The sequence below is a fragment of the Rhopalosiphum maidis genome, chromosome 2 (genome assembly GCF_003676215.2).
Source record: "Rhopalosiphum maidis isolate BTI-1 chromosome 2, ASM367621v3, whole genome shotgun sequence".
Taxonomy (NCBI): Eukaryota; Metazoa; Arthropoda; class Insecta; order Hemiptera; family Aphididae; genus Rhopalosiphum; species Rhopalosiphum maidis.
The window spans coordinates 31,852,483-31,996,661 of NC_040878.1; the positions used below are offsets into that span (position 1 = coordinate 31,852,483).

Consider the following 144,179-nt stretch of genomic DNA (forward strand, 5'->3'; position numbering starts at 1 on the left):
TGAATGATACAAATAGTTCTTCAACTTAAAATGTTGCACATGCCCAATAAAACCATTCAAATAAAATAAGTCTGTTATAAGCCAAATATTATTAAACATTTTGAATACATTTATTTGATATATTTATAACTATTGCTAAAAATGGTATTATTATTTTTAATAATATGAACCACGGGAGAAAATATAGGGTATCCACCTTATTGTTATAGCAACAAGGATATAATTATGACGGATTATGAACTTTTATGGTATAATAAGATTATTATTTACAATAGAAAATATATTATTTTATTTGATGATTGATACATAGTTTATAAAAATTAATGTATAATTATTTTTAATTGTTTTACAATATCATACTCATTGCATAACAACGATAATTATACTAATGATATTTAGGCACGAATTGACGATACATTGGCGGAATTTTGAATTAAATCAGTATGAACATTTATTTTACAATAATAATACAACATACAAATAATATTTAAAAACATATTTTATAAAACTATACTGACCATTTAATAGTGTTCTTTGGATAACATTTAAATATTTTATATTTATTTTAATGTTATGATAATAAAATAAAACAATTATGTAACTTTGATTAGTTTCAATTTCATTAATACCATAAATTAGTATGTCAGAATTTGTACACTATTTTGAAACTTTATCAAGGGTAGGTATTTAACTAAATATTTTCATATCCCACGTAACGTTCAGATTTTAGAATTCTTTTTGAAAAGTTATTATAATTAAACATCGATGGTTTTTCAAAAGCGTACACGGGTTTAGGATTAGGCTCGAGTAATGCGTCCAATATTGTGTGTATAGCATACTCAGGTAAAGTCGTTTTCATAAACATTTCATTGAGCGTTTGTTCATTAGCTTTGCCAGAAGATCGCACCGGTTCGAACATGTGTTCCGGCTGAATGTGATTTGTGTTTATAACGATTATATGTACACCCAAATCCTTCAGATCTTCCCTTAGCGAGGAACTAGCACCAACCACGGCATGGCGCGCTGAGTCAAACGCAGTCATCCCTTGTCGGCGAGGATGTCCGTTGGATGTACCAAAGTTAATAAAACGACCTGAAAATACATAACAATTTTTAAAAAAAATTCAATATTATAGGCATTTATAGTGATTTCATTGTATTAATTAAACTATTCTACACTTGAGTGTGAACAGTAAGTAATAACCATCATTTACAACTAAATAATCTAATTAAAAATACGTCAGATGTGCTCAAAATTAAAAACGAATAGTTAAGTAGCCCAGGAGCTACATGTTCTAAAAACGAAGGTATTAATAGGAAATGTATTTGGATTTATTTATATGACGGAAATAGAGAATAATATAACAATTGAACTCACAAAATATGTATAATATTTATGAATAACTAAAAATATCCTCTTATTTGTACAGAATTGAATAGTGGAATTTGGTTATGTATGGAAAGCCAATAGACAAATAATTTAACAAGTGGCAGTATGAGAAATTTACAAGAAGCCTCTTAAGAATGTAATACAAATGTATTTAATTTATAATTAATTACAATGTGTTTGAACATATTTATTCAATTGTTAACCAATTAACATTAATCAGATAATTGTTTTTGTGGTTATTAATGTTTTATCGCACAAATTAGGAGCTTATAAATGTCACTTTTTTTTTAGACTATATTATCATTGTTCAGTATATTAGTAATACGCTAATGCTTATTGTTAGTTTTAATATATTAGATGAAATTATCATTTAAGAAAATTGCAATAAATTATTGAAATATTACGCAAATAAATATTAAAATATGCCATATTCATATTAGTTATAAAATAATTTTTGTTTAAATTATATTTGTTTACCTTTTTGGCTCACTAGTAGAGGATAAAATGTTCTGGCGGCCTTGAGTGTTCCAAAAACATTAGTCTTAAATAACGTCTCCCATTGGATGCTCTCCTGCATTTCGATTCTTCCCTTCAGACATACGTCTGCAGTATTTATGACAGCCCATAAACCTAAAAACAAAATAATTAACTGTAAGAAAATAATAATATTATTGTTAAAATACATTAATTATAGAAATTATTTTTTAGTAACTTCTTTGAATTCCTCGATGGGTTGTAGTTTAATAGTGATGATAGTTTTTCAACTAAAAATACAGTATTTATGGTAGTGGAATATCATAACTTCTCCATAAAATATAATAAACATTTGTAAATCAATATCTGTTTTTACAGTTACAGTAATTTAAAATTTTATAAATATTTAAGTAAATAGTGTATAATGTATACATTGTATATTAATCTTGGGAAATATTGGCTAATATATTATTAGTATAATTATAAACTTCGATTATAAATGTATAACTAATATTTAAAATTAAGTAAACATCTCAGTAGCGTAATGATTAGCCCCCCTTTCAAAGTAAAATCCTGGTTACACCACTGAAACATCTAAGTTATGATAATATAAGCAAAATATTATATAATTTTGTTAGAAATCATTATTTTTAGTGCGCATTTTTTTCACGTCTTTTTTATATTACAAATAATTGTCATTAAATTTAAAGTTATATGTACCAATTATATAGGTATTAAAGGTTTTTAAATTGAAATACCTCATATATGTTGATATTTATTCATTTATTTATTATACTTGCTATTAAAATACTTTCTGAATAAAAAAAACTTGTAATACATATAAAATAACTTGAAATTGATAAAAAAAACCTATTTATATGATAAATAAATTTAAAATGACCATCAAAAAGTATCAATCATAAAAACCATTAGTTGAGATTAGTAAAAGTAAAGACTTAAGAATTCAAGGATACGTGCAACTTAATTTAGTCTTATAATACATTTGATTATTAATTTAACATTAATATTTTAAATAACTGCAGTTGTTTATCTGAACTTGAATTAGTTTTATAAACGCTATGTACGATAATATACATGCCATACTATAATATGTAAATAATAAATATGTGTACATTTAAAAGTAATAACGGCTAAATATTGACAATGAGTTGGTAGATAGGTTATTATTATTGTTTCAATATGCATATTTACAACTTATAGGTAATTTATAAGTAATTACTAGTATTTACTAGTGAATGAATCAATTTTATAACATTTATAGTTAATGCCATGTTTAAAGTTACCAACAAATTATTGAAACCGTATACCTAATACAATTTATTATTAATCTTTTTTGTAAATCCGTAAAAAAAAAATCAATTAACGTGTTACATATTTTAATAACACGATAGATATCATCTGCATTTAATTTTAGTTTATAAAATTGCAAATAAATACTGCATACACTGCAACTGTTACTAATTCACACGTATATTAATGTATCATAAATCATAATATTATTGTACGTTGGGTACGTATTTATGTAACGAGTTTATCTCATATGACTTTACTATCGCCCTGATGAATGTATACTGTATATATTATATAGAATTGTTATCCTTGTATAGTTGTTGTTTAATATTATTTGTACCTAAGGGTCGAGCAGAATGTTAATAGCTGTCACAATCTCGTACGAGCAATTGGGCGATAGTCACCGTTAAGAAAATAATATAGCCAACAAGGTTGCCGCTTAGAATGATAATAATTATTAATGTATAACTTGTTCACAAGGACTGTAGCGAGGTACGCCCGTTTGCTTAAATCTATCTCGGGTATACACATTCCTCCGCGTGACTGACATTATATACACTGCTTATAAGTAGTATTATACTGCAGGATTATATACATACTATATACTCGTATATATAATATATTATGTACTATTATATTATAGGCATTGCCAAAGAGTAGGGTATGGCATCATTATACTAATGCATATAGATATAGGCTGAACAGGCATCTGGCCAACAGAAAATAATAATGTGTGTACTGTGTGTGTGTGTGTGTGTGTTAGGGAGAAAAAGTGATTTTTCAACGTATTTACATAGGAAATTATACTATAAGACCTATACCAGCTGTCTTAAATTATTCAACTCTTACGATGGCTTCATAAATCGTGTACTTTGTACATATGATATACATAATATACTTTATAACTTATGAGGTATATGCAACACGCACAATGTACTTCACACATATTATATTGCGTAATAATATATAAAGATTTGTTTGTAGGACTATAGTATACTTATCGTCATGACGATGCTTTACAATGACTTGTCATGATAAAGGTTTAGAATTAAGTTAACTTCCTGTGTAAGGTTCGTTCAATGGTAGCAGTGTGGCACGAATCACGCGGTCGCCGGTCAGTACCTACCTAGTCGTTTTTCTCTATCATCTCCAACCAATTATGGTTTGACCGTAAAATTGTAAAAACCACTGTTGTAGTACTTATTATCTATAGAACGTTTGACAACAAACAATAATTACTTCTCATTCAGACATTGTCAGGATGTGAAAACCTGAAATATTCGCGAAAAGACGTATACCTACCATTCAATATTGTCGTTCTACAAAAATAATATGTATATATATATAGGTATAAACTATAAAGTATACGAAATAATACAATGTAGATGAAAAAAATTACTCTAGGCTATCATTGTTCAAAATCCTATTTTCATTTCTTATATTATATATTATACACACGTATAATGTAGTACATATATAACCAATAGCCATAAGAATATTTTGATAGTCATCAGACTAGTGTATAATATCGCTGCAGATGTATATAATGTTCGTTATACGATCCGATATTAAAATTATTATCACACAATAACCAATTGAACATTGAAGTTTCATCAATAGGTATATTACCTAGGTACCTATCCATATATATATTATCCTATCCGGCTATCCATTGACGTAGTATTTCGCAATATACATAAATGTATATATCATATTATAGTGTAAATAAGTGTGCATGTGTGCGTGTGTGTACTAACCTTCTAGTTATTAGTTAATACCTATATAGTATATTATATTAATTTTAAGTAGTTACCCTACGAAAATTAAATAATTTTAAAATATATAAAATTCTTGTTTTATGAACTGCTTGTAATTTAATAGAATCAAGGTAAACTTTGTGTCAGTAACGTAAGAATTTTTTTATTCTATATAGTATATAGGCGTAGTTTATATCATATTATATGCGATCGCCAATTAGTAAAGTTTTGTTGTCATGAAAAAACTGTTTTGAAAGATGTTATAAGAATTTAGAATCACGTTGTCCAATAATCAATATATTATATTATATTACATTATTGATGAACATTAACTGGTGTAAGTTGATAACTGATAGGTCTCAGTCTTTTACAATGTCGTAAACAAGTTTATTGTAAGTAAGTGTTTGTATTTCCAAGGTATAGATTGTTCGGTCCAATGCTGTTAAATTTTTCACGGTGACATTAAATTACTACATTTTAAAAGAATACTGTTAAAAATATATAATTATATGGTTGGTAAACCTTTTTCGATTTTAAAAATATATCTTATTAGTTTTGAATATTTACCATTATATATTTGTGTGTATTTTAAAGTAGGTGCATTTTCTCAGTCTAAAAGTTATTACCTATCTCATATCTAACATGACTTTTTTTTAAGGAGTGTCGAAGACGCATTATATCATAACGCGGGCGTGTCTTATCCTGTAGTATATGAGTATAGTATTGTTATTGTTTTTTTAATCTTATATGTACGTTAAAAGATCGCCAATTCTCGAAAGAAAAAAAATGGTTGTGTAAAGTGTGTAATAAGTATATTGGTACTAATCCATTATAGGTACACGAGATTTTTAAAATATAACGGGTAGTTAAATATGTGGTTAACGGCAAATAATCAGATTTAAAAATATTTTATGTATCTAGTCAATGCTCTCTTAGTCTTTCTCTCTATATATCATATATTATAATGTTTATTTTTTCCAATTCATACACGTTAAAATATGTACCGTATTTCAAATAATACAAATAGCTATAAGTTTATCCAAATAAATTTAAATATCGCATAGAAACGCATTCATATTATGTTTTATATAGAAATAGATGAGTAAACATTTATAATATTATTATATTAAACGAATAGAAATAGATAGAAATAAGATTATTGTTTTGTGAAAAACTAATCGATTTTTGGATTAAAAAAAAAATAATGGTTACGATAAATTACAAAGACCCGCTATAAACACTATAAACAGTGCGGTATTATTATATTAACACAGCTAGGGAATATTAGGAAGTAATCGTAAAAGTCCAGATGATTATTATATGTACCTATATATGTATACCTATATGTACCTATACCGATTGATTTGATACACTTTGCTTGGCCAGTCAACCGAATTCGATTAATCAGCCGATGCCTATAATATTCATTACTTATTAGTACCCAAACTACCGCGACAACGTATACATTTAATGACCATAGACAAACAGAATGTTTATGCACAAGATTCGGAATTGTGATCAAGAAAAAAATAAACGTTAACTACACCGTATTATTTCGTCTATTGTTGTATAATTGTTAAATTCATCGGCCGTAAACAATTTATTGTATTTTTTTAGGATAGCATAATATAATTACCACATGGTAGTCTGGTGTACGCTTATATCATTGTTATATATATCTACTGATTAGGCTTATAATTGATATATAGGTACGCGTACTGGTGTGCATACTGTATTCATAACAATCATCTCCTAGGTAATCACACGACCGATCTTTCGGAACACAAACACATAATCATTAATCTTATGTGATAATAAATATAAGCGTACTGTGTGCAGGCTCGATCAAAACGCAATACACACAACAAAAGTTGTTGTATTACCTTCCAAAGAGAATGCACAAGGAATATAAACACTAATTAGTAATTATCGTAACAAATAGAGCACAGTATAACATTTTTTTTTTCCATTCTATTCTGTAATTATAATTTCAATAATATACGGTCGTGGACGTATCAGATATTAATATTTTATTGTATTCATAGTATATACAGATATATGATACATAATATGTATACCTACGATCATTGTATTACTTCTTCTAACAGGGCCGGTCACCGATGTGAATGACCGAGTAGCCTAACAGTACACAACATACCAGCACATGGTGCGGCGGTTGTCAAAGAGAAAGTATATATAGCGTTTCGATCGTGTAATTTTTTTTTCCTTGTCACTTTACTATTTAGATATTTTCTGTCATAATCTACGCGTGCGATATATGTTTATTATATATATTATATGTGTGTGTACTGTATACACACATATATAATAATATATCCTATTATTTAGAAAAAAAATTTAGAAGTTAATGTGTCAAACTGTGACAAATGACATCATCTGTTAAAAGTATAATAATATAATACCCATAATACTGCACAAAATAACCAAACGAATAATATGCGAGACGAAAAAGATGATAAATAAAAACACGAACATTTTAGCGTTTGTTGCAATATTTTTAAGAAGGTATCTTTTTTATTATTTTGTTTTTCCATATTTACAGAAACTCACATAGATCTAAATATTAAAATTTTATTATGATTGATTGTTTATCGATAGAAAAACATTATTTTCCAATAATTTTCTATGTTAACCCTAGGGTACGGTATGCCCTATATAAACATAACGCATATTTGCTCGTTAGCCAAACGCACTAGATCCCTAGTTATATAAACCAGTTGCTTCTGCTAAGAGCAAAACAAACTCGTTTTATAGTTACAAACGTTTACTCAATAGTGTAATTAAATTTTAATACTCAAGAACGACAATATAGGTTAATACACGCAGATGTCGTAGTTAAAGATTCCCATCTGAATAAAAATACTTCCTTTAGATGATTATAGTTACCTATGGAATATATACAATAATAAATAGTAAATACTAGTACACAATTAATATGTATAAATTACATAATATAATAACATGCAAATAGTATTAAATAAAACAAGAAATAAGTAAATTTTGTATTAATTTGATATTTTTGAAAAGTTATTTGAAAAAAATCGAATTTACATCTATTGTATGAGATATAGTGAATACTAAATATTAGTAGTTATATAGATATGTGTATACAAGACCAACCAAACCTAACCTCTTTATTATATTATATTGAATATTTATGTTTTTAGTATAATTACATAGCAATAGTCACTGGTCGATATTAAATAATATTTTTCATTTTGAAATATTTAAATAAAAATGTTATACAAAATCGTTTTTTATACCTTATACCGAATCATTTTCAGTATTTTATACTCGTACATAATAATGTTCACACATTAAGCTTAAAATTTGTTAACACTGCTGATTTCGAATAATCAGAACGAATCGTGTATCATATTATAGTATTTTCCTTTTGTGTACGCGCATCAAAACAATAATTCATTGCATAATACTCGTTTTGAATCATTTATGCCTTATGGATAAGACTAACATTTTACTGTAGTAGAATGGTATTCAATGGCGATTTGCCAATAATTATAGTTTAATTTGTAGTCTATTTTATTCCATCACCATATGTCCATATCCATCATGTGCAGTAGAGTTTGACTTGTAACACCATCTATATTTAAATACGCTGTACACGAAACACGAATAGAACTACAAATTATTAGTGTGTGAAATTGTAAAATTTAATTTACTAATTTATAGTATATGTATTGTACTACTGTACGCATAACAATAAAATAATGAGATGGGTAATGTCGCTCTGTGGACAGACTAATTATGAATCTACTTAATTTAATTATAATATTTTATTTATCTGTGACACGTTTGTTTTTACCGTACAAAAAATGTAAGCTAAAGTAAAATTGTAAAAGTAAATTTTATAGTTTACAATTATAATACATGGTTTTTAAAAACAATTATAGAACGAAAATTATATTCAATCCTTGGGATAATTTTCATCTTGTAAATGATTTTTATCCTTCGTAAATCAGTATAAGCAAATATACCAATGACATCAGTACTTTAACAGTTGAACACTAGAGATTTTAGATCTATGGTACTTAACATAACATTTAATATCAACAATTAATATATTACATCAAATTTAATAATAACATTGTGTTTGATATATTATAATATGGAACTTGAATCTTGATAATATAAAATAAAGACTATATTGTATACCCACTTAACTTTTTCACATGTCATAATATTTAAAATTTAATTAGTGATGAATTCCTGAAGTAATTCATATAACAAGCAGATTATATTATTTGTATTTTTAAAAATATAAACTATATATGTACGTAGTTGTAAATTTATATATTTTTATTTGTCATAATATAATGTTATCTAACCGATGTGTCCGGTGGTCAATAAGTATATATCTTCATCAATGCGACATCACATAAGACGTACCTATCGTTTGTGATAAATAATTTACAAGCATTTAATATAGTAAATGAATACAGTATCTCTGTTACTACTATTTCAATTTATCAATATTGAAACCAATTTATTCGAAGTTTTTTTTTATAGCATACATCGTGTTATCATAGTACGAGCATATTAAATATACAATATTGGTAAATTAAAAAAATTACTGTGCAGACTTGGCAATATAAAGGATAAATTTAAATTTGGTTATATAATACATAATGTATTGTAAATGTAATTAATAAATCACATTTATAATAAAATTTTATTTGCAACACAATGTATGTTACTGTGTTAGTGTGTTACTATTTCCATGAATATATAGTTAAAAAAGTAACTCTATTTTGAAATTAAAGAAATTTTATTTTACACCTACTTGTACATTAATGCTAACAAATAATAATTATAATATAAATGTGAACATTATAGCAAAATTGTTTTTAGATATTTATTTCATTATTTTATTGCAAAAATAAGCAATTTAAATTTATAACCGATGATTTTTTTTGAAAACTTGTATAGTTATTATTATTTCTAATACTTCTTAAAAACCGTACGTCTCACAATCGATTACGCTGCTTACATAGAGAATGTGCGCATAAATATAATTTTCACCTCCATAATATTAAAATCGAGAAAGTCTCGGTTTATTCTTAAAGCAAAATTATTTTAACTGTCGTTGATCTCCATAAAAGATTACATTTTATTAATAAAGTGCTAAAATTTTTCTCGTTCTTCGACTTTCGTTGCAAATATTTATATCGATTTTTATATTATCACGTTTTACCGTGACATTATTGTTTTCAATAAATATTTATTCAAAGAAAAATTAAAACAATGACATTCAAATATTTATGGTTGTTATTAATAGCTACTGAATTTGTATTATTTTACACTTTTACTCGTGACAAATCATTCAAAGTACCTATAAGGTGTATGTGAAAATATGCTCTCCAATTTATATCTAATTATAATATACGATGTATTTAATATGTACAAAAAACTACGATTTCAATACAAAAATATCTCTTTCAAAACGATTGTTCCCATATAATAGTTTAAAATATACAATATTGTTATAATGGTAGATAGTTTTCCGTAAGTATGATTAAATGTTTACTATTTTTATAGAATATGTAAATATTACGGTCAATTATAATTGTAATTTATTTAAGTACGTATTTTGTGTGATATAGTGACTGTAGTATATGACGTATAGATGTGAACTGTTTCGTGAATTATTGCAACTAAATTAAAGCTTAAATAGTGTTTAAAACCAGATTACATTTATATTCAATGTGTTTCTTTTCATCAATAAAAAATAAAAACAATCACCTATTTACAAGGACAAGGCGTGTCAGAAAAGGCGAGAACGTCGTGTTTAAAATTTAAGATGCGTTCGGAATTATTTCTATCAACGACAAAAATTATTAAGATATTTTCTACTCTCACTTTACGGATACGATTAATATGGGTAGTTTGGTTTGTTTTAGCGAATGTAGGTTATGGTTGGTATAGTTATCATAATCTTTAGCCACGGACTTAACCATCCAGGAAATCTGTGATTTTGCTTGTATTTTTTTTTTATCAAATTATTAATTTTGTATAGTTGACAGTTAGAACATCATTTAATTATGATTCTTGAAATTTTAAATACGTAAAAAATTAAATTATATGCATATACGAGTATTATTTAAAATATGTTTTTTTCTACAAAATTATGAGTTCAATACGTATAATGTATTGTTATAAGTTATAACATTGATTATAACTTAACTTAAAATACTAACAAAAACGTAAAAAATTAAAAACTTAAATACTAAAACAAAATTAATCTACGAAATATTTAAATATAAATTAAAATTTACTGTACTTTATATTATTATGAAATCAATTAAGATGTACTATTATTTAATATAATGTTGTTAATGAAAAATTCAGTAGATTCCTCAAATATAGGCACTTAAAACAACTTTTACTTTAATTGTAATTAGAATGATTCAAATATTAATATTTAAATAACAAGTTAACATTTAGTAATTACAGAATATAAGACACCAAAACTTTATAAATTAAAAATATAGTTAAGTTATTAATTGGTAATTGGTAGTTTAGTAGGTAAATATACTGTTATAAAAATCAGAATTATAATGATTATAAAAAACTACTTAAACTATTTATATAATTTAATAACTGTTTTGAAAGATATAATTAAAATATATGTAATATACATTTAACCAATTAAATATTTTTTTGTGAACATCTTCAGATCTAAATGAGTTAATAATAATTTATCATTTAAATCTAAGCAGTCTATAGTAGTAAAAATACTTTCTTTTCCTTTTTATTCCTATTATTAAATATAGTATTATCAGCATTTAACAAGATCAATATCTTTGAATTTTAAATCATATATTTAAGTATAACATGAATAATAAAATTACAAGAGACAGGATGTTGATGTTCTATGCATATTTTCCTCAATAGCTGAATTCTTGTTTCGTACCTCCCCGATTTAAAATAATAAATTTAACTTTGCATTTTTAGTTATAAATATATTTTATTTTTTAACGTTATTTTTTTATGTATTTTACTCCATTTTTCTTGTTATGTGTAATTTTAGATTCTGAGTGGAGCTATAAATGTATTAATTTTACAATGATGTGTTTTTTTTTTTTTGTCACTGATGTGTACACAATAGATACTCGATGAAATGGTTTAATTTTCACTTTGATGATGGTTTTGGATAGAAAATTGAATTTCTAATTTGTACTTTAGTCAAAATTATAAATTCCCAAACTTTTTTTCATGGTTGAGAAAAACAAACAAAAAAATTAAGGAAATCAGGATATTTTACGCTAATTCAATAATAGTATTATTGAAATAGTTGTTTTGGAATCATGATTACCAACATTTAGACAGTCTTCGCTCAGCATCAATTTTCTAATTATAGAATGGATTATTATTGAATTCGAATTTAACAAAATCCGTTATAGTAATTTACTCAAAAACGAGTTCTATTCAGTACTCGATACCTAATAAACAGCAAAGTGGTACCCACTTGCTTACCTTTTTATAATAAATTATAGGTCAGTTTTTTAAATTTTAAATTTAAAAATAAATTCTTATATTTTGATTAGAGAGTTTTTTATCATTAGATCAACTGCATTAAGATCTAAAAAAAATATATCAAGGTTAATAAATTTTCTATGTAGGATACTAATTAGGAAAATTGTTAATTATAGGTTAATGTAATTATTTATATAACACTTATTTAACAAAAATCTTAATAATATTGTATGCATTTGTTATCATTATCACTTTTATATTATAATATTTTGTCGGCTTATTGTTTGTTTAAATAGGCATGCTATAAAATGTCATGACTGTGATTTTGATTTTGAATAACATTCTTTCCAGACGAATTCAATAGGTTTAATATTTTACAGTATATTTATCTTATATGATGCAATAATTATAAACGTAAAACTTTACGTTTGATAAAGAAACAAATTAACAAATTATATACAGATCATATGTGGGTTGTTAAGTGTATAAATGAAGGCTATATTGTTATATTATTATAGGCTTTTAAAATACGATACTGTGCCAATGTTCTTACACAAGACCTTGAACTGAGTAAAATAATTATCTACTTATTATAACTTTAATACACAACAGTATCACTTTAAATTTTAATACGTTACTGTGGGAAGGTGTCATATTAAAAACTAAAAATCAGTTCATCTAAACATTGAGTTGTCATATGTTTAGACATATAGTTTGCTAGGCATTTTTGTTTCATGGCCGTTTATGAATTATTATTCAAAATCTAAGTGAATACCAAACACGAAAATCTCAACAAATTCAACAAATTATTTCAGCGAAACGCTTTTATTAGTATAATATTATATACCTACATCAAGTCATGTCAGGTTATACACCTTACTATGTGCACTTACATATTCATAAAAATCATATTATTACCATAATTTCGTAAATACAATATTTTCTGAAAGGGTGGTACGTAACGTTTTTATGATTCGTAGAAATATCCAATTACATACTTAACAAAATAAATAATAACCATAGATTTACTCTATGAGTTTTTCAAATAATATAATAGGTACTTAAATTTTAGTTATCGTTAAACTAAAACTCAATTTAATTTTATTATTTTTTCTTTGGAACAAAAACTACCTATTCATAAATTAATAACAATTTAGAATTTTGTTGTGAGAATCAACTTATGCGCATTTACAAAATTACGGAATATGAAAAGTGGATAAAATTTACAAGTGTGTAAGAGTACTCAATACTAAAATATGTGGAAGTGCAACATGTACATATAGCAACCTATATAATTTTATACACAATTTGTTCGCTGTAGTATACCTGTGTATATATATATATTATATTCAAGTGGCACAACAAATATATAACATTCCTATTACATTTCTAGATAAATATCTGTTTTAAACAAAATGTATAACGTTCAGCCAGTCCATATTTTTCCAGAATTACGTCAATTCTACGTACATATAATTAGTTACTTTTATTATATAAAATATTAATGATATACCTACTGAGCGTTATTATGAGTAAACGTAATGTAGTGATAAATGTAGTGCAGGCATGTATAGTGATGGTCACTGACCCATCCTATAGCCAGTGATTAATTACTAATTTCTTGTCAAAATAATAATATGTTTATTTCGTAACACTATTAACTTCTACTATCATTTTTTAACCACATTAATCATTAATAATATTATTACGTTGAATACATTTATACATAAACAACAATAATAAAATCAATTATTGTGTATTCGAATTTAAAAAATGTAGTATTTAATTAGAAAAATAGTCAATGCAGAAAACTTTTTTATTATAAAACCATTTTATATTATCTATTAACATAAAAATTACAAAACTACGAATCATTGATCACATAAAATACCATTGATATAATAACATTCTAAACACCACAAAATAATAGTTGTACAATAATGTCACATATAACTTATAATCTTATAACATATTAAATACTAATGTTAGTTAAAATTGTATTTTGACTATTTTAATATGTTGCATGGAATGTTGTGATTTAAATTTAATGGACATACTTAGATTCGTAATTTTATTAATGTTAATTTAATTGCTTTTTTTCAGACTAATGACTTATGAGTTATGATGTTATAAGTATTATATAGCTTCTAATCTATATTACTTTTTAAAAGTAACTTACCCGAATACCCGATATATTTCACATAAATGTAGATTTTACACTATGTAATTTATAGTATTTTATATTCGTGGGTACATCAAGTTTTATTGTACCTATATAAATACGTAAGTGTACTAACAAGTTAATTATGTAGTATTACCAGTAGAGACAATAATCTACTCACACAAGTATACACAACCACCAGTCTTCCTTAACTATTAAGTAGGTCATCTATCATACTCCCGGAGTTTCTGATCTCAATATTTTTACCATTCGTTATCGTTCAAAGTTAAAAGTTTAAATCCATGAACATACAAAACATATAGAGATGGTTTACTAACCGTCTTCCCCGGCGGGCAAATGCCTTTTGACGGTAACTACGGCCTCGTGCAACGAATCCTCGCGGGTCACGTCCAACGGCACGAACACGATCCCTCCTGGTGCCCGTTCCACGTCCGTGGTGGCAGATTCACGCTGCTTGACGCGCGAACGGAGCAAGGCGCAGGCTCCGGATGATGGGCCCGATGGCAGCACCCGGTCAGATGACTCGGCTGAGTCCGGCCGGACGTCCGGCTTATGGCCGGCAAACACTCGAAAACCAGCGGCCGCCAACCGGTCGCAAAGCTGCAGTCCGGCAGATGTCTCACACGACGTAACTAGCACTGAACGAAGCGCCGGAACTGCGTCCACGGTTTTCCTGCTCATTTTCCGCAACAAGTATAGCACCTACGACAACGACAAAGTCATTAAATAATATTCATATATTTATATAAATTACATAATACGTTATGAGGATACTGGTTTGAAAACTGATGGAGCACGCTCTTGGTAGAGACCCCAACACAGTTCCAATTATTAAAATATTACAATATAATCTTAAATTGGTAGTTTTCTAAAATATTGCTATGAATTCTTTAATATTTAAGTATGAATAAATAATAATGAAATATCGGTAATTCGGTAAACATACTATTCACATATCATTATTAATAAGAATTAATCTTCACTATAACATATAGTCATACCATAGCCCATAAGTCACAACATCTATACATTCTACTCTAATCCCAATGTACATTATATTACTTTTATAGTCCACTTATTTTTTTAAACTTTTTGTTGAATTAACTGGGTTATAATTGGTAGACTGCATATCACCTTCAGGTATATAAAATGTTTGTTAGATTGAATAAAAATATTAGTAAAAAAATACAAATAAATAAATTTAGTAACCGATAATGTAGCTAATTTCCAATATCATTTCAATAGAAAAAAAGTTAAAACAGAATTGATTATTATGTATGTTATATATCAAACAATAATCATCCCATTCAATTAATATATATGTATTTATAATTAAGTATGACGATATAATAACGTGTATGACGAGAAACGGAAAACTTCTTCCGCTATACATTTCGTGATATAATTATATAGAACTCACACAAACACATGTGGATACAATTAGTTTAGTTTAAACCATAAAGGTGGGTATATACATTTCATATTCAACTTGTTGGTACATCGATGCGTATATAGGTACCGTAATCAGTAAACCACAGTCAAAAACAACTTCGACTGTGTACTTTCACTCAATTATATGCGGCTACGCAGGAACATTTGAACTGATATTGAATATCACGCTGGCAAATAAACATGGGCTTTATCAAATTTTGATTTGAAAAGATTATATTATGAACGTATAATATTTATAATTCAAAAACTGTTCATACTTAGGTAATGACTAATGAGTAATGACCACAGTACCACACTTCACAGCCTATTTATATAAAATATAATTATTTAAATGTCGCTATTTGCAATGTAGTGAAATCTTACACAACTAAAATTGACAATTCTCTAAAATCAAAAACAGTTTGTTAGTGGTGAATCATTGACAATTATTGAATACAAACAATTTTATTTTTGTAATAGAAAATATTTAACTCTAATAGATACATTATCGTTTTTATTTATAATAAATAGGAACCAGATAGAAGGGTACAACATAAATTCTTAAGTTTTGCTGCTAGGGTACTGCATGTTGACCACATACCCAATGGGCAATGACTATGAACCGGTACTTGAGATTTTAGATCTGTCAACCCAAGCTGATAGACGTGTATCTACAAACCAAGTGTTTCTAAAAAAAACTTACTAGCGGCTCTTTTGACTGTTCTGTATTACGAAGTCAATTTAATTTCAAAATCCCTAGCTTCCAGTCTCGAATAACTTATCCTTTTTTCATACCTCTTTGCATCATCAATTATTCATAATAGCTAATGTTCAGAATGATGTGTACTGCTAATGAGGATCCGTCATTTTCTTTATGTTAAAATTGTTGTTAACTACGTCTAGAATTTATATTTATCTTGAGTATATTCATAGTGTTTCTGTACTTTGGGGTCACATCCCATTTAATTATAAAAATAAATCAGAAATATTCATAGATCACTATTACACTTTTTTAAATCACCATAAGGAATTATTCAGTATTAAAATTAAATAATATTTTAATATAATACATTAATAGATTAACAGTTACTTCGTCTATGAGCCAATTTAAAATAAAAATGTCTTTACTTTTTAACTTGAATCAATCAACGTTCAATGAGTCGTAATAAGTAAAGCGTGAACAGAGAGATACGGTGGTTAGTAAATACATACAATATACAAATTATCATGTACAGTAGTTAAAGGTAGGTTTATTATAATATTTTCATTTGTCTAATGTACGTGTGAATGTGCGTCGCGCACTAACGAAGACGGTATTAATTTCATGTTATGATATTATGTTATCTGCAGCAGCTACGATAAATTATTATTCAACCACAGATAACACATTTCTGAAGTCTATTTCTTCGTTGCGAAATTTACTTTGATATTATATATCTATATAGGTACCAAATAATCACCTAAGGACTGTATATAATTATATTTTTAAAGTTTTCATTAAGAGTTTCAACACTTGATATTTTCCATGTGATATCACAAGATATTATTAAAGTAGATTGTTTTCTTAAAACGTAGATTTATTATAGCATAAAATACAATAAGTAGTTTATTAAATATAAAATCACAATATTTTATTTTGATAACAGACAATATTTGCTTAATTATCATTATTTTAAAAACATAAAATTATATTATATTATTACAATATTAACTACTTATATAATATTTCATAATATGTCATAAACTCATAAATAGATATATTATAATGAGGTACCTATTATGGTTCAATAACAAATTTTAAAATACATACATTGAATATTTGTGCACATTACCACATGTAAACCATATAATATGTATGCTGTATGAGTACTTACTTATATGACATGAAACGTTATAATTGTTCTCGTAACCACATTAAAATGTAAACATAAGCACTGTTAACATATATGTTAAACCCCCATTTATTACTGTAAAAAATATTAATTTCGTGTTAATTGAATATAAAAAAAATAGTACCTATAAAAGATATTTTATTTTAAGAGTAAGTTAGATATTATTATATGTGAACTGTTAGTGTTGTGTCTATAATTATGAATAACATCCAATTTTCTTATTGTATAGTTATTTGCAGATTGTAAATAATATTATATCATATTTTTAATAACTAAAAACACGTATTTAAAGGTTTAAAGTAAACGTAGGAAAGCGTAAAAATAAACAAAAATAAAGTATAATAATAATTATAAATTTCCAACTAGACACCTCCATACGATTTTAAACGCGTATAATAGTAGACAATGGTAGTTAGCCTGTATTGTGATCAAATATATTTGAGTCAAATTAAACTGTGAAAATAATGATTGCACCTAACTATGATTATATCGTATAGTTAATTTAGTAGTGAATATCACGTTTTGCACATCGAATATTTTCCTATAGAAATAAACTTAATAAGCCAATTATTATTGTTTCCTAACCTAGAATATTCTATTAAAGAAAAAAAGACAAGCTCTTGTTCTCAAAAAGAAAACAAAACGTTCCGTTATACTCTATGCTTTTGTTTGTAAGTACCTATGCGGCTATGCGTTATATTGTATTATACAACTGTTTTGGCAATTGGTTTACATTATTAAATTATTAGTAACCCATGTAGCAGTCATGCTTTGTAATAGCTACACATTCAACTGCGGTGGGTATTCTACTTAATAATTTTATATTTTTATGTGAAAAATTGTAAAATATTTTTATCGACGACAAGTATTTATGATTTCAGCTCCAGTAGACAATAGTAAGTATAATAAATTATGTTTATTGTTATTATGTACATGGAAAAATGATATGATCTAAAGAATAAAGAAACCTTCCAATGGAACTATAGAAAAACTTTGAATTAAAAACTAATTTTATGTTATTATTGAAATTGTTTTTAAAATGTTTCAAAAGCAAATAATTAAATTAGTGATAATATATTATATAGAGTAACTGAGTATAGACTTTAAAATATAGATAAGCTTACGTATGAATTTGTAAGATATTGCATGAATAAAAACAAATTATAGTTCTAGCACTTAGATATCTACATAAAATAACAAAATGTTGCAAGCGCCAATCGCATGACGTTATCCAATAAATTATTAAACAATAAATAATTGAACAATTAATTACAGTATTTCTGATAAATATTTAATTTGTGGTCTATTTAGCACAATTAAAAGTTTCTTTTCAATAAATTATATTAATGTCATAACTATTGTATATATTACATATGTACACATCAATATTTTAAGATATTTACTTGATTAAAGTTTTAATCAAATGTGGTTAAATTCATAGTATAATTTTAAGTAATATTCAGATAGTTGAGACTATACTGGGTTATTATAATATATTGTATTGTATATAATTTATACACTATATTAGAGTAATTACATTTTTTTTTTAATTGTTAACATTTAACCTTATTTTTAACAAGTAAACTATAGTATTTAGAAGCTGTTCAACATTTCTACAAATACGAGTAAATTAATGATTTTTATACATATAATATCATTAATTTACTCAATAAAAACAACACATTTACATAAATCATTAAAATCTAATTTAAATATTTAAGAATTTAAAATTCCATTGAAAGTATTTCAGTATTCATTAATTACAGCTATATTCCTATAATTTTGTACTTTGGTAATATTATTTATGTATATAGCCATTTATATGTATAACTTAATCATAAAAAAATCTTGTTTTTATTAAAACAATAATTAAGTATTCATTTTAAAATTGCGTCTAGAAATTTTGGTATATTTTGTTTAATTAATTTAAAACATTTATATTATATTAATTATATTATTATTAAAATAATTTTTATACAGCTATATTGTTATGCAAACATGCAAAAATATATTTTTTATTTACTTTATCAATAAAACTTTTAATAGTTAAATCAATTCCACATTACATTATAAATACCTATCAGCTAATACCAGTAGTACTTCATCAACTAACAATAGTTTTAGTGACACAAATTGTATTCATATGACAATAGTTATAACTTATAACTTGTAAAATTTGCTAGCAATTAACATTCTGTGTTGTCTTTTAGACATTGGAAAGTCAACCGTAGTGAAATCAAACATCAAAATATTAAATATATCTACTGACTTGTATATAGAATTCGCATCATCATAATATATTCATTAGAGATTATGTACGTGTATTTAATTCTACTATGGATAAAAATAACATTTTTCCAAGGTTTTTAAATTCATTATCATAGAAGATACATACACTACATCATTTAAATCATGTCCGATTAGATATAATTTGTATCTATTTAGTCACACATCGGTAGAAAGAAAAGACTATTAAGCTGTCATTTTATAATATTTTTTATTTTTATGATTAAGATGTGCTATTTAGAAAGTGTTACATTATTAAATAAAAATTGGTTATTATTAAAATAAAATATTAAAATTACGTCGATGATATAGACAAAATTTGAACAATCGACTGAAAATTTGTTAACACCGTACACTTTATAGTGTACATTGTACACTATGCAGGTACAGTACATTAAATAATGTGTACATAATGTATATATATTAATATATAAATCTGAGATTGGGTTTTAGTCAAAATCGTTCAAACGAATAAAGAAAAAGGTTTCAAATAGTTCAACCGTTACTTCGTAAAGCGAACTTATAGTAATAACAAACTTCCAGTTTACATCGATTCGAATTCGTATAATTATGTATCCAAATACGATTCGCAATATTAACACGATAACGACATCGGTTGAATGTTCCAAAAAGGCCCTCAGTGTTAATAATTGGTGAGCGAATCTTGTAGAAAGCGTTTAAAACGTTCTCGTACACGCGTTTATAGGTATATTATATAATACACGTACGAGTACCTACCAATATTATTCTTGCCAAGCCAAAGAGGCAAACCACGCGTCGACGTTTTATCATAGATTATAATATTATATAGGTAGTTATACCCAAGTCGTTTATAATAAGTACAAGAATAATATAAAAATAAATCGTAAGCATGTGTAACCCGTTTTGTTATTAGCTGGTAGCGTGTTTTTATATATATATATATTATTGATATCCCAACTCCGATTTCCTCTGAGTAGTTGGTCACGACTTGAATGAAATGAACAAAACACACACATAATAGTATGGATAAAAACGTAGTATAGATTGATATTATATTTATATATATATATATACGTGGAATAGTATTTAAACGTACAGTTATCTGTAATTATATTATACACGTATAATAGTGGTCCTTAACAACATAATATATCTATACTCACACGCTTATATGTTACGTACAACTGTACAAGCGCAAATAGTTATTAATGTATTGAGTCCGATTATTTCATGATTATTATCGAATATTCGTGTTATGTATCGATTTATACATATTACATACACACCATAATAATATGCGATGTTTGCCTATTTTAATGACCGGAGTTATTATTTCTGGGTATATATATACAATATATAATAGGTATAATATTATCACGGTAATATTCGTTCGCTTTTCTTTAAGAAAAATGAAGCGACAAAATACGTTATACACCCTTCTTACGTTTATTTAAATATTGAAATTACTGTTAATATAGTACAATATAATATTATATTATATATTATATTACACAATGTAATTATTGACAGTTATATATTTTATAATTTAGTTATATTTTGGTTGGAAGTGTTATTCAAAAATTGTTTTCGTTCTCAAATATAATGTATCGCACATGGCAATAATATATATATATATACATATATCTTTGTCAAACGAAATTAATAGATGATACAATATGACATACAGCAATTTAAATGATATAGAATGATTGAATAATTAAATATTAACTATAATTTAACGTATTTGGCCTATAAATCTTAAATGCCTATTAAAATAAAGTAATTAAATCCAATCATTTTATGTTACATTATTAATGAAAATAAATAAAATATTTAATCCGTGAAATCCACAATTTTATAACTATATAAATTAAGAAGTATAGTTGTTTTAAATAATATAATCCAAATAATTCCTTAACCCAGTTACTAAGATTAGGTCGCGTGCATTATATTATTTATATTAAATATAATACGTTACAATGTCATAGTAAATGTCAAGTAAAAGTCTAGGAGCGTATGCGTTTTACTTAAAATCGTAGTCATGTTCATGTACTAGGTATACGTATAATAGTATACATTATTAAAAACACATCAATTTTAAAATGATTTTAATAGACTTCTAGCTTTGTTCAATTTAAAAAAAATTATGTTCAAATCTTTTTACATATTTTATTATATTTATGATTCTATAAAGAACAAAGAACAAATATATATATGTATAAACTGATTGTAGTTTTTTTCCTGTACAATTTTAAAAAACTACCAATCAAAATTTATGACGCTTTACTTAAGAACATGTAGTACTTTTTGAAGTATTGCCGTATCGGAAAATGACAATATCAAATTACATAATTGGAAATATATACATATACTTTACGGGTATAAATTGAATTTGTCAATACATCTAGGTGTGTAATGTGTACATTTTAGCTACTCGATAGTCTACGTAGACACGTATAGTTATTATGTTTGTACACGAATAATATTGAAAACATTTTTGTAACTATGTTATGTACATTGTACAAATGTTACAATAGTAGCTATTACTAAATTACAAGACTTAAAATCTTCATGTATCTTAATTATTATATAGTATTAATATATAGTTTTATTTATGACATTTTAATTTAGTAAGCAAAACTTTATAATCAATTTTACTTCTAAGATACTAGTAGTCTACTAGCCTAGTACTAATATTATTTATACTTATTGTATAGTTCAGTCCTAATATTATTGAGTAACGACACCGCCTTGTTAGCTTATTACTTAAAGAGGATGTCGTACTAAACAACTAACAATTATATAATTCATAACATACCAAAAGTTTAAGATTCTTAATATATGATTATATTCTAGTAAGTCCTATTAAAATATAATATTCTTACATTTTTCTCCTAAGTTTTAGAAATATAAGGTCGTTAATATTAAAGTAATTTTTATTCATTTAGCCATTTCCTGAATGTCATTGATAATTATATGCATGAGAAATCTTACTTAAAGTTATTTCTCATGGATTACTCTGAATGTAATCAAATATTTTATTTCAGTCAACCTCAAAACTAATCAGTATATTCCATATTTCCTTCTATCCAAAATTCAATTCGACGAGTCAATGCATCAATAATGTGTATTGTGTATAATATTATCCTGCAACTATTACGTATTACTATTCGTATTATAATTCACTACGTAAAACTGAATTAAAAGTTAAAAATAAATATTGCGTCGAGGCACATCGAATATTACAATTACAGCTTACAATTTTTTTCCACTAATTCACCCTTAAGAATCTGCAATTAACGGTGGTCAACAAGGATTTTTCAGACTATAAGAAGAGTAGTGGCATAGTCATGGATAGTAAAGTAGCTATACAGCCCTCGCCGAATTTTCAGGAAAATTAAAAAATGTTTTCATTATGCTTTAAACGTATCCTAGCATTAAAATTGTTATTTGTATGATGATTGCTGTAAGAGTTTAAAATGTTTTATACCCACGGTGTTGACATACCAAACATATCTGAAATCTATTGGTTAAGTCACCCCTATAATTACGCAAATTTCCAAGAGCAGAGACGCACTTTTCCCTTCCAAAAAAATAAAATAATTTGGTGGTAGTTATATATTATGTGTATATGAAGTATCTTAGTAGCTAGTGAAGGTTATATACTTATATAATTACATAGTAAATGTTATATTATATTATCAACTCATAAAACTCGATTAATGGTTGTGGATGAATGGCTCATTTAACTTTTTTTTTAGGTTTAACCCTCGTAAAAAAAAACGATTTACACCATTGCTCTCCTTTATAGATAACAAACTATTAGCCGCAGCTTAAACCGAAATTCTGGCTATGCCTCAGTATCACAGCTAACAGTACCTATAGGACTGTTTATGAGCGGCTAAGAAATGAGCACACGTTTATGAACATTTTAGAATCCGCATTTTTATACCATATACCTATTATATATTATGTATTATGTATTTGCACGTGTGTATGCGTGTATTATATTATACATATAGAGCAGAGTATAGGTACCCACCAGAGAGCACGCTATGCAACACAGGGCCAAAAGTTGCACGCCCAAAACCAACGCTGTCTCCTCGTCCATTATTATTTATAACGTATTGATGCGATAAAAATAATTATTATATTAATCAAGTACGTCCACGTACGACGGATTTACACACCAGAGATCGAAAATCATTACATATTAAATAGGTTAAGTGAAGTTGAGTTACAAAAATAAATACAAAGATGCTCCAGTTTACACCGGACTGGTGACACACTACAATAATATAAACGTATATTATACACGAACACACAACCGCGCAGTATGAGGTACGATACGCGCACTGCGCCCGGTCCGGAGACGTGTTTTTACGCGTTTCGTTTGCCGCCGCCGCCGCCACAAACGCGCGTGTAATAGAATGTTGCAGCAGTCGTTGTGCGCGGGAGATGAAGATTTCCGATTGTCATCGGCCGTATCCGATTTCGTACGTGTCCGATTGGCCGGTCACATAGAAAGCGGCGGAGGACGAGCTCGAGTATGCCTTTTAGGCGTAGGTAGTTTTTTTGTTTTATTTTATTCTTTCCGTCCACGTCCGTTCTCTTTAAAAAATTTAATTAAAAACTAATCGTTTCGAAGAGGAAAAAAACGAAGCCATAGCTTATACACACGTAACGATATAAATTGAAAGAAAAAAAAGATACCCTATATTCCATAATATATACATACACTTACAACTGGAGTCTAATAAAAAAAAACTAAAGGTGTGAATGGATGAAATGTGTGCAAAACGCCTTGGATAGCCGCCGAAGACTTTTGACCCACTTATATTTTATTCACGCCAAGTGTCATATTCTATTATTGTAATAATATATCTTAACAAATACAGCTCACTGCACCTTAGTGCAATAGACCAGCGCAACGTAAAAATAAAAACATAATTATCTATTAAATATGTGATTTTAATACTAAAAAATTAATTAATTCAAAATGTATTTTCTTAGTTCTAAAATATCAGTAGAGTATTATTTTAATGTAATTTAAGCTTCTGGCTAACTAATTCAATTTTGATTACATTTATTTACTGATTATATGATTTGTTGTTGCATATTATATAATTACTAATATTTTAAACTATATTTACTAATAATATTTTACTAATTATTATATATTGAAAATATAATTTTATTTGATATCATACATTTTATGACTAAATTTTTAATTTTGTTTAGTGTTTTTTCACACCAAGTTGCGGTGAAATGTTTTTGTAGAGACATTAAATATTTGTATTAGCTCAAAAGTCAATAACCAGGGGCGTCGGAACGATTTTTTTTTGCTGTGAGGGCAAAATATTTCAAGCTTTTTTCTAGAGTGCATATGAGCAAAAATAGGGGTGTTTATTTTTTTGGTGCTTCATTTCCACCCTAGTCCCCAATTTTTACAGCACCTATACAGAGGATATGTGTACATAGGTATAATTACATTTTTTTCTTACAAATATTTATGAAACAAATTCAAATCGTGTAGGTATAAAAATTGTAGGCAAAACAAAATTTATTTTTCTGGAATGAGAAATAATAAATAATTATTAAAGTTCATATTATGTATTTTTCTACAAATTAATGTGATATTCAGTATTTTAAATTACTGACAGATATAAAACATTACTCGATGAACAAAACTGTAGAATAGTGTTTAGGTATTGTGAGCTAAATGTAAATATAAATAGGCCATAAAGTCGTGGGGGCTCTGCCCCTACAGTATTTATTTTGTGGGGGCAATGGGGACCATTGCTCCCATTGTTCCGGCGCCCCTGTCAATAACTGAGTATAAACTAGAGATATCACTTTTAAGCTAGATGTTTGTTATTTAGTTGACTTATTAATTCATCGTGTTTTCTGTAGTGTGCACACTATAATCCACTCATATGTAACGGAACCTACACAAATAACCGATTTTAGCTGAATGAACACTATGGAATGTATAGTCACATAATTTATGATGTACATGTTACAAGACATATTACCTATATAACAATGACACGCCATCATAATATCATGCGTAATTACCGTGTATTTCAACGCCTTTTGGCATTTGGTAAGCTTCCCAACACTTAGGCTATCTTTCATTGTTGCCACCTCGATCAATTGTCGAGAAGAACGCACGGAGTGATAATTCCGCTGCATCACGATTATTCGGAAAAAAAAATAGTTTTCAACAATATATTTTTACAGAATATAAATAATTAGTATATCTGTATGCATCTAAATAATATATATATAATATATATTATCCAATATTTTTATTTGTTAAAAAAGTTACGTTAATTCCTTATTTATTGATACTAAATTACTAACGAAACTTACGAAACTAAAAAAAAATATTAAACGTAGGTGGTATACGAACAAGTCCGTTTATTTATAAATAGATAAACTCCACGAAAAATTGTAGGTTAACGCCGTTGGAAATTTTAATTAGCGCATTCTGGTTCGTATATTATACTACATAGAGTATATAATAGTATACGTGCTCTACTATTTTTTACTTTAGATTTGCGAGTAATGGCACTGGTTTTTATATAGATATTATACGTGCGTCTGCCTTCTTGCGTGATGAAAAACAATAACGGTAATTAGTTTAAAAACTGTCAGTATAGGGCATAGGCTAAACAGTAAACAACAACCGTCGTATTTAGTTATTTAAATAAAATAATAAAAATCGCACACTAGAAACTTTGGCCATATTATAAACTATAGTACATTAAACGTGTCATGTGTGTATATTATACCCTATACGTTTATCATATAAAGTGATTTTTAGACCAAAATAAGAATTTGTGGTTGATAGGTAGGTTAGTACGCAAAACAATAATATACCTACCAATATAACAGATTATACGTACATTATATCGTAAAGGTATTTTTTTTTTAAGTACCTACTAGAACGGAACGCATGCATCACATTTATTATTTATACATATATTCAATTTGATATTGATACACTATATCATAATTTATAATTCTATACAACTTGTATAAAAATATATAATATGTACATCGTCGATCGATGTATCATTTGGTGACATCATACATTGTAGGCTATAGCACTATAAATACGATATATAACGCGTAGTACCTATACTGTCATGACTTCAATAATTCATGCTCTATTCTATTATATTTCTAAATTAATAGGTATAAACGTTTTCGTATAAATCAGAAGACGAATGTGCATTATGTTGCAATTAAATATTTTTTAAATTTTGTTGACAAAATTATTTTTTTTTATAGAAATAAATAAATAATGCTTATTGATAATTTTTAGTGACTTATATGAATAAGTAGGGCCCAAATTTTAATGCAAAGTGCATAATTTTTTGGTTGATCTTAGACAATGCTTTCCAAGTACATAATTCACTTCATGTAACGAGTGTTTCAAAGCTAAAAATTTTAATTTGCATTTTTAGCATTATCGAGTCATTTTGTTGGTTTTTAATGTATATTCGTTCAATATACTATACAAATTCTACCAGATTATAGAAGACCTTTGGTGTTTGAACATACTAAACAATATATTATTGTATATTGAATTAATATATTCAATGTAATTCTCAAAATTTAGTAAGTAAAATAGACTTAAATAGAATTTTAATTTTACACAAATATTAATGTATATTTTAGTATGTTTAGCATTCTAATCAAATAATATTTCCCCAAAACATATGCGTCTCAACACCAACAGCATCAAATTAATTTTTAATATTTTCAGATTTTTTTTCAATAAAAATTAATAATTATACCTTATTTATAAATTCCAAATTAAAATACCAAATCGTATAAAAAAAATATCACATTTTTAAGGTTATTTATGTGATAAAATACATTTTTTAAGAGCACTTATAGCTATTTTTTAGAGTATATTTGTATGGTTTTAAGTGCATTTAAATCCGGGCTCAATAATAATAAGCTTTAAAAATAATACAGACAATAATTACAATATTACATGTAAATAAAATAATTAAGATTTATAATATTATTTTATAAAACTATAATCTACTTAGGTATAAGATTTACCATATTTATTAATTTCAGAATAATACAATTAATGAATTTGAAGACAATTTGTTACTCTGTAGTGAAATGTTAAATAATATGACATTGAAAACATGGGCACAATCAATATTATTAGAATGCAAAGAATCGGTTGATTATGTTAATTATGAAAATGCACAGTATATACCCATCGTGATCCCTTTTATTTTAAAGTTATTAGAATTATTACCCTTATGGTCAAACATTATGTGTAAAGCGTTTAAGTTTCCTGTAAAACTTGCAAGTAGTAGTGCACCCAAAGCTAGTTTTAATAGTGTTAAACAAACAATATTTAAAGAGTTACCATATCGAGTAGACGATTTTTTTCAAAGTTATTTAGATTCTTTAGACGGGGCAATGATTTTACATGAAGCTAATGAATTAGAATTTGGTAAAATCCAATGTAATACAGAGGAAAATATAGACGGTCTGATGAAAGAAAATAATGAAAAATCTGGATATAAACAATTAGTGACAACTTTATAGCTTTCCAAGATACATCAATAACATTCGATGACAACGGCTTACACTCGGTGGTATTTGAAAGAATAAATGATGATGAAATAGTAGCAGTAGAAAATTGGCGTGGAAAAGGAGAGCTAAAATCAACAAAGAAAAAACGATCATATTTCTCAAACACTTTATATGTAAACCTGAATTCTCAGGTAAATAAAAAGTCTTTAGGTATGATTTCAAACGGCAGTTCAAAAAAAATGAAATGCAAAATAATAAATAAAAATAAAATTGAATTACTAAATTTAGAGAATTACTACTCCTTAGTACCTACCAATCTACCATTAAATATTTTTAAAATACTAAAAACAAAATAAAAATTGAAATAATATAATATTTGTACTATTACCCTATGTTACAATAACTATCTATGTAGACTATAGTACACATAAATGTATTTTTGTAAGACATTAAATTTTGCAGTATTAATACGAAAAAAGGATTTTTTATAGTTTAACAAATATAATACCGCTAATTATTAAAATTATTGTAAATTTTAAGTTTTAATTAAAATTCATTAATTTAAATGGAAAAAATATTTGACAGGCTTTTTGCCAAAAATGGAAAATTTCAATAGAAATGCTAAATATAAGACGTACACGAATTATATAGCAGATAATTTATATAGTTTATCTGACTTACAATATAAAATAGAGTATAATAGATAATATTTGTATCTGCATTTATTATGTATATTATGTTTATAAAAATAGTATAGATGGGTAATAAAGCATCAGAATAATCTTCTTTATAATAATAATATATCAATATATTATTTTGTAAACTATCTTAATTTTGTATCAATATCCATCGCTGATATTATTTAAGGGGTTTTGTATAGGCAATTTTAATAACGGAATAATTTATAACAATGCCAAACACCAGTATACCTACCATAATATATTATGTTACATGATATGTTTTACTTGTGATCTTCCATATTATAAGTACCACTACCAAAAATTGTTAATCTGAAAAGACTTTTTACAAAATATTACATACTACTTACTTTTTTATAGAAAACAAATAAAATCCTCAAGTAATTTCAAAGTTATCTGTTTAATTTTACTCAGCTCAAAAAATATTACGAAGAAATAATAAAATATTTTATAATATACAATTATATAAATTACGAGCATAAAAATTATTATTATTTTTTTTTTTATTACATTACACTTCAGTTTTCAGTAGCTTATTTTATAGTAATGGATCCATGGAGGGGAATTCAAAAAATAGTATGTGTACTGTGAAGTCACACAAAGTTTGAAATACATTAGTAATTTAGTACTAATATGTTTTTTAATATTTTTTGTACTAAGTCTAGAATCTTTCAAATATATTTTGCTTATTATATTATTGAATAATAAATTTTAATTCGGCCGTAAAGCATCGTTTATAATAATTAATTATGTAAAACATGGTTAATTATTTGTAAAAACTAAATACATTTATATTTTTTATTATAATTTGTAAGTACCATTATCCTATTTTAGGGGAAACATGATAATACTACCATGAGCTAAGAAGAATCTTAGTTCATGATACTACGTACCTAATGCGTGTAGTTGTAGTATGTACCACGGCTATAGATACTGTAGCTATAGAATCTATAGCCATTAGCCGTGGTATGTACTATGTTGTCTACGTATAATATTATATTTTAAACATGTACTATTTGAGCTCTCAGAGGTTAGTCATCGCTATCTAGCGGCCAATGATTACAAATGTACAACTACCGGTGTACTTTTATCAATAATTTAAGCAATGGATAAGACGCTTGAAAAATACTGTAAAAGTTTAAAACTTTAACTAAGAGATTAATCTCAATAGAAATTGATTATACTTCAATTCCACGATTTAAAATAATATATTAGATTTAAGTATAATATTTTCAGCTGCACAAGTAAAATAAAAATAAAATAATGCATTATTTATTAGATTTGGGATATATGATAAAGATAATGATAACAAAGTCGGCCATTTTGCAGCTATTCGAATTCGTTTTTTGACGGATCGTTTATGTTTTGTGTTCGCCAATCAGCAACCGGTATTAGTTGTATATAATATTTACCATTCCGGCAATCACTATTTTCTGTTCTGTGTGAGTGTATCAGTTTAATGTTCACTATTCTTATTTCACTTCTCCAGTTCATTCTATAGTTTACCAAGTCAAAAGTCGTTCCGATTGATTAGGTACCGCTTACCAACATTTCAGCTACGGAATCCTTTTTCCGCAGTTCTACTTGCTGATTGTGTTCCGTTGTGGTATTAAAGCAACATGAGTCGCCGTCGAATCCACGACAGTTACGAAGATCTATATGGTAAGATATTTTTTAATTTTCTCTCATTTTTCCGACGTTGTTTCATCAACGTGTTAAAGAGAACGTTGTGCAATGATTTACTTCTCTCTAAATAAAAGTGATAAAAATACTTAACTTAACTTATCGATAACTCAAGTCTAGTTGCTGATGGATGGTTCCTTTCCACAGTACTCATGCTTGTTTTTATTTCATAGCAGTTGATAATATAACATATTTACTTTTTTTGCTAATATGTACATATTGTGTATTTCTTAATTAAAAAAGTATTGTAAAGTCAATTGAATCAATTGTAAACGTGTTAACACTATGTGTGCATAACCTAACCATTTTGGTTAGTTTTTGTATCAATACCAACATTTCAACCAACACTATTTAGATGTTCTGCTGTGTTTCATCAATTTTATGTTCAAATACAAGCTAACAAATTATATATGATCAATATACCTGTATGACTTAAAAATCATATTAAAGTTCAAATTGTTGTACATAATAACTTATAATTTGTGGTACCTAGTTTTATAGGTTCTAAAATGGTGTATACATAGTTGAATATTGTCTATAGGATACTGTAACTGTATAGACACTGGTCCATACTGTACATATAATATAATAACATTTAATAACTATTCTGTGTAGTTTAAATGATAAAACATACGGTAAAAAAGTTAGGACTTGAAAATTTTGAACTTATCTATAATTTCCGTGAAATACTTACATAAACTATTATTATCAAATATATTTAAAGCTTCATTATTAATTTGTTTTTAAAAATAATTGTCTTGACATAGGTACTATGTAGTGTATTTAACCAAGTCAAAAAAAAATCAGTTTTACAATTTTCACTATATGCCACTTATACTGCTCTGTTTTGTGACTAATTTATACTCTTATTCTTGTCTTAAATACAATCGGGTATTTAAGATTACTAGAATAAATATTCAATCTGGGATATACCGCATCTGTATTTAGAGACTTTATTTAAATTATCTTCTATGTGTATTACACAATCTACTTACAATGTTTTATGTATGCAACCAATATTTTATATTAATGTTCATATGAAAATTAGGAAATTCTATTGCTCATCTTGAAATTATAATAAACTGTTGTGATCTTAAAAAAATTATGGATATAAAATTAATTTATATTTACATCTTTAAGTAGCTATAATGCATAAATAAATAATTTGTTTTTATTATAATTTTTAGGTGCTGACCGAGGCTATAAAAAGCGTCGTCGTGGTGGTTCTGAAAGTAATGATTTAGAAGATAGATTGGAAAGTCTTGTTCTTAAAGTTGGAGAAAATGTAATTTTTATAAAATTATTATTAAAGCTTCTTATTAAACATAAACTTGATCAGCAATATTAAAGTAAAATTAGTTTTATTGTTGCTTATAGTTTATTCATTTAAATGTTTAGAATATTTAGATATTTTAAAAACTTTTTGTAAATTATTTTGTTTAATTATTATACAATATATTTTTAATAATTTAATTTTTTGATTTAATTTTACAAACAGACGACTAGCACAATAGAAAGTAATTTAGAAGGTTTGGCTAGTGTACTAGATGGTGACATACAAAACTTTAAAAAAAAAGTACTCAAATTATTAGTAGAATGTGCAGTTAATATGCCAGAAAAGTGTACAATTTATTCAACATTGGTTGGCTTGTTAAATGCAAAAAATTACAATTTTGGTGGTGAAGTAAGAAAACTTAATATTATAAAATAGTATATTATTCTTGTTGTAGGTACTGTTTTAAATTTTAATCATAATTTTTTTTTGAAAATTTAGTTTGTAGAAAACATTGTACGTTTTTTCAAAGATAGTTTAAAAAATAATTCTTGGAATGAAGCTAGAGTAGTTCTACGTTTCATTGGTGATTTGGTAAATTGTCATGTTGTATCAGCTAGTTCATTTGTACAACTTATGGGTAGTTTATTGGATGTTACTAAAGAAGATGGAGTTCCTAATGTACGCAAAGACTGGTAAGTAAAAGAAAATATATCTAAAAATTACAATTATAATGGTTAATGTATTTGTTTTTAATAGGTATTGTTATGCTGTTATGTCATGTCTACCATGGGTTGGTAGAGAATTATATGAAAAAAGAGAATCACCTCTTGAAATGTTATTGGCAACTATTGAGGTATATTTGAATAAACGTCCAAAAAAGCATGTTAATATGCTGCGGATTTGGTCCACAGATGTACCTCATCCTCAGGAAGAGTACTTGGAATGTTTGTGGAATCAGATTAAAAAACTGAAACATGACAGTTGGACAGAGACCATTATACCAAGACCTTACCTAACGTTTGACAATGTTTTGTGTGAAGCTCTTCAGCATAATTTACCACCTATTGTGCCACCTCCCCATCATAACGCTTGTGTATATCCAATGCCATGGGTTGTATACCGAATGTTTGATTATACAGATGTCACTGATGTGAGTGAATAATGAATGACACATACTTTTAGATTACATTTTTGATATTTTAAACCAATACATACATTTAGGGTCACATTATGCCTGGCGCTCATTCCATTGAACGATTTTTAGTTGAAGAACATCTACAACAGATCATTGATATGTCTTGTAAAAATAGAAAAGAATGGTAATATTTAACAACAAATTATATACATATATATATATATATTATTTAATAGAGTGTTTTGATTTATGAATTTATTTATTTATATTTTTAGTGCAACTAATTTAATGAACTTTGTTCACAAAAACAAAGTTCCTCTAGAGTATTGTATCGTCGAAGTGGTATTCAGCTTAATGTTCCACCAGCCTAAACCAAAGTATTTAGAAGTAATGTTTGGCTCTGTCTTTATTGAATTATCTAAATTATCAACTAACACAATGCCACTTGTACTGGCTCAGACTACAGAAATATTATACTCCCGCATAGAATCCATGCATGTCTGTGCATTTGATAGGTATGTTACATTGTTACTCACTTTTATTTGCCACTTTTAAACAAGCAAATGTATTTTTTTTAGGTTTGTATCATGGTTTGCATACCATTTAAGCAATTTTAAATTCAGTTGGTCCTGGCAAGAGTGGGCTGATTGTTTAGCATTGGATCCAGAACACCCAAAACCAAAATTTGTGCGCGAAGTCCTTCAGAAAGCCATGAGGTACACATGTCTTGTACTAATATAACAATTATTAATTATTGAAAATTGCATTGGTTATTTTTAGATTATCATTTTATGAGCGTATGCGTGATATTGTGCCACCAGATTTTGAACCTTTATTACCAGAGAAACCTGAACCAAAGTTTAAATATGCAACTGAAAAGTCTAGTATGATTTCAATTTTTTTTTTTATTACAATATTTAAGCATCAGCAGACGCGTATGCGTGTTTTTTACATAAATTATAGATTTATCTATGTAGGCTGATTATTACTGGAATTTTTCATATTCCACAATAACGTATTTGTTATAAATACTTAACAATTGTTATATTTTTTTATGTTTTTCAAATTATTATCAACGTATATTTCAGTCAACTCCGTCTGATCGTACAAAATAGTCATGATATTTTTTTGTTATACAAATAATATTTTCTTTTTTGTTTTTCTTTATATATTGTTTTAATTGTTATCTGATTAAATTAATATGACTGATATAAGTGATATTGCACATATGTTACAAGAATTATCAGACAAAGAAGTAAACAATTGTAGAGAATTAGAAAGTGACAGCAATCTTACTGTTGAGAATATTGATTACGATAATTTTGATAGTGATTTGGAACAGAATGTTCCCAAACAATATTTGTATTAAAAATAATTTACTTATCTTTCATTGTAATTAAATATATTTGAAAAACATTCTGTCGTATAAAGTACAACACACGCTTGCTTGTGTAATAATACATAGTAGAGCCTATCGAAAGGTTAAAATTAATTATTGTATTTTATTTTTCAGTGTTACCTGGTCAGTTCTTATCCAACACATTACTTACTAAAATACGTAATAAAACAACTCCTGAAGATATACTTGAAATATTAAAAGAGCCATTAATGTCAGAAAATGGAGAAATCATGGAACCAGCAGATATTGGCATCTCAAATCCAACAAAAATTGATGCTTTTGTTCAAACATTGTTATTTATAGCCAGCAAGTCTTTTTCACATGCTTTTGCAGCAATCACAAAGTTCATAAGTGTATTCAAGGTATGCATTATTATATTCATATGATTTGTGTTTGAATAAATTGTTTCTGAACAGAAAAGTTTTTTGCATTTAAAAAATCATAAGTTAAATAGATAATTTTGAATTAAAATTATTTAGGCCTTAGGAGAAACTGATGATGGACAGTTGCAAATATTAAGAAGTACATTTGATTTATGGTGTGCAGATCAGCAAATGTTAACTGTACTTATAGACAAAATGTTAAAGACACAGATTATTGAATGTTCATCAGTGGCAAATTGGATATTTTCAAAAGAAATGATACCAGAGTTTACCAAGTAATCTATTTATAGTGAAGTTGAATAGCTCATGTATTTTTTCATTAGTGTGAATGGATGGATCCTAAATATTGTTAGTGCCATGGACTCTTTGTATTGTACAATTTAATTTATGATACTGAGAGGGTATAAATAATAAATATATAGTCCATCAAGTCGTTACAATGATTAAATTATACAATAAACATTTTCTATTTTTCATTGTTAAACAAAATATTTAAAAAAAAAAAACGTGTAATGACTTTGATAATCACTTTTCATGAGCTCAGCTATAGTTTAATTTTTCTTCAATTACTTATAATAGTTATTTTTAATACTCATCAACTTTTTAGGCTGTATATTTGGGAGATATTGTCATTGACCATCAATAAGATGTCTAGACATGTGGATCGATTGACCAGAGAATTGAATGAAGCTAGAGAAAAGTTACGAACAACTGCAGCGACATCAAATAGTTCAGATGACAGTGATACAGAAACAGAAAAGGCTGAGGCAAAACCTCGACAATCAACAACTACATTTGGTGGTCAAGTTCCAATGGATGTAGATGACAATGTTACCGAAGAGATGGTTGAACGTATGGAAGAGAAACTAGAAATGGCACAAGCTGATCAGAAAAATTTGTTTTTGATTGTTTTTCAGGTATATTGTATGGAAAATAAAAATTGTATTGTATTACCTAATATATTTTGCTATTTCAGAGATTTATAATGATATTGTCTGAGCATTTAGTCAAATGCGATACAGATGATAGACCATTTGACACATATTGGTATAAATACACTGTTGGACGACTACAACAGGTGTTTTTAGCTGTAAGTATAACAATTCACATATCATATATCTTTCAAGGTTCATTAACAAAATAATATACTAATATTAATAATACTTAGCTGTTATATTTAATAATATGGTCACATTCCCCCATTCTGATGTAATATTTAAACATTTTTATATTTATAAAATATTACTTTCTTTAATTTTTAAATTGTTTCAATGTTAATAGAAATTTCAAATGTTCAAAAATAATTTTTAACAATTTAAATTAGTCTGCTTAAAAATAGACTTGTTTAAGTGGATCTTAAATTTTAAAACATTTAATCAAAAATATATTAAGTATATTCGATATGAAAAATAATAAACATTTTAAATCAAAAATAGCTAATTTTATTCATAACTTCTAAGATATATTAAACACTTGTAAAAGTTGGTCAATAATATTTAGGATAAATTATTGTTTTATATATCTGTTTACTTAATATAAATCAAAGCCCTTTCTAATCATTACAATTATTTTCCAACTATCCTCTCTTTTTTTAAAATAATTGTTATCAATTTGTAATTGTTGTTTATATTAATCTTGATAAATTCAATGTACAATTGTGTTATAATTGTTTTAGTTAAATTTCCATTTTATTTTATTTACAGCATCATGAACAAGTGCAGAAATACAGCAGTACCCTAGAAGGATTACTTTTCACCCAAGATCTTGACATACATATCCTTGAAGTGTTCCATCAATTTTTAGCTCTTCGTTCTTAAGTGCCAGCATTTGTGTTCTTGTATTCTTACAACATAAATAATGTTTTAGGTTACATCATTATTATTTGTTTGTTTAATTACTTGTACTCAAAATCAGTGATGATTTTATTTAAATAGTAAGACAATTGACAAAAGTTAAAAAAAAAAGTTTTATTACTGTATAACATTTATAACATTATAATATGTTTAATTCTTTTATGTATAATAAATTTCTTACAAAGAATGTAAGCATTATGATTGATATATTTCTAATAATTCATTGACATCTTCTTTGGAGCCTAAAATAACTGGGGTTCTCTGATGCAGGGCTGTAGGTTGAATGTCCAGTATGGGTATCTTACCATTGCTCGCTAAGCCACCTGCTTCCTCGATTATGTAAGCCATTGGGTTTCCTTCGTATAATAGCCGTAACTAGTAAAGTATATTATTGATTGTATTCATCAGGTGACTAAAAATATGTTTTTTAAATTATTATAGTTTAAATCATACCTTGCCGTTCGGTGATTGTTTTGTTGCCGGGTACATGAATATACCTCCATACTTCATTGTACGGTGTACATCCGCAACCATCGAGCCAACATACCTGGCACCATAAGGTTTACCACACTGAAAAAACCATTAAATATTTGTTGTAATTATTAAATCATAAAAATACAATGACACAAAATTACCTCTGGATCTTTTTTCCTCCTCACATACTCAGTTATGGACTTGTCCCACAAATGTGAGTACCCTTCGTTGATGCTATAAATGTTTCCCTTGCTGGGTATTTTGATGTTACTTTCGGTCAACAAAAACTCACCAATCGACTGTTATGAGATTTGTGTTTAAATAGAATCACTCTTATGATAATATCAAAATGTACATTATTATGAAAACTTACTGGATCTAACATGAAACCATTGACTCCGCTCCCTTTGCCTAACGCCAACACCATCATTGTTGCGCTGCCATAAAGGGCATAACCGGCGGCTACCATGTTTCTTCCTGGTTGAAACGCATTTTCTACATTTGTCTCGTTGCTATCATTGGTTTTTCTACAAATTATATAATGTTTATTGTTAATATGATATTATAATATAATTAATTCCTCCTCTCCCACCCTGAAAAAGATCTAAGTATGGATTTGATTATGAATTTGTTGTGTGTCAGTAAAGTATGGAGTATTTTATTTTATAATAATACCTGTACACATTAAATACTTTATTTTAAAAATGAGAAACAAAAAGCACAAAGTTCGGATGACTTTACATAACTTCTGTAGGAAAAGCTCATTTACTTTTATTGTAATATTGATTCTTTTCCCTAGTAAATTAAGAAGTCAATGACCACAAGTTAAATGATTAGTCAAGTAATAATAAAATAGTATTATATAATTTATATCGTGAGCAGAAAGTTACTTGAATATTCCAAATATTGAACCGATAGACACAAGGCAATCGATGTTGGACGATCCGTCCAGAGGGTCAAAACAAACAACGTATTTACCGCGTTTTTCAGTCTCAATCTGAAAATAAATATAAAAAATATAAACTTATCAGATATTCTGTAGACGAGCAGTATTTAAACATTTTAAACAACGCTGATACAAAGTAAACCCGTTAAAAGTACCCAATTAATGAATAAACAACGAATTGTGTTGTTGTGTACATTGCAATATTGTGAAGAAAAAACATTAACAACTTCTATGCCTGCCGAACTGCCGAAATCACTATTTACCAAGACTCACCACTCACGAACCCACTAGAGGTATACCCTCGTTACTCGTTAGATCGAGTAAATATACACAGAAAATACGTTGATGACACTATTGGCTGTTGGCACAACATAAAAACTATAATAATAAAAATAATAACACGGTAAGGGCGTAAAGTACCTCTATCACAGTCTCGTTTTCTTCGCTGACCAGCATGTGGACCGTAAATGATGACGCCAACATGTTGATGAACAGTTCGTTGCTTAACACGTCCAGCTTTTTGACGTCTTCTCCCTGCACGTTAGTGGACCCGTCCATGCCGTACCTATGTATACAACAACACGAGAAAGCAGTATCAATAAGACGATCATTAATAAGTACTGAGTAGGTATCGTAACAAAATGTTGTTTAGCAAGTCGGTTAACACGATTAACTCGAGTATTAATATTGCTTTGTTTTTTTTTCAATTTCGTCTAATTTTTGTTTACAAGTGTTATGTTATAATTGATCATTGAACGACATGAACAACACCAACACTTGAATAAGATAAACAAGGTTATTGCTTACAGGTGTGTCAGTCCGGCCCTTCGCACGGCAGAGCTGACTGCCTTGACAGCCGTCTGAATGCTGGTCAACAGTTGGGTCAGATCTCCGGTGGCTGACGGCACCTTTTTCTGTTCGGCCAACACGAACCGCGTGAGCGTCATGCAGTTGGAATCGAACGCCGGTGGCTCGTACTGCTGCTGTTCCGACATCGCGAAGATGGGTTTCAAACGAGGTAGTTTTGATACCGGACGTACGCCGAAATAATCTATATACATATGAAAACATTCGATTGCACATTATTTGGTTAGTGATCGTCAATCGCATTACTACATTATCTCATACATTTATTCAGTATAATAATTAATCAATTATAATTAATTGTCGTTATTTGGTTATTATAGTAACAGATTTATTTAATCGATATAATAATATATTACCGCAAAACGTGGTAAACCACCGTAAGCCCACCGTCGATCGCGACATTTACTGTTATTAAATATTTTTAATTTTTTCGCGGCTGACAATGCATCTCGACACCTATACAATTTTTATACATTTATACTGGTTATAATATTACCTATAGATATAATTAAAAAGGTGTCAATAACGTTCAATTAGAACTCCCACGATGGAGCGATGAAAAAAATGAATAAAGAATTGATTGTGAATTAATTTTTTCGTTTAATAGTTAATTTTCCCTTATTTTTTTTCTAGCAATAAATTAATTCTTTTTAATTTTTAAACTATTGACGAATGTTAATAAATTAATGAAAATAATCTTGATTACATGGATGTAAACATGCTAGCTGTGGTATCTTCTATAGTTGTTTTCTGACTTTCTGTCCTCTTATAATATTGCCATATTATAGGTATAAATTACCTATATTGGATTCTGAGCAAAGTGATAATGTATGTACCTATTGATTTTACAGTGATGAAGCGTATTTTTGTTTTATGTGTGAAGTCACTTTTGGTTGTAGAAAAAATATTTCAATCTTTAATTTTGACAATGACAACATTGACAACTGTCAGAGAATTTAATCGTTTGGTAATTTTAGGATTTCAATATTAAAAATTCTCTGTACTTTTCAAAATAATAAGAATTTTGATTTTTTTTTATAAATATCTATAAACAATTTATGATTGGTAAAAAAGCTTAAAGATTTCTTATAAATTTGAATATTGAAATTAAAAAAAAATGTTGAGAGCAAATTTACATTAATTTTTTATGAACGTATAAAGTTAAAATTTTGATTGATTATTTTTTGAACAACTAATTTTCATGTGTTATTTATATATTATCCCAAAGATCACAAAAACTGGTTTGTTTAATTAAGTGTTCATATAGATGACATGCCACATGCATTAAATGTACACACAATTATAAGGTGATAATACCAATAATACTTTGGTAAATAATACCAATGAGCATGAAAATAAAAAACTCAGAAAATAAAGCATAACGTAAATTCTTAACAAAAAATAAAAAGGTGATACAACACGATTTTAAAACACACAAGTAATAATAGATAAGATTAATAATTGAAGAATGCATTGATTGGTTAATGAATTTTCTCTCGATCTTTTCGCCAAAAAATGTTTTTATCGTGTTTGTTAACAGTGCCATATTTTGGCGATGCACAGTGTACACAAAAGTTTGATAAACCGGTGTCTTGGAGAACACTTGATCTGCAGGTGTTCGTAGTTTCATACCACCATTATGGCGAGTTGGGTGTATACTCGTGCTATCGTAAAATGTTTATAGTCTTATATAGAACAAGAAGAAAAGCTCGTTGGGGTGAATTTGCCAGAGGGCGCCGTATCAGCATGATTTATGTGTGCCCCCAAAATATATTTGATAAAACTATATTAATTATAAATATCAAGTTTTAGTTAAATAGAAGCCCGTAATTAATGCTTAAAGTATATTCATTATTCAACATATTTTATATGTACCACAATTCGAGTATATTTAATATTGAAGTTCATATTAAACATGTAGTCTGCTATTTCGCGATACTTAATACTTAGTTATTTTATTTCTATAACCGAGTATATAACTCAATTTTATTAAAAATATTAATGATTTAAACAATTAAAATATTCAAATAAAAAGGAAAAGTGTTTACATAATAGAAGACGGTTATAAATGATTCGCAAATAATATCGACTGGTATTGTTGTAGGTAGGTACATTAACTAAAATATATTCTAGAATCTTAAAAATGAGCCGTGATAAAAACATGTGAAGTCTACGACAGCGCTTTAAATTATGATAAAGGATAATGAAAAACGTATTAAATATTTTAAATTAATAAATAATGAGTAACTGTGTCAAAAGAAAAACACTAGATAAAGCTTACGGAAAACCAAAAATAAAACGTTGCCATTTTCGCCGAAACAGCTAAAACAACGGCATGCATAACCTGAGAAATAATTACGTACCTATGTGATGTCATCATTTATATTTTACACAATGATCGTAAGCGCTGCATTAGAAAACTATATCTGGATATTTACTGGAGTAAATTCAGTTTGATTCTTATCCTTAAGAATTTAATAAGTTACAGCGGTTTTTTCTTTGACTTTATACCTATTATTACACTACTATAATTAAAATAATAGGCAGTATAAATAAATATCCTTTAACTCGCTGTTGTTACGTTTTTAAGAATTATATGTATAACATAAAATAATCTTTCTGTATTATTATTTACTATAAATTTAGTTCATATACTGAACGTGAAATATACTGATACACGTGTTGATAATTTATATGGAATATAACATGTACGTATAGCTGTAATAACAAAAATAAATATTAAATAATAAAAACAAAAACAGATAAATATTTAAATTTACGTGGTGTGTAATTCGGATGAGTAGTGATGGATAATGAAGCATCATCAAAACTAATACATAAATAAATAAAATATCTATAGGTTATGAATTACATAATTTATGTGAATAGTAAAAATTTTGGAGAGAAGAGTAACAGTGAGGAGTGGCTAGAACCAAGCATTTTTTCGTCGCTTACCCACATATCAATTTTTATTATATCGAAAGTTGCTTGCATATATATTATTACACATATATATATATGAAATCAATTGTCTAGGAATTTTTAGCACGGCGCTAAATGCATAGCCTGTATAAAATATTATATTTATTAATACAGTGGAGCGTCGATTAATGCTGGCACGTCAATTATCCACACTACAAAATTGTTGAGTACAAATTTATTTTTAGTTTAATTTAATTTAGTTTTATCATTCGTTATGTTTTATTGTGAACTATAATGTTATATTATATATATATATTTAATGTTATATTATGAAATAGCTTTGCGGCGAAAAATTGATTATTATTTCAAATAAATTAGCGCATCCCAAACGACTCCCGTCCATTGTTTGCTTATTCCAAAACGGCTTCCGTCGAAAAAGGTTTTACGAACAGGTAAATTCCTAAACGGCTCCGATCGAAAAAAAATTTACAAACAGGAAAATTCCCAAACTGCTAATGGTAATACCGGTATACTAATTTGAGCTTTTCTAAGTTTCTGGTATAAGTAAATGAATTTTATAAAAAAAAAAACAGGATCTCATTGCGCAAATAATTGACGAGTTTTTATTAAACAAAATAACACGCATTGAGTTTATAAAAAAATTGTGACAAAAAAATTAACCAATAATTTAAATTTTTGATTTTTTTTTATATTTTTATATATATACACGTTTTACATTTTTTGACATATTCTTAATTTAATTCATAATAACGCAATAATATAATATACTTTTTTATATATTTTATATACATATTTTTATATTTTTTAAACTTTAAAATGTAACTCACAATAATATGTGCTTTTTTATATAATTTTTATACATTTTTTTATAATTTACTTAGTGTTCACCAATATATTTTTAACCACACCTCTTTTGAGACAGTCTTAAGTCTGTAAGAAGTGGGAAAGAATTTGTGTTGTAAAAAACCGAAGCCGTTTGGGTAATTACCTGTTTGTAAAACCTTTTTTGACGGGAGCCGTTTTGGAATTTACTTTTTTTTTAAACGGGAGCCGAATGGACTACGTTCAAATAAATACCTTATATTTTTATTATATTTTTTATATTATGTATGAATAATATATTTAGTATTATATCTAGTAAATTAGTTTTTAACTTTATATTAAAATGTTCAATGGTTGTTTGATTATCCGTACCCCCTTCGGTCCCAATTAGTGCAAATAATCGACGCTCCACTGTATATGTTTATCTACAATATGTATCTATCTCATATTATTTTATCATAGTATAATATGTGCTATTTGGTAAACAGTTTGCTAACAATATATATAACAACAATTCGCATGAATGTATGTAATATACATATTGACTGTGTATAAATTAATAATAAATATGTTATATTATACACATAAGCTCTCGAGCTTATTAATTTCTGAATTTATTCAAACTTCAACAAAAGCTTTCAGATTCTTTTGGAGCGTGTTTTGTAGAATATTATACTATCACTTAACTGAAAACTATATTCCTACTTTATGAAGTCCCTGAAATAACTTTCCTATATAAATTCAAAAATGTACACATAATATAGTATACATACACTACTGCAGCAGTATTATCTATAACGCGAGTTTATTAAGAATATTAAATACTAGCCATGCTATAACGACACAGCGCATATTATTCTAGAGTATTATTGCGGTAACTACTTACCAGTGACCATAATATTGTTTGATTTTATAAACTATTAACTACGAATATAAATTGTAATCGTGACGAGTATACGCGGAAGCAAAGATTGTTATTAAATATTTTATAAATAATAACTTAGACTAAGATTAAAACTTGAACTCTAAACATTATAATCTTTTTAATAATTATTTTCTTTTACACATACATATAAATTCTTGAATACTATAATAGTCTATATAACAGTATAACTGTATTATAAAGGTATAAAAATGTTAGTGCAATATGTTTATAATAATAATAATAATAATTATAATGGTAAACGATAAAAAATAAATAATGATTAATGATAGTATACTTAGTAGACATTTTTTTAATTTTTTTTTTTTTTTTTTTGATAAAAATTTTATAAATAACAACATTTATAATAATATAGTCCAAAATTCATAGTACAACAACGCACTATATTTACGTGATTATTGATTGCTTATATATCTAGATACCCATATTAAATATACATAATATTAAGTTTAATGTGTCCATGTCGTTAGGCGAATCAGTAAATATCTCTACTTATAAATTTATAATTAAAAGGAAATAAATAAAAATAAGGCTGAGTAAAAATGTATATGATACATAATATAATATATTAATGCTGGATTAGTTTATTAATAATTATATCTGAGTATATAAAAAACAACAATTTAAATGCTTGGATAAAGTAGGTATATTAAAATAAACGGTAAATACTTATATATAGAGGATCGATTAATGGATGGAATTAAATTAATCACTCTGTACAATGTATGTACAAAGTTGTACACATCATTGACGCTATTGCATACACGCTCGAAATTCTGATAATAATTCTGTAAGAATGTATTCATTAAACTCTAATAGTCTGATTAGATTTTCATTTAACTATAAACTGTATATATATATAGGTTATCGATTGCATTTCGAACACCTTGAACAACAATTTAATGAAATTATATTATATTGTAGTGGTTTATTATAACGAGCATTATATCAGCTAGTCTTCATAATATGTAATATGTATACATATATTATACCTACTGTATAGTCATAGACCATTTTTATTAGTGATACCCAAACTTTTTTCTTCAGCGGGCCAGTTTGGTAAACAATTATCATAAAGTGCTTACTTTATGATAATGATCAAAAACAATCACAATTAAGTATATCGTACATCATCTCACTCTCACATTAGTTTGAACCTAGAGCAAGGAGTAAAAAGAAATTATTTTAAATTTACTGAATTGTAGATTAGCCGGCTTACGAATTTTGAGCAGAACTGGCAGATTTTTTAGATAATTTTTCGTTACTATAGGTTTTAAATTTTGAAAGATTATGTGTAAGTAGGTTATACAATAATATTATTAATAATATAATTTTATTTCCACTTCTTTTTTATTTTCAGTTGATGAAAACGCTCATGATAATGTTTCATTGTTTCGATTACTTTAAAAACTTATTTTTTCTATTATATAAAATATGGATTTATATACAATATACAATTTTAAATATTTTTTAATAGTTTTAAACAGTTTCATGCTTTTTTTGCATGCTTCATTCATATGGTTCTGTGACCTATTTGTATAACTGTATATTGTCAGAATAAATGCATGATATTTTATTTTTCGGACAATGACAGCAGTGTATGGTTAGCATATATTCCAAACCAATAGGTATAAGCAATGCGGCTGTATGTGCGTGTATTTGTATAGAAAATATATGCATTTAATAATATCCACATTCGATTAAAAGTTGCAACTTGAAGCAAAATGCTTCAAAACTTTTTATTTGTTTTTCTTTTTACAGGATAAAACATAAAAAAATCAAATAAATTTGAACTAGACCAACTACATTTAAGTTGTTAGTCTTAAGTATAAAATATAAATTTAGGAATAAAATTTGAATCTATGTAATTTTTTTCTTGTAGGAACTTATGGTTGTATTTTTTTCGCATTATAATTTACGTATTGCTTTACAAATGGGCGATTTTAACGTGCAATATATTTTATGGGAATTTAAATTCGCTCAAAAGTGACAACAGTGTACACCCTTTAATTACACCAATAAATATTGCATCCCCAACCAATTGTGGCTGTAGCTGTACTATTATTACACCTTTGGATCTACCTTAAGCTCTCAATGGGGTGCGCAATAATGCTTACTTTCGGGAACACTGGATTCAACCATAATGGAGAGTAATAATGTTATTAATTAAAATCAGTTCAGCGGCATATTACAATAATAAACCGATATTTTACTGATTATGAATATTATTATATTATGTTATTACCCAACGACACTTGACTGTGATGAAGGTTTTAGGTCACTGTGGCGCGGGTGTACGTTCACGGCCAAAGCATGTGGAACTGTAATAGTTAATAAAATTATAATTTATAATCAAGAATATTTTATGTACATTTTATTATCTATTTAATAACATTATGTATAGACTTCGTTAAATATACTAGGTAAATGATCAATTGTAGTTTTCTACACTGAATAGTGTTTGTTACAGTTGGGAAATATATTATTACTATCAGTTATTACACATAAAACATTTAAACGTAAACATTGGGATATATGATTTTAAATCCATTTTAAAATAATATTTATTCTTAACATACAAATCATACAATTATAGTTTTTAATTGTACATTATTGAGAAAAAGTGCACACATATATATTACTGGAGAAATTAAAAAGAAGATAGATTTTATCAGACCTTTAGGCTTCAATTTTTCTTTCTCGTTTCTTCATTATTGTGTCATAAAAAGATAGGAATATAATCGACTTTATATATATATATATTATGTACTTATGCAATTTATACTATACATTATGCGTTATTACTTTCTAGACAGCATACTAATGTGGTACCTACTAACAATAGCCGTTTTTTAAATATATATATGTATTACATTCGAGTCTAGAGAAAAAACCCATAAATTTAAGGAACCGACGTGATTACAAGCGTAATCATTGTCGTACGTTTTAAAACTATTGCCAACAGCTGCACATTTTTTTCCACTAACTACCTCATTTATTTATATAGTTTTTCTTATCAGCCATTTTTGAACTTTTCTTAGGCTTATTATTTATATAAAGTGAATACATTAATTTGCTTTATTTAGATCGGACTTGAGACATATAATGCAAACGGAATTAGGAACTACAGAACAAACAATTTCATTCCGACTATACAAAGACGAAAAATAAAATCGTCCACTTTCTATTCCACACAAAACAGTGATGTCAATACAATTTTTCTAGTGAATTTCACACAATTTTTTTTTATTTTCATGGATACACAACCAGAGGCATTCCAGAGTCACTCCTACAATAAGTCAACGGTGTCGTAAATGGAAAAAGAGGGGAAACCGTTAAAAAAATGGTCTTATTCTTACCTTTGGATTTACGACGAGAACTGTTGTTACTGACGTTTAAGTTTGTTGCAAAGAATCTGAAGATGATGCGACGTATTGCTTGACACTAAACAAACAACTGATTAGTGTGGAGAGGAGTGAGGACTGTGCCACTGTTGGGAGTGGAGACTATTTGTAGACGCCATGAAGGTCATATAGCTACGAACAAATCCACACACACACACACACGGAAACGCGAGCGCACGCATGCGCAACTATAGGTACTTGTTTACAAAGATTACGTAGTAGAATAATATTATTATTATGCATATGTATATTGCTATCTACGACACGTAAAAAATATAACTGGTAATAAATTAACAACTACATTTGGTGGTAAGTTCTAGTCGTTCTAAATGAAGACGACAATGTTACAGAAGAGGTGGTTGAACAACGCGTGGAGGAGAAACTAGTCTAGAAATAGCAATAACTGAACAAAACAGTTTATTTTTATTTGTTTTTTAGGTGTATACTATATGGAAAAATAAAAATGTAGTGAATAATTTATTATAAACATATTATTAAACAACAAAATTATAGGATACTACGACATATTTTAGGTCGTGAGTGGAATGAAAATATTCATTACTCCATTCACGACGATTTTACACTGTTTTCTTTTGTATACATGTAATTTATGTACGGTATAATGTTTCATTTTTAAATTTTGAGAGGGGCCAATTTGCTAGCAGTAGTTCATACTTTTAAGAGGTTCAAATGATAAATTTACAGTAATTTTTCCAGCGATTTCGAAAAATATGATTTTGTGTTTTTGTTGTAACTCAAAAATGAATAAAAGCAAATACTTAATTTTTTATAAGTATTTAAAATTCAAATTTTTGAAAACGGCCATCTAAGCAACTACCATAAATCGATATTAAATTTTCCTTTTCTGTATTTTTTTTTTGTTGCTAGCAAACACTAATCTATTCGTTTAACATTGACACTTAATTCAAAATCTAAACAAACTACTCCTTCCCTTGATATATTAAAAACATAATTATACAAAGTGGCCAGAATTACGGGTTTCCATTATAATACGTTAACTTTTTTAATATATTTTTTTACAAATATCGCACATTCAAGCTTAATTTTAAAACCCACACATTAATCCATTCCCTCAAAAATATTGTAAAATTAAAAATACACAGAAATACAGCTATCAATAGGTATCAGCAGCATACTTCGATAGTAACATTTAATTTATTTGCTTGTAAAAATTAACTTATTTGTTATTGTTTTTCTAAGCAAGCCATTCCAGTAAATATTCACACCTTATTTGAAATTCATACGACATTTCTTTCCTCGAAAAACACAAATTATTCAATGTGGTCAGAATTACGTTAGATAATCCATTAAATTTATATTAAAAATTATGTTTTTCGAAATTTTTGTTTTTACGAATATATTGCACATCAATACGTTTTAACCATAACTATACAAACTTAGATATAAAAATAGCTTAAATACATACTACACTTCTTATCCCCATAAAATAATGTAAAATGAAAAATAGATAGAAATAACCATCAATATGTAAAAGCAAACTTTTTATAAAAAAATTAATTAATTCGAAAGTAAAAATAATGATTTATTATGTACTTTTTGTTCGATGACTATACAGTAGGTACATCTTTCGCGTGAAAATGTATCTATTTTTAAAATTCAAACTAAATTCCTTTGTCCGAAAATTAAAAATATACAATTTGACCATTAGATTTCTATTAAAAATTATCTTTTTTTAAATTAAATTTCTTACTAATATATTATTTATTTTGCAAGACAAACCAGTAAACATGTAAAATTAGTTTTAAAATTCATAAAACAGTCTCTACTTTGTATAATGACATAAAAATAAAAATTAATAAAAACAACTATAAACAATAATATCACCGGAATACTTCGTAAACATTTTTAGACTCTTATTTAACCAGAAAGTTTCAAAAAATATATTTACATACATTTCTATTAATTTGTCTGCATTAGAAAAAAAGTAGTTATTTCTATTGTTAATTAAACATTTTATAAGAATTAATCATATTTCATTAAAAAGTCTGAAATTATTATTCTGAAAGATAAAAATCACATATTAATAATATATAAAAAAATGATTATACAGTTCTAAGTCCTTATTAACCATTACTTTAACTTTCCTCCATTTCCTTCAAATTACTATCAATTTTTTTTTTTTTTATATTTCACTAATTGTTTTTTATATATTGTTACTGTATATACTATTTTGATTAATTCAATATACAAATATGTTTTATTTGTTTTGATTAAATTTACGTTTACGAGATTTTGTATATTGTTTTCAGCATCATGAACATGTGCAGAATTACAGCAGTACCCAAGAAGGATTAATTTTCACTCAAGATCTTGACATACATAATATCCATGAAGTATTCCATCAATTTTTAGCTCTTCGTTCTTAAGTGCTAGCATTTGTGTTCTTACAACATAATATAATTTTTTAGGTTACCTTAATATTATTTATTTGTTTAATTACTTGTACTCAATATCAGTTTTGAGTTTATTTGAATAATTTATTATTTAAAAACAATTGGCAATAGTTAAAAAAGAAAAAAAAGTTTAATTATTTCTGTATAATTGTTACAACATTATGTATTCAATAATTTTTGTAGATTTTTTTTACGAAAAATGTAAGCGTTTATGGTTGTATTATATCTAAATATTCTTTGACATCTTCTTTGGAACCTAAAAATACTGGGCATCTCTGATGAAGAGCTCTGGGTTGAATGTCCAGTATGGGTATCTTACCATTGCTAGCTAAGCCACCAGCTTCCTCGATTATGTAAGCCATTGGGTTTCCTTCGTATAATAGCCGTAACTAGTAAAGTATATTATTGATTATATTCACGAGGTGACTAAAAATATGTTATTTAAACTATTATAGTTTAAATCATACCTTGCCGTTTGGTGATTGTTTTGTGGCCGGGTACATGAATATACCTCCATACTTCAGTGTACGGTGTACATCCGCAACCATCGAGCCAACATACCTGGCACCATAAGGTTTACCACACTGAAAAAACCATTAAATATTTGTTGTAATTATTAAATCATAAAAACACAATGACACAAAATTACCTCTGGATGTTTTTTCCTCCTCACATACTCGGTTACAGATTTGTCCCACAAATGTGAATACCCTTCGTTGATGCTATAAATGTTTCCCTTGCTGGGTATTTTGATGTTACTTTCGGTCAACACAAACTCACCAACCGACTGTTATAATGAGATTGGTGTTTAAATATAATCACTCTAATGATGATATCAAATTTTATTGTATATTCTATTATCCTGAAAACTTACCGGATCCAACATAAATCCATTGACTCCTCTCCCTCTGCCCAGCGCCAACACCATCATTGTTGCGCTGCCATAAAGGGCATAACCGGCGGCTACCATGTTCCTTCCTGGTTGAAAAGCATTTTCTACATTTGTTTCGTTGCTATCGTTGGTTTTTCTGCAAATTATATAATGTTTATTGTTAATATGTTTATTTTTTATGCAATATTATTATAATATATGACAATGACCATTTCTTTATTTGTTAAGCCATTAGTTTAGCGTTAAGATAGGTTATGCCGAGGAGATTTGACTAAACTAAAGTAATTAAATAGTTATAATTATTCCTCTCTACTGCGCATATTTATTATAAACTATTATTATTTATTTATTGTAAGGGAATGATTTAAATATTATAAGAATGACAATACTTTACTGTTCTGTCTTTTTTTTATTTTTTTTTCCTATGCTACACTATATACACTATTAAGATCAACAATATATATTTGTGTTTATGATTATGATGAAATAGTATGTATTATGTTAGATTATAATAACGATGAATAATTTTTGGGATATATTTAGGATAAACTTAAGATTTAATCCCTCTAAAGACCCGTAGATAGTATTAGCTTACAGAGAGCTTATTTAGTCGAAATATCTCTTATTAACGTCGACGACGCATAATCAATCGTACAAAAATACTGTCTCTCTTTTAAAATATGGACCTTGAGTATGTTATGCGCCAGTATAATTATTAATATGATGAAATTAAAAATAGTATCATTCTGTAAGTACTTGTATATTCCGAATATTGAACCGATGGACACAAGGCAATCGATGTTGGATGACCCGTCCAGAGGGTCAAAACACACAATGTATTTACCACGTTTTTCCGTCTCAATCTAAACACAAAAGTAGAAAATATTGAAAAACCGAATAAAATAGCTTACGTAAATAGCTTACAATGTAGCCTTTTAAATTTTAATACACCTTTGATGCATATTAAAAGTAATTGATAAAATATAAAGAACGAATTGTATACATTGCGAAGAAAAACATAAACAATTTCTATGCGTGCCGAAATTACTTATTAGCAAGACTCACGAATCCTAGGTATTCCCTCGTTAGATCGAGTAAATATACTGAGAAAATACGTTGATGACACTGTTGGCTGTTGGCACAACATAAAAAGTATAATAATAAAAACAACACGGTAAGGGTGTTAAGTACCTCTATCACAGTCTCGTTTTCTTCGCTGACCAGCATGTGTACCGTAAATGATGACGCCAACATGTTGATGAACAGTTCGTTGCTTAACACGTCCAGCTTTTTGACGTCTTCGCCCTGCACGTTAGTGGATCCGTCCATGCCGTACCTATGTATACAATAACACGAGAAAGCAGTATCAATAAGACGATCATTTATAAGTACTGAGTAGATATCGTAACAAAATGTTGTTTTGCAAGTCGGTTAACAGAATTAACTCGAGTATTAATATTGCTTTGTTTTTTTTTCAATTTCGTCTAATTTTGTTTACAAGTGTTGTGTTATAATTGATCATTGAACGACATTACCAACACCAACACTTGAATAAGATAAACAGGGTTATTGCTTACAGGTTTGTCAGTCCGGCCCTTCGCACGGCAGAGCTGACTGCCTTGACAGCCGTCTGAATGCTGGTCAACAGTTGGCTCAGGTCCCCGGTGGCAGCATGCACTTTTTTCTGTTCGGCCAACACGTACCGCGTGAGCGTCATGCAGTTGGAATCGAACGCCGGTGGCTCGTACTGATGCTGTTCCGACATCGCAAAGATGGGTTTCAGACGGGGTAGTTTTGATACCTGACGTACGCTGAGATAATCTATGTACATATGAAAATATTCGATAGCCCATTATTTGGTTAGGGTTCGTCAATCGTATTACTACATTATCTCATACATTTATTCGTACAATAATTAATCATTATATTGTCGTTAATTGGTTATTAGTAACGGGTTTATTTAATTGATATAACAATTTTATATTGCCGCGAAATGTGGTAAACCACCGTTGGCCCACCGTCGATTGCGACATTTAATGTTTTAAATTTGTTTTTTTTGGCTGAAAATTACTATACCTATTGAGTTATTATAAATGTGTACTAGTTGTATAAGATCATATAATTATAAAGGCAATGCATGTAAATAACATAAGATTCATACGCACACTAGAAATTTTAACTCAGCACCTTCTATAATTACCCTTTATTTTGCTCTTATACGCTCAATTCTCGACTATGGGCCAGCCATTTGGAATCCTTATCTTAAAACTGAAATAAAACTTGTTGAACGAGTGCAGAATCGCTTCTTTAGCTATGCCGGCTTCTTACTAAAAGTTAAACACTCCCATTATTCATATCAACCTGTAATGGACGCACTTAATCTCTTTTCTCTCGAGGACAGGCGACTAATTGCGGATCGTACCTTCCTTTTGAAATTAAAAAATTAATTCAGGGTAAAATTGATGCTCCGCGACTTCTTGACCGTATTAGCTTTAGAGTTCCTACCACCAATACTAGATCAACTGAGTCCCTTCACATCCCAACTTTTCGTTCTAACTTTTTATCTCAAGATCCTTTGGTTAGAGCTATGCGCAGTTTAAATAATAATAAAGTTGATATAATATGGCCTTAAATTTTTAAATTTACCTAATATGTTTTATTTTTCTTATTATAATAATTATTATTTTCTTTATTTTCTTTATTTATTTTTTTTTTAATATATTGTTATTATTTTTATTTATACATATTAATCTTATATCATTTACGTTAATCTATGTACTATCTATAGTATTATATTTAAAAGGCGATTGGTGTTCATATCAATATAAATCAATAACGTTAAATTAGAACTCGCTTGATGAAGCAAGGATAAAAAAAAATTAAGAAAGAAAGAATCGATTGTAAATTGATTTTTTCGCCGATGGTTCGGTTCATTTCTCTTATTTTTATAATATAGTTAAATTCACTTTAATATACATATTATTGTTCGAGTTTTGTTTAATACGCTATAGATGCACTGACTATTTGATTTAGAGCGATAATAATGTATATAATATGATATTTGATATTTAATGTATGTTTACTTATGAGTGCTATAATATACATGTCTAAAAAATTATAAAATCATATTATATTATTTTCCACATATGATGTACAATCTCCAAAATATACCCTAAATGGCATGTTTGAATACTTACATATATTGCCCACGTGTAAGAATATAACTGTTCACGGGCATGTTCAACAATTTTAAAGTATTATAATTTATAATATATACAAGTATCATTTTTTTGTTTTTATACAAGCTAAATTATAACAGTACATTGATAATATTTTAGAGTTTAGAGTAATATAGGTAGCTGCCCGTGACCATATCATATGATTTGATAAACTATAGATTTGATTGTGATATATTATATACACGGAAATACAAACATAGTTACTTAATATTTCATGTAACTAAGATATGAAAGTTTAAATTCTAAACATTTATCATTTTTGAGTAAATGTTTATAGTTATTATTTTATTTTCCGCATTATACTTTTATACTCATACATTTTTAAATGCTATAACTGTACTATAATGTATGTACATTACTATATTGTACAATGTACTTGACTGTCTTGACTTATCAGTTATCGCATTATTGTATTAATTATAAGCTATATACGTATATATACCATGATTTAACGATTAGGTATATTGAAAAATTAAGATGTCATAGCAGTGTGTTTGTAATAATAATTATAGTAACAATATAGTTTATTTTTTTTGTTGATTATACAATTTCATTAACAACATTAATAATATGGTCCAAAATTCAAGATTCATTACCTAATGCATTATTTACAAATAGTAATTCTAACTATCAATATCCGGATTCCGGGTGCTGGGTGAGCCACTCAATATGTCTAATCATAATTAATAGCTTTTGAATTTATAAAATATATAAATAGGTCTATGTGGAATAATTAAAGATTATTTCCTACAAATGATATATGCTATATTATAATATATGTGACACGGTGTTATCAGTGGTTTTCCAACTTAATTTTAATTATTTAATATACAGAATATGTGTATTATATATATATTTATTTATATTTTATATTTATATGTAGTAATATTACAAAATACAATTAATTAAATGTTGTAAAAATACGGTTTAATATAATTATTATGTTATGAAACATGTTTTTTTATAATTGTTTTGTGACCTATTTGTATGTATGTAGTATGTATGTGTGTATGTATGTATGTGTGTGTGAAAGTATGTTATTGTATGCTCGAAGGATACAGATGTATGTGTATACTGTCCGTTAGGTTAGCAGTTTAGCAGGTTAGTTAGCCTTAGGACTATGCATATTATATTATGGGAGTATATGAGTTTATATTGAAAATTTTATCCACATTCGATTAAAAGTGGTTCCTAAACTATTATCTCTCGCAACTCATTTAAAAAATACCTAAAAAAAATCAACAGCCCGCAAAACCCCCTTCTCACACAAAACATAAATTTTAATTTTAAACAAACAGCTAAAACACCCTTAAATTATTCAATACTTATCCTCATTCCCCTATTAAGTGTGCTGCAGCTATACTATTACTATTTACTACATATTTTTATCTTCCTTAAGCCCTTAATGGAGTGCACGGGTGAATATAGGTTCCTATACGAGATCTATCTGATCAAAAATACATATATAAGTTCCTACAAATAAAAAAAGGTACATATGTAAATTCCTACTCAGTAAAAAAAAGGGTATGTATGTAAGTTCTTGCACTGCATCTATTAGTATATTACTATATATAATTATTTAATAATTGAAAAAAAATCACAATTTATAAGTTATCATTCTGATAATACTGCCATACATTTTAATACAATAAAATCCCGTTACAACGAACCGAATCCTTTTCGTTATAACTGATATTTCGTTGTAATGAAAATTCGAATAAACTCTTTATAAGCCCTGCTTTTTGGCAGGGAACTTCTATGACTTTCGTTATAATGAGATTTTTCGTTGTATTGGTGTTCGTTGTAATGGGAATTTACTGTATAATAATTCATAGTTGTAAAAAATGTATATTTTATGTGGTTTATTTCAGACATACCTAGTCATAACGGTTAATTTTGTTTGCAGAATACTCGCATAAGTTCGATGTATATACGTATCTTTTTCCGCCGTGTAGGAACTTATAGGTACATACCTTTTTTTATAGCGCGTAGGAACTTATATTTTATATTCGTGTAAGGATTTACACTTGACATTATATATAAGAATTAACGTATGTAATTTTTTTACCTGCTACTATCGTGTAGGAACTTACGGTTCCCCGAGTGCACGAGATATCACTTATTATATTAGGAAACACTGAATTAAACCATAATGGAGTGTTATATTAATATCGTTATTAATTAAGGTCAGTTCAGTAGCATATTACAATAACAATAATAAACCGATATTATAGGTATTGCGGAGTGCGGATAATGAATATTATATTATATTTTTACCTTATTGTGATGGTCTTAGGTCAATAAAGCACAAAGATTCTCGTTCAAAGTTAAACATGTGGAATTGTAATAGTTCAATTACTCAATTTACTCATTAAATCAAATATTCTATATAATAAAATAATACTGTTTAATATGCATTATAATTGTGAATATTCGTTTAACCTTTAATATGACAACCGTAAAAACCACATTTTTAACCTGCCTACTATAGGTAATTATGATTATAATGCTACAAATAGTCTGCAGTGTAAAAATGAGAAAGAAAATGAAGTTCTGTAAAATATAATAATTATTTGAATTTTGTATATTATGTTATATTTTTAATTATCATATATCTGAAAAAAAAACATAGGTCGTAATTCAGAAGACATTATTAGTATGGGACGCAACTAGTTGTGGAACTCAACATTTTGGGGGGACATTAGTTGTAATAAGACTCGTTTTGTGGAAAAAATAAACTGAAAAAAAATTGCTCTTGTTTTTACCTTTGGATTTATGACGATAACCGCTTTGTTAATTTGTCGTCCTCGAAGTTGAAATTTGTTGCAAAGAATCAGTAGACAGTGCACCGTACCAATGAGCAAACGACTGATTAGTAAGAACTGCGTGACTTTAGAGAGTGGAGACTATTAATCTACAATTAATAAAATTAACACCGAGAGGGTAATCGCTTCGAATAAATGCACACAATTGGAGCGTGTGCGTGCGCATAAACAATTATATTTGCTTACAAAGATTACGTAGAAGACTAATATTATTACGTGTGTATGCGTATGTATAATGAATAATATCGGATGTATTATGCAAATTATTCGTAAATAATGACTTAAAAGTCTAATATCATGAAATATTAAACAAATAGCAGTAGCGACATACAGACATATTTAATATCACGAATTGCGATGTATATTAATATAATTACAAAATAAAACAATATTTTATTGTAAAAGTTAATAAGGATTTTCAATAAGTACGATACGATTTCAATTATGAATTGTTTCACAATGACTGCCGTTTAATCAAATGGTTTGTGCTGAACTGCCTAAATTAAACATGTCACTACGGCGTTAACAGTTATTATGGCTATCGAATATTCGAATAATTGAGAAAGTTAGGCATACCTTTTGGTCAAACGGTTGAGAACATTTAAAGTTACCAACAAAGAACTTATCGCTGGCCTTAACATTGCCATATCATTTATTTGGTTATTGAAGGATTCAGTAATGTATATACACAAATAAAATGTAGAATAAAAATATTCTTGAAAAAAGTCTAAACATGACGCAATGAATAATAAGTTACTTATAGGTATATATTATGTATCAGTTACAGCGGGATAGCGTGAGCCAACATACTCTAAATATTTTAATTAATTACTTGCATTTTTATTTTTCACATATATTTGTTATGAATGTTAAGTATTTTGTGCTTTTGTTTTATTGGCATTTAACTTTGCCCTGTTCTACCGTAGCTATTTTCAATATAATTTCTGAATTTCTGATTGAGTTTCAGTTAGAATTTTAATAGCAACATTTTTTGTTGGATGATTGCTAATAATATCTCATTCCGAAAAAATAATTTAAATTTTCTTATTTTTCATTACGTGGAGAATGAGAACATGTTAAATTATAATATATACAGGTAAGTAGTTTACAAATGAAAGTTGACGACTGTAACGCCTAAACCGTCATTTTCTCCTTCGTCTGGTACCTAAGTTACTAATAATATCCGGTAAATCCGATAAAAGTCCGATAAATATCAACAAATTATGGTTCAATAACAATTATTAAATTTGTCGGAGAGATTTGAAACCTGTTCGGCGGACCGCGGTCGGGGTACGGTGATGAACGGTGGTCACGGGCGATGTACACGCGGTGGACAGCGGCAGACAGTCGTGATAGCGCTCGGACACCACCGCTGAGTGATATGGCATGACAGTTAAATACCGCCGTCGGCCCGACTGTCCGAGTAACACCGTCGGGCAGTCGGGCGACAGGTAAATGCTTCGGTACATGCGGTGCTGCGAGATTTGCGACACTTGACGTCGGCCGTGAGTCTTGACAGCGCATGAACGCACCGCATCGCGGTACCTACCGGTGCTGGGCCGTCCGCGGTTACTCGAACGCGTGTATGCGCATGAACACCATAATTTGTGGTGCAGAACTGGCCGACGGAAGCATGGGACGCGGTCACGTTTTGCCGTCAAAATCTATTATTTTCGACGGTTACCGTAACGTCAATTTATTCGGCGTCCCTGTCATCTGCACTGTGCCGGCCGCAATCAGATCGCTGTACCTACTAGAGCTCTGCATGGTCCGTCATTTTAAAGATCGGACCGGACTTAAAATCTGAGGAAGGGACCGAATTCGAACCAGACCGCACTTAAAAGTTTAATAGAAGACCAAATTCGGACCGTAGTAGACCGGAACGGTACTGACGATTCGATCTTAAAACATTTCGGACCGTCAATGGACCGGACCGTAAGGTTCAGTCAATATTAGCTCAGACTGGACAATGATGCGTTTTGTATTACAATGGAAAGATATTGTTTTTAAGTGAGCTATCTATAGTATTTATAACCAATGGTATTACGTAAAAATAACTTACTTAGATTTTAAGAACCGTGATTGGGACCGAACCGAACCGGACTGAACTATTTTCATTTTTTTTTTTTGAAACCGAAAGGGACTGAAAATAATGCATTTTATCTGAGGACTAGAATTACTCCTAAAAATATTGAACCGGACCAAACTGATGATTCATAGTTTTTGCATGTTAGGACCGGACTAGACCGGACCACGTAGAGCACTAGTACCTACTGACGTAATATCATAATATGGTGGCCGCTAGTCGGCGGCTATCTCATCACTTCCTGCACCAAACTATCGTTGTGATCGCTGCTTGAATTAAAAAATAAAACGTCTCCCAAAACTACGAGTATCATTGTAACAATTTTTTTTGATTTTTTTATTGTTATGTAATCGATATCACAAATTAAAACATTTTATACCATTATAAGTAAGTATTTATAAGTTATGTAGGGTAAAAAAAAACTCTATGCCTCCATCGACCCCATCAAGGTACAGCCCTATACTTACAACCAGGTCCTATATTATTAAGTATATATTATTATTATTACTGGTTAGGTAATATTCTTTTGATAATAACACATTACCATATATTCAATGGTCGAAATAGCTCAAAATAAGCGAGGGATAAGCTAACAATTCAAATTTCCTCATTTCATCATAGCATTCTTCACAGCACTTCAATAAACTTTTTTTTTATATAAATCTAACAATTGATCGACTCATGTAATAAGATATACCATACACATCCACTTATCAATTATCAACAAAACATTGCTAAAATTAAGTTTAGATATTTTAGCATACAGCTACTACGTCCCTACTTATTATCATTAATTTTATTATTGTTCTGTGATATTTTATTTTATTTTTATTTGTAAAAAAATATATTTTTACAATTATATTATGTTATTGAATTTAAACAAGGCTATAGATAATGTGATCACGAAACGGCCTATATATACTAAATAATACAATAAGCCGAGCCGTAAGGTAATAAAACAATTATTTTCATCGTAAAAATTAAAATTTTTTTCTTAGATAAAAATATAATTCCAGTACAATAGTATAATTTAACTTTTAAATGATTTAGTTTTAAAAATATAAAAATTTAAATATGTACTTCATTTTAAAAAACAATTCTTAGAAGGGGTGCGTTATTCTAGACAAAATAAGTAGAGGGATGAAAAATGTAAGTTTAAAATGTAGAGGGTTGTCATCCCTTCACATCGGGCACTGCATATATTTGAATAAATTGATATATTATTTTCATATTTAAGTCCTACATAATAAATTTAAGTTTAAATATAACTTGAAGTATTATTGTATAAAATAAAATAAAAATATTAAATGTAAAATTAAACGAATAATATGTACACATCATGAACAACTTTTAAATGACAATTTAAATTGTCTAGCCGAACAAACATAACATCGCAAATCTTCGTGACTTTTCATATGTCTAGTTAAACTCTGTTTTAAAGTGAAACACGATGAACATTTCTCACACTTAAACATTTTTGAAATAAATAAAATAAACACACACCATAACAATAATATAACAAAGTGTTATATTCAATTTAAGCCTACACTTTGAAAATAAACACGATGGTCAGAGCAAAGCGAAACATGTATACCTAATATAACAGTACAAACTGAATACATATTGACTAATGTCCACCACTAGGAGGGGCAGATAGAATACCGTTAACAATAGAAATAATAAAACACTAGTAGATGGTTAGTGTAGAATGTGATAATTTAATTTAAAAAAAGATTTTTGATATCCGGTTTCCACATTTGAAGATATCGATATAGAATGATAGATTGTGTCAGGTCGATTGCGCGCAGTCCTTATCGGCGGTACCTTTTTAGGCGTACTATTGCGCGCGCCGTATTATTTTTACCTTTAATCAACGTTATCAAATATATAGGTTAATGCCTTAATGATAAATCCGTTTACCATTTCCAAATGAATAATCAAACCAAAACCGAAGGAAAATTTATAAAAAATTGAAAATTTGAATATTGTATACATACATTATATAAATAATAAAACACCAAAAAATTTACTTAGTATTTGGCCATAGTTGGAAATTGGTACGGGGCTTTAAATTTAAATTTAAATATTATATTAAAAGTATTTATGTCCATTTTTTTGAATTATTAACTTTTTTTATTTTGTGTTATTTACGTAAATTCAACGATATATTTTTAACAATAATTTTTTTTCTTTTATGATGGTATAATAACTTTTTTTAATGTGATATGTAGTTACCACAATGTTAAAAATGTTATAAAGGCTAAATAGTAAATATGGATTGGATGTTATATTAATTGGTAATGAAGGTGGGTTTGCACCAAATATTCTTGTTAGCAAAGAATGTTTGCGTTTAATTGAAACAGCTATTAAAAATGCTAGATATATGGGAAAAATCAAAATAAAACGAATGGACGTTACTGCTTCTGGGTTCTACGTATAAAACAATTTATCTTGTTTAAATTTTTATATAATAACTTTAATTATGTATAATATGATTTATTATATGAATTCCAATAACAGTAAAATAATGATCACAAAGGGTTAGGTTAGCTTTTTGTTTAGAGACAATTGATTTGATTATTTATATCAATTATATTTACATTGATTTGTTATTAAAATATGAATAAATTGAAAATCATATTTATACAACGAATTACTGTTTATTTTTTATTTATGAGTACATAAATCAATTATTAAAAATTAATGACATATAAAATCGTTAAAAAAAATTCAAAGCTTATTGCAAGAGATATTTAAAAGAAGATGCAGCAAAATATGTTCAACAATTAGTAGTTAAAACCATCGAGAAGAACACTACTTATAAGAATACACCAGGAAGACTGAGAAAAATAAGCAACTAAATATAGGTACTAATAAGTGTTGTAGTAGCAGTAGAATATGACGGATGAATAGAAATTTGCAAAATTTTTATAACTGTTATAAGAATCAAGAATCCCTCTCCCCGAAATGTAGGTGTATAGTACACTTGCATCAGTGGCGTGCAGTTAGAACAAGCGAGGTAAGTGGCGAATGCCCAGATAAAATTAAAAAGAAAGGGTTAGGTAATATACAATTTTATTGCTCATGATTTAATCAGAAGAATTTACAAACACAATAAGTACAAACTATAATATAATTTGTAAAAAAAATCAAGAAAATGTTTTACTGTATAGGCAACTTAATATACATAGTTAAGCGCTCAGTTTATTCCAGACTCGACCTAGGTTAGGTTAGGTTTTTTTAATATTATATTATTCTTAGTTTCAGAATAAATGTATTTGTATCTATATTTAAATATTAAAAATAACTATGATATAACTTAACTTTTGTTTAGTAAAAAATTTAGTAACGTCGCACCCAATTTCACACGCAATCGTACGCTTTTGAATAGTTAAAATCATGTGCTTTGTTATTCTGGCACTGCGTGCAATCTAGTACCTAAAATTTTTAAACGCGCGCAATCGTACTCCGCCGGTCCACAAAGAGCGTACACGATAGCACAACTTTTTCCTTTTTACCTATGAAAACCACAACACGTTGACTGCATCGGTGCATACTAATTGCCTTCCATCCTTATCAGTTATCGTAAATAAATACTAAAAAGGTTAATATTATATACAAGTTGATAGTTATATATATTTATACAACAATAGGAACACAATTATACTAAAGACAACAATAATAATAAATATGTTAATTTTATAATAATAAGTCAATACAAAACAGATGGTTAGTGCCTAATAATTAATAGTCAATGAATCAAATGTTACCATACATTTATACTATTTATAATATTTTATCATTACTATTATAATAATAAAAAAATATTTATAACATTGTTTAGGCTTATATTTTTAGCCGCTACTTGTAGGTACTCAAAATTTGATTTTTTTCATTTAACTTTTTATTTGAGAATCAATTAAAATTATTTTATTTTTAATTTGGAATAGTTAGTATGTGTCTCAACTGTGTGTCATTAACTCGTTAACCATCATACGCTGTTCAGTTTTCAAAAAATATTAAAAAATGATATAGAGGGTTGGATATATTACAAAAAACTAGTAATTCATAAATAAGGTCAAATGATAAAAACAATTAGTAATAAATGTGCTAGTGAGCATAATCGTGCAACTTTTTCTGTGGAAATATTAAATAGCTAAAAATTAAGCAACAATTTAAAACACAATGGCATAGAATATAGACGATCTCTATTGCTATTAAAACTAATTCATAAAGAATTATCAAATGAGATATAAACACCAACATCAGGCCCAATTAGTATAGTCATATACATTTCATCAGACGCAATTAGTGTAGTTGCTAAATATTATCGGAACGCAATTCGGGGTTTTATTGATTCGTCGTTCTAATATCAATGCCGCCCTATATTTGTCTATTTATCTATATTGATTCCGCTGACTGTTAAATCAACAATAATCAATATATCATATTATACAGTATTTTTTTAATCAACAGTATAGGTACAAGGTACACTCAGTTTACCATACATTTTTTTTATTTAAATATAAGCATTTCAAAAAATAATTTAAACATTGTCGTTCACAACTGAAAATATAACATAATTATATATATTATATCATGACAAAAAAAAACATTTAAACACAAAGTAAAATGTGTTAAAATAGTAAAATAATATAATTCAAATACCTAGTGATTGGTTTTTTTTTCAAAATATTTTTGATTAATTTTATATTAATGTAAGCATTTTACATTTTGTTATTATTAAAATAAATAATTTACAAAAATTCAGCGGTATCATTATATAAAAACGTTTGGTGGAGTTGATACGCGGTGCAATTAATAGATTTCTTACAGATAAAAGGGTAATTTCGGTTCAATCGATATACGCCTTGCAATTCGTATAAATAAGGGATCTTAGGACGCAATTCATTTGCTTCGAACATATTTGTGTGATTTTTTTTATCTTTTATTACTATAACACATTTTTATCAATCATAATATAATACAAGGACGCGTGAAAAAATCTGTAAAAATATAAAATGTATAGGTATTTGTCTACAAAAACATTAAAATTGTTTTTAAAATAACTTTTGATAGGTACGTCGCATGTCATTAGTATACCGTTTTGGTTGATAACAATGAATTATAGAAGTAATTGTATATATGTAAGTACTATATAGTATAGTTGAATTTCTTAAACTATAATAATTTAAGTCAATAATATAAAATTGTGTTTTATCAAATAAAAATCTGAAATTAAGCAATCGTATTGCATCGATCTGTGCCAATAGGTCGGTGCTAACAAACGAATTACTTAAGAGATTACGGTATCGATGGATTGGCAGTCATTGGTGACTACAAACGATTTAACTTATGTATTATTTATATTTTATTGTGCCTACTTTCCGTTGCTTCAGTCGTGGATTTGAAATGATTATTTTAGTTAGTTGTAATTTGAAAATAAATTTAGTTTTAATTAACAAACAGATTAGTTATATTAAGTGTATACCAGTATGAGGCTTGAAGGTGTTTTGGATTCAAAGATTCTAGGGGCATATATTAATTGCACCGAGATTGCAGGTAAAGAAACTATAATTATGGGATAAAAATCAATGTTTGTGAATTGTGTCTAACACTATAATTATAATGGTTAGCCCATATTATTATTTTTATTTTATTTCATTTTTACAATACTAATGGCTGACAGCAATTTTGCAAAGATCTAAAATAATTTATATACAACATAAAATTTACAAGTAAATACAAGAGTAATAGTGTACATAAATAATAAAAAGTAAAACGGTATAAAACTGTCTCAGTTAATTTAATTTTTATAGTTTTAGTTTATATTAATAGTATCTATAGTTAATAAAGCGATAATTCATTTTTTTTTTTACGTAGTTTATAATTTATTGATAGTTTGATACCGGAATCAATACGTTACAAAAATGATTGAGTTATATGGCCGCTGTAACTTATATTCTATTGAATGTCATTAAAATGTCTTGAGTGTTAGCTTTAATAACTAAATCTTTAAATAAAACTAGAGAAGCCAAAATGTAAAAATCGATTGATAGGCCATAGTTATTAAGATTTAAATAAGATTTAAAGGCTTGTCTGTATAAGTTCTAAGATCAATGGTAATAGACAATAATATTATACAATGAATATATATTTTTTGGACAAATATCAATTGTGCAGAAACTTGCAGGTAAGAAAACAAAATTTGGAGCATAAATAAAGGTACCTATTTAAACCATTTTTTTTGTAATGGCGCGATAGATGTTGGTACCGGCACAAACCTAACCTAACCTTATCTGTTGGGGGCCCCAGAACGTCGGTAGACTTCGTTTCGAACATCACAATCGTATTGGCACTTGAACTGTTGTAGAAAGCACGTATTGATACTTTAATAGTAATGGTATCGAATTTCGATTAGGTCGTAGGTCGTAATGATACATCACTCGATAATTTTTTACCACTAATTTATATATAAGACAGCATTTATAGAATAATGCATTATTATTATATGTTTTTTAATTATCATTGATTGATCGCAGGCCTAAAATGTTACCTCAAATATACTTTCCGAGTGTCACTACACTGTACGGTGATTGCGGACTAAACATCAATCGCGAATCACGACAATGGACCTAAACGGTTTTTTTTGGACGCGTTTCTACCTTTTTACTGGCGTGAATTGTGAGCGTAGACGTGACTAGACTAAGTTAGCAGTGGCAATTTACTTCATATACGGCACCAAAAAAGAAAAAAAACAATATATACATAACCATCCTTTACATAGAATGTTTCGTCTACTCAATAACTCTTAGGTCCGTACTTGATTTTTGAATTTATATACTAACATTAATTATTTAGTTTTTAGTTGTATTATACACTAGCATATAATATTTATAACTGTATCAAAAATTTAATTACATTACACTATGAACTCTGTATTTTACCTTTATTTTGTCTGCGTGATCACTTATTTACTATTATTATTGTAATTTTTCTGTATTTACCTTGTATTGTATCTCTTTGAATTACTGATTGGCGTTAAAGAAATAAATAAAAAAATAAATATATATATAAAAAAAAAAAAATGTAACACATTTAACACAGCACACTAAAGATTTCAGTTATAGCGAAACACTTTAAAAATAAACACAGAGAAATTCAAATGTATGTTACAGCCCTCCCATAACACAAACAATATAAAACAATTTGTTTTTGTGTACGCAAAATTGAATTTTTATTTAATATAAATAATAAACAAGACCGTATAGTACTATAGTCATACCACAAAGTTGCTCATATACATAGCTTTAACGGAAACTTCGAATTTAATATTATTGGGGGGGGGGGGGAAATCGAATTTGGATAGACACGATACGCGAGGTTACGCGATGGCATGTCCTGATGTGAAGAGAATAAGTTCAAAATATGTAATACGACTACTGGTCAATGTCATCTCAATATTATACATTCTCACGGCTGGTCCGGTCCGGAACAGTTTCGCGGGTTGGTTTAATCGGTATGTAACGAGTGACAAACAGGGACAATTTCAGAAAAAAATCGTAGGAGCGGTATAGTCTTCAAAATTGCCAACAAGATTTTGAAATTTTAAATTTTTTGATAACTATAAAATTACTTTTAGTTAAATAAGTACTGTAAATTTTTAATTTTTTTATTACCTTATGTTTCAATTTTTAGTTTCAGTTAAATTTGAAGTAAGAAATACTAAAAATATCTAATTATTACATGCCTCGATTTAATTTTTATACACGCAAAAATATTTATTTATTCCTATTATATAATTACTTGCATCAATCATATCTAATTTACATTTGCTTCAAACTTTTCTGTGAGGCATTGACGAATAAACTGTCACCTGACCATCACGAGAAGAACGGTGGACGGCGGGCGGCTATAAAGCGTGCGTTGCGTTATGCGTGATTAATTTGCGGTGACGACGACGACGATAACGACGTGAACACGATTGAAATGGTATGTGGAATCGGTGGACACCGGCGGCGTGACTAGAACGGCGGGACTCGGAGCGTAAAAGAGGTAGTCAGTGTACCGCCATCGTAGTACTATTTTGGTCCTGATGGTCAATATTTAGTTTTCGCTCCGGCGCACCGTCTATCATATCTGCATTCGGTGCCGCCGATGTCGCGTTACCACACTCGGATATGGGATTTTCCGGATAGGAATGGTATAAAAGGAAGTGTTCAAAAAACTCATCCACTGACATCGTCTGACCAGCTAACAGCACATGTTTATTCGTGTATGCGATAGGGAAAACAACGCACGCGTGCGCATGCGTCCAACAGCTATCTAGAACCGTGTAGTCTTTGTATTATATTATATATTTGCGCGTGTTCAACTGGTGCACGCATATACGCCTAACCAATCTGCACTATGCTATACACCAGCGGTTCCCCAATGTCGAGACCAAATTCAGCTGCAGTGTCCTGCTGTGAATTCCTCGAAATACAGAACAAACGAATACTCGTTGGTAACGATCAATTATTTATTATGAGCCGTAAGACGTGGTGTCCTTGAACGTGCTCGCTGAATCCCTTAGTGCACTGCAGAGCACAGTTTGGGAACCACTGCTATGTACGTAACACTTCGCTGCGCCCCTGAACAGTCATCAAAACACGTGCATTTTGATCATGTTATTCAGAATACATCACACTTGAGAATAATAAAATATACTAAGTATATACTTATTAAAATATTCGAAATAACATTCTTGGGGAATATGTACAACACGTGTGTCCCTTTAAACCCTAACTATTGTCAATGTACCACTAAATTCAAAGAATAATATGTATACAATCATGTTATTTATGTTTAACATTAACCTTTTATGAAAATCGTATATATTGATAGCCCTAATTAATATTAACGTATAGTTATTTACTTATTTACCGAGTACAATGAAACACATTTTTATCGAATACTATTTTTGTAGGACTTCATCGGTAGGTCGGTACATATACATTGTATGCAAATTCTATAGAAAACCGGTTGACAGACGGCTACTTTTGGGCAAACTATCCTCTAAGCATCTAAGGGATGATGACTTGTTAGAGTGTTAGACTGTCTCTAATCTTAAATCACTATAATAACCATATCTTTAAATATAATTTTAATTTTAAGTGTTTTGTTTTTATTATCACTAATCTTTCATTACGTCAAGTGCAATCTTATCTCATTGAAAATGTTTAGTAAATTAGTATTTTTCATATATTATTATTTTTGTTATCCCATGCGGAAACGTGAAACCGAATAGCATAATTTATAATCGCACAACGATCTTGTCATATACCCTGACTGATAAAATAAAATAAAACTGACCTGTCATTCCTATATTATCTGCCAAGTCTGAATTTTCAAATTCATCTAGATCCAACACATTAACATTGCTATATGGTAAATCTTCGGCTACCGTATTCAATGAACTTGCCGAGACATTAGGCACCGTGATACCCGGAAGGTAAATATAATTCGAAATATAATTCGTGGAGCGACATGACTTATGTAATGAGCAACACCTAGTAAAATAAATACAAATATTTGATATAACATAAACTAATGTTAATTAATGAATTTAATATTAATTAAATGAAAAAAAATAAATACCAATATGTAAAACTAATTGCGAGTAAAATTCTTATACCATGATTATTTTTCATATGTCTGGTGAGCTTAGATTTAGGACTAAACAGTGTGGCGCTAGTGCATGCAAATAATAATAATAAATAATCACTGAAATAAAATCATTAGATGGAAAAATAAAACGCAGAGCGAACAATAAATGTGAGTATCGTTGTAAAAATTATGAACTCTGAAATAAATACAGAGTAAAAGATGGGGCAGTATACAATGACAAAAGACCGTAGCACATTGACCAGCCATTCCATTCGAAGGTCGAACCAAGTATCTATTAGTGCAGTGTTTCCCAACTTCTCTTACTCGCGGAACCTTTGCAGGAGCTTGAACGTTTTGTGGAACCCCCATATAATTGTTGGAGCTATTTTATGTTAGAATCATAATTCAATTAAAAAATGTTATAAATTAATTTATATTTTCCCAAATTTCTTTCTCACGGAACCCTTGGCACCAGCTGACGGAACCCTTGTAGGTTCCTTGGAACACCAGTAAGGAAACACTGTATTATAGTGGTTGATCTTAAGAATTTTTGGTAGCGGTAACATTTTGAGCCAGGGATTACTAAAATATTATTTAGACATATACTATGTTAAATGCTTGATTCACGTGATATTTCCAATTCCAGTTTTTGTGTGTAACATTTCATTGGGTAGAATCGCTCTTGTGTCACAAAAGATTGGGTGCAAGGGGCAATAAATTACACAATACACAATACTCGAGGGATTATTTTCAACCGTTAACCTTGGTAAGCGGTCATTTTGTACGGTCCATTGTTAAAACAGCATAACGCGGATACATTGTTTTCTTATATACATAAAGTATATATTAATGTCTATGGTTATTTAATTAAGTAGTAAGTGTTTATAATGTAAAAACTAAATATAAAATAAAAAATAAATTACAAACGTTATAAAATATAGTATATTAACTACAATTCAAAATAATCAGTTCTTTTTAATCGTTAGATTTTAAAAACCTCAACGAAATGTTCACAAAAATACTTATAATATGTAAGCACCATAAACAGTAACACATACCTATAATATTTGTGAAATATATGTACCTATTCAATATATTATTATATTGTTGAAAGAAAAAATATTTTTAACAATAAGAAATATACTATAGTTATTTAAACATATTCATACAATGAAGAAATAACAATACAATATTTGTATAGTATGTACTTACTGGTTCTGTTTGATTTGAAGAAATTTAGTAGATACTTAGATTTACCAAATAATATTTAAACTTAATAAAATTGATAATGACTTCAGATTTTTTTATATTTTATGTATACTTTAAATATAGGTATAATAATACAAAGTGTCTGCGTTCTGCAATCTAAAATTTTACCTGACCGTTCAAAGTATCCGCGTTTCGCACTTTTAATGCTTGACCTTACAAAGTGATCTAAAACCATTAACCTTAAATCGAGTAGTGTCAGTGGTTAGGTTATTTCGCTAACAATAGACAACGGTCACTGCCTGCAGCGGCATACTACCCCACATGATGTAAAATAAAATCCATAGAGAACCGTGTTCATGCCCCATATATAATAATCTGAATGTTTAAAATATAACTAGTTAAAACAATAAACCAAATAAATATTATTTTAAATAAATAAAAAATATATGTTATTTATAAATACACGAGTTAGTTATTATTATCTTTAAATTTTAATTGAAAATAATATGTTATAAAATTCGCGTTGCTTCATTAATTGTTTATTATTTTTCGAGCATAAATGCGAGTGTGTTGTCTATGAATCCATAACCCGACAATATCAAATTTATATTTATCTTCCTCTCTGTGCGAGAAGGTACACCTCTATTGATGTTCATCTTCCGTCCTTTATTATCAGCGATTCTCCTACACCTGTATATAGTTTGTTCAAAACTATAATATTGTGTACGTCGGATAATAATGTTTTTATGAATATAAAAATCGTGAGGTGTCATTCATATAAAATTAATCAAAATGTATTATTTTATACGCTGTAATCGATATTTATCTACATGTCGAAATTTAGTATGACCTCATTTACAGGAGTTGAGTTATCAATAAAATTATCGTGCATTAAAATTCCCAACACACGAAATTCAAGATTGAATATATACGTGCAAGTGATCCAGCGTTTAACGCCCATTCCATAACAAAGGACTTCTATTATGTCTCTATACAAATATAGAGTATGGTATTCCTCGTAAGTATGCGTATTTATAGATGTGAAAACTTGATGGAGTGTATATATTTCCGATTGGAGGAGTATTATTTAAATCACTGAATATAATTTATATTCATTTTCAAATTGATAAATTGAATAGAGGTTTTTTTTTAAAAAAAAAAAAAAAAAAACTAACCCATTCTGAAAATTTTCTCCGTGTTTAGTGACAAGATCGTGGCGCGATAATAATAGCCCAGTCAAATTAGACCAAAAATCGACAAAGTTTGGAACTAATTCCACGAAAGCTGGAGTTTAATTTTTTTTTTAGATCATACCTTACTTATAAACATACTAAAAGTCCTGACACCTACCCCTTGTGCGTAGCCCCCCACCCCTCTTCAAAGGGTGGCGCACCCCTTTCACTTGTTTCGCTTATAACTCGTTAGATTTTTAACTTACGATAAAAATACCCATGACCAAAATTAAAGACCATACAATTTACCATAGACTTGTGCTACTTTTAATATATATATGTTGCGATAAGTGTTATTTTTTTAAAAAATATAAAAAATAATTTTTTTTTATCTTTTTTTTTATTGTGTTTTAGCCAAAACCGTCAATGATACGCTGAAATGACCTATGACAAAAGTTAACGAGCATATTATTTTACATAATGTAATGTTAAATTATATTAATAATTTTAATTATTGTAAGTCGTACATTTGAAATAGTCGTATAATTTTATAAAATATACAGTATGAATAATGTCATTGGATTATATTAACGTGTATATTATATTATTTATATTATCGCAATGGTTGTAAAAGATATAATTCGTAGAATCGGAATTGTTGTGGATGGTGAGCCGGCCATAGTACACGTGTACACAAACAGGGTTTCAGTGAACGTTGAATCTTGAGGGGATCTATTGTTGTATTGTTCGGATTGTAGTGGCGTTCCGAAGGGCGTCTGGTATTTCGCCAGGTGGTGTCTGATGCATATACGTAGACGGTCGACAGTCGATGTTTGTGTAGTCAATAGTGAACACTGTAACTGTTACATTACAGTCGATATATTTATGCGAGTAAATATTATTTTTAAATTAACGTTCTCAGTTCAGAAAGTGTTTATAAAAATGGCCAATTTATGTTTTATATGTGATGAAGAACTAAGTGTTGAAAGTGAATGTGTATCTGTAAAGGCTAAGGGCATAGCAAATCTTATAAATTCGAGTAAAGCGCGATTCGATAATAAATGGAAGTCTTTAGTGAATTTAGAAAATGTACTTGTTCACAAAGATTGCCGAAAGAATTACACAAGACCAGACACCATAAGGAAATATGTTAATGAAAAAGAAGGTACGAGTAACATATCACCTGTCAAAGGTAAGCTACGTTCAAATTATATATTTAAATTTAAAGAAAATTGTTTATTCTGCGACAAAGAATGTTCAAAAGAATTGGAAAAAAAATTGAGTAAGGAACGTCGAGATAGTATAGTACAAGTATCTACCCTTCATTTTAAAACCTCAATTATGGACGTAGCGAACAAAAGAAATGATGAATGGGGTAAAGAGGTGCTCAAACGGTTGAATAGTGTGATGTGTTTGGTATCTGAAGAATCGAAGTATCATAAATCGTGTGAACGTAGATTTTGCTCGACAAATCCAGTCGATGAAAATAAGAAAAGAGGGAGACCACAAGATGAAGATCTAGCAAACGCTTTTTCCAATTTATGTGATTTTTTAGAATCTGAAAATGAATGTCAATTTGGTCTAAATTTTTTGCATGAAAAAATGGAAGGAACGTGCGATGAAAAAACTTTAAAAAATAAATTGATTGATAAGTATGGCGACGATATAATTATTACAACGAGCCGTGGAAAAAAGGCAGTAGTGTGTTTTAAAAATACAGGATTTAAAGTATTAACAAATGCGTGGTATAATTCAAAAAAAGCAAATGAAGAAGAAGAACGGTTAAGAATAGTCGAAGCAGCAGCTACTATTATACGAGAGGATATAAGGTCATTTGTTTATGAGATCGATTCATTTCCTCCACCAAATCAATTCATGGATAATGTAAAACAAGACGTACCAAAGAGCTTATTATTTTTTTTGTCTGAAGTTTGTGGTAAAAATAAAAAAACAAAATCTCAAAAATATGATAATAAATTTGTGGCTTTGGCGCATGCCATAATAAATTGTTGTAGGCCTCGCTCGTTCATTTCATCGATTCTATTGGGACTTGGTCTTTATTTGCATAGACATTTTGGTACAAAACGTGCTATAGATATTTTTTCAAACTTTGGATTTTGTGCTTCATACACCGATGTTTATGTTTTTGAGTCATCATCTTTACTATACCCACAACCAAAAGTTAACCAAAACAGTTTTTCACAATTTGTTTTTGATAATGCTGATTTCAATATTAATACGATCGATGGTTATAATACTTTTCATACAATGGGTGGAATTCAATGTGTAGTGCCCAAAAATTCTATACAGTGGAATGATCGAATACAAAAATTAAAAACTGTTGTTACTGCAGAAACTATGGCCAATATTGCATCAATTCCAATTATTTCATTTGAAAAAACGGGTAATATGAATAACAAAATAATAATTCAAGATTTTAATAATATTAGGCCTACTGTTTATGATGTGACATATTTGTCCCCGAGTGAATTGCACTGGATGTGCGCACAGTGGCTTGGTGTTATAAAATGTCCTGGTTGGAATGGATTTATGGAAACTATAACTGACTCTCAGGAATACCAAGAAACGCAAATAAGTTTTTTGCCATTTGTAAACTTACCACCAAGCTCACTCGATTGTATTCATTCGGTTTTGATTTTCGCAGCTCAAGAAAGTAAAAAATTAAACCAAAAAACGTGTTTTGTAACTTTTGACCAACCCTTATACATAAAAGCACGCAATATTGTTGAATCCTCTAAATTAAATCCACAAATAGTAGTAAGACTTGGTGGGTTTCATCTTCTTATGTCATTTATGGGTTCAATTGGTTACATTATGGCTGGTAGTGGTTTGAAAGAATTATGGAACACTATATATGCAGCGAATTCAATTGATAAAATGATGACAGGACATGCATATTCAAGAGCAGTAGGCGCACATATGTTAACTCAGCTTTGTCTTTCAAAAATAATTTTGGACGAAACTCAGTTAACCGAAGAATATAAAATCACTTTAAAAAATTATATTTCAAATACAGATTATACAACTTTGACTTTGGAAGATATAGAAAACCAAGAAATAATTCAAGATCTCATACGTAAAGTAGAAAATCAAATTAAAATAATTGCTTCTAGAGGTAAAACTGCTACGCTTTGGATACAATATTTTTATTTAGTTCATATTCTTCGTCAATTTATTTATGCCGAACGCATGGGAAATTGGTATCTGCATTTAGAATGCGTGGAAAAAATGATACCCTTTTTTCACTCAACTGGACATTTTCAATACGCCAAATCTGCTCATTTATATCTACAGGATATGTATCAATTAGAAAAACACATGCATCCTGGAGAATTTAAAAAATTTTGCAATGAAGGTTACTTCACAATTAAAAGATCAAGCAAGTTTTGGTGTGGCACATGGTCAGATATGACTATAGAACAAACATTAATGCGGTCTATGAAAACATCTGGTGGCTTAATCAATGGTCGAGGTTTTCAAAATAGTGTTTTAGTTCGTTGGCTTATAGGCACTCCAGTTGCAAGTACAATAACCGACCAAATTGAACAATTTACAAACACATTTAATTTTACGTCAGAGCAACATGTTGATCAACGAGATTCTCGCATGAAAATCGATAACAAACATATCGGTATACTTACAAATTGGTTAAAAATACATAGCCCTTTTCCGGAATTACACGAAATTATGTCAATTTCAACAGGATTTGTAGGAAATGAACAAATTAATTGTTATAAAGCACAAGAAGTCGGCCAACAGACGATGAACAATGTTATAGGTGATAATTTTAGTGATGTCAAGTTACAACGAGCAAATCGCGTAGTCCCTTTAGATTTTGCTAAAAAACTAACGGTTTGTATTAGAGATGACATTTTTTCAATTGATCCTTTATTACTCTTCCAAAGAATAATGATAAGAGTTAAGACTGACGAAGAGCTCAAAGAATGTTTTGAATACGAGTTATCACCTATTCCTCTTTCATTGTTCGACGAATCAGGTCAAATGCGAAAATCTAAAAAATCAATTTTATATGATGTGTTTCTAACTACAACAAACACATACAATGTTCTGGACAAAAATGTTATTGTAGTAATCGATGGAGGTTTCTTATTGCATCGTGTTGTATGGCCTTCAACTTCGACGTATGGAAATATCATAGAAAATTATATAAGCTACGTGAAAAGACACTATGGATCTAACTGCATAGTTGTATTTGATGGATACGCAAATACCGAATTAAATATTAAAAATTCAGAAAGACAGCGACGAAAAAATATGTATACGAGTACAAACATAATTTTTGAAGAGTCAATGGATGTACTAACCACTCAAGAAAAATTTTTATCCAACACCGAGAACAAAATAAGGCTTATAACAATGTTGACTGAAAAGTTTTTGACTTCGGGTATTCTTGTTCATCAAGCCGAAGATGACGCTGATTTACTTATTGTCAATACAGCTATACGAAACACCGACGATAATATCCAAGTAGTGGTCATAGGAGAGGATATTGATTTACTTATACTGTTATTAACATTAAGTCCTCCAAAAAACACAATAATATTCGAAAAACCGGGTAGAGGAAAAATAGAAACAAGATCTTATGCTGTTGGAAGTTTACAAGAACATTTTAAAAATGAGATTCAATATTTTATGTTTATCCATGCGGTGGGTGGATGTGATACTACTTCGTCATTATTTCAGACAGGCAAAATAAAACACCTGAAAACAGTTCAAAAACACCCGGAATTACACGATTCATTATTAATATTTAATAATGAATCGTCATCGCCCGAAGAAATTGAATGTGCTGGAGAAAAATATCTTTTAGCATTATATAAAGCTCCAGCCCATATTACATCTTTAAATAATTTAAGACATCATATTTTTCACAAAACCGCAGCTTCCAACAAAAAACAAGTACAACTAGCTAGACTTCCGCCTACTATCGATGCGGCACGAGAACATTTACATAGAGTGTATTTGCAAATACAGTTGTGGCGTGGTAATAGATTAAATCCACAGAATTGGGGATGGAAAGAAGATAATGGCAAACTAAATCCAGTTTTCACGAAAAAGCCACCAGCGCCGGATACTCTTTTAAAAGTGATCAGTTGTGCCTGCGCAAAAACATGTGAACAAAATTGTAGCTGTCGAAAAGCAGGATTGCTATGCTCGGTTATATGCAAGCATTGTCACGGAGGTTCATGTTTAAATCAGCAACCGATCATAGATGATGTAGAAGAGGACCATATTGATGACAACTTTGAGGACAATATCGATGAAATATTTTTAATTGGAAATCAAAAAGAAGAAACCAACACACCGACAATAAAAAAAATTAGACCCACATAATATAATTAATAAGGTACTGTATGATTTTAATAATTCAATACATAATATAATTTAAATAATTAAATATGAAAATATTAAGTATATTAATTAATTTTGTTTCAGGACCCAAAACCCAACACTATTTTTATATTTAACTTCATAGCTTATAGTCTGAAAAAATAAAAATAAATGTATAATTTCCAATTTTTGTAAATATTTTATAAATTACTGTATGTAATTAATAGTTTCATAATTAACTTTTTTTTTATTTCAATTTTATAAATATGTATGTAAAATAAAATAATGTATTTTCATTGTAAATTTTATGGTCTTTAATTTTAGTCATAGGTATTTTTATCGTAAGTTGAAAAGCTAACTAGTTATAAGCGAAAACAGTGAAAGGGGCGCGCCACCCTTTGAAGAGGGGTGGAGGGCTACGCACAAGGGGTAGGTGTCAAGACTTTTAGTATGTTCATAAATAAGGTATAAACTGCTCATATACCGAAATTCAGCTTTCGACATTTTTTTTTTAGTATATTGTAATTAGATTTCTGATTCTTATATTTTGTAATTGTCAACAAATTGTTCAATTACATCGTCACTTTTTATATAAAAAACATTTTTACTTATGCTAATTAAAATTGTTAAAATAATTTAACGTTATCTTATGTAAAATAATATGCTCGTTAACTTTTGTCATAGGTCATTTCAGCGTATCATTGACGGTTTTGGCTAAAACACAATAAAAAAAAAGATAAAAAAAAATTATTTTTTATATTTTTTAAAAAAATAACACTTATCGCAACATATATATATTAAAAGTAGCACAAGTCTATGGTAAATTGTATGGTCTTTAATTTTGGTCATGGGTATTTTTATCGTAAGTTAAAAATCTAACGAGTTATAAGCGAAACAAGTGAAAGGGGTGCGCCACCCTTTGAAGAGGGGTGGGGGGCTACGCACAAGGGGTAGGTGTCAGGACTTTTAGTATGTTTATAAGTAAGGTATGATCTAAAAAAAAAATTAAACTCCAGCTTTCGTGGAATTAGTTCCGAACTTTTTCCTAATTTGACTGGGCTATAAGGTTATTATTAATTTATAGTAAACATTTGGAAGGAGATAAGGTTAGAACAATTTTGGTGGGCCGATTAATAAATGATTGGGGCTCGTAGTATTGGTTACCACTGCCTCAGTGTTTTAGAGGCTTAGAGGATAGTTTGCTCAGATCAGATTAATTAACCGGAAGTCAACGGTCAACAGGTTTTTATTGATATTGCATAATATAATCTATATGCAACGACCTACCGATGAAGTCCTACAAAAATAGTATTCGATAGCAATGTGTTTCATTGTACTTGGTGAATAACTAAAAATACAAATACATCAATATACATTAATATTAGTTTTCTACAAACGTTAAAACACAAACAATATAGCTGTATACATATTTGTTCTTTGAACAAGACGGTAAAAACTATTTGATAGTAGCTAGCGGGTTTACCGAAACACATATCACGTGTTGTATATTTTTCTGAAGAATATTATTTCGAATATTTTTATAAGTATAATATACGTCTTAGTATTTTATAACATTCTCAAATGTGGTGTATTCTGAATAACACAGTCAAAGTGATGCATACATTTATCGATAGCTGATAGGTACGTTAACAATACATAAATGAATCACCACGAGCGGGGTCACTAATAAGTGACAGGGACGTACGCAGAAAAAAGTTTTGGGGGTGTTTTTGAAAATCAGTTATAAAAAATTAGAACTTTTTTTTTAATAAACATACGAGTTTTTTTCATGTAAACTAGCTAAACCTACTTTAATTAAGTATAAACATTGATATAAAGAAAAATTACAATACTAAATAAATCTGATTTGCGCGAAGTTTCAGCCGTTATGTTAAGAATATCTTCACTAAGAATGTCTTTTGAAGATTATAATCGTTTAAAAGTTGTATTATATGCATTGGAAAAATAAATGATGTACATAATATGATTAACAAATTAATTAGTGTAGATCGAGTGACGAGTGTTTGGTACACTCAAAACCCCATACATCGTTTTGGTGCGTAAAATGTACCGCCGCCCGACGATTCACCATTCGTCTAACGTCTTGGTATGTAATGTGCATCGCCATCACATATACGAGTCAACCTCGTGTGTTATTGGTGACGCATCACACGGAAATCGCGCGTCTTCGACGGTGATGCGAACGCCGGCCGGTCACCTTGTAATTGTTGTGCTTACTGTCATTGTTATCAATGACGTATTGACGTTAATATCACATACAGTCCGTGACCCGATGTCAGTGATGCCACCACAGTACTTTGATACGCAATAAACATATAAATACATATCGTCACCACCGTCACGGCTGCAGTCGGGACATACGATACATGTATGTATAGATCTCGTTCAGTACCGCCGTGTCACCGCGTTCGAAGACGCGTTCACCGTTATCGGTCGTGCGCTCCCGCAATCCGTGTCACGCGAGATTCGTTTTTTTCGTTACTTTTACATATTATGTTGTTGAGACGTCTCCGACGTCGTGTTCTTGTACGGCCGCAAAACGCCATTTGCGATTTTGATCGGCTGCTTTGTCGGTCACCGTATTGTTTTTATGCGTCTTCGACTGCGTTCGGCGGTTCGTCGGCCTCCGGCCGGACGTTTTTATTTTGACATGCGTCTCCTAGTGCGGCTGCACCGCTTCGCGGCCACTTACTCGACGCTAAACGCTTTAGTACGTTTTTGATGTTTTCATCGCTGTTGTCCGGCTTCTCCGCCCGCCAACTTTTATACCGTTTGTCGTTTTGTCTTTGTACGCGCGATGCGGTACATTCTCATCGCTCTAACGATATACCATTATTATTCGTGACGTTTCGTGTCCATCAAGCAGTCGGTCGCCGCTCGCACCGTTACGTAACGATCGATTGTCGACCTATCGTAAATCGGTAACGATCGCTGTAACTGCTATCGGTGCCGTCGATAACGTGGCACGGTCGTCCACTCCTTGTAACGCAGCCACCGTGTCGCCGTCGGACCGCGCGATTGTAAAAGGCGCCACGCACGGGGCGGGTCTAACGCGTCCATAGCCGAGCCCGCGACACCCGTGCACTCGCCACACCACGGGGTGCCGGAAAACGCGCGTCGGTGACCCATCGCCAGACCACCACTGCATGCTTCCTCTCTCTCGGGGGGGGGGAGGGGGTGGTACCTGCTCGCTGTCGTCCTATCCGACGGCTTCGACTAAGAACTGCAGTCTTACGTGCGCCGTCGGTTCGTCAACTGCTGCAACTTCAATGCACGAGATCGTCGTATTGCGACAGCGATAACATACGATCACCGGTGGTGTTTCATATGGGTTTTTGCGTGACGCCGGTAAAAAATGACGTGTAGACCCGTCAACGGTGTTCACCGTAATGCGTCTTCGCGCGTCGTGCGCTCCAAATGGCGGTGCGGTTATTTGGGTATCGTGATCGGTCGTTTTTCATGATTTAACGTGCACGTTATTTCAGTCGATTTATCGTAGTCGGCTATCAAACGTTTAGGACTTGATAGCGGTTTTTAATCTCACGTTAAAATAAATCTTACCGGTTACGCAAAAACTGAAGTTCTATCAATCACGCTAAAATTAGAAATGTTTGGTTTAACCGGCGTTACGCGAAAACTTCCCAATAGGAAACGGTGAGTCGGTGTATTCGATTTCATCGATGTCGGCTGATTCGTAGACCGCAGCCATTCACTCTCGTGTGGTGTTTGACGTTTGAACTCTGAATTACAAATTAACGAAATTCTGGTTTCGCCCAATGCCGTGCCCCTTCCAGACGACGAGTACAACGTTTTTTTTTTTTATTACTAGCCAGCTATAGTGTGATGTTCATTATTCTGAACGGCCAGTAGATATTAGAAATTAACGCTTTTTTCTATTTTCTATAGACGATTATTTTTATGTATAACACGCAGTACCTACGGTGAATAGAATATCATATTTTAACATCTTAACGAGGATTCGTATTATTTTGTACTCGTTTTATACTTTTAACAGGAACTTTTCTCTTTTCAATTTAAGTCTACAGACATATTTCTCCAATGAAACTAGGTGATTTGAAAAAAATCAGTGTTCGATTCAACGACTACAAATCGTTATCATTTACGACGAGTAAGTGGTCACCATCGCTGATTCATCGGCATACACCAGGGGGCTCGTCGTTGTCCGCACCGGTATCACTAGCGGCCGTACAGCTCTATCGTCCGTCGAGGCTGTATACGCTAGCGGCCGAGCAGCAGTGGTGTTTCGCGTAGCTGCATCCGCGGAAAAAGCGTTGCCCGCGGTCTCGTCACTTTGCCGTCGGCCGGAGAATGTGCATCCGACTAATGGTTTACCGCGCGCGACACCGATTTGCGCTCTTTCGCGTAACCCAACCATATTGCTGCTCGTGCGGGGGTGGATTGACGTAAAAAATTGGCATGGGCGATCATAGGTAAAGGCCCAGCCTTTCAGGTATTACACAAACATCATCACTATACCAGCATACATTTCTTAATATTATAATAGCCAGTTACAATAAACGGCTCTGCTCTCTCCCAATTCTTCAATCATCGTCATTTGGTTTATTTTGTGTCCACTTAAAAAAAAAAAAAAAAACTGTTGTGTCCTTAATTGTCAACTAAAGTATACAATTATTATTATAGTTCATAAAAAAAAAAAAAAACTATAAACTAAAATGCTAGAAACTATATTAGTAACATAAGAATACGCTTTACTTAGATACTTCAAATAGTTTAAACTCAATAAAGGTACGAAAAATGTTGTGGCGATATAATACACAGTATAATATTGTATTTAACATGCCGAGTTACCTGCATTTTTAATTATTTATTTTAAATAACGATAAACAAAATAATATATAAATGGATATAAAGCTATAAAGTATAAATAATACAATTAACGTAGAAAATGTAAGTCTGTATTTATTTTTTTATTATTATTTTATCAACCTAATAAATTAGGGATTCTCACACAATTATCTGATTCATAAACTAATATTTTAATGTTATTTACGCATAAAATTATGTTATACCCTATTTCCATAAAGACGCATTAAGCAAACTCAGCAAGCCTAGTCACAGCTAGTGTTGTAAATTGTACAATGTAAGTACTGATAAATAAATCGCGGCACCAGTAAGGTCTAAAATCCTAACAGCCCAGGAGGCGATAGCCTTGCACTCGCCCGTCCCTGTACTTCTGTGTCATCTGCAGCCGACCGTTCGGTGTCAATGAACGGCAAGGGGCACCGCCCTACGGCATTGTTCGTTGTTTTACAATAACGTCAGCAAAACTCCGTCTTACCACGGCCTTCCGGATTATCTTCCAGATTTTTCCGATAGTCACGACCGGCGCTGTGCTACGACTAATATCGTTATAGAGCCAGCCGGACCGCACTTCCCTTGACAGGCGTTTCTCGCGTCATCAACTCGTTACTTTTTTAGTCCATCTCCGCCGCAATCGTTCGATGATATTTTCAAGGACTATTAATTGGTCTCAGTCGACGGCGGCGCCTGTTGCACGTCGTGCTTTGTGGATTATTATGAATAGCTGTGACGACCTGAGTAGTGGCATATTTATTTCGACCATACACTTTTTTTCTGCTTTTTTTTAACTATAATATTTTAATTATTACTAATTATTATATTTTTACAATAATAATATTTTTTTTTCAATTAATATACTTATTGTGTGATAATGAACAATATCATAATTTTTAATGTTATGCTATTATTTTATATAAAGAATATCATTTATGTACCTATCTATGAATTCTTAAAGACTATATAGGTACTAATACTTATTATACTTATCATATTAGTACACATATTATTGCTACCTTTTATATTTCAATAATAATTATCATAGGTCCATTTCTTTTAAATTTTTATTTGAAGAGTGATTAGTGTAATATAATAATATATTACTAAAATTAACTTATTTTGTTTTATATTAATTATATGTAATTATGTCATTGAAACTTTTTGTGTGTTCTAAAAGAGGTTTTGATATTTTATTGTCAAATTTAAATATTGATATATAGTTTTTATAAGCAAATAAACTATTATTTCCCGATTTAACGAACAGATTATTATTTATCAATTCCTAGTATTCGGATAAATTAAATTTAAATTATTATTTATTATTTTTATTAAAAATTTAAATATCATAATTGTTATTTTTTACGAAGAAAATTATTTGTACCTATACGATCCAACGACCATATACAATAAAATATATTTTATATAAAACTGCATGCAATTCAAATATATTGTGCGTTCGATGGCGTTCAATCAATACACGCGTTATACTATACTCATGTATCTTATCTATACCAGACACTACGTCGTCGGTTTTCCTTCTGGACGTCCTACTTTTTACATAACTATAAATGTCGTGCACTTTTATAATACTTTATCATATTATATGACACAGGTCACGCATTTCTTTCGTTTCTCATCATTTACTTACGATACACAGACGAAAAGTTCACCGTCACGATTTAGAAACTTACTATAATTGTACCGGCGCTATGGCATGGGATCGAAGCTAAACTTCAATAACCTTTACCAAAACCCTTTATGTTTAGTTTCTCTCGAAGAAAACGGATCTGCAACCATACGCAAATTATTTAAGTATCAGTGCATTGCGCGGTGTGTTGCTGAATTAATATACATAGGTAGATCATCTGGTCTGCGATATATGATTATGATTTAAAAATCTATACGGTTTTAAGCTTGCACCGTTCTTTTAAAAAATATACACAACAATAATGGACGAAACAGTTCAATACACGAATGCAGTAATAAAAGCAAGACTATTTTCGTATTCTGACCAGGTTAGTTATGCGATATATAATTTTCGTTGTATAATTCATTTTTACGACTGTTTGGCCTGTACAAATGAAGAAAAATTGAATCCCTGCAGGTACAGAAATTATGCACACCTGCATAAAAATATTTTATACTATATTATATTAAAATAATAATAATAATAATAATAATAATCTTTATCACGGAAATAATATTACAATTAATGCAGGCAAATACTCAAGTTTTTCGATATCGCATCGACAGTCATTAGTACATTTACCGGTAAGACAACACATTTCCCATGATCACAATAAAATAATACAAAAGTTATTAAAAATGTATTGATATCCGTCGTAAAATCTACGTCCTAAATTTTACAATTATAGTTAGGCTTCACTTTTTTTTTTCCAGAAGATGGGCTCGTTCATGACATCATTGCGATGCTATTCGTGTCACATAAAAATCAGAATGATCTTTAGACATAAGAAATGTACATTGTACATGCCAAAATAAATAAATAACTTTCATTGTAGAATCAATTCAATCATCGCTCCAGTTGGAATCTAAAACACACATCATGTAAAACGATTACATTCATAACTACACTTACAATCTAAAAGTAACAAAATGAAATAGAGGGACAGTTGTGTAGGGAATGATTTCTAGTATTATCATTTTTTCCTTTTTTATAATATTTTAATGGCTTATTTGCAAATTTCAAAATATTAAGATTTACAAAATATTGGTACATTTTAATTTTTTCTGAGAAGAGCGATAAAAGTATTGACTTGTTTTTATTAGTCATTATTCATTAATGATAAACCATTAACTTGTAGAACAATAAAAAGCTTCGATTTTCAACTTTAAAGATGGTTTCTGGCAGCAAATTGGATCCAGCAGGTATTAAGAACTTTAGAAAGGTCGTAAATAACAATTTTATAGTAATTTTCTTAATGATTATTGGAGGAGGGGGGTAAAGAAAAAACGGAAATTTTGACATTTAACTGTTTTTGATAAAATTTAGAATGTAGGTATTTTTTTAGTTTGATATATATATATATATTTATTGTTTTAATTATAAAACAAAAACCGCAGAAACGTGAAATTTTCATTAATACTGATGAAAATAATATGAATATAATGAAATAAAAATATAAATGAATATAATTGCCCCCACTCGAGTATTCTTAGTGGGGCCCAGTATTTCATTATATGAAATTAAAATTAAATAAATAAATTGTTTTTATAGTATAATTTTCAAAATATTTTGACTTTTTAAACTGTTTATAAAAAATTGAAAAATTAAAACTTTCTTTCTTTAAATGTCAATAAATTTTTTTTTGCTATTAATAATGTAATAAATCCAATTATTTCGACAAATATTAAATCAACCTACAATAAAACTTATAGTAATATAATTTACTCTGATAAAAGTATCAAAAAATGTACTTAATAATATATGTTGATAATTCTCCTTTCATTATAATTTTTCGTATACTATTATTAATTAACTATTATTGAATTTAAATTTAACACATTCATTTAACAGTTACTGTTGGCACAGAAAATCAGTATACTTACTTTCCTATCTTTTTGAATTAGTAGAACAAAGTTGGAGATATTTTAAAATTAAATAAATTAAACAAATAGTTTTAAAAATATTAGTATTTGTTGATATAATATTATGAGTGCTTTACGTTCAAAAAACCACTATACATTACTAATGATTCATTAGCCACAAGTATCTACGTAAAATTATTAAATAAGTATTAATAATTCTATCGTAAAATTTTACTTCAAATTTTTAAGTACTGAGCAACTAATCTGGTGTAAATTTAACGGTGTTAAAAAAAATCAATAACATTATAAACAAGTTAAAATTACTTAGTTAATTGACCTTTTTAATAAATTCCACTAAAACTTTTGGATAGGTGAAAATATAATATTTTACCTGCCGCGTTAAACATGGTCATTTTTACTGTAATAAATATTGTAATGAAATTACCTAACGGTAATATTGTTATGTTTGTATTTAATGAACTTAAAATTTTAAAGAAACCTATATGAGTATGTAAGATTTTGAAATTTAAAAAATGCTTATAATCTTTACCAGAAGTAAAGCCACAATGATGATGTAATTATTTTACAGTTAATAATATTTTTTTCATAATAGTTTTGTTTTACTATAGCTCTACCTATTATATCTGTATGCTACATTTAAAACTTAACGGAGTAATTGGATGCTTAAAACATACATATAAATCATACAATAAACGAGTCTGAGAGACTAAGTAAGGGGAGGGACTGTGAGTAAAATGAGCTCCTAATAAGTAGTGTTTTTGATGTTTTAAGGGTTTTAATAGAAATCGCAATTTTTTTAGCACAATATTTAAATAGTTTTATAAAAATTGCAAAATATAAAAACCAATTTGAAGTCTATGAAACTATGTTGGGGGGCTGAGGGAACTTGGTCACCTTTAAGTGTTTTGTAAGATATTTTTTTTTTTTTGAAACACTGCAATTAATTGAATACAAATTTTGAAAGGTTCATACCAAAACAAAGTATAATAAACTATATGAGTGATGTGGTTACACCTTTCATTAGTTCCATTAATTATAGTTATAATTCCTAAGGTATAACACACAAAAAAGTAATTTAACACATTATCAATGTATATTATAGAAGAATGGAGAAATACATTGTCGTTTAAGTTGACGTTGAACTAATGATTGAAATTTTACGACAGAGAGTGAAGAGTGAAATCTAGATGGAATCATTCACTTCAAATAAATATAAATTTTAATAAGGTACTAAAATCGATGAAGTGATAATTTTTGGTTACATAATATTTTTATAAATTTTTATTATGATTCACGTGAGAACATTAAACTATTTTATTGCACATAATTACAGAAATGTTTTTAATAGAACCCAACTACCTGAATTTATAAAAATTCTCTTGAATGATTTAATTTATAAAAATAAAAACTATGGATTCTATAATAAATTAAAAATATAATTAGTAGGTATAATATTATTATAAGTTATAACTGTATACGTATATATCTGCGTACTAACGGGTTCAGCAGATAGTTCATAATATATAGAGCTGCAATTGCTGCAGTATATTTTGCGTAGGGCAGTAATTTATATGGTTCTTTTTTTTATTAAACTATTATTATAATTGCTTTATTTTTATATCTGTGTAAATATAATGCATATTGCATATATTATTATGTAAATAGTTTTAAGATTCTAAGTCAAAATACAATGAAAATTAATCAGAACAACAATCTTGTTGTTGACTATTTTACTTAATGCCTTGCTTATATTGATGTATTTTGTTACTCAGCTAAAGTTCATGTTGGTTTGTACGGTATTTGTTATAACACTACAAATTTTATAACACTAAAAATAGATATAAAATTAAGGAATAAATGATCTTTTCAGACAAAAAAAATAGAAGCTTTTAAGGTTACTACAATTTAGTGCTTGTCACTTTTTAATTTTTATTGTGTATTACACATTATCCATTGTATTAATCTATTTTTTACTTAAGCTGCACATTAATTGAAGTGTACGGCGTGCAAAGGTTTTGGAATGGTTAGATATGGAATATCAGAAAAATGGACGCTTGACTGTGGGCTATAGGTAAATTGCATATTACTATTCAAGATAACTAGCTGCGTTGCCATAATTTTATAATTGATTTACTTTACACTTTCATAGTATATTATGCAATTAAGGTAACTATAAAAGAGTCTGTGTGTTATTTAAATTTTAAACTGTATAGTTGTTGTAAAATATAATTTAACTAAAATAAAGTAATAGTCTATAGCTATAATGTACATTATATTATACGAGGTGGGCTTCTGTGTTTTACTGTTTTTCTGCAGTGTTAGTTTAATGGGAAAACGCGGTACTCCTGTGTATAATAAAATCATGCTATAGTACTATAATAATATAAGACGTACACCTGTTGTATAATATAACTATATAGAACGAAGGGCATTTTTATCTGTCGCTGTTATTTTATATTAGTGCACGTCTCTTGTTCATCACGTCCATTTCAAAAATCGTTATTTATGGCTTAAATATTATGCGTTTATGAAAATGTACTTCGTTATTGTTTACATAAAACATAATACGAATACAAATAAGGATGAGTTTCTGGGAGGAATTCACGTGATAAGTATATAAACCTAAAATAGAGTGTCGTAGTGAAAACGTTTTTGTAAATGAGACAAGAAAATATTTCAGTTGCACCACCACCTTTTATATTATATTTGCTCAGTAATGTGTAGAGAAATTTACCCCTACCCCACAACGAGAATTGAATTCAAATTCAATGACAACATTTTTCTACGGAAAATCGTTATAACCCTTCAATAAAAATATTTTTACATAATTGTATAAATGCTGATGATATTTAAATGGTCCAAACCAAGTCTAATGACGTATTATAATGTTTAACGGAATTACAGCCCAATCATTACGTCTTTAATCGGTAAAGTCGGATTGAGGACGACACCAACTGAGGAAATTAACAATGACGAGTGACAGATGGTATAGATCCGTCGTAAATTTTAATAATACGCCTTATTTTAATAATATGTCCTATAATTATATTACTATTGCGTTTTTATTGTTATTTCTTTATTATTATTATTTTTTATTTAGTACCTATTTGGCTAAAGAAAATAGTATACTATTGACACAATTTATTCATATATAAAAGGATTAAACTAGATATGTACCTAAATTCGTTTATTTATAGTTTTAATAGAATTTTATAAGTTCTGAAACTGTTAAACAGGAAAGAATAGGAATTAGGAATGCCACTTGCAAAATACGACTGTTTTTTGTGTTCCTTGATTTTGTTCATCCGATGTAACTAATATTTTAATATATTTTTTTAAGGTTAGTGAAAGCGGAGATTATCTTTTTTTGTCGAATACATTAGCAACATAGAAATTCAGAAGTGTTTAAAGTGTTCTATTTCCAATATATCAATTTTTCAAGTGAAGCAATAAGAATTTTGTAAACAGAGTTGATTTTATAGTAATGTTCAGTAAAGACTATTTTTCTATTTTTGTTTTGTCTTCTTTAAAAAATAACGACTTTTAATTTTTAATTTTTAAATATAAATAATTTAAGATTTATGAGAGAAGAAATAATAACTGTGGGAAAAACAATCTTAAGTAGATTTGACGAAAAATTCATATCTATTTTAATAGTTCTTATTGCTTTACTAGATTAATCGGTGCGTTAGAAATAGAACAAGTCTATATTCTTATGTTTATTGTTTGTTAGGGCAATGATAGAAAATCACTGTTTATAACTCCATTATCTCAAGAAAACAGAAACTCATATATTAGAGAAAAAAAAATGTTAATAACACTGCATAAATTATTACACTATGTTGAAGTATAAAATAGTAGAGTAGATACTACGCCTTTGCATCTATATAACAATAAACATTTCGCGCATTATAAACATTTGGCATGGTATATATTCTAAAGGAATAGAAGTGGTTACATGTCGCAAATAATTTTCTCCAGCTACGATTTGCTAAAACAAAAACACGTGGCACGTAAATCATAGTCCGATGCTGCCAAAAAAATAAAATAATAGTAGTAATAATAATAACAGTATTAATTACTTTGACAGGTTTATGGTGTAAGAATCAGCATTTTAATATATCATTAAATTTTGGAAACCTTATGATGCCGCTTGAATCAAATTAACTTTTCTTTTGGTAGTCCCTATATTTATGAGATATTATATGATGTCTGCGAATGTGTTTAAAATAACCTTTGGGATTTTTTTTCGTGCCAACATTTTCATAAGTTTCGTTACATCCGAAACGGTTTTTGGCAGTGTCATTATTGTGGTACAACCAACCGGTATATCTAGGCCTACCTAGAATGATTAATACAAAAATATGGCGTTGATAAATTGCAATAGAGTAAAATATTGTAAATTTTTTTTTTTTACTTATACACTAGACGCATATACTAAATCATAAACAATTAATCATGCATAGTTGAAATAATTTAATTGCACCTTGATTTGTTCACATTATACGATGTAATATTATTTAATATGCGTATTATGTTTGTGTACATTATAAATTTTCCAAATCTTATTAAACATATTGTTTTGTAATAAACAATGAGTGAGATACACGTAAATATTATTTTAAAGGCAATGAATCGATCATCAGTCATAATTACATTTAAAATTGTAATTAATAAATTCTGAAGATTAAATTTTTAATGGATATTTTTTAAGAAAAATAGTGTATTATTATATAAAGTAATTATGTATAGTATCCTCCTTCGCAAATTAACAACACTTATTTGTTATTATATTAGTAGAACGGGAAGTTACTAATGTATTTTATTAATCGTAATTTGTATCAATTATACATTTTTTTATTCATACATGTTATAATAATTTATAAGTATATTTTTAAAAACAAGTCTTGTCAATAAACAATATATGGTTTTTACAGGGCCACACTCAAATATTGTTTGGCACAATAAAGAAAGCAAATGTTTAAAGTGTTTTAAATTGAATGTACAATGTACATCTATATATCACACATCCACACCTCACTTCACCATTTTATGCTGTGGAATTTATTGTAACTAGACCAAAATTATACATTAACCTAAAAAAGTCAATGCCAAAAATGCATTTGTCTGCCAAACGTCAAATCCTCATTAATACTTCTGTCACACGTACAAAAACATAATATGTATAAGTATATAAGAGTTTCACACACGATGTAATTTCAACACCAATAATTTTGAAAAATATGCACTCGATTTATTATTAATAACATAAATCTTGTTAATCTCTGAATATATGTATCTATCTTATTTGTACTTAACATTTATTATCTATAGATGCAAGTTTAAAATTATGGATAATTTTCAATTAAAATCAACATGAGTATTATATTCAATATTATATAATTGTATAAATTATAACACTTGTGTACAACAGTACTAAGAATTTAAAATTAATTTTTTATTTCTTTTTAATGCAATACAGTTATTAAATAAAAATTTAAAATAAAAACAAATGTAATAAACAATTTACTTACATTTATCATTTGAATTGTATTTAAATATATTTAATTATAACAGGGACTTAACATATGAATTTGTGTTCAACTGGGTTGTAATTGTTTAATAAAACACAAAAACATATAATATATTTTGTTATATTTACATAATTTTGAAATTACCAATATTACATTTATAAGGCAGAACAAGTTTCTAAATTGATCATAAACATTTCAATGTTTCGACTTATTTTAAAATTTATCCTATTATTACAAGCATAGAAGCAAGTTTTAATAAACATTAGAAACGAAGTATACGACCTGTGCGATGTTAAATTGCATATTCATGCGCCGTCAATAGATATTTTATTATTATGCAATTGTATAACACGAGGAGATTCTACGGATAAAAACATTTATAATTATTTTTGATTTACTTAAAAGTTAAAATAATTTAAGTAAACTCTTATTTATAAGTAACATACACAAACAAAATACTATTTATATTATTATATTTAGTATCCATGGTCAATTTTAATAATAATTATACATTTGAAATATCAGGATAGCATTACCTGTATAATGCAGCGTTTAGTAATTACGTTTACTTAAATTTAAACTATTAAATATTTTAAACACTTTCATTAACTTATAGAAAATTGTGTGAATTGATGTTATTTCAAAACAAAATTGTAGTTTATCGAATCTAATACAAAATAAAAATAATATTATGTTAATACGCAGTAATATTATATTACGTTTAATTAGTTTATTGAAGTTTATTGCTTATATAAGTATGAAATTTCAACATTTATGTTTCTAGTAATCTACATTGTGTATTTTTATAACTATATTTATGCAATAATTAGTGTAGTGTTCAAAATTATTTTAAACAATGTAGTCAATAATATGATCTATTTAGAAACTTGTTTTTTAAAATGTAATTATGAAAATTGAATGTACTCTTGTTATTATATAATAGATTATTGGAAAAAATTGGATCAATATAATTTATTATTATTACTGTTTCCTATTTTTTTTTTTATTATGTGTTATTATTTAACCACAAACAAGTAATTATAATTAACTGATCTAACCTATATATTATATAATATACATCATAATATAGTGTGGTAAATATACCTAAGTATAATTTATATGTATAATAAAAATTATAAAAAACTTGATTAAACGATGTTAAAAAAAAATTGAGATTGATTAAACAATATTTTATTAGGTACATGCTCATAAATGTAATAATAAACATTTAAAAATTATACTTAAAAAATTGTATTTTATTATAATAACAATTTTAAAAAAAAGTGTTAAATTAGTGTAATAAATCAAATAACTAATTTATTGTAAGTAAAAGTAAATATTTTTATTCAAATTTAAAATATAACATTATTATTAATTTAATTTTAACAGCAGTTTGTTTATTATAATCCTGTTTAATTAATGTAAAAATAACGAGCGATCATAATGTCGAGTAAAAATAATTTGTAATATTCAAATAAAAAAGACGGTTTGAATAGTTTTAATATTCTCTTGGAATTTAAAATTTACATTCTTTCAGCTATAAACAAGAATCGTATAGTTATTATAAACATATCAGATGTAGTTGAATTATTGATGTGTTGAAATTTCAACCAATGTGATGAATATATTTTCATCATTTATCGTTTTTATTATTGAAATTTAACATCTGGTAGAAAAATTCATTTTTGGCAAGTGGTTGTTTAGTTGAATGCAATCGATCAGTGTAGATCAAAATGGATATTCAATGACATAAAGTAAAGTGTAGGGTATGAATGTATGATATCATGTAAATGCTTAAGGAAGGTGAAAAATAAATAAAATTAATGTAATTAATGTCATACAAAAAATTAAAGATCCTTTTTCAGACCCATATTTTCTGCGTGACCAAATTTCTGGTAAATACTAATGCACAGTCATGTGCAGTCTACAGAGACACATACACATTACGTTGTAAAATCTGATAATCATTTAATAACAGCTACAATATAATTTTTATATGAACAACGAATGTACTTAGTTTGAGTAGAAGATACTTTATCAGTAGGACAGTAGCGCAAACAGGGGGCTTGTATAATATATATATTTATATATATTTTGTACTTCTATACGTGTTATTATAATTTAAATTGATCTCAATTTATTATCAACGATAAAAGATTATTACTTGATATGAATTCTTGAATACAGTTCAATAATATAATTGCAAACGTGGAGAATATCTATCTATGGTTACGCCACTAAAAAACGTAATAACAATAAAATATAATTTAAAATAATAAAATGTAAGATTGATGATATTAATAAATTTTGGTTAAAGGTGGATAATAATTATTATTTATTAGAATAATCGTTTATCAACGATTATGTAACTAAATTATTTTTAAAAATTTAGAATAGATTAGGAATATCATAATATCATAATCAAACCTATTATACTTGAGACGGTGTATGTTTAGGCAATTAAATTTAGTATATTTACAAAATATATCTGTCTTTTCTTAATTTTATAATTAGTTTTTTTTTTAAATGTTATTATTTATTACTTAGCGGAACAATTGTAATACGTAAAGTAAGTACGACAAGTATACTGTAAGTTTACGATAGTGAAATTAGAAAATAAACAATAAACATATAATTTTATTTAAACTTCTCAAAAGCTACGAGCTCTAATATACGTGGCAAATGAAAATTTAATTTATTATTTTCGTATGGTTGTCATAAATTATCAACAACACTACATAAAATATCATACGCCAAACAAATATTGACACATACATATTTTGTTTTCTCATAGTTTAATCCAAAGATAAAGCGAATTTTCTCAAAAAAAGTTCTTACGGTGTTATTATACCTATAAATATATATCAACTAGTTGACTAATGTTCGTTTAATTTAAAAAACGAAATTAATTTTAATAAATATTTAAAAAATTGCTTCATGTTTATGTCGAACCGGTCCTGTTAGAGGAAAAAAAACTAGTCAATCAATCTACAGCTTACTCAATTTGGCCTACAATTATCAAGTTCGAATTTTTTGTTTTTTTCACGTATTCATAGACATATCATATAATTCTCTCTATATATGTTTATGATGTGTTTTAGTTTTTTAAATTCTATAGATGGAATTATATCTAATCGATTATACTATTTTGATTGTGAAATTATTTTGACGCAGGAAAACTATTTTGCTAGTATGACTGATAGGTACTTCTATTATAAATATTTGATACATTTTGGTCAGCCAACGTGTCTGTTTTATTTTTAACGTATTCGGTCGACGGCTTGTATTATTATGACTTGAGATAGTAGAACTATTTGTCTAAAATTCTGCATCGTTACACATTCAGCTCAAAGTAAGAATGATACACGTGCGCGCGATGTCTGTCTGTAAAGTTTTGCTTATTATGAAAATAACAACTCGTGCGTTTTCGACGATAACAATTACAAACTGTAATTAACGTGAGTGAACAAATAAATAAAATATTAACATTATACAATAGGTAATAATAGTAATAATTTTAAATAATAGTAAATAATTATATTAATAATAAATAAATAAATAATACAAAACAGTTCTGTAGTACAATGTTATATGGATACATCTTAAATATTAAAATAATAATAATAATAACGGTGGATTTTCCACGGAGGAAATAGAAAATATCATACCCGATAATATAAAATATAACGTACGTATAATAATTTTAACTCTTTGGTTGCATTCAACGACTATTCGTGTTCAATAGTGATCGATGCTGGAATTTATAATATATTTTATTCCCCGTGTCGTATATATAAGAGTATACCGAATATACTGATATTACGCATGTACCCTACTTAAATTACATCGAAACAGACATGTGCAGACTCCGCACAAAATATAAACAATACCACCACTCGTATTCAATAGTTAATAATAGTATAATACTATAATATACGATTATGAATATAAAAATATAATATATTTACTCCTACGCATATTACGACATAATATATACGTATATGTTAGCACTTAATAATTCCATGTAATCACATATATTTTATCTAGGTAACTCTATTACTCGTAATCAATAATAATAAAAATAAAATAAGAATATCAATAACAGTAAAATAATAATAAAGTATAATATATTAACGGTGTAAAAATGTTTTTCGTCCGAATCCATCACACGTTCGGGAAGGCGGTGAGCTGCTGCGTTAGTGCGTATTAAAATACGCGTATTATAGTTAGGTATATCATATAATTTCGAAGACTTTGTTGTACGGTATACGCGTTTAATGTATAATATTTTTTTTTTTTTTTTTTTAATGAAACTAATCGTAAAAACCTATCATGATGAAATTTCGACGTTTGAAAATCGGACTTTGGTGGGTGGGCGTGAAAAAAATCCTCAGCATAGATTATATAATATCAACATATACCGTGGTCGTAGTACTGATGACTCAAGTCGGGAGGTCCTCCGCCGGCAATCAAGTCTTTATTGTAATCGTACAATTCGTCCACGCAAGACGTGTAAACATTACCGACACCCCCGACGCCGACGATTGGATAGTGGACGGTGGCCATGGACGCGGCCGTCGTAGTGATCGGCCGGTGGTACACGTCGGCGGGTTGGTCGGCCACCGACGGAACCGGCACGTAACTATTGCCGCCGTTGAACATGGTGTCCTTAAGTACAGGCGGGTCAACGGCCACGTGGCCGTGTTGACGATAAGGGTCGTTTGCATAAGGTTCCACCGAGTACTGCTGTTGGTGTTGGTGTTGTGATTGATGCTGGTGGTGCGGCTGGTGCGGCTGGTGTTGGTGTTGGTGGGGGTGCCTTTTCGCGCAAGGGTGCGCCGACAGCATCTTCATCAGTTCGTTTCGCTGCGTTTCCAGCTCTTGGATCTGTGATTTTAGGTCGTAGTTTTTCGTCTCCAACACGTTCGATTCCTGTGAACGTAAACAATATTCGGTATGAGTTAATATTAGACAAATCACACTTATTATGTAAACTATTGCAATACATTAGAGCGCGTGCTATAGTCTTTTACAATACCAAAATAACGTCATGTAATATAATATCATAGGAAATACTTTGTGAAAAATGTTGTAGTTTCCGATAATAATTTTATCTTAAAATAGTAAAATTACGAATTCATCGTATTGTTAAGACATCGATTATTTTCACCACTGTTCCATTCGATCAATATATACGTATACATTGCATACCTTGAACAGCGGTTTTATGAACAAACTATTAACGCTACAATCGGAGTTTCCCGTGTAATAATAATTATAGATATAGAATATTGCAAAACCTATTTTATATAGTAGGTATACATTATATATCATGATTCATGGCGTACACTAGATTCAAAAGACCACGATCGGTTTTAAGATGGGATGTGGAAAAGGTATTTAACGAAATAAAAATAAATGCGTTGAGAGGAATACATTTTTGATATTTTAGATTAGTATACTCGCGGAAAAATGTATAGCAACTTTAGTTTTAGTATATGTTTTAAACTTTTTTTGTGTATAGTATAATGTAAATTTTTACGATTGAAATTTCGTTATAACTGCTATTTATACACCACGAATCGTAAAATATTATCATTATTACAGACGATTCAAATGCAAACGTGTTTCAATTCCCTCGATTTCAATTTTCATTATTAAGTCTACACACCATAATATGAATTATATCTTTATACCCAGGCGGTATGATTGGGTTTTGAAGTAAATATTTAAAAACTAACTGCGTTTTCTCAAAGAAAGTGTCCCAATCCAAGTCAATCCAAACATGATTGTTCGCGTATAGCCCAGTCAAATTAGGAAAAAGTTCGGAACTAATTCCACGAAAGCTGGAGTTTAATTTTTTTTTTAGATCATACCTTACTTATAAACATACTAAAAGTCCTGACACCTACCCCTTGTGCGTAGCCCCCCACCCCTCTTCAAAGGGTGGCGCACCCCTTTCACTTGTTTCGCTTATAACTCGTTAGATTTTTAACTTACGATAAAAATACCCATGACCAAAATTAAAGACCATACAATTTACCATAGACTTGTGCTACTTTTAATATATATATGTTGCGATAAGTGTTATTTTTTTAAAAAATATAAAAAATAATTTTTTTTTATCTTTTTTTTTATTGTGTTTTAGCCAAAACCGTCAATGATACGCTGAAATGACCTATGACAAAAGTTAACGAGCATATTATTTTACATAAGATAACGTTAAATTATTTTAACAATTTTAATTAGCATAAGTAAAAATGTTTTTTATATAAAAAGTGACGATGTAATTGAACAATTTGTTGACAATTACAAAATATAAGAATCAGAAATCTAATTACAATATACTAAAAAAAAAATGTCGAAAGCTGAATTTCGGTATATGAGCAGTTTATACCTTATTTATGAACATACTAAAAGTCTTGACACCTACCCCTTGTGCGTAGCCCTCCACCCCTCTTCAAAGGGTGGCGCGCCCCTTTCACTGTTTTCGCTTATAACTAGTTAGCTTTTCAACTTACGATAAAAATACCTATGACTAAAATTAAAGACCATAAAATTTACAATGAAAATACATTATTTTATTTTACATACATATTTATAAAATTGAAATAAAAAAAAAGTTAATTATGAAACTATTAATTACATACAGTAATTTATAAAATATTTACAAAAATTGGAAATTATACATTTATTTTTATTTTTTCAGACTATAAGCTATGAAGTTAAATATAAAAATAGTGTTGGGTTTTGGGTCCTGAAACAAAATTAATTAATATACTTAATATTTTCATATTTAATTATTTAAATTATATTATGTATTGAATTATTAAAATCATACAGTACCTTATTAATTATATTATGTGGGTCTAATTTTTTTTATTGTCGGTGTGTTGGTTTCTTCTTTTTGATTTCCAATTAAAAATATTTCATCGATATTGTCCTCAAAGTTGTCATCAATATGGTCCTCTTCTACATCATCTATGATCGGTTGCTGATTTAAACATGAACCTCCGTGACAATGCTTGCATATAACCGAGCATAGCAATCCTGCTTTTCGACAGCTACAATTTTGTTCACATGTTTTTGCGCAGGCACAACTGATCACTTTTAAAAGAGTATCCGGCGCTGGTGGCTTTTTCGTGAAAACTGGATTTAGTTTGCCATTATCTTCTTTCCATCCCCAATTCTGTGGATTTAATCTATTACCACGCCACAACTGTATTTGCAAATACACTCTATGTAAATGTTCTCGTGCCGCATCGATAGTAGGCGGAAGTCTAGCTAGTTGTACTTGTTTTTTGTTGGAAGCTGCGGTTTTGTGAAAAATATGATGTCTTAAATTATTTAAAGATGTAATATGGGCTGGAGCTTTATATAATGCTAAAAGATATTTTTCTCCAGCACATTCAATTTCTTCGGGCGATGACGATTCATTATTAAATATTAATAATGAATCGTGTAATTCCGGGTGTTTTTGAACTGTTTTCAGGTGTTTTATTTTGCCTGTCTGAAATAATGACGAAGTAGTATCACATCCACCCACCGCATGGATAAACATAAAATATTGAATCTCATTTTTAAAATGTTCTTGTAAACTTCCAACAGCATAAGATCTTGTTTCTATTTTTCCTCTACCCGGTTTTTCGAATATTATTGTGTTTTTTGGAGGACTTAATGTTAATAACAGTATAAGTAAATCAATATCCTCTCCTATGACCACTACTTGGATATTATCGTCGGTGTTTCGTATAGCTGTATTGACAATAAGTAAATCAGCGTCATCTTCGGCTTGATGAACAAGAATACCCGAAGTCAAAAACTTTTCAGTCAACATTGTTATAAGCCTTATTTTGTTCTCGGTGTTGGATAAAAATTTTTCTTGAGTGGTTAGTACATCCATTGACTCTTCAAAAATTATGTTTGTACTCGTATACATATTTTTTCGTCGCTGTCTTTCTGAATTTTTAATATTTAATTCGGTATTTGCGTATCCATCAAATACAACTATGCAGTTAGATCCATAGTGTCTTTTCACGTAGCTTATATAATTTTCTATGATATTTCCATACGTCGAAGTTGAAGGCCATACAACACGATGCAATAAGAAACCTCCATCGATTACTACAATAACATTTTTGTCCAGAACATTGTATGTGTTTGTTGTAGTTAGAAACACATCATATAAAATTGATTTTTTAGATTTTCGCATTTGACCTGATTCGTCGAACAATGAAAGAGGAATAGGTGATAACTCGTATTCAAAACATTCTTTGAGCTCTTCGTCAGTCTTAACTCTTATCATTATTCTTTGGAAGAGTAATAAAGGATCAATTGAAAAAATGTCATCTCTAATACAAACCGTTAGTTTTTTAGCAAAATCTAAAGGGACTACGCGATTTGCTCGTTGTAACTTGACATCACTAAAATTATCACCTATAACATTGTTCATCGTCTGTTGGCCGACTTCTTGTGCTTTATAACAATTAATTTGTTCATTTCCTACAAATCCTGTTGAAATTGACATAATTTCGTGTAATTCCGGAAAAGGGCTATGTATTTTTAACCAATTTGTAAGTATACCGATATGTTTGTTATCGATTTTCATGCGAGAATCTCGTTGATCAACATGTTGCTCTGACGTAAAATTAAATGTGTTTGTAAATTGTTCAATTTGGTCGGTTATTGTACTTGCAACTGGAGTGCCTATAAGCCAACGAACTAAAACACTATTTTGAAAACCTCGACCATTGATTAAGCCACCAGATGTTTTCATAGACCGCATTAATGTTTGTTCTATAGTCATATCTGACCATGTGCCACACCAAAACTTGCTTGATCTTTTAATTGTGAAGTAACCTTCATTGCAAAATTTTTTAAATTCTCCAGGATGCATGTGTTTTTCTAATTGATACATATCCTGTAGATATAAATGAGCAGATTTGGCGTATTGAAAATGTCCAGTTGAGTGAAAAAAGGGTATCATTTTTTCCACGCATTCTAAATGCAGATACCAATTTCCCATGCGTTCGGCATAAATAAATTGACGAAGAATATGAACTAAATAAAAATATTGTATCCAAAGCGTAGCAGTTTTACCTCTAGAAGCAATTATTTTAATTTGATTTTCTACTTTACGTATGAGATCTTGAATTATTTCTTGGTTTTCTATATCTTCCAAAGTCAAAGTTGTATAATCTGTATTTGAAATATAATTTTTTAAAGTGATTTTATATTCTTCGGTTAACTGAGTTTCGTCCAAAATTATTTTTGAAAGACAAAGCTGAGTTAACATATGTGCGCCTACTGCTCTTGAATATGCATGTCCTGTCATCATTTTATCAATTGAATTCGCTGCATATATAGTGTTCCATAATTCTTTCAAACCACTACCAGCCATAATGTAACCAATTGAACCCATAAATGACATAAGAAGATGAAACCCACCAAGTCTTACTACTATTTGTGGATTTAATTTAGAGGATTCAACAATATTGCGTGCTTTTATGTATAAGGGTTGGTCAAAAGTTACAAAACACGTTTTTTGGTTTAATTTTTTACTTTCTTGAGCTGCGAAAATCAAAACCGAATGAATACAATCGAGTGAGCTTGGTGGTAAGTTTACAAATGGCAAAAAACTTATTTGCGTTTCTTGGTATTCCTGAGAGTCAGTTATAGTTTCCATAAATCCATTCCAACCAGGACATTTTATAACACCAAGCCACTGTGCGCACATCCAGTGCAATTCACTCGGGGACAAATATGTCACATCATAAACAGTAGGCCTAATATTATTAAAATCTTGAATTATTATTTTGTTATTCATATTACCCGTTTTTTCAAATGAAATAATTGGAATTGATGCAATATTGGCCATAGTTTCTGCAGTAACAACAGTTTTTAATTTTTGTATTCGATCATTCCACTGTATAGAATTTTTGGGCACTACACATTGAATTCCACCCATTGTATGAAAAGTATTATAACCATCGATCGTATTAATATTGAAATCAGCATTATCAAAAACAAATTGTGAAAAACTGTTTTGGTTAACTTTTGGTTGTGGGTATAGTAAAGATGATGACTCAAAAACATAAACATCGGTGTATGAAGCACAAAATCCAAAGTTTGAAAAAATATCTATAGCACGTTTTGTACCAAAATGTCTATGCAAATAAAGACCAAGTCCCAATAGAATCGATGAAATGAACGAGCGAGGCCTACAACAATTTATTATGGCATGCGCCAAAGCCACAAATTTATTATCATATTTTTGAGATTTTGTTTTTTTATTTTTACCACAAACTTCAGACAAAAAAAATAATAAGCTCTTTGGTACGTCTTGTTTTACATTATCCATGAATTGATTTGGTGGAGGAAATGAATCGATCTCATAAACAAATGACCTTATATCCTCTCGTATAATAGTAGCTGCTGCTTCGACTATTCTTAACCGTTCTTCTTCTTCATTTGCTTTTTTTGAATTATACCACGCATTTGTTAATACTTTAAATCCTGTATTTTTAAAACACACTACTGCCTTTTTTCCACGGCTCGTTGTAATAATTATATCGTCGCCATACTTATCAATCAATTTATTTTTTAAAGTTTTTTCATCGCACGTTCCTTCCATTTTTTCATGCAAAAAATTTAGACCAAATTGACATTCATTTTCAGATTCTAAAAAATCACATAAATTGGAAAAAGCGTTTGCTAGATCTTCATCTTGTGGTCTCCCTCTTTTCTTATTTTCATCGACTGGATTTGTCGAGCAAAATCTACGTTCACACGATTTATGATACTTCGATTCTTCAGATACCAAACACATCACACTATTCAACCGTTTGAGCACCTCTTTACCCCATTCATCATTTCTTTTGTTCGCTACGTCCATAATTGAGGTTTTAAAATGAAGGGTAGATACTTGTACTATACTATCTCGACGTTCCTTACTCAATTTTTTTTCCAATTCTTTTGAACATTCTTTGTCGCAGAATAAACAATTTTCTTTAAATTTAAATATATAATTTGAACGTAGCTTACCTTTGACAGGTGATATGTTACTCGTACCTTCTTTTTCATTAACATATTTCCTTATGGTGTCTGGTCTTGTGTAATTCTTTCGGCAATCTTTGTGAACAAGTACATTTTCTAAATTCACTAAAGACTTCCATTTATTATCGAATCGCGCTTTACTCGAATTTATAAGATTTGCTATGCCCTTAGCCTTTACAGATACACATTCACTTTCAACACTTAGTTCTTCATCACATATAAAACATAAATTGGCCATTTTTATAAACACTTTCTGAACTGAGAACGTTAATTTAAAAATAATATTTACTCGCATAAATATATCGACTGTAATGTAACAGTTACAGTGTTCACTATTGACTACACAAACATCGACTGTCGACCGTCTACGTATATGCATCAGACACCACCTGGCGAAATACCAGACGCCCTTCGGAACGCCACTACAATCCGAACAATACAACAATAGATCCCCTCAAGATTCAACGTTCACTGAAACCCTGTTTGTGTACACGTGTACTATGGCCGGCTCACCATCCACAACAATTCCGATTCTACGAATTATATCTTTTACAACCATTGCGATAATATAAATAATATAATATACACGTTAATATAATCCAATGACATTATTCATACTGTATATTTTATAAAATTATACGACTATTTCAAATGTACGACTTACAATAATTAAAATTATTAATATAATTTAACATTACATTATGTAAAATAATATGCTCGTTAACTTTTGTCATAGGTCATTTCAGCGTATCATTGACGGTTTTGGCTAAAACACAATAAAAAAAAAGATAAAAAAAAATTATTTTTTATATTTTTTAAAAAAATAACACTTATCGCAACATATATATATTAAAAGTAGCACAAGTCTATGGTAAATTGTATGGTCTTTAATTTTGGTCATGGGTATTTTTATCGTAAGTTAAAAATCTAACGAGTTATAAGCGAAACAAGTGAAAGGGGTGCGCCACCCTTTGAAGAGGGGTGGGGGGCTACGCACAAGGGGTAGGTGTCAGGACTTTTAGTATGTTTATAAGTAAGGTATGATCTAAAAAAAAAATTAAACTCCAGCTTTCGTGGAATTAGTTCCAAACTTTGTCGATTTTTGGTCTAATTTGACTGGGCTAGTAGCCACACGTCCGCCAGCAATACTAATTTGAGAATATTATTATACCCGTGCGTCCGAAACTCCACAGTTGAATTTCAAAGAATATTTGAAACGGTAATAATTATATCCGACGTTTTGAAGGCTATACATAAACATATAACGTGTACTGCAGCGGGAGTACAGTCGGAATGAATATAGTGAGTTTCGAGACGTGCACAACGACTCTCGACCTTGTCTGTATTGTTTCAATCCTCAAAAGTGACCGACTCTTGTTCGGCATTGCGTTCGTTGTACATTATAGCGCAGGAGGTTGTTTTCAATTTCGTTGGGAATATAATTGCTCAATCGAAAACGGTTTGTCTATTACAGCCATTTATAGGAACACAAGGCATATTATATTAGACGTATTAGTAGATAAATATAATGCTGTTACATTTTACAGCCAGGGTCATACAAACATAGTCTCATAGTCGAAGGAGGTGAAACTCAAAAAAATACATTTAAAATATGTATTGATTATTGACGTACTAAAATTCTTGATAATTGATTAAAAATTAAAAAAAATTCTAAAATCTATATGACGAATGAAAAACGATTACCCAGTAATTTTTTTATACTAAAATAATAAGTAATAGATAGTAATGAATAATAATATACGTCAATACTCAATATGTAATTCTAACATTTTTTAAGTTCTCTTATCATACCTGCCCTGAAATGAAATATGTATGGTTCACTAACATAGATATTAAGACGTTATGGCAACACCATAATTTATTACATAAACATTCATTATAGTCAAAACGTTTTGTGTATTTTTAACATTAAAATATGTAATCGCAGTAAAATGAAATATTATAAATAGTTTATCCAGAGAATACGATCCCGTCAAAGTACATATCTACATATCGAAAGTTGATAAAATAAAATAAATAGTTAAAAACGTTAAAATTTCGTTTATCGTATTATAATTAATTGAAACATGAATATTTCATTGGACGTTACACAATAATAATATGTTTATTCTAATATTATTATTAGGCTAAACAGGTTTACTTTAAATCTGCGTGATTGTATTAGAGGTTTAACGAACTTTGATATAATACCAGTTTTATCAAGAGAACGTTTTTCTGAGAAAAAATAACATTATCTCCTAGCCATGAGGTCGTTGGATAACGTAAGTCACATGGTATTCTGACGTCCATGAACTTTTTTAAATTAAAAAAAATTACGTTTCGCGCGGAACTACACCGTGACAATCAAATATTGTTCCACAGCAAATAGATTTTCTAACCGACCGTTTAAAAATGATAATAAAACAATTCAAATAACTGACGACAAATATTTAAATTGCGGTTGTAGGTAAAAACGTCATTATCCTAGGAGAAGATATGTTTTTTATTGTACGTCGTCGAATGGTTCATGCGCGAGGTGACCCGCCACGCGTTTATCAAAACTCTCGAAATAGTTATGGGTATATAATATATTAATATTAAAGAAGGTATGTTTACTTTTTTTGGTACTGTACTTCTCGGAATATTTAAATATATTATATTATTTCTTTGAAAACCCGCACGGAGTAGTATCTTAAACATCGTAAAAAAAAGATTATTAAAAGCCAACAGTTAATAATCCACAGTCACAGTTCTGTGAAACTTAAAGTAAAAAAAAAATAATAGATAAAAGTACACAAATCGAACGTTTGCAGACGTGACGACGTTCGAGTTAAGGCACACGTACCTAAACGTACAAATCGGAGTACGATTAAATTATAACCCACTTTCGTGTGTAGTGTCATGTTCGTATTTCACACGTCACCGCGCTGTTAAACTATATATTTTATGTATGCATAAACTGACTACACTCTTGTGTGCGCGTGTAATGCCGTGCCCGGCGGATGTGCAAGGTTTTTTTTTTTTTTTTTTGAACACAGTAGTCAAACAATTTTCGGATCAGATAGAAATGAATGTCTGACGTTTTCGGTGCATGTGCGATGCGCGTGTTATGACAACGATGATAATGATAGAATATACCTTCCAATAATATTTAGCCTTTTTATAAACGTATAATACATTTATAACGTATTGCGCTATTGTTGTATTATAATAAATACGATTACATTATGATTGACTACAGATAAAAACGACGAGACGAGTCAGTGCGAGTGCCTACGTTCATATTAAAATCATATGATGTATAGACGATAAAGAAACTTTATTATAGGTACGTACGTGTGTTTATAATACTAGTTTATTCGTTTTAAAGTCAGCCGATTTGTCTTATGTTCGAGTACATAATAATATAACGGACGGTTTCCGGCGATGTATCGGTTAACCCTTTCTTATCCATGCACACGCCTGATCGATAATATGCGCACACATCGCAGGTACGCTCGTCTATAATAATACGTATGCATTTAATACTACACACGCGACTTCTTAGACCACCAGCTCCCTCTCCAGCCTTCCCGAGATCGTAGTTTCACGTGACAGATAACCACGAGTGTAAAAAACACTATATACGTATGTACAATTTATACCATGCGTGCTGTATATGTATATATGTGAGTGTGTGTGTGTGTGTGTAGCAATCTGAAGAGATTCTATTTCCGACCAAGTCTCTATCGCGATTCGGCGACACTCGTGTAGGCGTACAGCGCGTGTACAACATTATATACACGACCGATACACACCGGGATTTGTGACCGTAGGGCGACATAAATTTCCACACACACAATAACACACCGCTACCAGTACAGCTGTTACTATAACTTCTACTACTATAGTTACTACTACTACTACTACTACTACTACTTCTACTACTACTGCTACAGCTGGTTGAATGTGAGACAATGGACCTGGCGATGAGCCACGATCTTTACGACCCAACGGAGATTGGACGATACAATAATAACACGGTCGATATAATAAGCAATAATATATCCCCATCAAACGCATATTATATTTCACGCATTCATTATGTACTTATTATATTAATACCGTACGCAGAGTATAGGTACCTATATACAGGTACTCACTTGCATCAGATTCGTAGTCTTTTCGCGTTTTTTCAGCCGACACTTGGTCGCCGCTATTTTGTTGCGTTCCCGCCGCCGCTTCCTCCGTTCTTCATCTTCGGCCGTGAGCTGTGCATACACGTAAAAAAAAAATAAATCGTTATCACATTTTCAATAACAGACTAAACACACCTATGGCACGCCACGCGTAACCTTATCACACGTTTACACGACGCGTGCACCCGAGGAGTCCGTTCATATACATAGTTGTAGTACTTACATAACATATTATTGTATTTATAATATTATACCTGTACACTAAATACCTACACGGGAGAGAATTATCGTGAACTTTGTATTGATGATTATTCGCGGTGTATAATAATGTTACTGTATAACATTATGTATGTATTTAGTACGGATTCAAATTGATGATCTAGGATGGGCCAAACATTTAAACGCATATCACGCTAATGTTTTTGATTTCAAAAAACATCACATGTTATTTTGAACGGATATATAGAAATATATTTTACGTGAGAAGAGTGAGGGCCATGATCACATTATAGTCACCACACTTCAACACAGGATTGTCCCTGACGATGTCTCTATTTTCATCCAGTGTACGCGTATACTGACGGATCAAATATGCAGAATGTTGCGATTATAATTCACGTTTGCGTAAAGAACAAATACAATGTGCCTATATTCATACTATAATATTTTAAGCGCACATACCGTAACACCGTACGGATTATAAAACGGTTTTGAGGCCGCAACCCAAAATAAGTCACTGCATCAGACGCATGCGACTTGCATGTTAAACACAGACGGACACCATAATTATTATTTACTATTATTATTATTATTATTATTATCCATCGTCACACCGGCACACGCGTCAATCGCATTCTTTGGGTATTTATCGTAGGCGTACATTCGAAAGTGACGTAGCAGCGTTATCATATCTATAAGAACACGATTTGTACCGAGGAAAAAGGTCGATGGACGGAAAAAAATACTATAAAGACCGCGGTCGCGATATCGCACGCGTGCGCATGAATATACTGCAATATACTGCATACAATCTTGACTCGTGCGTGTAAAATGAGATTAATGTAATGAATAACACATTGTAATACTCTAAACGAATAATAATATAGCTTATTAATTTTAGGTATTGAAATTTGGTGCGCACAAAAAGTATTGGATACTTGAGCCGATTGCTACCCCTCGTCCTATAGCACCCCTCCTGAACGATATGCGATATCAAAATATGTATTATTATTACGGGATGTGATAAGCCAATAAACGTGTTATTTATATTGATAATTTAACGCTTACTCCTTCGCCATGCGATGATACATCATCCCCGTCGTCATCGTCGTAGTCGTCGTCGCCATGAGATTCCTCATCGGTCCGCCGTTTTCTCGCGTGCCCACCGCCCGGCGACGATGCTGCCAAACCAGCTGATGCGGTAGCCGCCACGATCATCCCACACGCACCGGAAATGTTCGGACCGCCGGTATCCACCGGACTTCTACCGGCGCATGCCGATGTAACTGTTGCCGTCACTGCGTTCTTCTGCTTAGACCGGATGACCATTTTCAGCTCCTCCTTAACCTTGAGACTATTACATGTGTTCTGTATCCTAGCCGTCGGTGATACGGGGGAACACGTCGATATTGGGGAACACGTCGATATTGGGGAACACGTCGATATTGGGGAACATGTCGACACAGGGGAACATATTGAACCGGACGAGTCTTCGGACGCGAGTGTCACGTTACCGGAAAAAAGTTGGAATGGGTCTGTCATGGACAGGATCGAGTTGATCACATCAGGCGTATTCGGGATCGAACAGCCATGTGATTGTAACGCAGCGACCGCAATCTGACCGCCGCCACCGCTCCCGGTAACCGAGTAAGACATGACAACAAAAGTGATAAACAAATACAGTGTTTAATAACTCTGTACGGCGTTTAAAGATCGTGGTGATAATAATATAGGAATGCTGGTAGTATCCGATCTATACAACAGAGGTGACTGATATGCTTGATAGTGATCCTGAAAAATAAAAACAATGACCACTCATTACTTTCAAATATATTAAATTCTTTTGATATAGTCTTTTTGGATTATTTAACGTTTTATATTGCTCCATTTTTTTTTTTTTTTTTTTTTTTTTTTTTAACATACTGTACTACTAATTAGCTTCCAGTATTAAGTACGACAGTTTTCCTAAAAGTAATATAAAATATTTTTACAAATTTAGTAAGACATTATATGTCTCCATTTAGAATGCAATAATTTATCATTGAATTAAAATTAAACACATCCATCACAGTGACCTACTCAATGATGTGGTACACTCGATACCTACTCTGATACACCAGAGCGTCTTTCCCGGGGGATTTTTTTTTATATAGAAACGTCACATGATCTGTAAAGTTTTCTAGAGCGTAGTTTTACACACAATATATAATAACAATTTTTTCTTCATCAAAGTAAGTGCATCGAGTTAATAGTCAATTTGAATAAATATTCAAATTAATATGTTTTTTTGTACAACAGATATCCCCATTCATCCTATCACAAAAACAAAAATAAATAAGTATAAGTTTCCTCTTTTGGTGATCTATTGATAAATCACAAATCACTTTATACTTCAAGCTCCGTATATAACAATCAAATATATTTTTAATACTATAGTTAATATATGTTTCTACTACAAACATATAACCACACTCATACATTTATTATGCGAGATATTTTGTTGACCTTTTTTTAATAGTCAATTTATTTTTATTAATAAAATACGAAAATGCTACTCATCCGCCTGTAATATACAAATATTCGATAAAATTATGTGGGATAAGTATTATGATTGTAAGATTCGTAGGTTTTAATAGTACGACTTTTATTAATGTTATGATTTTAGCTAAATGTCTACTATTATCTTTTATAGTTTACGCATAAATACCAATGTATGAAGTTATGATAACAATATAATATTTGAAATTGCCAGTAAATTATACTATTTATGTGTTAAAAACATAAAATAAAATATTACAAACAAATAAAGTAGAAGCAAAATACAAATCTTAAATTATATTTTAATGCTTTTACGTATAAGTAAGCACTGTAATATAATTGACGATATTAAATCATGACGTAAGTAACTATTATACTTTTAACATAATATGATGCTAAATTGCGAATATTTTATCAACTTATACCAGTGAAAATTAGTAAGATTGTAGTATAGAAATATACCTACATTATTTTTTTTCGCTAGATTAAACCCGATAAGTTTTCAAACAGCCGTACAAATACCGGACTACTGCACGCGTGCATTAAAAAAAAAAAAAATCTTACGATAAAATAAAATAATCAGAGTGTGCATTAAATTATACACGCATTAGGTATAACTATACGTTTTCGTATAAATATAATACATGCAAACGACACAATAAGTTAGTAGTGTACCTAAAATGTATTATATGGTATTTAACAAAAGGTTTCTAGAGAGGTACACTATTGATGTGATGTGTATGATGCACGTATAACTAACCTTTTTGTACGTCATTTCTTCAAGTAATCTACAAACTGTTATGGATAAATTATAGTAATACACAAAACATTGAATCAAGTTTACATAGTTCGTAGAACCGGAATTATGTGTACGACATTTATTTTCGCAATAGGAAACTATAGGTGGTGAATACCACTTGAAATGATTTTGATTTAGCATGAAAAGACATATTTTATGTTTACCTACGTAATTTACATCATCTTTTATGCGTCGAAATATCTGGGTAACAAAGGAGATGTATTAGAGTTTAAAATAATAATTGTCCTATTATTTAAACTTCCTAATTTTCATGAAATATAATAATGTACGCTCTGATGAGAGCGTGTTCGCACGAAAGTATAAGATGAAAGAAAAAGTCATAAATTATGTTCTCGGAAATCTTTTTTTTTTTTTTTTTGGACCCTTATCGTTTTGCATGAACGTAGATGATGTATGGTTTCCCACTGCAAAATAGCCGCCACGCCGTCGATCTGCGATTAACGCCCACGCGCCGCACGAATACTTTACCGGAAGACGAAACGACCTGAAAAATATAGGATGATGTCGTCGTCGCAGAACTAGTCGTCATAGTACGTTATTTTTTACATTTTTTCAATTTTTTTTTTTTTTTTAGGATTATTGCCAAGTTGTGTGTACAATATAGTACGACATACTGTTATGGTCGTCGACAAACAACCGTACTCAACAATATTTCGCTATAGCAGTATTAAATTTCACGGTAAAGGTGACGGTTTTTTTATTTCGCATAAATTAAATAACGAATATGCAGAACAATAAAAATGTAATTATTCACGAGATGCATTATTATATTGTTATGAGTACGAGTTAACATACAAAATCAGTGATATATTCATATCATATTCACTCGTATGCGAGTAGATGTCATATAATAGCATATTTTATTGCCTTTTTTTTTTATATAATATACATTTCTCGTATCATAATTCATAATATCGATATACAATCGTTTTCTATACACATTCTACGTTTTTATTATTATTATATATTTGAATATTTAGTTGGTTGTACCTATAAAGACACGGCGCGTTTTACTTTCCAATCTACTATGTGTTGGCGTATCCATGCTCTAAAATTATATACATATACACAAAGGATCTGCATCATGTGTACGAAAATTTGTACGTTTCAATCATTTCGAGAGAAAATAAACTTGCAGTAAAAAAAAAAAAAATAATAATAATAATAATAATAAAAAAAATTACTATCTACAACTTTATTGTATGGCGTGGGATTCGTATAGGTACTATACTCTATACGGCCATAATATTGCTTGTTTCTTGGGAATTCCGAAACTAAAATATGAAATAAAAAGCATAGAATTTCTACTGATATATTATTATGTACGTTTATGACATTAACAATGAGGTGTGGTACCAATCTATTTGGAATTCCAAACGGCTGTTTGTTTCTTTTATACGTGATATGCGAAAACTATAAGCTAATCGCATTTGATACCTATATACTCGTATTATAATCACATTGTAAAAATGTGTGAATGACAGATCCAACGTATTCACTACATCATACATGGTTCGATTAAACTAACTTATTGATTCGAAATATTTAATAAATTAATTTCACGCCGCGTCTACAAGACCAAACCAAGTCACTAGAAGTAATTTCGAGGTATGAGTCACCCGTTGCCGTTAAAGTTTATTTTGCATTTAATTAATATGTAGATATCGTGACCTGTGTGATTATAGATGTACCTACTACCTATGCGTGTCAATATGTATTCGATTAATAACAACATATCGTTAGTTATGTACACTACTAAAGCAATTTTACAGTTTATTACGACTAATGTTTACAATATGTGTAATATGTATGTATTTAAATAATATCTACTTAAATTAAATATTGAAGTTTAAATTTTCTTGACTATATGTTTTTTAAATTGTATACAAGATAAATTATTTCATATTTTCTATGAATTATTTTAACACGCGTTTAATATTTTAATCGTTGACCTATATCTATATAAACTCATAACAAAACATAATATAGTAAACTATTGTAAAGTTAGCCATCTAAATTAATATAGCGATGTTATTTTGTACACTAACACGCACAGAGTTGATTTTCGAACGCAATAAATTATTATAATATTCTATGCGCGCGAAATCATAAAGCGTGCACCGTGTATATTTATTCGTTTATTTAAACGATTACGATAGATACCTAATAATTTTCGATTGTATATTATTAATTATAAAGTAAAATCTAATGGGCTCGCGTTTTTTACTCTAAGATAAAAGATTCGTTTGATCATAAACGTGTTATCGTAGAAGGTAAATAATTAATCACTTTCTTTCCATTAGGTGCAGTTTCCTGAGATGATAAGTAGGATTAATGTGAAACCATGGCCTCGATATGGGTAAATGCTCATCATCAATTGTATATAATTTCTATGTATAGTGCTATAATAGTGGGTGTGTGTTTATGTGTTAGTGTTAACACATATTTACTAATATATATACATCCATACGCATATTTAAATTAATTTATTAACATTCATGTTTAATCGTCAGTTGATATAAACACAAAGCTCATTGACCATAAAAATATATGCACTCGATTTCGAGCAAACTCTTTAAGCAATACTAAATTAATTCGGAATATATTGTTGTATTGTAATTTTTTTTTTCATTCTTAGCAACATTTACGTTATATTAACACCGATCGACGTTGGAAAAATTTATAAAACCACACGTGATCACAGTCATTGAGTGAAGTTCATAAATAAATTAAGCTATATGTTACTTAAATGAATATTGCAGTGTTTCATCAAAGCGATTTATGTGGGAGCTTAGAAATTATTTATGATTATTAACTTTATGGTAATAAATAATAATAAAAAAAAAAAAAAAAAAAAAAACAAAGAACTAATAACGACATTGTACACCTATCCAAGTGATTATCATAAATACAATTTATCTATACATTAAACTAAACAATGTGTAGTATATACTATTGAAAACTGTCTTTCGCAAATACGTGATACATCATATTGTGATATATTATGTGCATGCAGACTTTTATTATATTATAGTATAATAGCAAAACGTAAAACGTTTAAAACCAAAACAGTATATTACGCTCATATAATATGTAACAAGTATACATGTACTTATTTCATTTTTTTTTTATTTTGCAAACAAGGGGTAATGTTAAAACTGGAAATAAATAACAATTTTGGTTACTAACTACACACAAGTAAAATACACAATAACGCATTACATTTATGATTGTTTTATTTCGTTATACATAATGATTAAAAGTAATGGACATTCGCACAATCTGCATCTACGAAACGATGTCAATTGGTAAATCATAAAAATGATTTCCGTCAATAATAATTCGATAAAAAAAAAAAAAAAACTCCATACGTTGATTGACGCGCACGTACCGCGTATAATGTGCATATTATTATTATTATTATATTAGAATGTGGAAAGAATAAATAAGCGAGGATATTATTTATGTATATTTAATTTTTTTTTCTTCAGAATTCCTAATTTTAGTAGGTGTAGTATCGTTAAACGGTCGTTTAATAATTAATTTGTTTGGTGTCCAAACATACGTGCGCGGTGTGTTATAATGATATTATAGCGGTTTTTACCTATATTATTGGTAATATATGTATATATATTATGGTAACCGTGAAAAAGGCGTGCAGTGTTAATCCTATAATATAAAATCACGAGAATGAAAAAAAAAATAGGAAATTCTTACTTATCGAGACCACTTATCCAAGAATATTTTATGTTAAACCTATCTTTAATGAACGCCCTCGACATTATCGTATGTTAGATTTTGACGGGTAATAATAATTTGTGTATTGCGCGCGCTGTCCGATACGTACACGGTACACTTAAACTTATTTTTCCCGGCAAACAGTCTCAGATAATATTAAAACCACGGTTATTTTTATGATGTTTTTTCCCTGTCCACGAGCCCGAACAACCTTGGCAACCATTCGACTTTGAGACGATCCAAGCGTTTCATCAAGTTGCACAAGACGCCCGGTGTACTATAATATTATATACTCGCAATCACGCATTTAATACAAATGCTTGAAGTAGGTATAATCCCACATATTATAGGGAGAAAATCACATTGCTGTGTTATATTCCGTTTGATTTTTTCCGATTTTTTTTTTTTTTTTCAATAATTATTAAACCGGAAATTGTTTACCGGACGAATGGTTTTTACACGCCGTACGCGTATAACAAATAATAATAATATATTAATTAAGTATATCATGATACGTTTTCTATTGAGTTCTTCAGTCAGTTTTTGTAATGAAAAACATTCGCTGACTTCGACTGGTTCACACTTATTGACTCAGAACCAGAGCAAACGTTTGTAAAATCGACGAGAGAATTCGGTTTTACTTTTTTGTTTGCACGGCCTCCAATACGTATGTGCTGCGTTTCCGGTCACTTATGGACAACCGCCGTAACGAAACACTAACGCAATAATTATACGCTACACACATTTAATAGAAGCGCAGGCGCACCGAGTTACATACGCACGTGTTTATATATATATGTACTTTCAATACAGAGTGTTTCACTACAGTGTTTATCTGTGGAAATAATTTTATTTTCAGATTAATATTTTTGAAATATGATTTTAGATGATCGTAATAATTGTATTGAGTTATTATATAATTCATACTAATAGATAGTTTATTGTTTTCCGTTCACCTTGGCTCAAATAATTATGGACAGTTAAAATTCTTGTTTTTTTTTTTTTTTTATTACAGAGCTATCATAACACTTATAGAATATAATATAGTACTACTATAACTAGGTAGTTTATATGTTAATATTTTAAAAATTACAGAATGAATTCCCATTACGTACATACGAATACTTTTATACATTTTAAGTAGTAGTTTATTTAGAAATTTGGTTGGTGCGTGGTTTTCATGGCGGGACACTCTGTATACAACATACAAACCCAGTTGAGTGGGACACCACATGGGTTTCTGCGACTAACTTCTAGGCGCCTCTTTCTATATATATAAACATTACATTTAATTCAGCTTGATTTTTATTTCTATAACTACAATACGAGAAGTGAAAAAAAAAAATAAATCACGAGATTTGTTTTTATTTATTTATTTTACCACACGACAAAAACGTATTACAGACTATACAGTTAGTGGTACGGAGGATTTATTATTTTACAGCATTACGATTATTTTATAATAAATAAATACATAATATTATATAATGTATTATAATATTATCACATGATTTTAACAACCCTATAATATATTGGTGTTTTTAATCGTACGTATTGTAGTACAAGCACCGTTGCACAATTTTGATCACAGATATATTAATATAAGTTAAAATCAGTTGTCCGTTTTTATAAACATACCTACAAAATCGTTCTCGTATACCGATATTGCACTGTACTTATAATTTTATAAGCATAAAAAAATCTAATCGTATTCTTAAAATATTTACTTGTATAACATTACAATTACATCGTATGTAAATCGTTAAAATTTCAAATCGGGTATAATATTTAACAATTTTTTTTTTGTTTGGTTCAACTCCTTATAATAAGTGCTTCAAATATACAAATTATCTAATACAGTTACCTATACATAAGTACTTATTACATATATAATCAATAGATTTACAATTATCATGGTTTATACCTAATAACAATAGTATAATATTATTATCGACAGAGTTATACTTATTAAATAACTTTTCTTTTTATACTTAGTGAATAAAAAGATCTTGAGTTTTCAATTTGCATGCAGGTTTGTGCCTGTTATCTTTACTCGTGTTGCAATGTACTATTAATCATTAATCATTTAGGTACTATATAATAATAAATCAACCGTTTAAATCTACCAAGTACACTTCAAATTTCAAATTTGTACGCAATAAATAATTAACACAAACAAACACTAAAAAAATACACATCCTTGCATTAAGTGCAGTTAATTTAAAAGATAAATGTATACATAATATATAAGCATATTACCTATAATTTAAATAATTATATGATTTGTAAGTATTAATATTATTAAAAAAAATGTAATTAAATACATGTAAATGCACTTCAGTAAATGCATCATTGCACAATGCGGGTGAATAATAATTGAGCAATACATTTAAGTAAACGCATCATAAAGGGTCCATTAAAAATTTAAAACAAATATTGAACATAATATCGTATAACACCCGACTGTGTTTTTTATTATCATTATTATTATTATTTATTGAAGACTTTAACTCTAGTTGCGGACTTTTAATTGTTCTAATAATACAAATGCACGCCAAACAGTAAAATTAGTTTTAATTTTTACAGTTGTAGAACGTAGCAATGTAAAGTAGTAAAGTAATATAATTAATCAACATACGTGCACGACACCAACTGGTACATGTAAAACTGTAAAAATATACAGGATACTTTATAAGTCATAAAGTTGTTAACAGACTTCAAAGTTCACACATGAGAAAATGAATAACACCGAACTCTACCAGTTCCGGAATCCTAATGATAATCGTAAGTAAATATATTTTATTATACCGTAGCGTAACTGCAGTGTGCCAATATGTTATGTTTTGTGCCAATGTTACCTTGTCGCATTATTGAGTTCCCGACATATTTTATCGTATAATATATTTTTCCGATACCTGTTTACGAGTATATTATCATTTAGTACTATCATAGCTCACGCGTTTTATGCTACAGAAATCTGTGGTTTTTTTTTTACTTTTATAGACAAACAATGATAATTGGATCATGTCTCAGTTATTATTAAAACAAAAAAATCGTTTAATCCCGCTGTCGACGATTAGAAAGATTTTTTATTTTATTATTTTAAGCGTGTCAAAGTCATACCGTGATGTTCCCACGCGAGCGTCCTGCTGTAGACAATGCGCAGCTCGTGTGACCCGAATATCGCACACGAAAAATAGAAAGAAAAAAAATCAAACAAACAAATAAATAAACTCGCTATTACCATGACAAGACGATATACCTTCGCATCGTATATACCTAACCTACCTGCACTCGCGCTCACACACAAATACACACATGTATATTAAATAAATATATTTTATTATTATTATTTATATATATATATTTCATAAGTTATAAGTACTTGTGTGTGTATGAGTGTGTGTATCAAGAGTCACGAGCAGCCGTGCCGGCCTTGGACTCCCGCGCGAAGACCGATCATAATATAATGATTGTCGGCGACGTCGACGTGTATGTTGCGAAAATTTCATTACCGTAGAAATTACCCATTACTTATTTCTTGCGCGCGTCAAATGAAAACGAAAGGCTCACGAAGAGCTAAACGCAATAGCAGGAGATTCGACTGACGGTGCTGATTATATTCAAGCATCACACTACGATACCATATTATTTAGTTGTTTAATAGAAAAACAATAAAAGTAATTAGTGATTACTTATGTGTGTGTGTGTGTGTGTGGTCGAAGACGCCAGCGCATGCATTATAATATTATTCGAAGAGACATCTGTTGCATAACTCTGGATTAAGAACCCTTCGGTATAATTGAGATCATCGCTCGTAGCCAAAAGTCCAAATGACCGAAAACGATTCGAGTGCGTAGTATTTAAAACGATTTCACGGGAGCTATTGAAAGACGAACAACTCAAAGATAATAATATAGTATGTTTATATTACAATAGCCTTTGATTGATAAATCTTTGAAATTGTTTGTGAAAACCTATCGATCCGAAAATGATCAAACCACTAGACAACAATAGAACCGCAGAAAAAAAATGAAATATTTAACGCTTAGATTATAAGTATACAAAACAATATAAATACAAAGTTCTATTATTGATTAAATGCTAAGCGTTTTATAATTATATAATACAAAATAAGTAAATCTGTAAAATAAACGTAATGTCGTACACACAAAATACTAAATAGTGATCTATTGCATTAGCCCTTCGAGTTATAAGACTTGGATAATTGTTAACAATTACATACACTCTTTATATATATATATATATATTATATATGTATATAAAAGAAAAACGACAATGCGCATTTATATATATATATGTGTATACATATATATATAGACCCGTAAGTACCCAGTCGTCCATTAGTTTGTTGGTACAGCGATTAGGAATGAAAGGTATTGGTTTTAAATACAAATCTAACGGCGCTCGATCAGTGTACAGTCGTACGGTTCGACGACGGGTGGCGACAAAAACAAAATAAACTCGTTTCGGCGTTGTAATAACCGTATACTGTAGGTATAAAACTGCTCGTCTAAACTGCTGCTGGGTGTAAAGAAAGATAAAATTCCTCTGCATTTTATATACCATATAATATATTATACCGGCTAATATTTTTTTAAGGGTGGCGGTGAATTATTATCATTGTTTTTGTGATATGCGCAGTTATATATTTATATATACCCGTATATAAATACAATATACATACACCCAAAGTACCACACACTATAACATTATAATATATTATACGATAATAACCTTTTCTGTCGTACAGCGTGACTAGTGTTTTCGGGTAAAATAACATAAAAAATTATAAAATGTATTGTTTATTGACAAAATTCAATACGACGACAGTCGAGCGTCATACAGCCGATCCATTGAGTTATTCGGCCTAATCGGGTATTATATATGTACAATCAAAATAATATATTCCAGGTAATGTTAACTTTTTCTCTTTCTGGACAATGGTTTTGTACACAATAATATAATAATATTATGTATATATTGTATACAAATTATAATATTTGATTAAATTATATTATATTATGTTTAAATGTTAACATGAAAAAAACGTGTCATTATTTATATCTTGCAGGCCTAAAAAAATACTCTGTCAAAAGTATTATATAAGATAATACGTAAATTATAAGTTTCAAAATTTTCAATCAAGACAGTAAAAAATGTGTTTTTTTTGAAATTTCAAACTGTAATTTTATCTTGTTTTTTCCTCTTCACAAAATGAAGTGTGTTTAGGTAGTACACCTATCTGAATTTCACGATGAAAAATTATGAAAACTACAAAATTAAAAAAAAAACAAACAGCTTATAAAAAACAGATAAGGCAGTTAAAAAAAACGTAGTTTAGTAAATGGTTAGCTTAATATCAGTTATATACCTATAGTTGAAAACTTTATATATTTATTACAATATCATTTATACCTATAGTTCTTTTTAAATAATCTTTTAATTTACCTAGCAAACTTGCAGCATATTAGACAGTAAAATTAAACAATCAAAGATATCATCGCGAGAAATTATTACACCAAAGTTATTTTCAGATATACTTAAGATAATACAATTTTATTAATTTTATCAATTTATTGATAAATGATAATAAAATAAATCTAATTAACTATTAATATTCTTTATTAATTTATTATGATATCATTATATCGTAATATCTATATATTAATATCAAATATGTATTAAATTATTATATGGTGACTTGACAGTTACTTCTTCATCTATTATATAGTATTTTATTTTTTAGATTCTCACTATCTTATCTTTATTTTAATGTTTAAAACACTAAGTGTACCTTCACATAAGTTCTAAAACAGTGGCAAAAACATGTTGGTTATTGGCTTATTTCATTATTATTTAAGTCTGTTATTGATTTCTCAACACGCCAATTTAATTTATATATAATATAAACATTATCAACTGTTCACAAAAAATTGTAACTACATAGTATAAAGTGATGTAAATGAAAACAAATCAAGTTAAATTAATTACTAATGGCACATTTCCAACGGCCAAAAAGCAATGTGTTCATTAGTTGTCACGGCAATACGGGTAAATTTAAACTTCAAAACTGTACAATATACAGTTATGTACCTACTTATGTACAGTAACAATGATACACTTAAGCGAATATTATAAGCTTTTAATTTTAAGACCATTTATTGTGTTTCCGGCGCTCCTGCTCGCACGTCTATACAACAATGCAGGACGTCAGGTGTAGGTACCCATCTATAGCTTATAGTTAATTGTAATTTGCACACAGCGTCATTTATCTTAAGAGGGTTTACGCATTGTATATAATTAATCGAAATCTGTGGACCGTTTTTGGATTAAGTGGCCCTTGCTAGGCGATCGTTTGACGATGCACGCGTGTTATATAGGTGCTTATATGGATGCGAGGCACTGTAGAATGACTGTACAATTATTGTTTATTAAATTACATTATTGAAATATTAATAGTTTGATTTGCATTCTCAGAACAATCGGGGCGACCAAAGACATCGATGCTAAAACAAAAAAAAAAAAAAAAAAAAAAAAATAAAGAAGAAAGAAAAAAAAACGATTCCCCAGGATGCACATGCTGAATTCTCACGATCATTTGGTACATTTCACCGTTGTGCAGACGTGTGCGTCTGTGCGCCCAAAATTTATGGCTCACACATGCTCCAGTTTAATATTAATGATAAAGGAAAAAAAAAGAGAAAAATAATGTACATGGAACGATTCCAACCGGCAACGTTTTATCTTATACATTATATATGTATATATATATATATATATTATTATTATTATTATTATATCCACACGGAGACTTTACAATACGTGCGGTTTATTTATTTATTTATTTTTTTTATTGTATGCAATAAAGGAAATAACGAAAAAGGCAAACAATAGTATCGAGTTTAGAACAATGCAAGTTGACGTGCGATTTTTTTCACGAAAATGTACGTATTCCTCTGCTGCACGATATCAAACTTGCTGCAGATCCCGGTCAACGTCACGATCCGGTCATAAAGATAATGACATTTTCAGTATACAGAGTGATTGCACTGAGTTTCAATGACCCGCGAAGATTGCGTATCATATTTATATCGAAATAATATACTGTTCGTTTAACAAAAATATTTCGCATCTCACTAGATATAACTTTTTCATACATAAACCAAGTCATAAAATATATCCATTATTTATTAATAAAAAAAAAAAAAAAATGTTTTTCAACGAATCTAATATTTTTATATATCATCCGGTACAATATAATAATAATAATATGTATATATATTATATATGTAGGTGGTGACTGCGCCCATTGCAACTGCATTATTCTGTATGCATGTCGTATATACATAGTATGAGGTCGTTCGTGTTAATTCTCGTCGACAATGGTTCTCGTGATTTTCAAATGGCAAATCAACAAGTTTAGTTTTTTATTTTCATTTCTGTTCCAGGAACACCCATTTGGTTTTATTATCGTTTCCTCGCCGATACGAGTACTGCACCGCGACACGTTCATCAGCGGATAACACGCAATATGAAATTGTCTACGCGTTCAAAATGCCGAATACTGCTGTAGGACTATCAACAACATAATATCGAAAATAAAAAGTTTGTACTTCTTCATATGAATAAATAAATTAATATTTAAAAACGAAATTTGTGTGCTGAACGTTGGACGTCTTGCCCGTGCAAGAGCTTTTTGAACATACAATTCATATAGATTTATCAAATTATCCATGCTAGTTTAGGCATTATACATTATGTTTGTATTGGTGTTACCTACACGACATTATAGTGGAAATTAATACCAGGAAACAGAACGTTTAGGAAGTATTAATTAATACCGTTGGTATTGGAATTTAATTTCTTTTAAATAATTAAACGACTTAATGTTTAACATCTTGAAGGTCACAGTACAAGACCACTTTTATTCAATATCTATTGTTTAACCATTTACAGGTAAATTTAAAGTAGAATATAATATATTTAATATTGAATATCACGAATAACAATATTAGATAGGAAAAAATATATATTTTCTTCTCAAACGATATTGAGTTAAAACAGCATATTATTCTATGGTTCTTTGAGATTGGTAAATAGGTATATAGGGAAAAGTGTGTGAGATTATATTACGATTTTCTATTGTAAAATGGTATTTTAGGAAAAATATATAATAATAGGTATCATGTTATTCTTAGATGCATCTTAATTAATATTTTTAAATTTTTTTATGATAAAATTGTAATTATAATAACTTCTACGACCCTGTAAGATGGAAATTCATTTGGTTTTTCGAGTTATATTTATGCCATTTAACTATATGAAACCGCTATTAGGTGTGGTTAGGATTTAAAGATTTACTCTACAAAGAATTAAGTAAAATAGTAAAATGTTGAACTTGAGCCAATATATAATATCCTATTAAACTAGTAAGCATTATTCTTTATTTTATGATAACTATCTGGTAGGATTCAGTATAAAATTAAGAAATTGATAGCACCAACACTAAATATTTATGAGACTTAAAAAAATACTTCTTATATAATACACAGTTATAAATAATACTTTTTAAATAAACTTTTTTGAAAGTCTCTCATACTGAAAACTGCTAATATGTCCTATACTATTCTAAAGGCTTAAACAATAATTAAAACTTTAAATCCAAGGAAGTCAGAAAATAAAGATATGAGAATAACCGGGCGATTAATTGTTACATATAAAGATGCTTGAACTTAGGCTGATGCACTGTAGTACGATTAAATAATAGATATACATATTAAAACTCGGGAGATATTAATTAAATTATTAAAGCATAAAAACAAGGTTTATACACTAATGTAACACGAATGTACAAAATAAAAAAACCTAAGACTAAACATATTTGTATTATTTGTATGGTACCTATAACTATTAAAACAATTATACCGCTTATTTACTATGCAGATAGTAGGTCCAATGTTTGTATGGTCACCTCTTAAGTAGAATGTTTATTTGGGCACTCACAAATTTCTGCCATCATGCTTAGTATTATCGATAGATATTAATACATATTATAAAACCGTTAATTTAAATATTAAGTCATATTTTAAAAAGTATAGTTTAGGGTTTAACATTTTAATAAGAACTCATACTAATTTAGTTGTTGTTACAGGAATAATAAATAATAAACTGTGGATATTAAACGCCAATTTAATAATTATTTACAAAAAACAACCGTTGAGTGTATTTATATAGTATGTTAACTAAGAATAATTGTGATAAAAAAAAAAAAAATACAACACCAAGTCAAAAGCCATGTGGATTTGACAAATTTAAGTAAGATATACAAGATATCTTGTTTTAAAATATAATACACGTATTACCATAAAATGTAATAACGAAAGATTAAAAAAAAAAAATACTAAATCACATTTGATTAAGTTTAGTTACAAATAATTATCATAATTATTGCTTATCGGTATTTTTATTTATATTTCTTGACATATATTATATGCTATAAAGAGCATATCACGAAATTGTTTTCTTTGAAGAGTACTTAAGAGCTAACATTTATTTTCGACTTCTTTATTGGCTTTCATTCGGAACAACTTTAAAAACGTTAATAATTCAACTTCTTTGGAGCAATCATAATTGATTATCGCATTAAATACTTAGTGCATGTACAGGACTAGGAGTATATATACATATGTATAAAAATACTATATAACAGAATAAATTGCTAAATCGTATAGGCACGTATGTATTAAATGTTTAGAGGATGATATTTGGATTTTTTCTTCTTTATAGATGTACAGTGTACATGTTATTTTAATAATTTATATACCTCCATTTAACTGACCCCTACTATAGTAATATACTATATGTACCTGTATAAGTATTTAATATTCACTAGTTTCATGACTTACAATTTATCATTTTTCAGCATACCCATATATAAACAAAAGTAACTTTCGCCGTTAAAAATAAAATGGATCTAAAAAATTAACATAATTAGGTACATATAATTGTACATAAACTATTAAAATTTATTTGCACAGAAACCCAGGGGAGTCAACAACGTAATAATAATAACAGTAATAATAATAAAAATAATAAAAATATACGTAAGGTAAGGTATAAATAATCTGAATTTGGGGAGTTGTCAAAAGCTTTCCATTAATCTAAAAGCCAATTTTTTCAAATCATCAGTTAAAAAATGTATTTTTGTAAACATCAGAGGTTTTTTTTAGCCGTTGTTTCAATTTACTAGATATATACCTCCTTAAGCCTAAGCCCTTCGGTTACCATAAAACACTATATTTTAGTAGGTAGTTTTTTCGTACTTTACATTGTGTGGTCTAAAATCTATCGTATTAACCTCAATACATATCGAAAATACTTTATACGTAATGCATGTATATATTTGCATGTAGATACGCGATTTACATTATTCTGAACATACTATATAGCATATAGATTATAGTTAAATAGGAGTATAAGACATAGGTATATATAAAGTTTAAAAGCAATAAAAAAATCAAAAGACATAAACATCCAACTCAAATTTACGACCAAAATAACAAATATAGCAATAGTTTTAAAATTTTAATATCTGATAAAACGATCCGATTATAAATGTATAATATATTATTGTTTATAATTTATATTGTTGAATAATATTTATGGCGATCCATGAAACTATATATTTTTTAAAATAAAAGTATAGTTAAATAATAAAACACACTGTTAACGACATACTTACTGATAAAAAAAAAGAAGGTACATTTTAATCATATTTATTAATAAAAATGACTCCTAAATATTAATATTTGTTCAGTTTAATTAATAGCAATGATTATTGTAATATATAAAAAAAAATGTATAAACAGTATTAAATATTGACAATTATATTAATGTCTGTGTATATACAAAATACTTATAAATTACGTATCTCCATACAAAATATTACTATTCAAGAATAAAATATTTTTTCAGTTTTAATAAACCAATTGTCTTTTATCATTATAAAATTGACCATAATATGAACTTAGCGCATTAAGACTTACAATACCTGTAATTTTATCAGATAAAGGTTTTTAACGTGTTATTATAAAACGAAACGAAAAAACCGGTATAATATTAAATTTAAATTAACGAACGTGTACATAATATATTATAATATTTTAATACCATTATTAATACAAATGCATAATACAATGTTATGCTGTAGTTATTAGTAAAATAGTTATACTTCAATTAGTAATTATGAATTATATATTAAGTATTAAATCGAAAAAATATGTCTGTATGCATTTGTCAACATAATTTTTTCATCTAAGAAAATCCAAGTAAATGAAAAAAATTAATTTGGGTTAAATCCTTTTTAATATTTTTAAATGTAATGAAAACAAAAATAATTGTAGTTATGATAACTATGCTATAATAGACTCATACATAAAATAGGTATTTTTCAAAAATCCTGTATAAAAACATCTTGCTAATTTTAATTATTTTAAATGCGCTTAGCATTCTGACAATAATATTGCTTGTGGACTTTATACGAACAAGTTAATCGGTACCTACATCATTTACAAAACTGTTTGTCGATTACTCAATATTTGTCATAATATTATGCAAGATAAACATATAGGGAACCTAAATTTATGGCGCAGTAAGTAATGTTTTAACAAATATTGTTTATGTTCATCAATTTATCATATGATATTTTAGTTAAGGACATTTAATATTAATTATCTTATCAGTAAGAATTGATAAAAAAACATATTTAAAACATATTTTTGGTTAATGACCGGGGTAAAATATCAGCCAGTAGAATTAAACAATTTTACACAAAATACATTTAATATAAATCGTAATTTTTATAACTTAAAATAGCATAAGAAGTATAAATATGAGAAATTTTAGTCGCTATACACAATATTATGTTTTTAAGGGAGTAAAAAAATACAATATGTATTTGTTTAAGTAAACGTAATACAAGTATTTATTTTATAGATAAAAAATTATAGAATCTTTTCCCAATGAGTACTTAATTAAGTGTTAAAAATTATAAAAATATATATATATATATATGTATTTTCGTTTTCCGTAAATATCATGGTAAAAATTAGAAAAACTAGAATGCAAAAATGTCTCATACCTAATTGTTCATATAAAAGTGTCAAATAGAACTGCAAAAAAACAAATTAATGATACCTCATATGGCGAGACGTTAGATTTTTTAAAGTAATAATGTGCATACAAATACTAAGTGTTAATTTATACCTAACTAATTAAACAAAGAAAAAAAAATAATTATTACACTTTCTCACCAATTTATAAAAAAGTTTGTATAGAAGAATGTTCAATACAAAAATACATGCAGTTAATATTATATAATCTAATATACATATTTAAATGAAAAATTATAATACCTCATAAAGTTTATGTTTTATAATACCCATGAAAATATTAAAATAATGATTTGAGATTTACACAATATGAATATTATATCTATACTTATATTATCTATACAGTGGTTCATTAAACATACTTATCACTCTCATTTTTCTATTTAATTATACATATTAGGTATATATCTATATTTAAATTTTGAGTTATTTAAGGAGTATTTTTTGAGAATATAAAATTATTTTTTTTATGAAAACCACTCTTTTTTACAATAAAATGTCAGTTGCAGAATTTTCTTTAAAATTATATAATTTAAATGAGTAGTTTTTGAATTATTATACTTAGTTAATCAAGAATAATAGGTATACTCCAAAAACAATTTTGGATGATACACCTAAGTTACGGTAGTTTGAGATTATATTTGATGGATATTAATCTGTTAAAATTTCATAATTTGTAAAAAGTATAAAATAATAAGTACCTATAATAGCTTAGATTATTATTATTAATATATTATATTTCATATTTTATGTAAAATTATTTGGTATTATGGATAAATATTAAATATAAGTATTTTAAGTATATAAACATTTTCATAATTCAAAAACTTTTCGTTCGTACTTCGATTAACATATCTAATCATTTTCAAAAAAATTAATTTGCAGTAAGAGATGGTTCTCATTAAAAAAAGTTTGTATTACTACAAGATAAACTTTTAATGGTATAAAAATCTAATTATTTGATAATATGGACTCTTAGTAAACTTTAATATTAAAAAAATCGGAAATTAAATTGACAGATTATTTAAAAGGAAGGGGGTTTAACAGTATGTTTTAAATCACCCTAAATAAATATTTTAATACTAAAAATATACAGTAAAAATTTTGAAAGAGTAAATCATTAACTTAGTAAATACTAAACAACTTATAATACATAAATGAAATGGTTATCTGAGGCTGAAGCTCGCGTTGGCTAAACAATAGGCGCGTGCTATAATATACGTATAACGTCCTCGTTTTCGCGTAAAAGGAGTAAATATAAAATAAATGCACTTTTATAATCGAAAAGTCATATGTGTATACATTTTAGTGCTGCAATATATATTTTATAATGAACTTGTTATAATTTTCATCAAAATATGTGACTGAATAACGCGTATATTTGTTTAATATTATTCGCGATAGTATTAGGTAAATTAACGCTGATACATTATCTACTTATATTATATACATATTTTTATAAAGGAATAATTGCGGTTTATCATTAAATGCGAGTAATTGCTTTTATATCAATTATGTCTACTGATAAACTTACCATCACATATACACAATATACATCCCCGAGTTCATTTAAAATACGTTTGTTAAAGGTTATATTTTGATGACCGCCGATCATGAATGAAAATTCGAATTATCGAGTTTATAGTTATACAACGAGTAACGACTGTCGAGAAATATAGTTAATTTCTTATCAATTAAAATATGATTAAAAAAAATATACCTACGTACAAATCGGTTTACTTTGATATAAGTTGGTTCGAAAAAAGTATAACATGCGGTTATACAAAATTATGTATAATTATCACATATTTTATTATTAATTTTTTTTCATATTAAACTTTGCAATAAACCATACATTACAATAAGACATTATTAACTATTTTTACCTATATACTTCAATATAATATTGTTTATTGTCAGTGATTCCGAAAGAAAATATTTATGATTTTATGTATTTACTTACAGGTTATAAAGCCCATCTAAGTATACCTATCTGATACCTATACCTACTATAACTACACGTATTATAATAAAAAGTCAATTAAACAAAATACGAGGGAAATAAAAAAAAAAGCTAGTCTAAATAATGTTGTCTCAATAACTGGTTGAAAAAGGATCTACACTGAATTCTGCGTGTACCTCTATAAAAAAGGTCGTATCGTGTGAATGATTTTTGAATGTAGGTACTCTCAGCGAAACATTTCCAACGTACCCAATTTAAGAAGATTGGGACGTGGGTATAGCAAACTTAAATAACGCCGCAAAATATAATAATATAGAATACAGTATTACTTACCGAATACGGTTTCGAACTCAAGTCGACCGGGCACCACTGCAGCAACGACGACAATAATCGTGAAGTTGTGTAAACGGAATCGTACAAACAACAACGGACGCAGCATACACAGCAGTAACATTCGCACAAGAGAACGCACGTCGCCTCGCGACCATCGCGGAACTGAACGTATAGTACTGACACTCGGGCACGCTGCCGGTGCGACCCGTCGTCATCGTCGTCGTCCCCCCCCATACCCTTTCCCGCGCGGCTTTTCTAAATTTAGCGCTGACGTCAATTCCCGGCGTTCCGATTGGCCGACACGGCGGCCCGCCGGCCAAACCTATTGGCCGGGCGGCCCAGCCGGGGTTTGGCGGGCAAATTCGATTTTGACCGTTTCGCGCGGCCGATTGACACGTGCAAACGCACACGCACACGCACGCGCATCACAGCCCGTAATCACTTTGCCCGACGACGTCTGTCGTAGGTACCTGTGGTATTGATAACGACATAATAATAATATAATCCACCGCCGCTGAGAGTACCTACCTAATATATACCTGTACAACAACAAACAACAATAAATAATAACAACGGAAGAAATAATTAATAACAGTAATAATATTAGTAGCATGTCGGTATTATGTACATCTATGTACAATAGTAAAACGGTATATAATATGACGTATATATGTATAATGTAGGTATATACCTAATGCATGATGCGATATAGCCGACATAGGAATGAATGTATAGTGTATAACAGTGGCGGCTATCCTTAAAAATATAGGTGTAGCGGAACATAAGAAGTATAACCACCCACCCTCAATAATATTTATCTATATAACATTCCATCTGCTGAATAGTTTATTCAACTTGTTAAAAAATTAATGAGTTAGGTACTATCACACTATTAAAATATTCCAAAGTAGTATTTTGTATTATTCGCATACAAAAAATTACATAGACAACCCACCCCATCCACCTCTAATTATAAAGGTGTTGCAGGGGCACACCTCTACTATAGGATAGCTAGCACTGGTGTATAATAATATGTATATTATATTTACCTACATCGTATAGGTTTAGCTCTACATTGTTTATAATATGCATTATGCATATATACAATATATGATGCCTACCATAATAATGTCTGCGCACGATTACGAAGCTGATCGCGGTGACACCGACATGGGTAAATCCGGAAATCCGTTAATTCTCCTTGAACTGTAGAGGTATATTATACATAGATTTATTATAGGTTATCTATACTTATAGTTATCTACAAAAAATCATTGCCAAAAAATAAACCAATATAATCGATAATATAATATTTAATTACTTATATATTATATATGTGTTTAATCGTTAAAGAAATATGCATAAAAGTACACACTTTATAAGTATTTTTTTCTAAAAATATAATTTATACAAATTGTCCATACATTGATCCCTTTAGTTTTTACACACTACAAAAATAATACATGCATTTCTAAGTAATAAAAAATTCACAAATGCTAAAAGTATTATACATTTATACATTTCATCAGAATAAGTATAGTTTCGATTAGGCTGGACTACATATTTAGGTAAATTAAATAATACAATAATAAACAATGACTATAAAGTGAGTGCTTAATAATAAATTAATAAATATCTTAAAAAATTAATAATTAACAAACAAGGTATCATCTACTATCTATAGTAGTAATATATTAAATACTTTTTATGCATTATTATTATTTATATTGCTTAAAGATGGCCCAGTCTTACCAAAATTAATAGTTTTAATTAAATATATAATAATTTTGAAATTTGTAAATTGATATATATATATATATATATATATGTACTTAAATTATTAAGATATACATGTATTCTATTTTTCTATGGGTTGATATAAAAACTATAAAGAATCAAAGACAAATCTATAGATTCTATAATATACATTATAAGTATCACAGTTACAATTAACTATTAAGTATAGTATATAAAATTATATAATATAATATTTATATACAGCTATAGCTATTTAAATACATTATAAACGGTATATACCAAATATTTCATATTATATTTTTTGGTATTATTAATACAGTAAATATTTTAATATTTGTAATACGGTGTATATAATACACATTTGTTGTCAAAAAAAGAAAACATATCTTTGTAAAATAAATCTATTTATTGCTCCTCTCAGATCTAAAATACAATTCGAGATGAAAATTTAAAAAAAATCAAGTTTTAATTATATTTTAACTTATATGAAAGATATATACCTATCATTCATCTATATCTACCACTATACATACATATTCGTACGTGTTTATCATATTTTTCAAGGCAATATGAGCTAAGCGACAAATTTAGTACTTACTATACTTGTATGATAATATTAACTATATATACTACACAAATATGTCACTGTGTCGGTGACACCGTGCCGAACGCTGAAAAGAATTTTGTTTTTGGTTCAATTTTTTTTTCGTGTACCATAATGGTTCTTTTATAGTTCTTTAAGACGAATCACAGATATATTACTTAGTTCTGTTATTGCGAAATTGATGAACTCACCTATTAAATAATTTACGCGAATAAAAAATTATAAAGTAAATACGTTGTATAGATTTATTGTACATTAATCATTTGAAATTGATACTACCGCTTATAATTATTTTAGCGACGTGTAAAATACAAGGTTTACTTTACATGGGTACAATTATTACACTTATGTGGCGATTCTAAACCAAGTCGACTATTTACATTAAACATATAAAGTATAAACTATAACTACTGAAGTTTTCAGTATAACGAAATTATAAGTTACTTACATCAACCATGGTTTGGATTCATCTGACTTAGCGAAAAAATTGTGATCATAAGATATACAAATTTAGTTATTATACCTATCTCATATTTATAAATACATTATATCTACATTTTTATTAATGCAGTAAAGTATCATTCGCATTGTTGAATAAAGTTCATTCAACAAAATCAATTTTTAAACATCCATAGTAAATAACGCAATAATAAGAGCTATTAAATGCTGTATCAATACTTTTTTTGTGTTTCTAAATTTCGATTTATTAAAAACTTGTATTAAAGGCGAGTCAAATAGTCAAATTATAGTTACGATGCATATCTAGCGTCAATATAGGCTAGCTGCACTGCTGTGTTGTATCGATGCAATATAGTATATACATATTATAAACATAGTCTACTAAACATATTCTATATACTGTCTCTGTCTAATATCTAGTTACCCATTACACTTACCATTATAGTATAACTGTGATATACATGACAATATGGTCACTTCTAAATACAATGACTTACAATTATATGTAGGTACTATTTTTGTTAATGTCGTATCATTGAACTAACAATAAATTTACTTATTTTGATGAAACTACTACATAAGCCTGCTTAACGCGATTAAGTGCGTGCTCTGTTGTAAAAAATAATATAGTATGATTTATCAATTCGACTTAATATTTTTTAAGTTAGCTATTTTAGAATGTTATTTTCTTCCCCGAAATCAACAGCAGGCTGTCTAATGACGTAGTTATATAAATTAATTAAATAATTTATAATATATGTACATAAAGATAATAATTTAAAGATATACCTTTGTGTAATATTATTAGTATTATTATTGCAAGTCACAACCAACTTATCTGAAAAAAACTTGGATATTAAATGTGAATATTTATTGATTAAATAAATACAAAATAATTATTATAATATGTGTAACCTAATTTTATTAATTCCTAAAAATGTTGAATTTCTCTGTTTAGTACCTATTATTATAATACATATTAGATATATTTTATGAATTTCATATATAGCAATATATCACCACCATTAAGTTGGCCCAAAAGATAAAATATAATAACTATATTAGTCATTCCCTACAGGTAAATATAATAATAAATACACTGATCAGTCTCACTTGACCTTTAAGGGGTAATATTTTGTTTAGCTTCGTTACATCTTATGTTTCATGAATGCGCTCTTATTGCAGCCGTGTGCTATGTGTGAATATATGAATATGAGTATTTATGTAAATATTATACCACTCACCAGGTTATGTATAATAACGAGTGTTTTTCAACAGATAAATATAATTTATATTAAATCTTTGAACTCCCAGTCTAGGAAGGTATGTATAATATATACCTACCGTTGTATACACATCATATATAGCACATTAGCGCTTATATACATTTATTAAATATCATTAAATTATATTTTATTAGACAATCACACGTATTTTAGTATTTTAGGTACGCATATTGTATGTGAGTAAATCTTTAATATGTCAAAATCGAGTTTTGCTAAATCGACGATGATGATACCACCGAAAATAGATTTTTCGTTCAGACTTGCGAAATCTGACGTTGCAAATCAATATATTTTATGCTATTATGAATATATTTATATATATATTTGAATATTGTTGTATATACGGCGTATAAACAAGCCGGTCAAATATATACGATCCATCACCCCCGCTCGTGCAGGTAGTACGCGTCTAGGACTTGTATTTTATTACAATATTCTAACCGCGGAGACGAAAAACCGCTGCACGGACGTCGGACAGCGACAGTACCTATTCTCGGAAATTATTATAGTTTTTCATTTTTTTTTTTTTTTTTGTACCCAATGTTTGTTTATAGACAAGAAAAAAAATCGATTGTCGCGTAAGCGCGGATTTTATTTTATGTTTTTTTTCTAGCCATTACTCTTAAATACATGTTGCAAATACGGCTTGCATTGCAATATTGAAAACTCGACGATCGATTCGGACTGCTGTGTTTCACTATAATTTCAACGTGTGTGTGTTTTTTTTTCGGATTAAAAATATCAACAAATTGTACGCTCTGGAGGAAAAATAATGAAGTCATTCAATGATACTATTATGATATTATATGTTTGATGCCTGCTGCGTTAGAGGTATTTTATTTCAAACTTTCTTTACTCACATGAAAAACATTCCGAAAATGCACAATTTTCTACCAGCCACTTATTAAATCTATATTATTATATCTATATACTTAAATAATACCAATTAAAGATTATTTGTTCATTAATTAAATTAAATTTTTTAGAAAAGTATACTCTGCTACAAATATTAATTTTAAACAATCATCGAAAAATATAATATTGTTATAAGAACCTAACAAAATTAATTTTTTTTCCCGAAATATGTATATTGTACCTGTCCTGTGGTGTATCCAACAAAAAATCAAACCTTATTTTATTGTTCACTTAAATCGTTCATAAGAACTTTATATTGCAATGTGGTTCAAACGAAAGTAATCTTCTACCTCAATGTTTAGTTTGTGATATAGATAGGTACTTGATACTCAAAATTATATTATATAGAGTAATTTTAATTTCTGAAATAATATCTATTATTGTTTGTAAATTTCTATCTCCAGCTATTTATTTATATAAAGATAAGTTCAACTCCAAATTGTATTCTCCAAGTCCCAATTACAGATAAAAAATTAAAAAAAAACATTTTAAGACTGTAACAATAAATTATGTCAAAAGGGATGAAAGCAGTTAACCACTCTGCTGTACAATAGGATTTAAGTGTATCTTATTTTTGAATAGGTCAATGTAATGGATGTATTTCCATTTTAAAAATGGAAACGATCTGTCAGCCCGTGATCATATAAAATATTAGGTACTATTGTTTATTTATTAATATAGTAATTAATTTTATAATAATTAATATGATTCAAACATTTAAACTATAAATAATAATGAATAATATAAAATTAATTTATATGTTTAGAAATTGTTACAAAATATAATGATTTACATGAAAATTTCAAATCCCCCTAGAAAAATATTTTTTAAAACAATCAACACATTTAAACTTTAAAACTATTAAGTAAAGATAATATATATTATACACGTGAATCGAGTTTTTATATTTTTTAGCTCAAAAAGAGTCAAAATATTATTTTTTTTTAATTTTACAATGTACTCATAGAAAAAGTGAATACAAAAATGTTGTTGAAATTTCAAGTATCTACAGATTTTTTTTATGAATTACAACTAAATAAGAACATTTATAGATCAGGTTAGGTTATAATATACTTTATAAATAATACATAGTAAGTATGTATAATTTATAGTTGATATGATGTTGTATTTATACTATAGGTATACACAAATACACATGCATATAATATACATATGTGTATGTGTGTATAAATTATACAGACATTTCAAATTGAATCACTGCAGAAATGTATTGACTAATTTCAATGAATTATATTTTGACAAGACATTTTAATTGTAAATTAATTTGAACGTATTCAGGAATATTTCAAAACTTTTGATTATACAATAGTATATACTACTCAGGTTATTTCTATTCAAACTTAATAATTTTAATTTCTAAAAGATGCATTAAGTAATATTCAAAATATTCCTCTTAATGTAATATACCGACGCAAAAATATCCCAATATTCATATTAAAAATATGTATGATAAAATATACTAGTAGTCTTAATGTTTATGATAGGTATATAATCTACTATACATATAATATTGATTTACTGTCTTTACTGGTGATTATATTGATAAATTGCCTTAAATTTTTTTCAAACACTATACCGAGTGAATAATAAATTTATTTTTTCTAATAATATTTGCTCATCAATCGTGATGAGTATATCAGAAAGTCATAAATTCAACTATTAAAAAAAAAAAAAATCTCTTTAATGATATCTAAACATTCTAAACTCTAGTCGAATGACATTTGGAATTCAAAAATCACGAATAATATTATATAGGCACTCCACACAAGGCGTATGTAAGTTCCCACACAACACATATTATATATAAAGTAAAAATCAACCATATGTAAGTTCTTACACAAAAAGCCGCAGTACATTATTAGTTTTCTATACGAGAAATATCCCGTATAATATGTAAGTTTCTACATGAATAAAAAACATTCAAATTTTAAATGTGATATTTTTTACACACAAAAATATGTTCTTTATTCAAATGTATGACTAAATGTTTGAATGTAGTTAATGTAAATAAAATTATTTTATTTATATTGTGTCCCATAAAATCATTTTTTAATGATCTATGAGAAATTAATTCAACAAATTGGATTATTCATTTTATTAAGTATAATAAGTTTTAAAGATAAGCCTGTAGATATAGTTAGTATATTATACTTGAAATGTTATATATTATTATGTTTCACACGTCTTGCAAATACAGAAATGAATGCATTTAGCTTTATCTTCGCGTACACGATATATACAGGGTGATTCTTTTATCAAATAACACTCATTATTTCAAAAAGTATTAATGTTTTTGAAAATATTTTTTTACACAGTTTCAAATTGTTAAAAAACAACGTTTTTATTAAAAAATTTTAGTTTTAAATATTTTTTATCTTTATAATTTTTTAAGTTTATTACTTTTTTGAATGATAACTCAGATTTTTAATTTCATATTCCAAGCCAGAATAATTTTTTTAAGTATTTTGATACATAAAAATCGAATTTAGGGCGAGTAGCTAATGAGTTATACGTACCTAAAGTTTAGATGCGCGGAGTGAAGTGGTACAGGGTTACTCCGAATAATGTTTGTCCACTACTCCGTTTAACTACACTTTAAATACGTATAACTCATAAACTACTCGTCCTAGATTCGATTTTTATGTAAAAAAATATTTTCAAAAACATTAATACTTTTTGAAATAATGAGTGTTGTTTGACAAAAGAATCATCCTGTATATATACGAACTAGTAAGTATGAGTGTATTTTTATTCACATATGATACATATAATACAGTGAATATTTTCCTATTAAGAACTTACCACATCTAAAATATTATAGAAATAGTATTGTGTACTCCTATCGATACTTATTTATTCATAAGTCATTAGCTGTGATGGTTTTTCGTTGTTAATTTAAGTAATACTTAAGAATTTAGATTTTATTTAAATAAACGTGTCAACTGAATAGTCGGTTCGATAAGAGCAATTTCTATTATCCCAAAAATATGATATAATTTCTTTAAATATTATTTTCCTGGTTACTATTGCAATAACATAGTTATAGCATAGTATACCAAACAATTTATGAAAACTATTGTACCCACATATATATATAAGTATGCGCATATGTATTTCCAAATGACAACGGTTTATTAATTTAATACAAATAATAATAATAATACATTAACATGATAATATAAACATAAAGTGATATAATATAAACTATTATTATGTACGCAGTTATAGAAATTCCAACATTTTCAACTGATCATATTTTTTTTTCTACTATCAATAACTGTATAAGAGTGATGAATAATGATAGGTACTCACTTTTTGATTGCGCCTCTTTTTGAGTAGGTAAAAAAATATTGATTATATACAATTTTACATATACTTGTACAGAAAAACAATTACAAATTCACTAAATAAAATAGTTCAAAAAATATAATAATTAGTAACTTTTATTTTGATAATAATGGCTTAAATATAGAAAATAAAATAATAATTCAATAAATATCATCGAGAGGATGATGAGTGTTGTACGTAACATTGAAATAAAATGATTTGTGTGAAATTAATCATATCATTATACGTTAATACGTTAAAACTAATGAATATTAAATTTTGATTTAAACTGCAATATTAGAGTTATAGCTTGTAGGAAAGTATGATATAATATATTTTATAAGAGCGTATTCAATAAAACACAAAAAATATACATTGACTGTTATATAATTGTGCTGAATGTGCACGGTTATTGAATACCATTCATTTAGAACGTTTATATAAATTGTTTTAGTCTTCAGACGCGTATTCCATATTTCAATATAACTAAACATAATATACATTAAACATGTATTAATATGTATGTTTATTTTAGGTACCTACTCATTAATTAAAATACCAATAATTATTGTTCCAGCTAGTGTTCGTGTATTGTATATGTTTATACCTATATATATATATATATATATTATAGATAGGTACATACGCGCCATCAAACCGAATAAAAAAACTGTCGCGATATTATCTCAATATAAAAAATGTCGTTATAATATAGGATGCGCAGTAAGTATAATATCATAAGCCCAACATACCCCGCACATAATCAAGGAGAAATCCAATATATTATTTTATGTTTGCATACACGTCACACAATCCATAAAAGTCACAACTCATAAGACGTCATAATAACAATTTCTCTCGTATGGGTACCTATATATTTGTACAACTGCAGCAGCATGCGCGCTCGTGTCGTTTAATATGACGTGATGACAACAGCTATTCGCCATTAGTACCCATGTTTATACATATTATTATGTATGTACGAATGTACTTATATACCTCTGAATAGTATCTATAGTAAAATAACCGTATAGGTAATACATAAAAAACTTCTTTTTAGACTTTTAAATTAATAAGGCGAGTTTGCGTTAATATAACTTATTAGGACCATATAATACAATAATATTATAAAGTTCATACGACTGAATGATATTTATCTACAGCAGATATCACGACTTATTATAATAATGTATTATTATGATCGCAGTGTTCATGTATATAATATAATATCATAAAGGTGTACCTACGATTATTAAGAGTTATGACGCCTAAGAACCGGTTACAGTAAAAAGGAAAAAAACATTTAATATCTTCGTACACCGAATACCTATTTCCGTTATACACATTAAATACTCAAAAACTTTGTATATTCAATAAATACAAAGTATAATTGTCATGGAACTTTGAACAATTAAACGCGTCAAAGTTCATATTTTAATACAGTAGTTACATACATATCATTTTATGTATTTTAGACGCATAGTGTAATATGAACAAGTTCTAATAAGAATTAAATAAACAAGTGTAATTTCTATTGTAATATATTAATATTATATTCACATATAATACGTAATATTTTATATTATACAATAAATTAATCGTTGTTTATTATAATCATTACAAAACAGCTAAATAAAACGCGGTATTATACGATTGCATATTAAAATAAATTATCGAGTGTTTATTTTTCGCATATCTTATGATTAGAATTGTCTTATAATAATAATCATCATCGATGACATCACGTCCTGAGTCCTGACGGTTCTCACTTTCAAGTAAAACTAAAATCAGGACAATTTTTTCTATAGTTGTATTGTTTCAGTTGTTTTTTTATTTCTCAAGAAAATGTTCTAACTACGTGGTTACTGCTTATAATACATACATATATATTATATAAAAATTTTAAACAAAATATTGAGAATAAATTAAATGCATCATTATATATTTGTCTTTATTTACTGTGTACTTCACAACATGATACATTTACCTACATAATATAATATATATCTAAATGTATGTCCAATTTATTGAGATGAGTTAGGTCAAATTTAAAAATTGCAATGGGGTCACTACTTCATTAGTATACAGGAAAAATAGTGAGGAATAAATTAGCAAATTAAAAATATTGAAGCAAAATTATTGAAATTGAATTATAGAAAAATAAATAAATTACTAAAAGCAGATAAAATTATAATATTTTTTATACTTAGATAATTAAAATTCAGTTAATTACAACAATAAGTGACAACTGTCTAGACTCAAGGTGATATCCGTTATAAATGCGTTTGAAGAACTAATTGATTCACAATTCTACAGAGATAACGAAAACATTTTACTATCTCTTATCGACTACATAGAAGACAACTATATATAAACAGTCAATGAGTCAGAGAAAAAGTCGCAAATTACTAAAATATTAAATTATATTTATTTTATTGAATTTTTACGAATTGAAAAGTAGCTCATTGCTAAAGACTACTATTGTAGTACAAATATAAAATTCATAATAAAAAATTTGTAATTTATTATATTTATAAAAATATGATAAAACATAATACTTTTTGTGAATAAAATGAATGAAGATAAATTAAATTTTACTGTTTTGAATTTCGTAACTATGTAAATGTGACTTTTATTTGTTTTCACTATTTTTCCATTCACTATTTGGTTTTTGCCACTATGGCCTAGAATAATAATTAATTTATCCTACTTAATTTACCAATTATCATCCACTATATGTAGTTATATAATTTATTAAATTATATAATATTATATGCCTTTGAGTATAATAGTTGTTTATTAACATATTTTGTGAACTGTATGTATGCCCAAAACTAGAATCATATTTATTTATTCTCGCGGTCAATGTCATATATTCTACACGCCGTACACAATAATACACATATATATTACATAAACGTATTACACAAGTTTTACTATCTATGTATGCGTTTGTTTGGGATAAGTTTAGTTCTAACTGAGAAACATAAACAATGAACATAATTAACATTTCAATTAATATAATAAGTTTCTGGAATGTATTTGTATCCATGCACATCGCAGTTATTTTTAAAAAAAACGTCTGAATGTATATGTTATTTTATTATTCATCTTTGCCGTTTCCATATACAGCGTAAAAATATATTTTAGAATTTATACTTTATATTTATCAGAGAAAATGATATAATACTGTTTGAGAGATTTTATCCAATTTATAGAATCAATTGTGATTTTACAGTTACCATTTTATACATATAGTCATATTATACAATTCAAACCTTACTAAAAGAACAAATGAAAGTATAAAAACAAAAAAATGTTCAAATACTTTGTTAAATATTAGAAGAGTTCAACATAAATGAAAATCTATTTAATATATTTATAACCACGTGAAAGTAAAGTAATAATGTTATAATATTATTGTTAGTAATTTTTTTTAGCATAAATTAATTCTTATATTTTCATATTTTACACTAAAAAAAAAAAAAAAACATAATAATTTCTAATAATTTGTTATAAATGAATATAAGAATTTTCTACGAGCCAAAACATATGTTTAAAATATGTTTTTGAATAATTAATTAAACAAAAACAAAATTTTATACTGTATACAATGTAACACACAAATATGTTTTTTTTCAGTAAATAAAAAAAATAACATCATTTTTAAAAATAAAGTTGTTTTATTATCTATAGAGGCACCTCAAATATTCAAAAAAGTAAAAACATAACATATTCAGAAAAAGTATATATTATATATTGATACTTGAATAAAATAAAATAAGCAACTATATTATATAGAGTATATAGTATATATTAATTATTGTTAAGATAGGGATATGTCATAACTCATAATTTGATCAAAAAATAAAGTATTCAAAAGAGACACAAGGCCTTATGATTTAGAATTGATTTCACAATGACTTTAAAGTTCAATAAAATTGCAGATTGGTTCAATATTATTGGTTACTTATATTATAAATATTAATAGTGTAAATAATTCTTATTGTAATAAAAATAAATATTTTAGTTATATATATATATATATATATATATATATACATACATAATAGTAAGTTGTAATAGCTCTTATAACCGTAGTTTAATGTATATTTATTATTGTTATGATAAAAATAGTTTAATTATCGGAATTCGTTGATCAAACTAATAGTTATATACTTTTATTATGATTTGTAAAATATTACAAAACTTAAAGAACTTATTGTAATAAATTAATATTTACCATTTTTAGTACTTTATTTGGATGTGGTTATCTTTTATTTTGATGGGTAATCGCTGGTATGTCATTATGTAAATAACAATAATTATCAATTTAAATAACGAGAATAGTTATATCACTCTATGAGTACTATGAATATAACACAACTTAAAAAAAAAATAATCAGTCTTTTCACGCAACTCAAGGGAATTAAAAATTACCATATAGGGTACCTATTTTATTTAATATTAATATAAAAATCTATAATACTTAAGAACTTAAATTTTTAATATTTAACTAACTAATTTCGAATTTCGTAGTCTTATTGCATATTATACATGATTATTGCAAATCAATACATACATCCTTCTCAGTTAACTCACAATATAAAATATGAATAAGTTTATAGTAGATTTGAAAATCAATACCTTTCATGAATATAATATATGAGAACAAATAATCAATAATATGAAAAACAGTGTACAAAACAATGGCTTATCAAATAAGCAAGTACGTATTTTGTAATCCTTTAAAAGTTTTTGTATAAAATGTGTTAAGATGAAAAAATTAAAATTTAAGTAACAACAATAAACACCTCAGCAGTGATAAAAGTTTTAAGTATTTAACGATAAGATGTTAAACTGTACATAGATAAATAACTATTATAAACACTTGAAACATATTATAACGTTAATAACCATTGATGTCAAATGATCGATAAAAAAAAAAAATAGTTACTCAAACAAATTAAATAAAGTATATTATAAGTGGTTTGGTAGGTACAGTTTTATTGTTTATATTAAAACATATAGCTACTCATGTAGAGGGTTACTTAACTACCAACCTACAACATTGTTTAAAATAATGATAATTTATAATTAAATACTATCATTGGTGTTGTACATAATACACTATAAAAACTAAACAGTTAATATATAATTATATTTTAGTCGATCTGCGAAATAAGTAATGGTTACTGACAGAACCTCTGAATTAAAAATATTATTAACTATTAAGTAATTATGCAGTAAATGTAATATAATTAGTAATACTTAGTATAACCTTTGAAGCTAAAGCTGAAATTATCAAATAATAAAAAAAAATGGTATATTATATTATATGTACCTATTAATTAAACTCAATATAATCATCAAATTTGAAAATCTCTTGAAAATAAATTAAAATAAATAGTAGGTACATAGATAATACTTATTGAAAGATTAATGTATTATATATAATATACTTTTACAAATCCTTGTTAATATTATAATCGATTGATATAAAATTGTGATTTGATTCCAAGTTTTAATGACCATATTGCACAAAATTAAACAATTTTTAAAATTTTATAAAATCATAGAAAAATATTTAATGTATAAGCTGTATTTAGATTCTTAGTAAGTTCTTTGACTGTATAAGTTAACTAGAATGCTAAATATACAAGTCCCAGAGTACCAGATAAATAAAAATACTTAAAGAGTAATGAAAAATTTTATTGAAACTGCAGCCAAGATAAATATGTTAAAAATACCAAATCATCGGAATTTTTTTTAATCATAGTTATTGCATTTTTGTTTTATTATATTATCGTATGTACAATAATATTTTTAATAACATACGGAGAATGGGGAATCATAACAAATAAGTTTATTATAAATTTGTAGTTTTCTTTTTTTCTTGAATGACTTTAATTTTTTTCTGTACCATTTAAAAGAAAACGTAAATTAATATATTTTATTTACAAATGAATATTTAGGTAGTTTAAAAAAAAAATAATAATAATAACTGAGAATTAAATACATTTATCATGATATTTATGAGTAATACATGCATTAAAACGCAAACAGCCATTGAATTATACGAACGTATTATTATAAAAATTGGGCACGACAAACAGCTATGCCTTGTAATAGTTGTAAATACGTAATGTTAAGACTATACCAGAGTACATAGTACTATTATTATACTTAATATAAAAACGAAACGAATAAAACTATAAAAGTAAAAAATTCAAAAAACCGTAGAATTAGAACGTTTTCACTTATTTCTCAGGAATGACAATATATGATGTATTATTATTAAACAAATTATCATGATAATTGGAAGCATATTTAACAATTCTTTACACAATACAATGAATTATTAATTATCTATTTGTCAGTTTGATGGCATCAATAATAATAATATTTAACAGCGACATATGATTATGTTTAAAAATTAAAATCATGAAGTAAGATTAATGAATCGCGAAAATATATATATTTAATAATATCTTAATTAGATATCAGTTCTTTGTGGAAATACTATGAATTAAAAATATATATATATATATAATAAAAATTATATTATTTGATTTTGGCAGCATAATATATCGCACGCCCTAACTGAGACTAATACCTATAGTGTGTTATTATATTACATACACCGAACGGAAAAGAAATCACGTTATTTAAATAATATTATATTATCGAATAGTATTTCGTTTTAAAACCTCCCGTCGAGCGAGTACTCGCGGTATCGATTATCCGTTTCTTTTATTTTTCTTTCTTCCCCGCCGATACGAATATTTATCACTTTATTATGTTTTTGAACGTGATCGCGGCTGGCGTGAACAGGTTACAGGTCCGCGTGTAAAAGTGATTTTATTTCCCTTTACCTAGCGTATACTATGTTCAATCGCAATCGTGGGCGTTTATTTACGATTATTAAAATTATTTATTTTTTTTTTTTTTTTGTAACATATTTTTTCACACGTCGCGCATCGTCGTCTGCTGCGTTGTCTAAGTACTTAAGCCGCGAAAAACGCTGTGAAAATCTCTGGTCTCCTTCAGTATTATGAAATAATATATAGAATATAGCAGATATTATTATTTTTTAATAAAACAGTCTACTACGATGTCTTAAAAGTAATCTTATAATAGTGTATATGATATATAATATATACATTTTGCAAGATAACATGAAAAATAGATTTTTTTTTAAATATTTTATATTATAACTTTATACAGTCATGTGATAAATGTTACCATTGTTGATTAGAATATGAATATCTTCGTTTTATTTTCTGTGTAGTAAAAGACGTACGTTTTAATTTAAGGCACATATTTATTTTTACGTAAATGTAAAATAAAACTATCGGAACAAAGGGTACAATGATTATTATAATTATAAAGTCAGAGATTATCTGTATACGTAATTTTTTTAGAAATAGTATTGCCAAATAAACGGGTGAAGACTTTCTGACAAGATCACTGAGGTTACACATAATTGTTCGTATCTATTTAATTTCAGATTGATTGTTGAAAACTTTAAAGGGTTGTTTAAAGTTTTAAACCCAATATTATGTGCATAAAATAAACAAATACAGAATACTTTGTGGCATTGATTCCAGATAATGCAACTGTCAGACTCATAACCAATAAAAGCTGTGTGACCACCATCGTCAGAATACCATCTTTAGGTACGTCGTACAAAACTTAACGGGCTTTCTATTAAATATATACAAAAATATATGCGTATCTTTAAGAATACACTAAAATATATGTTTATATATATTATTGCTGTTATATTTTTATTTCGATAGAAAAAACATTTCAGCATATCGAGCAATATAACATAATGATAAGTAACAGGTGATATACCTGACGAATTCACCAATAAAAAAGCCTGAAATTTACAGTTATTCGGCTTGGTAATAAATATGCTGAAAGATTTATGACTTTAAGCATGGTTTAAAACACCAGAGAAACACGCGAAGGATACGACAATTACTTGTCATAAATAAATAATAATTTAGTCAAGATTAATAGGATTTACGTGTTGAAATAGTATTCATACGATAGGCATATTATATGTATGGTACATATGGTTACAATATTTGTGTGTGATATTAAGCAAGTATAAGAGACCAGATATATGAAGAAGTCATCGGTGTTTCGATAATTTGCACCGGTTGTCGCTGGCAATGTGGAATATATTAATATTATATAATAAAGTCGAAGAAAGGTGACAACTGGTAGTGAAGGCATGGAGACTGTCAAAGTATTGTTTGATTATTACAGTGGCGATTTTAAACTCTGAAGTATGAGCA

At 28.4% G+C, this 144,179-nt stretch overlaps 7 protein-coding genes across 9 annotated transcripts; 2 read left to right on the plus strand and 5 right to left on the minus strand.

Annotated features, from left to right (window-relative positions):
• Positions 1-355: 355 nt before the first annotated feature.
• LOC113553113 (D-beta-hydroxybutyrate dehydrogenase, mitochondrial-like) lies at positions 356-24,592 on the minus strand. The gene is made up of 4 exons (XM_026956272.1): positions 24,262-24,592; positions 14,946-15,330; positions 1,867-2,019; positions 356-1,092 (listed from the first exon to the last, which is right to left on the minus strand). Exons 1-4 carry the CDS (start codon positions 24,328-24,330, stop codon positions 692-694), a joined length of 1,008 nt encoding a protein of 335 aa, XP_026812073.1. The 5' UTR covers positions 24,331-24,592; the 3' UTR covers positions 356-691.
• A 6,518-nt stretch (positions 24,593-31,110) lies between these two features.
• LOC113554449 (nuclear cap-binding protein subunit 1) lies at positions 31,111-37,398 on the plus strand. Its single transcript, XM_026958315.1, has 14 exons — positions 31,111-31,153; positions 32,362-32,459; positions 32,673-32,858; positions 32,949-33,142; positions 33,207-33,600; positions 33,672-33,769; positions 33,861-34,100; positions 34,164-34,301; positions 34,366-34,469; positions 35,099-35,346; positions 35,464-35,642; positions 35,975-36,284; positions 36,344-36,457; positions 37,071-37,398. The coding sequence occupies exons 1-14, from the start codon at positions 31,111-31,113 to the stop codon at positions 37,182-37,184; spliced, it is 2,460 nt and encodes an 819-aa protein (XP_026814116.1). The 3' UTR covers positions 37,185-37,398.
• On the minus strand, positions 37,310-47,731 carry LOC113554450 (fructose-1,6-bisphosphatase 1-like). 3 transcript variants are annotated; one of them, XM_026958316.1, is made up of 9 exons: positions 47,575-47,731; positions 46,461-46,536; positions 39,448-39,691; positions 39,061-39,205; positions 38,585-38,691; positions 38,068-38,221; positions 37,856-37,993; positions 37,674-37,790; positions 37,416-37,595 (listed from the first exon to the last, which is right to left on the minus strand). In XM_026958316.1, exons 3-9 carry the CDS (start codon positions 39,633-39,635, stop codon positions 37,416-37,418), a joined length of 1,029 nt encoding a protein of 342 aa, XP_026814117.1. In that variant the 5' UTR covers positions 39,636-39,691; positions 46,461-46,536; positions 47,575-47,731. The 3 variants fall into 3 exon arrangements, with proteins under 3 accessions (XP_026814119.1, XP_026814117.1, XP_026814118.1); XM_026958317.1 differs by lacking the exon at positions 46,461-46,536 and having other exon boundaries at positions 47,575-47,730; XM_026958318.1 differs by lacking the exons at positions 46,461-46,536; positions 47,575-47,731 and having other exon boundaries at positions 37,310-37,595; positions 39,448-39,635.
• A 2,433-nt stretch (positions 47,732-50,164) lies between these two features.
• On the minus strand, positions 50,165-57,109 carry LOC113554451 (fructose-1,6-bisphosphatase 1-like). Its single transcript, XM_026958319.1, has 8 exons — positions 56,951-57,109; positions 52,524-52,767; positions 52,138-52,282; positions 51,703-51,809; positions 50,929-51,082; positions 50,704-50,841; positions 50,522-50,638; positions 50,165-50,443 (listed from the first exon to the last, which is right to left on the minus strand). The coding sequence occupies exons 2-8, from the start codon at positions 52,709-52,711 to the stop codon at positions 50,264-50,266; spliced, it is 1,029 nt and encodes a 342-aa protein (XP_026814120.1). The 5' UTR covers positions 52,712-52,767; positions 56,951-57,109; the 3' UTR covers positions 50,165-50,263.
• Positions 57,110-71,190: 14,081 nt separating this feature from the next.
• Positions 71,191-76,662, plus strand: LOC113551606. The gene is made up of 2 exons (XM_026953952.1): positions 71,191-76,514; positions 76,604-76,662. The coding sequence occupies exon 1, from the start codon at positions 71,927-71,929 to the stop codon at positions 76,499-76,501; it is 4,575 nt and encodes a 1,524-aa protein (XP_026809753.1). The 5' UTR covers positions 71,191-71,926; the 3' UTR covers positions 76,502-76,514; positions 76,604-76,662.
• A 17,322-nt stretch (positions 76,663-93,984) lies between these two features.
• Positions 93,985-127,662, minus strand: LOC113554677 (activating transcription factor 3). The gene is made up of 4 exons (XM_026958629.1): positions 127,501-127,662; positions 106,983-107,705; positions 105,660-105,767; positions 93,985-95,394 (listed from the first exon to the last, which is right to left on the minus strand). Exons 2-4 carry the CDS (start codon positions 107,568-107,570, stop codon positions 94,873-94,875), a joined length of 1,218 nt encoding a protein of 405 aa, XP_026814430.1. The 5' UTR covers positions 107,571-107,705; positions 127,501-127,662; the 3' UTR covers positions 93,985-94,872.
• On the minus strand, positions 97,161-102,234 carry LOC113554676. The gene is made up of 2 exons (XM_026958628.1): positions 97,309-102,234; positions 97,161-97,219 (listed from the first exon to the last, which is right to left on the minus strand). Exon 1 carries the CDS (start codon positions 101,894-101,896, stop codon positions 97,322-97,324), a length of 4,575 nt encoding a protein of 1,524 aa, XP_026814429.1. The 5' UTR covers positions 101,897-102,234; the 3' UTR covers positions 97,161-97,219; positions 97,309-97,321.
• Positions 127,663-144,179: the final 16,517 nt, after the last annotated feature.

Coding starts and splice junctions, on each gene's coding strand:
- LOC113553113 (XM_026956272.1), bottom strand. CDS start 24,330: ATGGACGAGGAGACAGCGTTGGTTTTGGGCGTGCAACTTTTGGCCCTG. Junction 15,331..24,261: donor GTTGCATAGCGTGCTCTCTG/GTGGGTACCTAT, acceptor TCGTTGTCGTAG/GTGCTATACTTGTTGCGGAA. Junction 2,020..14,945: donor TTTGCCCGCCGGGGAAGACG/GTTAGTAAACCA, acceptor TTTTGTTTTTAG/GTTTATGGGCTGTCATAAAT.
- LOC113554449 (XM_026958315.1), top strand. CDS start 31,111: ATGAGTCGCCGTCGAATCCACGACAGTTACGAAGATCTATATG. Junction 35,643..35,974: donor ATGATACCAGAGTTTACCAA/GTAATCTATTTA, acceptor TCAACTTTTTAG/GCTGTATATTTGGGAGATAT. Junction 36,458..37,070: donor TACAACAGGTGTTTTTAGCT/GTAAGTATAACA, acceptor TTTTATTTACAG/CATCATGAACAAGTGCAGAA.
- LOC113554450 (XM_026958318.1), bottom strand. CDS start 39,635: ATGTCGGAACAGCAGCAGTACGAGCCACCGGCGTTCGATTCCAACTGC. Junction 38,222..38,584: donor TCAATATTTGGAATATTCAA/GTAACTTTCTGC, acceptor TATAATTTGTAG/AAAAACCAATGATAGCAACG. Junction 37,994..38,067: donor ATGGTTTCATGTTAGATCCA/GTAAGTTTTCAT, acceptor ATCTCATAACAG/TCGATTGGTGAGTTTTTGTT.
- LOC113554451 (XM_026958319.1), bottom strand. CDS start 52,711: ATGTCGGAACAGCATCAGTACGAGCCACCGGCGTTCGATTCCAACTGC. Junction 51,810..52,137: donor AAAACGAGACTGTGATAGAG/GTACTTAACACC, acceptor TTTTGTGTTTAG/ATTGAGACGGAAAAACGTGG. Junction 50,444..50,521: donor AACAATCACCAAACGGCAAG/GTATGATTTAAA, acceptor ATACTTTACTAG/TTACGGCTATTATACGAAGG.
- LOC113551606 (XM_026953952.1), top strand. CDS start 71,927: ATGCATATACGTAGACGGTCGACAGTCGATGTTTGTGTAGTCAATAGT.
- LOC113554676 (XM_026958628.1), bottom strand. CDS start 101,896: ATGCATATACGTAGACGGTCGACAGTCGATGTTTGTGTAGTCAATAGT.
- LOC113554677 (XM_026958629.1), bottom strand. CDS start 107,570: ATGTCTTACTCGGTTACCGGGAGCGGTGGCGGCGGTCAGATTGCGGTC. Junction 105,768..106,982: donor TATCATCGCATGGCGAAGGA/GTAAGCGTTAAA, acceptor GTGTATGCACAG/CTCACGGCCGAAGATGAAGA. Junction 95,395..105,659: donor AGACTACGAATCTGATGCAA/GTGAGTACCTGT, acceptor TTACGTTCACAG/GAATCGAACGTGTTGGAGAC.